Here is a 137,282-nt window from a genome sequence, read left to right as displayed (position 1 = left end):
CCACCCATCCCTCCCTCCTCCCTCACTCTGCCGAGGATTCATCCCATCTCTTGCTCTTCCAGCCCCAGCTGCTGCTGGCCTGAAAAGGGGCTTGAAAGAGACTGGTGTCATCATGATCAAATTAACTCTTTCTCTCTGGATGGGAGCAAAGGTTGTCAATGGTACTGTCGTCTGTAGCCGTTTTTTTTAACACATCAATGATGTTATGATTAGTCATTTTGCTGCCAACAATGGCCGCCAAATGCGCGTGAATGCCCTTTCCCGTCAAAGAGGATCGGAGGGCTGTTGAAAGACATTGATTTTGAGAGAAGTCAGACTTCGTTCCAGCTTTTTTTCCCTCCCTCCCTCCCTCCTTCTCTCCTCCACACACTCATTGTGAAATTCAAATCTGAGGATGACAAATACAGTGATTACATTTACCATTGATCTGGCTAGTTTTGAGTTGCAAATGTGCAACCTCGACATTTGGCTAGTGCGAATCAAGGTCTCAGGGACAATGGAGAAGCAAATGCGAGGAAGTAGTCGGTCTCAGAAACCACACAGTGAGAGATGCTGGAATGGAAAAGCTGTGCATGTCACAATGAAGACTAAGAGGGTTTTCCAATTGATCAAACCATCGTATTTCTTGTGAAGTCAAAACGACGTTCCAAATGTTCAATCAAAAGAGGAGAGAACAAAAATGAATCCTTGCTGCTTTTTACTTTCAAGTTTTTTTCCTTCACATCTCAGCACCTGTAAGGTCAGCGTTCGTCGACTCGACAAGATGCCTCCTGACCCCGATCTCTCTCGTCTTTAATTGCTACCACCATCCCTACAGCAAGCTGCCGCCATTGTGCTTTCCTTTAAAGCGATAATTACGCTTATTGAATTATTAACAGTCATTATCAAAGCTTGTGCTTAACTTGTTTTGTTGTAGTGTAAGGTTCCTGTGATCTCGGGCAGTCATTACTTATTAACAGACTGGATGCTTTTCCCCCAGTCGCCGCATGTTGATGCGTGGCGTTAATGACGCACTCATCCTGTTTGCCCCCATTCTAGCTCCAGCTAAATGGCAAAAATAATATTGGGGTTACACTGAGGAAAAAAGGCTTAGCAGAAATTACTATTTATTGGCCCGAGATGAAATCATTATCATAAAGGGAATTTAATTAAACCAGTATTTTCAGTTGACTGTTTACATAGCCAAGGAATGGTGTTTTTGCAGGGCTCAGCTGAGATTCATTTCTTCAGGGAGGTGCCCAGTTATAATAGAACCAAGCAGATGACCAACCAGTCCATCAACCTGCATTATGTCAAGTGTTTCTCAACAATGTCAACTTTGAGACAGATTGAGGAGGTTTTATTGATTTTATTGATTTATTTTTTATTTTTTTGCTGTTGTGTGGAGCAGTGAGTCTCAACCAGCCACTGGGTTCTTCTGCAGTTGCCAAAGAGTCATCGCAAGATTGTGGTGTTGCAAAAGTCATTTTAGGAAAAGAATAAATTCTGGTCTGTTTTAAGAAAAATGCTCACAGTTGTACCTTCTAAACATCACATTTTTGACCAGTAGCACATGAAAAATGGCTCGTAAACAGAGTGTTGGAACAGTTAACTAAAAGTAATGACTGAAACACATCTAAAAAGTAAAGATGTGTAGATAAAACTAATGGATAGCTATGCAGTAACTTCTGTCACTCCAAGTGCTGATTGTATGAAAGCAAATGAGACCCGGACCAAAGACAGAAGCTTGACTTTGGCTTGTAAGAATCACAGACATTACAGCAATAAAGATTAAAAAAATACAGAAAAGAACTACATTAAAGGATAGCAGCATAGATAAAATGTGAAAAAAGATATATAATATATAACGTGCTAGAAACAGGCAGGTTTGGTATGTTTTGATTACAGATTCAACAGTTTTTTGGTAGGGGTCCACCAATGATCAAATGATCAACTGATCAGCATTTTTCCAATTATTGTTGAATTATTGTTTACCTCTATATCTGTAGTCACCACTCTGTGTTCTCAGGCAACATCTTGCCCACAACATTGCCATAAATTAAGGCATTTCAGTCATGTTTGGTGTTGGAGTTTGTCTTTTTCTAAATTCTGACTGCAAATCTATATTGGTTCCACATATCGCCTACCACCATCTTTGATTGCTAATAATGAGTACTGTTATTGACCCTGAAAAAACATGTTGGTTGATCCTTAATTTACAGCAAATTGGATAAATGTTGCTCTTGTCGATGCTTTTCTTCACATGGGGAACTCTACAACTCTACACCTCCATCCTGAATGTGGGATGGGGTGAGTTCTCTAAGATTTTAGAGTCTTTTTTTTTTAAATCAGTTGGCTATAATAAGATGTTTGACGTTGTTTGCAGCTTGAAATTGCACTACCAAGTTTAAATTCACTGGAGAGTTTAGTGTTGTTTTTCACAATCAGATATTCAAAACAGGATACAATATTACATTAGCTGACATTTTCTATGGGAGATGTAGAAACTTTGTGTTTCTTGTGTAAAATCAATTCAAAAGGAACATATTTGAAACATGATGAACTCCATCAAGCAAGGTTTGATGAACCCTGGTGTGAAGGACAAAGTGATGTTTCATTGGCAATTCAAATTCAGAAATACAGTTCATTTGCAATATCTTCATTAGCTAAAAATACATATTTTTTTGCAGCTGTAAACTAAATAATATGGTGTGTAACAAAGTCTCTACATGATATACAATCAATCAAGTCAAAAGTGAGGAATTGTATTGTGCTAAACGTTGACAGAAACACATTTGTAAAATGTCACAATAACTTGCAATGTATTTTACACTAAAAATCACTGATGAAAGCAATATGTCAGTGTAGATTAAAAAAAAACACCCACCCGCTTTCTCTCTGTTGGTAGTCTGTCCATATTTACCCATCATGAGTTTGAAAACAGACTTGTAAAAGTTGAGGGATAAATATACACTTTCATGAACAGTACCTGTAATTTGATAACTTATAAACTTCTCCCGTTAAAACCACGTAATGAACATCTTATGTCAAATTTACAGCGTGAAATGGACGAAAGCCACCGGTCCCCAAAACAGGCCTCACAGCTCTGGCTAAATTTAGTCTCTCAGGTGAATGTTTGCAGACAGGTACTCCTGAAATACTCCCAGTGACCTTCAAAAACAACCACCTGGCTCTAAATGCAGCTCTACCCAAATGGAATCAGAGGATGAAAATAGAAAGACAAACATTGAGGGCAGAAACCGTGTCACACAACTGTGACCTACGAGCCTTTTTCTGGCTCCTCCCTGCGTGGCGATATCTCCTGGAGGGAAAAGCAGGAGCCTGGAAAAAAGCAGGTATTACGTATCAAACAGGCCTGAGAGACAGACTGCGGCTGTGGACGAGGAGGTTTCATAAGCACTTAAACAAATCGCAAACAGGTCGACCACACACGCTGCCGTGGAATGGGGAGGGCACAGCACTTTATCACAGGGCTTTTTTGCACATGCAAATGTGGCGTTTGTGTGACTGGCACACCAGACAGTAGCCAGACAGAGAGAGCCAGGTTAAAGCTTCACCTGCAGGACTTCCATCCAAACAAAACCTCAACATACATCCGCCTTTTATTCTCCTTTTAATCTCTTTTCCGCTCTTTTGTTGCTCCAGTCTTTGTGGTTTATAGATTGTAGGTCAACTGCCATCAGCAAGCAGATTCTGAATATCAGTTAAAGCACTGTAGATATAACAGTATAAAAACATTAATGTGTAAGTTCTTTGATTTTTTAAAAAATAAAATAGTTATTGTATTAATTTGGAAGAATGTCTCCTTTTAGACATTTTCTGTATCACTGTTACTGACCTGTTAATGTGTAAGTTAGACTGTAATATTCCAATGGGTCAGACTGTAATGACTTCTGTAATGACATGTAAAATCTCACTGTTTTTGGTTTCTTTTTATCAGAAAGACTGGCAGAAATTGCATATAGTTTTCTTGTAGTTTTATAGTTCCTTTAAAGCTGATATAGCTAATGATAGAAAGAAAATATCATATATACAATGTAATTTATAGTTATCAAACAAATGTAGTGGGATAAAATGTACAACCTTTGCCTCTGTAATGCAGAATCTGGAGACTAAAGCTGCACAAAACAGAAAAACATGTGCGAATGTTTCCACCACTACGAAACACTGAGTTTGTGTGATTAATATCTCCGGTTTAAAAGCAAATTATTATGTAATTTACCCATCCTACACTGATGTAAAAAGTTCTTATATCTTCATCTGTTTTTCGTTTTTCATCGATACCTTTTTTCAGTCATTTGCCCCTTTCATTGTTTGTCCTCAGATATCTCCTTTTCTTTTTTCTTTCTTTATTTTTGCATGAAATCTCCTTTGTGTGCATCCTCTCTGCTCCTCCTTTATCCTCTCTTTTCTCCTCACATCATGACCTTTTTTCTGGCCTGCTCCTCTGGACCTGCGTTAACTGATCTGCCATTTGGAGCCCTCACTCCTCTCACCCCTCCACTCTCTCTCTCTCTCTCTCTCTCTCTCTCTCTGCTCTTCTTTCCCTGCGTTGAACAAATGGGTAATAAGCGCCACTTTGTACCTCTCTCCTCTTTCAGATCCAGAGTGAAGAGTCTGATTAAATAATCATTGGAGGAGCGGTGTGCGTGCGGCTTTCCCCCTACTCCTCACCTTGGGGACATATTGTCCCCTGTCACTGAAACCTCGGGGACAGAAGGCTCCGCCGTGGGGATGCTCAGTGGGGGAGCAAGGAGCTGATGAAACGAAGATCGGGTAATGAAGGCATGGCCCATGGCTTCCGTGGCTCTGCCATATGTTTCACCAAATGCAAATTGCCCCCAATTCAAACAACTTTTTCATCTTGATATATGCAAATGTGTTTATAAATACTGGCTTATAAATATAGCATTACAGTTTATACGGGGAGAGCTTTGAATCATTTGCTCCCTCGCTCTGCTGTTATGTGTGACAGTGGCGCAGCGTGACAAGCTTTAACAAACAGGCTCGGACCTGGCAGTGGCTAATGGTGTCCTGGGGGACAGGATGTGAGGTGGTCAGATTGGGAGAGGAGCACTGACTGGCCAATGAGAACGGCCCGACAAGTGTCTTATCCAATTAAAATTAGCCCAGTTATCACAGAAGCCAATAACAAATCAAAGGGGGAACGTTTACAAATGAGTGCTGGAGGATGAAGTGGCCACACATTTGAACTTTTGACATTTTGAAATCTGGATTGTTTTTCTGTCACATGTCATATTTTTGGACTTTCAGACAACACTCTGAATCACAAGGAAGAATATCGACCTTTGTTCTCGATACAAAATCAATAATCTATAGAAATAACTGGAAAAACAAACACAAAAGTTCATTGTGTTTACATGAGTTCTGTCGGGCAAATCCTGTGGGGTAACATCACCTAAATACCAAAAGCTGAGACGGTGTGTGTGTGTGTGTGTGTGTGTGTGTGTGTGTGTGTGTGTGTGTGTGTGTGTGTGTGTGTGTGTGTGTGTGTGTGTGTGTGTGTGTGTGTGTGTGTGTGTGTGTGTGTGTGTGTGTGTGTGTGTGTGTGTGTGTGTTGCGCTCAGAGCAATGAACCCAAAACATCAACATCAAAGAGGCAAAATGTTAAATAATGATAAAGCCTTGATTGCAGTCTAATTAACTTGATTGAGCTACCCAAGAGCTAAACAGCTTATACATTTCTATTCTGACCTGGAAAAACTTTGTGACACATCTTCAGCCTCCACTTGAAAAAAAAAAAGAAGGAAAAAAAAACATAATTCATTTTCATCCTTATTTTATTTAAAATGCAAACAATTGATCATTTATTTCACTCACTGGTTTCAAACACTGCCTAACGTGTCACATCAGGTCACAAGCCATCCACGAGCCTCTTGAATCTCTGTCATTGAGGCCTCTTGAGGACAGCTGACGGTGTTAGCCGCTCCAGGTTGGGGGTGCAGTCAGGTGTCAGTCGCCGCAGAGATGATCAGATTGTCACAGTCCCGCTGCTTCCCTTGGAGACGGCACCTGAGTCGATGCCTGTGCCAACATCTTCATCATCACCCGCGGCAACAGCAGCTGGCGGCTCTGGACCGGACTGCATGGCCGACACGGGCCAAGTGGGTCAGACTTCACTGAGAGAGTAGAGGCAGTCAACCATAAGGCCTGTTGTTGTTGTTGTTGTTATTGTCAAATATGGCGCATTATGGGAGGAGTGTATTCCTCTCAGTCTGAGTGTAGAATAATTTTGTTTGCTGGTGTGTTGACAGTGAAGTTATTGTGTCCAGTTTCTTACTTGAACATATCTGAAGATTTTGATAGACCACAAATGACCTCATTTGTTGTATCTGAATAACACGCAGTACCTCTGTTTTACCCTCTTTGTTCTCACATCAGTTTGAGATGGCAGCATGCCCTACTGGTGATTTACAAAGATTTCTACTGTTGACAGGCTTTATTTACCACAGACTCATTATAATGATGGCGTGTGTGTGTGTGTGTGTTTGTGTGGCACAGACTGTTAACCATATACAAAAAATTGCAAAAAGAATTAAAAAAGGTGACACAAGGTACTACAACAGGTTTCACTGTCATTGAGCATTACACACTTTTTGAAATGGCACAAAAATGTTCCTCACTAGTTGACCAATTGTGATTAAATTGCAGATAATCAATTATCCAATTCTATCTTTTATTTCCCATTTTCTGACTATGCTAAGGACTTCTTATCAATGTAAAAATTTGAGGTTCATCCACATAGTAGCCCTTTGCTGCATGTCATTCCCTGCTCTCTTTTCCCACATTTCCTGTCTATCTTTACTGCTACTCTCTATAGTAAAGACGAAATGCTCATTTTAAAAAAGAAATCTACACAAAGTTTAATGTTCAGTGTCCATTCCTGATCTTGGAATAAAACAAAGACAAGAATTCCTTAATGCATTCAAATTAAGATGAAATTAAGAAAATGTATAATTCCATAACAACTTGGAAAACACTATGTTTTGAGTAAAATATGCATGTATTTTTGTGACAAAAGCCCAAATATAGCTACTAATTGGATATAGAGAGATGGTTGTTTCAAGAAAGAAGTCTTAACCACATAGGTTGTTCTACCCAATCCTCTAATACAACCCATATCAGTGTACCAGTGACAGGAGATAATAAACCTGTAATTAGGGATGTGTTTTATTAAAAGAAAACTTTCTAAATGCGCTTTAAAAATGAAAGCAAGCAGCAACCTTCTACGTCCAGTGTTTTGTGGAGCCCATTGTCCACCCAGACCACCTCCCTCAGTGACTATGTCAGCTGACCTCCTTGTTTCTCCACCAGGCTTTGTCACTTGAAGGTAAACGTGTTGTTTTGGGGTAGTTACTGAACGAGCAATGCTGTCTCTCACACAGCTACTTAATATGAATATATTCTGTAGGTAAAGGCCTGCCAAGTATTTTTAACTAGAGGAACAGAAGTCACCTAAAGCTGCTTTATGAAATGATACATTGTGCTGATATGGATTAAGATTTGTTGAGTACTGTACCCAGACTGAAGAGACCTGAGGCTCATAGCGTGAAATTTTGTCTGGCTCAGGAGATGGATGAGACACATTTTCAGTTCTGACTAAGAGGTAATGATGAAAAGGGTATAAAAGCAAAGAAAGGAAGCAAAGATAAGACACAGAGCATTGTAGCATTGCATCTTTTTTTTTGGAATCAGCAACGTAAATTGATCTTCACTTGCAATTGCATAAAATATTCTCATGCTGAAGCCAATAAAACAGATTTCTTAGAAGTTAATAAGTTGCCACTGTTCAGCACAGTTTGGATCGGCACAAATTGGAAAGTGAATGAGGACAAGCATGTATCAGTAGTTAAGTCAGTAGATGCTGACACCACTGTCACACAACTAATCTGAGGCCTGCATGAGTCCACCAGTCCCAAGTCTTGACAGATGAGTTGTGCTGGTTACTGTAACCTCCAGGTTCACTGTCAGCTCATTAGCCTGAGTGCTCTGCTGCTAATTCAGGGGGGTTACGAACTGGATGCTAATTAATCACGGACAGAGACGACCCCGCACGTAACTGCAGACGAAGCAGTGGCAAACGCTGCCGCTGCCGCTGCCGCTGCCGCTGCCGTGCAGGGCGTCACGCTCAGGTGGAGTTTGTGGGTGAACACGGCACCATAAGGGTCGCTGTATACACTGCTGAAGAATAAATGACAAAGCAAATAAAGGCAGTGAAACAACCGTGTGATCACAGGGAGATTATAGGGTGGATGGTTAAAAATACTGTGACAGAAGCTGTTAACTAGTCTCACGAGAAAGAAAAGTTATAAAATAGATCCAATAGTAAAGATGAATTCAGATTTTGTCATGTTGTCAGGAGGATGTTTGATTTTATTGACATCATGCCTCACAATCATGAAGATAGCTCTGCTTTAGTTTAAAAACTGGGAATCCTTGATTAACCCCTAGCTAACCTGAATGCACCACATTTGACATTTTATTTTGGTTTCAGTAAATAGTGAAAATTCATGCTTAGTTTATTTAAATGAGGATGTTGGTGTTGTTTTTTTAAATGTATAAATGATCCCTATGGACTGCATGTATTAAGAATTGGCAACATTACCACAGTATGTGTGTATTTACCCAAGTTTTGTTTGTATTAATATTAATGTTTTGCTTGGAACACAACATGTTCTCACCTGAGATGGCAAAATGTCCAGCATTTATCTGCATTCCTGTTTCTGTGGACATGACATATTTAAGTGCAATTTCCAGTCTCTTTTAGATGTGTTGTGCTCCCCGAGGCTTCAGTCATATTTCTCTGTAGGTTTTTGTTACTCTTTTTACATTAAAGCACATATTCTGACCTATTGTTAATATAAGGAAATACTGACAAGTACAGCTTTGACCTGTCCAACTGACCCTTTAAGAAAATTCAGTTAAATTTCACAACTTTTATAAGTAGTTCTGTTGTTTTTAGTGAGGTTTTGGCCTGCGGCTGGACCTTCACACTGGTTCATTACTGAAATAAAAGCATCTGTTAAGCATGATAATGGATGACAGGAAATATGACAGTAAGTCTAAATGATATCTCAGTTGATATGACGGAAAGAACATGAAGATAAACAGTACATGAACTTTGGTGGAGGATTAAATGGATGTTGAGGATGTGACGGGCTGTGTGTGTTCAGAGCTACAATGGCTCCCTCTTGAGGGTTTGATGTGAGGAAACGGAAGACATCGGAGGAAGGAGGAGATGAACGGGACAGTCAGTGCTGTAGGGTTTTATCATTTCTAAGAGGAAAAAACACGAAACAAAACAAAGAAAAACACATGCAAGCCATTTAGTTCTATGTGTATTGTATAGACAACTTGCATGACCTTTAAAGACTAAATTATACTTTATTTAATGATCATTGTCATTTCACTGTACTGTTTATAATGTATTCTATTATGGAGTTTAATGTATTTTAGGATATTTGTAAACTTAGTCTGACGAAGTCTTTACAATAAAGTTAAAGATGATTAACTTCTACTGTTCTTAGACATCAAACTTTGTTTTATAGTTTTCCTTTTGAATTGAATCTGTGTCTTTTTGTCTGTTCCTTTTTTGTGTTATTGGGCTGTTTCGCTACCAACAAATTGTAATTTCTGGGTTAGGGTTAGGATTTTGTGCTTAATTTTAAGACAGAATGCCTAATTTCCTTATGAAGTAAATGATAAATAAATGTAAATGACAGCACTGTATATGGAGAGCTGGCTTCTTTGTACTGCAGAACATCTACAGTCACCTACATGTACAACAGTATCTGTTTGTGCAAAAAAAACCCTCCATGTACGTGCACCTCACTATCCCTGGTGGCCTCATTAACACCACAGCATCCTGACTGAAATGAAGCACCAGCCAGATGCATTGTTGATCACATGACATGAAGATGGATGGATGGGGAGGGCAGGCTGGGATGAGTGTATGCAGTGAGCTTTAAAGCAGCATTAGAGATACAAAAAAAATTGTGTGGCACTCAGCAAGTATTTGTGACCATCTTAATTTGGTAGAAATGAACAAGATGCGGTGATAAAATATTGTTTAGGAGAATAGAATAGAAATATGTTCCAGAAAAGGCAGAAAAATTCTCATGAACAAAGACAGTCATTACCGTTGTACACCAGAGGGCAGCAAATGACAGCTTGTCAGTTTGACCCAGTAACTATTAATGCTACTGCTGCCAGTATTTCAGCTACTGCTGGTTCTACTAGTTAGCTGCTACTGTTATTATTACTGCAGCGACCACAACTATCTTCACTACCATTTTTGATACAACAGCTTCAAAATACTGCTGTTATTCTACTTGTGTTACTGTTGCTATTATGCTACTTTCACTACTACCACTACAACCAAACAGGCCTCATTGTGCAGAGATTGACAGCAAAAAATAAACAGAACAATGATGTTATAAAATGCCTGCTATCATTGTGAAATATCATAATTCACATTCCGCAATTAGTTTCACCAGCCTTCAGAATTGTTTCCTTTTCCCCAAATGGTACATCAAGAAAAAGTAAAGGTATAACATTAAAAACAGCTGCATTTGCATTTCTTGTCCTTGAGCTACTTCCCTGCTGGCTCACTATCATGGCTGTCTGGCACACTCACTACAATGGAGTCACTGTCAGCAAAATTTGTGTCACCTGCATTTTTTTTCTGCCATAGCAAGTCAACATGTGTACTGCTACAAAATATCTATTTCTATCTATGTTTTGCATAATTCCTAAGAGACTTGTGTATTTGTGTTATTGCCCTTCAAATCTGACCACCCACACAGTTCTCACGAAGCAGAACAACTGAGTTTTGTCAGCTGTTAATCTGTTGAATAATACATATTATCTGAGGATGTTATTTTTTAAGTGCAGCTTTGGTTTTTGCTTGTTCTGTCATGAATATTTAATGTTAAAGAGAGATTTGAAACCATGTTTTCAGCGGCTTCAAGGAGTCAGCTTTCTTCCACATCCATTTCTGAAATGTGTCTCAGAGACAGTTTGTATGTGATCACAACACAGATAATGTGTGAACGTGAGTTTCTCTGATTAGATATCTGCACACCTGGAATTGCAAAGGAATTGCTATCAGCCTTGACTAACCTTTTGGTGTTTTTCATCCTTTGATCAAAGCACAACAGACAGACACATAAAGCTATGAACACCTATTATGCGATCAGCCAGTGGTCAGAAAGGTCAGGAGCACATGTCCAGATTGTAAAGATTCACTGTTTTGCCCAAGGACAGTTCACCAGAAACCCATCCATCCAGCTTCATATGAAGTCGCTGCTCACACTGAAGTAGTACATCGAGTAAACATAGCAATACACAGTTTGTCAAGAGAAATCCATACCACATGTTAATTATGTACAGTTCATTCTCATATATTATGTTTAGCAGTTAGTGTACAAAACTGTCAAGAGACGTCATCATTTTATAGATGACTAACAGGATATCATACAATATGCGTGACGCTGAATGTCAGTCACATTTTGACTCTGGAACACGGCAATTAAATTTCACACAGAGACAAAATCTTTTCAGTACTCAATAGATGATAATATTATTTAAAAACCTGCTTAGAATCAATATGAAGTCAGGATTTGTGAAGCAAGCAGCACAATGTTAGTGCAGTTTTATTCCAATACTTAAATTAAAGTAGTATTAATTGTGTTTTGTGGCTGGTAAGAGGCAGTGAAACAAACTGTAAGCACAATATTGATGACAAAGATGATGTAATTGTTTGCAAAAATGCATTTACATAGGTTGCCAGATAAATTGCTTCAAATAAACATTTATGTTAGTGGTTATTTAGAGCAATTTATCTGGCAACCTGATCTACTTTGTTCTGGTATTAGCTCTACTAACTCAAGAATTTTGTTTCTCTTTAGCTGCTTAATGCTCCACTGTGTTCACTAGCTAGTTGCCAGTGTTGTCTGTCTGCTTTTATCAATTTATGAGGACTTGTTTGTGCAGAAACTAGCTTCTTACTGCTGCTGGAGCACCAATAAAAGCAGAGGGGATGAACGAGGAGGTGCAGTAAAGCAAAACAATGAGCTAAAAGACAGTAAAAAAGGTCTATAAAGGTGAAGGGAATAAGAGCCGCTAATAATTACATTAGGGTTCGTCACTAGTCAGTGAGTGTTAACGTTCACATCACATTCTAAGTTCAGGTTTTACATTTAAAAAATCTTGGTTTATATTTATTTTGCAGGGCGTGAAACCCCAAAACTGCAGACATCACGATAATCATCACAGGTGCATGCATTTGCAATCCCACAAGCTGATTTTACATAAATTAACATGTTAGCTTCTCTCTGCAGAGTGTTTAGAGGACAAGAGCACTGAGACTCAGTGAATCATTAGAGGGAGCTGCTGTTTTTTTGCTTTGGCATTCACCAAAACAAATGTCTTAACTATCAACATCGCCCCAGTGCTCAGTGCAGTTAACCCCCCATGGATCAGGAGGCTAAGCTGCTACCACACGAGCATGTAAACACACTCTGAGACACATGCAGTTCTGTTTCTCACACTCTCCTCATTGTTCACATTAGGAGAATTCCCTCCAGACACTCATGCATTAAACAGCCAGGGAGTTGAATGTATGCATAGGCTGTAATTGGCGGATTATAAATTCCTACACACTGGTGGCACTGTTGACTTTGCCATCTCTGACTCCCCAGTGTATTCATTTCAAAGGACTCTATTTGTAGCCTTTTGGTGAAAAACCACAGTTTAATGTGAGTCCTGCAGCCCCAGTCTGGTGAAATACACACACATTATAATTGGGTCCTTTTACATAGAGATAAATTATGCATGAACTTAATGGTCGGGGTTTGTGGCCCCTGCTGATATGGAAACTGCAAGGGTTTGAAAAACTCTGTGGGGACTCAGCAGAAGAAAAATATAATGTTCTCGAAGTCTGCGTATATACTCATTAAAATCATATGTAGTTATTTTACTGTACCCTCGCGATCATTAGATGAAAACTAAGCGGTGTGACATTTTCCTTTTTCATTTTCATGTGTCAGCACCTTTAAACGTTGATGTGTGATTAATTTTTACACATTTGCTCCACTTGGCATATGGAGTCCTGCTGTTTCCAGATTGAGAGATCAGAGCTTCATTCAAATTTGTCAAGGTTAGAATGAAACTGTCTCACTGTCCTGCCAGTCATTAGCACAACTACAAACAATACACAATTAAAAGAAGTCTTAGTTGTTGTTAAGTATTTAGGGAAAACCACTTAAGCCACATGAGGACACATGCATGCTTTCACTGCACGTGCAAATTGTATAGCATCAAAGCCACATTCAGGGTGGAGAAATAACCACCAGTTAAATGCTGCTAAGCATTGGCTGTGAGACAAGTTTTTCTACTTTGCCAGCCACGTTGGCAGGAAACCAACAATTATTCGAAAGTCCTATTAAGTTGTAAAAAATTATGTGCGGCCGTTAAAAAGAGTGGAGATGCCGTTTTGAAACCATTAGCTGATGTTGATGGGAGAAAAAGCTGCTTTCTTGCCCTGATCACTGGCCTCAAGGGTGTAAATTAAATTTCTTTTAAAAAAAAGTGACTGAAAAAACAGATTCGGAAAGACACTTCATCACCCAAGCATTTTTAGATGTTGCATCATGTGTTTAGATTTTTAGTATGGGTGCCACCAGGATTGTCCTATTACAGTCAAGTGCAGGTCCGGACTTGAACACAGTGTGGGTAAAGTGTGGTGAGTAAATAAATGCTCATACTTAATGTAGATATGAATGTGATGCAGTCTAGCAGTTAAAAAATGCCTTGGAAGGTTTTTTCTGGACTCATAAAGAGAATGAGTTGTTGTACTACACTGGCTATTAGTTTATACCATCAATGGATTGCCAGAGTTGGAAATTATCAAATTCTACAGATAGTTTAAAGTTGCTCTAATCAGAATTTTAGAGTTAGATACTGATTAAAATATTACACTTGATGTGAAAGCAGCTTGTTGTGTCAAACCCACTGAGAATAACTACTTAGCCCTCTCAGTTCTGTTGAAAGTATTCAGCATCTTTCGGCTTGTTGTTTTGCTTTTATGACCCACAATTCTGGCATGCATTTAGCAAATAAATTCCCAGATACCATTTGGAGAAAGAGTAGAGTAGTGAATATGAAACTGAATACTGGACTTCTGTTCACCAGGGTTTGTGGGATTGCAAACTGGTTCATCATAACAACTTAGTGAGATATTACAGTTTTTCTCAGTCGCTTTGGTACATTTCTCGAATCATCCTCGACATTTGCAAAACAGTAAGTGCATTTCTCAAAACAATTCGTCCAAATAGCAAAACACCATGGATTACCTGCAAAAGCCAGTTTCTTGCTCAAAATCCTTAGTTCATCTCTCAAAAGTAAATATCTGTGTCAATGAACATGTCAGTGGCATCAGAATGACAAGTGTCATTGTGTATGAATAGGACAGTCAAATTGCTTAGTCATGTTGTCATTATAACAGTGTATCCTGGAGGGATGTTCTGATGGAAACGATGGCTAAAGTTTTGATGATAATTATTGTAAGTTGTAAGTTACACCTCAGTGTTTGTTTACATAAACAAACGAGAAAACCACTCAGAGAGTGCAGTACTCTGCCAAGGCTGCTCAGTCGTTGCACCATTTCCGATGGACGAAATCTTTAATAAAAAAATTACCTTGTGATGAGCACAGGCGTGTGCTATGCATGTGTATGTTATGTACGGATACCGAATCGCGTGACCTAAATATGTAGAGGACGGCGAGAATTGATGGGACTCGGAAACACTCCACAATTTAATCAACTGTTCCTTGTATGATTTCCGACAGAAAATCGCAGTGGATTTGTCGTAGGATCGCAATCACGTGATCGTCAGCAGGCAGCTTATTGTCATAGTTACAGTGACGCAGTGCTGCTGTCTCGTAAGACAGAAATGCTCAAATCTAATCAGGTGGTCTTTGTGTCATTTTACCTTCCCTGAAAATTTCATCCAAATCCGTCAGTCCGTTTTTGAGCAATGTTGCTAAAAGACAGACAGACAGACAGAAAAACAGACGGACAAACGTACACTGACGGTCACATAACTCTGCCACGTTCCTTGGCAGAGTTAAAAGTTCTACACACCCAACACACTAAAGGAAAGGGGAAACTCCCAAAATTATGAGTTCTTTAATACCCTGCCATTTGCACACACACCATCTTGACTGGCATTTTTGATAGATACATTTCAACACTTAAAACAATGGGGGTAAAAGACTAAATCAAAGGATTTATAATGAAAGAGAAGCAGCTTTAATGCTGGCATAATTCTTGCTTGCCAGCAGAGACTTAAATTAAGGTCACAGGTTTCTCAGTGCCTCCTTTTACAGTAAATGTGCACTTCCAGTCCCACCTGACTGCAGATCGTACTGCACCAGGCACAGTGTGTTACCATCACTCCTCCACCTCTCTCTTTCTCTCAGTGAATGCAGGGAATGTCTTTTACAGATGGGCTTGCCACCGTTTGGGATTTACAGTTAAACCAATTACTCATGAGGTCATGGGAAGTCCTCACGTCTGACCGATCACTGATAAACCGAGTTTATCAGGTGGCTGCAAGCCAAAGAGCCTCTGAGTCACAGGAAAAGGATGAGAAAGTTACTTTATAGGAAAGCCAGGGGCTTCGTTTATTTGAAAAAGACAAAAGGCTGAAGCTAAGTGTCCGTAGAGTTTGCTCAGACTGTGATAAAATATAAAAGTGAGTCTGGAAACTCAAAATTTTCTCTATACACCAATAACATAAAAAGAAAAGATAATAAATGAGTACAGAACACAAGGAAAGAGGGGTGTTATATGGTATCAATAAGGTACAGTGGATTATATGTGTGTCTCTTTGGCCAACACTGATTTAACATCAGTTATCCTCTGCATTAAATGCTACACACAGCCCTACACTGTAAAAATGAAGAATCCCATTAAAGATTGTGGAAATCTGGGAGCAGAAGTGACAAAAAAAATATGTTAAACAGCAGAATACTGTGAAGTTCAGAATATAAACACTGTGACAGTAATTGCAAATATGTGTATGTACTCACATTTTAGTATATTTAAATACGATAATTTAAAAAAAAATAGTTACTATTTGTAAAAACACTGATTTTTAATATGTAATTTTTTACAGTTAACATGTAAATTAATACATAATATGTTATTTAACAAAGTTGTAAAATATCACATTAAAAAATGAAAGCATTTTTTGTCCTTATATCTATGAAATAATAACATTTTTTGCTGATTTGAATACAATAAAATAATGTAATTTTACAGTTAATTGTGGTTTAAAGGTAAACATATAAATGAATATTTGGATGATGTTCATTTTGTCGTTAACTATCATAGGATAACGTTATTTCTTTTTCACCGACAAATCAAAGATAATGTGGTTTTACCTTAGCTGACATGTTTCAACTGCAACTGCAGTCTTCTTCAGAGCGTCATCTGACGTGTGCTGACGTGTCCTTTTTATCAGGTGTCCTGTCTGAGGTTTTGCAATGGGAGATCCACTATCTGCAATAAGGAGTAATTTTTCATGGAGGACCTAGAAACCAAAGCCATCCACACACTGCAGACCCACACTCTGGAAACGATATGTTGATGACATCCTGGAAATAATAAAATCTGGACACACACAAGAACTTATCGATCATCTGAACGACATGGACGACACAGGAAATATACAATTCATGCACGAAGAAGAAATAAACCGGACCATTTCATTTTTGGACTTAAACATACACCACAGAGAAGACAGCAGCATTAAGATCACAGTTTACAGGAAACCTACACATACAGACCAGAACCTCCTCTGGACATCAGAACATCCCACAGTTTACAAACTATCAGTAGTTAGAACACTTTATGAAAGGACAAGTATCATAACAGACGATAAAAACAAACAGGAGGAGGAAAAACACATCAAGAACGCACTCACACACTGCCAATACCTGACATGGGCCATCAACAAAGGAAAACAACAAGCTAAAAACAAAGTAAATACACAAAAGGAAACACAAACAAAACAACCGGACAATAAAAACAAAGACACAATCACCATCCCATACATCCGTGGGATAACAGAACCCATACAGCGCATAATGAAAAAACACAACATCAACACAGCAGTAAAACCACATACAAAACTCCGGCAGCTATTAGTCCATCCCAAAGACAAAATAGAACCGGACAAGAAATGCAGCATCATTTATGAAATTCCGTGCAAATCTTGCGAGAAAACATACATTGGAGAAACAGGCAGATCATTCAGCACAAGACGAAAAGAACACCAGACAGAATGCGAAAAGGAAACAACTGGACGACTCACAAGAACACAAAAAGAAAAAGCCGAACAAGAAAACAAAAAATCAGCCATCAGGGATCACTGCAAAAGAAATAATCATATCATGGACTGGGACAGGGGGAGGATTGTAACATCGGAGACCAACAAGCATAAACGATGGATCAAGGAGGCCATCGAGATCAGGAAGCGGGCGAGCTGCTCCATGAACCGGGACGAGGGGGACTACACCCTCTAATACCTGGGACTCCATCCTCCAGAGAGCACCTGGCGGCGGGGGGCGTGGCCTATCTGACAGATTCTGACAGATCTGTCAGACCGGTCACCTGATAAAAAAGGACACGTCAGCACACGTCAGATGACGCTCTGAAGAAGACTGCAGTTGCAGTTGAAACATGTCAGCTAAGGTAAAACCATCTTATCTTTGATTTGTCGGTGTAAAAGAAATAACGTTATCCTATAAATGAATACTTGATCTGTAAAGTAACTTATTAGAAACAACATGTAGAGATCTACTGAAGCGTTGCTGATTCGAGCTGATATGGAAAAGCACATAGTTGCGTGCAGGTTTGGTCTCATTTAGAGATGTTAGGCCAGAGCTCTGAGTTTCGGTCAGAGAGTTCAAGTGTATCACATGCACATGATTTGGATTGACCACCCCACAGTTACATAATCTGACTTCACGAGGTCTTTCAAAGCTTAAAATGTAAAAATAAATTAAATTGGTCATTTGATTTCTGGTGTTGGGAGGGGGGTTTTGTTTAGTATTGTTGAATGTCAGCAAAATGTTACTCTACTGAGTAGAAAGTACAACTTTATACTTCTGAAAAGAGAAGCTAGTCTGAAGTTTATAGAGCCACTTTAAATTTTTAAATAAGCTGACTTTGTCATTATCCTGTAAGCAAAAATGGAGACAATGGTTCAAAAACAGCTGTTAAAGCTGCCATAATCAGTATTTTTGTATTAATAGTGTTGAAGTGACTACTCTGTGTGCACACAGTGAAGTACCAGTCGAGAATTATCACCAAACTCTGCAGTTTCTCTAATCTATGCAGGGCATTTTGGCATCTTTCAGCTTGTAATTTTGGTTTGACAGTCTTCAACGTTAATGTTCCAGTTAATTTTGACTTTTATATCAGGGTTAGTTCATGCAGATGCAGGTTTTCAGCAATAAACAGTAGGGGAAAAAAATTCTACACTACCTGTAAAGCACAAAAATAAACAACTAACTAAACTGCTAGTTAAGCAATAGCTGGTTAAAACTGTGGAGTATTTTGCCGTTGAATAAAACAGACAGAGCAAAATAGAAGGAGGATAAATACTGGACTTAAGCTTTTATTATACTCCCTTGCAGATGCACACATGGACAGCTTTGATTGTGTAGCTGTATTCACACTGTTTTCTAGTCTTTAAATGCACAGTACTGTCGATCAGACATACTATTGCCCCTGTTGCATAGTAATTTTGGGCTGCATGTGGACATACATTGACCGTCCGTGTAAACTCTCGTGGACTTGGGCAGATGATGAAATGTACATTACATGCAGACATACAACACTGGCCTCACATTCATTAGGTGTTCGCAAACACAACTCAAATAGAATGCTACTGTTAATCTTTGTCAGATTTGATGTGTATATATCTAATGTTTTGTTTTTCAACTTTGAAATATGTCGCAATGTATTATATCGGTGTTTAAAACTTGTTGCACTGGCCCCAAGTAGCTCAAAAAATAAGTTAGTGCAAGTTTAAACCTTATCAGTATTCCCATATATATTCTTATATCAAGAAGAGAATGTTTAAAATGAAAGTTATAATAGACAAATTCATGTTTAGTACACAAATATGACTCATAGTTACAGTACCAGTACTCACACGTGTTTTAAACAGCCCTTTTGTTACTGAATGAACCACTAGCAAATTCACAATAAAACATTTTAAAAGTTTCAGTCGTGCATGTAAAATACAATTTACTGTAATTATGATGTTTTTTAAATGGTTTTTGTCATTGTGCTGTTGATGTGTTACTATTGTGTCATGAGAACCCAGAAATATATGTAACCATGGTTTTAACAAGAGGCAGGAAAATAAGCAATAAACAGTGTGTGCTACTGCTTGAAGTACAGAGTTAGATATTTTTATAACCCCTGAATGGTGCCTTAGCACTAATCTTTTTTTATTTTTTTATATGAGTGCGAGTAAACTTTTTCAGTGCAGTAAGAAATACAGAGAGGAGAGAAAACAACAACTGAGCTCCTTTTGAAACTGACCCAGCTGCAGCAGCTGCCCTATAATTTACAGGAAATATAGAAATTGCTGTCACTGAGGTGCTGCACACTCATGTGTAATGATGCACAATGACTGTTTGGGCATGTGAGATGTTTAGAAAAGTATATTTAGAAGTCAGTTGGTTTTTTGATGCTTGAAGATTTGTTTGAATCCAAGTTTCCTTTTTAACTTTCGAAACAATGCGTCACATTTCTGTAAACTGATATTTAGCTGTCAGAGCTGGTCTAAATTTCAAAAAGGCTTTTTTTTTCTCATCATCACTAACAACAGGGAACCCAAACCACAGAGGAACCAGTAACACCAGTCTGCCACAAAGTCTTTACTTCTAAAAGCAGGTGCATCACAGTCCTACTTCAGACTAATCACAGGCGATATTGTACATACATAGAAAGACTGTAGGACTAAAAAAGTACAACAAATCTACCTCAAAGCTTTGATCTTTGTGCTTTATAGCTTTCTACTCTAAATGGGTTGGTTTTGACAAGCACACTCACAATGCTCTGAAGAGTGCTATCACATACAGAGGTGTAATCTGGGACATGGTGGTAGCCTCGGGGTAAGACTCGTATCACATAATCACAAAATCCCTGCTTTCAATCTGACAAGGCATTTTTGTAGCTTCCCATCCACTCGCTCTTTCTCCACCTTCATCACATTTCCTATCAAAGAAATAAGAAGAGATAATCCTTAAATTACTTATTGTTGTGCAGACAAAACAGACAAAAGGGATGTGCTTTGTTTTGTGTTTTTTTTCCTTTAGGAATCTCCAAATTTCTGGCAGACAAAGGTTTAAACTCCATCCAGTTGTAACTGAAACCAAGTCACACCATTTTTTTTTTTTTATAACCACTATAAAACACAATAAAACTGCATTTTTACCATATGGTACTTTTAATACATGGTGTTTTTCATTTATTGGCATCTAAACTGCTTGCCACATCTGTTTTTTTCAGATAATAGTAATTCAGCTAGAATATAATAAATGGTGTCAAAATACAAATCAGTTAAGTCTGATCATCAGGCTCATAAGTTATGTTCAAAGGAAAATAAGTTTGTAACAAAAGGTCAATATCAGATCACATTGCATAGCATTTGTAAGAAAGCCAACAGGTGAGAAAATTGATATCTTTTCTCAAAGACAGGTGGATGTTCAGTCTCACCTGAAGCTGCCACCAGAGATAAAAGCTTGCAGTCTACACATACAGATTTAGAACATTAGAAAATCATTGACATTTTACACCCGCTCATCCACATGTCCTAAGATGCCCTTCAGCTCATTCATGTGCGGTTCAAGGCCTTGAAGTCTGAAACAATGAACATCTATAATGTATTTTCACCCTTTTTGACAAGGTCACCAGACAACAAGAGCTCTAATGGTTGTTGTTGTTTCACTTCACAGGCTGTAATTTTGGGTTTTGAGTTGCACAGTATGAGCTCACAGCACCTGCAAGGTAGAGCATCAACAAGCTGTGGTGAGGGAAGTGTTTTATTATTAGCCCTGCTGGCTCACTGGCCCCAGTGTTTACTCAGTGACATCATGGTAGGTTATCAGATTGTGTGCATAGAGGGTGTAGCAGGCATGTCAGCAGAAAGAAACAAGGATTGACTTACACTGTAGATAAGTTTCACAATTCATTTACTGCAAGTCAAATTTGTCAACATCCACCAAGCAGATTTGCAAAACAAATTTTATCAGCATCAGGAATTTTGTGTTTCATCCAAATGATCAGATGGTAGCATAAATGGAAGAAATGTACTACTGCAAGTTTTTTTGTGTAAAAATTATTATTTTTTTAGATTTTAGTAAAAAGCTCCGCAGTGACCACAGCCTCAGAGTCACTAGCAGGATGGTTGACTTTTGTGAAAGACTGTGTGGAAGTTGAACACAGCCTCTTTTCTTCTACAGATGTCTATCTATTTTTACTTCTCAAAGAGAGCTCCATTACTCTTTACTGATATATTCAGTGGTTCCTAAATACCCATCAAACTGTCTGATTGAACAGGAAATGAATACAGTCCAACCTGCCATATTGTCCTTGAATAATTCAGACTTTCATTTGAGGAGACCACTCGCAATCAATCAGTAGCAGGAGGGAAGGGACATCCCTATTATGAAATGCAAATTTTTGGAAATATCATTTGCTTCCACTGATGTGTGCACTTGTGCATGTTTTGAATAGGTTTTTCCATGGTTGATAACAGGTGTACTGAGACCACCAACCTATGAAAGCAGAGTAGCTCTGATTAAAATGTCTTTCCATCCTTATCACAACCAGGGTCCCATTATGTAACGGTGCAACCCATTGTGTTTCCTGGTCAGCGAGCATACTAACTAAATGCATTTCCCTCCACTCTCGCTTCATTAGGATGCAAGTGGGGCCAAGGTCCTCGATGGATGTGAAGGCCTTTGTGTCTGAGCTGAAGTAGGACCCATTTGTCCCGCTGTCTCAACAGGCACACGGGAGTTTAATAGCTGGAGGTTGACCTAGTTGCTTCGTCTAGTCTGCGCTTGTCTCCGAGAGGGTCTGGGAGTGAAAGAGAAAAAGTGGGGGTGGATTAGAGAGAGAGAAAAATGGGAGGAACTGGGGTATGCCCCCGTCCCCCGCTGAGTGATGGGACAGCTGAGGGCAACTGTGTGGCAGCTAAACAAACCCACATATTCTCACACTGCTCCCACTGCAGAAATAGAACAGCAGCATCCATGCAGGCATGTGCAACAACTGATGCTAAGATCCAAGATGCTGCTGTAATCCTGCTCACATTGCAAGCAACAGATATTTCTAAGTATACAAATAACTTTTGTGAAAGTACATTAAATAATAAATAGTAATCACAATAATGTCCATAATAATGCACATATCTACTTTGCTGAACAGTGTCACTGTTTGATACACAGCGTCTGTAAAAAGACTATAATGTCTAAACACTGAATCAAAAGTTACCCAACTTTTCTCTTTTGAGCTTTCTAGCTTCTTACAGCTCATGATTGCTCATGATTTCCTACAGACTGTAATACACCCAAAGTGTACTACAGTACCTGCTCCGTAAACAGCAAAACTTAGTTTTAAAAAAGTGCAGATATACATGTCAACTTTGTTGGATGATTACTCGTGTCACCTTCTAAAAAAATCCATAAAAGTCATCAAAAATCTTATAAATGGCAGCAAAATGTATGAGATATTAATCCTTTATTCAACTAACAGCAATGTACAGCTGTGTTATCATACCAGAAAAAAAGCCAACATTACGCTCACTGTATAGTCTGCAGCAGCATCCAGTGTGTATGGTGCAAATACACATTTTAAATCACAACTGGGGGATACATCAAAGAGAGAATCACACACACATGAAGATGTTTCCTCATCCCAAACCAGGGCTGATGTTATCTTTTGCAACTTCATAGGACACAATCTGCCAATTGCTTTAGCAGTCAACCTGACTTCACTTTCCCCACACATTTTAAAATTAATGTGTGGCAATTTAAGGTGGAAAAATGATTGTTAGTCACAGCTGAGTGAATCATGGCTTCCCAGTGGTGTCAAACATTGCAGATTTTTGGCTTTGTGAAGAGTCCAGAGCAAAAACTACTTATTTTTGCCTCATTTTTCAACAAGACTTGTAGAATATACTGATGATGGTGAAGTGTCATGATTTCAAAGTTAGATTTAGTATAGTTCCCCGGTGAAACTGCATGTCACACGTTATGCAATCAAGGACGATCAGAAAGTTGAAAATCTGATGATTAGTTCAGTTTTTACAGTTTCTGATTCTGACTTAACAAAACTAAAAAAAAAAAGATAACATGCCTTTCAAACTGGCTGAGGGGCTTTTTCATATTGCCACGGGTAAAATGACTCCAGTAAATGAATACAGAATTATTTATTTTTGTTGTTAGGTAAATACTGTGTGAAGAGTCATGCTTTCTGTTCCTGTCTCCAGCCCCTCCTGGACTGCACAGCTTCATCAGCTGCACTGCATCATTGTTATCATCAAGCATGCTTTAAAAACTCTGCTCAGAACATGGAACCCAGCAGAATGTTGTCTCTGCTCAAACATATCAACAGACAACTTGGTGTCTGTTCTTCTCGCCAGCTCAGCTCATGGATCTCTCTGACCTGCTCCCCTCAGCCCAACTTCTAGTCCAAACTCGGAATCAGGTTCCCAGTTTTCAGGCAAACATACAACCTCAGGCTTGCTGCTCCCAACACTGTTTTGCCGCTACCTTAAAATAAAATTTCTTTTAACCAGTTAAAAGAAATACCTCCTTCCCTTTGTGTCTTCATCTTAGCTGTGGCAAGTTTACGCAAAAGTCTTCAGATAAGCAGAGAGGACGTGACCTTATTGTCCTCAATTGTAGCTGCAACCCTGCACAAGCCTATTAGTCACGGAGATTATGGCTGTGTTTATACAGCAACAGTGACTTCACTTAGTTTAAATGTAAAATACACAAACTAACTCTACAGACGTCACGTAAAACCACAACATTAGAGTACAGGCTTCTGAAAATGAAAACACTTTAACATACAGTAAATACTTGTGTCACTTCCCAACACTGGTGAGATCTGCAAAGCTGTAAACACACAACTGATCTAACATACAGTACCTGTTGACGTGCTATTTGTCATCTTAGTGCTCTAATTTCACTGTAGCCATAAGGAAATGATCCGTTCACATCCTGGAGGCAGTTTACAGCCCTTTCAACTCTGTTTTACAGCCTTTCACTATCTTCTCTTCTGTTAGTAATGACTGAATTCTGTCCTGAGGTTCCATAAAGTTCATCCTGTCATTTCCCAGGGTGTTTAAGCAAAACATGCTGTCAGCTTTCAAATGCAGACGTCATAAAAAGCTTCAAGCTGCATTTAAAGCAGTCTTATCAGCCCAGACACTCATAGAAACGCCAACCTGCTACAAGACAAAAGGAATCAAGAGAAGGGAGATATTTTGTCAGTTTTCCCAGATTGGGATTTAAAGCAGCGGATCAGACTGGGAATACAGAGAAAGCCCTCAAAATGTCACATTTTGTGTCATGCCACAACACGCTGTGTGTAATTCTCCAGGCAGTATGAGTGACTTTAAAAACACTGAACTGCAGATGTTGACAATAGCTGATGAGGGAACATTCACTACTAGGCTTTCCTTCCCAGAAGTGCTCCGGCCCACGTGTTTGTCCATCAGAGAGTGTGCAGAAGACTTCCTGCAGCACCAGGAAGCACCTGCTGGCTCTGGTTGAACAGGTCTTCATTGCTCCGAACACGTCACGGCTGCTCCCTGTAGTGGGGGAGGCTATTGTATGAAAAGTTGCTGAACTTGTAGAACACTATTCACAAGAAGCACAGTAACAGGCTGCTCTGTTTTGTTGCAGTGTGTTTATTTTTCTCTCTCTTTGTGTGGAGGTTACTGTAGGGTCTTAAACATAAAGGTCTTGAACCAGTGAGGCCAATATGTTTCATTTTTAATTGTTAGAGAAAGTCTTTGGAAATATTTTTTCACTGCAAAACAATGTCTTTTTTTTCTTTGGTTCTTTCATTTTTTTCTCAATGAATAACACTGATTTTATGTATTTACCCTGTGAATTCAGAAATTGTGTCAATGATTGAATCCATGCTCCCACACATAAGCCATCTTTCCATGTAACTGTCAAGTGAATTTGAATCATTTTTCTAAAAAAAATATTGCAACAAGAAAAGCAAATGAAGCTTGTTTCCAGTAACTTCCATAGCACAAATTAACTAGGCTGCAGAGGGTAGCAGAATAGAGTATGTCACACATGACAGTAATAAACAGAGTAGAAAAAGTAGCTGCAGAAAAACAGAACACAAAGCCAAGTTTTTGTCTCAAAGAAGACAAAACCAAAATTATCTAGAATAGAACAGAATAATGGAGATTGATCTTCAGGAACTTTGTTCAGTCAAGCAAGTTGTAATCATTTAAGATGTCAGCTGGTACTGACAATACTGCCCTGAGCTGATCATTCATGTGAGTTAAATGCTTGCTACAACAGAACTTAAAAAGATATGTCCATCTCTTAATAAGCGCATTAACTTTTATTTGAACAAGTCAAAAGGAAAAGAACCTGAAGTGAGCATGAAAACCCATCCAAAAATGGTAAGCTTTTTCAAAATTTGTTGTTTCCATTGACCTTTTCTAATGGTTGCTTCGAAATGTGCATAGAAATTTGCTATGAAAGTGCAATTATTTTTTTTCTACATTGAACATAGAGGGCCTGAAGATACCCTAATTAGCTGGAAACCCTTGGTTACACACAGGTGATGTATTCAACTCATTATGTGAAGTGCAACCAATTGGCTGCAGCACTGCCACGCTGATGCAACCAAGATTTGTAATTCACTTTGAAAGGATTTGTCTTTATTTCATTTTTTTTCCTGCTGATTAATGTCAACAATCCAACTTAAATATTGTAGAGCAAAAAATAAAGACATGAAAATGCCCAAAAGAGGATAAATATTTGAATATGTAAATCGTGTCACCAGAAATTTTGCACAGACATATTCATTTTAAATGGCATGATTACAACGAGCAGTTTAAAGCAGTGCCAAGAAAATATAAAGGTCCTCTGAGTAAGTCACTGAGTCACGTTTAGCTAAACGAGAATGCAGCCTGATAAACAGACTGAATTTCATTGTTCATGCTATGTGATTGGAGCTGTTTCTTGCTAATATGCATGTACCATGACCACCAAGAGGTCCGATATAAACTGACACTTTTGTAAATTATGGACTGTCATAGTGTGTAACAATCGTGCACAACAATCACCTCTCTCCTATTCAGTGAGTTGTTTTAGATCAAAGGCTGCTAATGCCAACACTGTGGGTTTAATCCCCCTTTGGGACAGTGATTGTTTCTTCACAAACATTTCGAGTTATGTCTCCTCGACATCAGTAAAGGTTTGTCCTCTATTACTGCCTCATTGATAAACCCTTTCACAGCATCGAGCATGTTGTTGTCTTATAATACTGGATATTAAGACAGAACTTAGTGCAAGGAAGGCAACGGTTCACTGTGTCACCTATAATTGTGCACCAGAAATGGTATTTTATTGGTTCGTACTTGGCATGTGTGTGTTCTGATTTTGATGTCAACAATGCCATTCATTCATTAGGCCCAGCATTGTCTTCATGTTAGCCTCTTTTTATTGGTAGGGGTGTTGCTTTGTTGTGCACTGTCCCGACCAGTCAATAGAGAGTGACATATCTAGGCGGCCAATATTATTTTCAGTTGAAAAGGAAGCTGACAGCAGCTCTAAGACCAAGTACCATTTTTCATATTAATTAAAGAAATGCGTTTATTTAAGAACTGTTTTTCCTGAAAGTCCACATTCGAGAATTTGTAAGGCTGAAGGGATGTATTTAATCCATCAATCTTCATCTACTTTTCCTAATTGTAACAAGGAAGCTGTATGTAGGAAAAGCACGTCACCTCCCTTTATTCCATCTACTCATCTTTGATTGGTTAAATGTTTTTCCAGTGGAAGCATCAATGGACACAACGCCATTGCGGTGGCTGTGTTATCTCTAGTTCAACTCTGGCAGGATCTATTCTGAGAAACGTGCACGGTGCCTCTGGTGTTATTCAGCAGCTACTTGGTGCAACATGTTTTATGCTGAGAAATGCTACAGATATCCCCTTTACGAAGCCATTCATTCTAAAAATAAATGCACTGTAAGGTGACAGTAGTGCAGCAAATCATGTCTGTAGTATGTCTTATCTCTGAACATGCTCTTCTTTCTTTCCCCGTTTAACTTCCTCTTGTTGCGTCATTCACTTTTCCTTCCATTCAGTTTTTTCCATGGTCAACATGCATGAGAGACACAGCAAAACACAGCTGAAAGAAAGAAAAACTTCCCCTGAAATCCCCAGGCTGAGGTTCCTGCAGCATGTTAGACAAGCAAATAAAAAGCTTTTAGATGCTGGACTCCTGCCAATCATCAAATAAATATTAGATTTTCTGAATATGGCATTTGGTGGCTTCAGGTGCTCGAGGTAATCAGCATAGTAATTTGGAGGCATCACCATAATGCGCTGAGTGGTCCTCACACTGAACAAGGCATCATCTGTCTTTCCCGAAGGTGGACAGTGGCGACTTTTGAAGTCTCTGCTTTCAGTCCTCGCTGTGTCTCCGAGCTCAGGGGCCCCGCTGCAGCATATCAAACGCAGCCCAGAGACAAAGCTACTTTGTGTGTGTGAGTGTGTGAGTGTTTCATGGCCACAAAGATAGATTGCTAATGAGGCTCCAGTCTCTCAGCTTAGATCTGGCTTTGGGACTCTTGTCTCAGATTTCGGCTCACATTGCATAAAAAGGAGACATTATCAGTTTGCTCCCGTTTCTGCAGACCAGCACAGAGGGATTTTTAAAGCTCTTTTTGGGTGGTTTATAGTTTCTCAGACTATATTTAAAGAGACAAACCGCATCAGTGCTGGCTTTGATCTTTATCTAATTTGCCTGCCTTTGTTCTGCACATCACTCAAGAAATATAGAAACAATTGTTATCTTAAAGACAAAAAAGTGCATTTATAAACTTGTCAAACTTTATCATAGATATCTGCTGATGTTTAATGTGTACATTTGTTATCATAAAAAAACAAGAATAATTCATGACTAAAGATTAAAGACTATGAACATGTTTTTATCTTTATATAAATTTAGAGGTATGAAATTAAATATCTTTGTAGGGATACTTTATAGACTGAAGCTAAAAAAATCTCTGGAATGACCTGTTTAGCTAACAATGGGAAAATGACTTGATGGTTTCTGACAAAGAACAAAGGGAAAGAATTTAATCTGGGAGGGAATGTGTCTGTAAATGCAAACAGGTGTGCTTGAATGTGATCTGTCTGCTACGGGCTTTGTTTAACTGAATACTCAGCAAATAAGAAACCAGCTACACAGATCACTGTAAACACCAGAACAATAAAAGACAGTTAATACACCACAGGTGCACTACTGGCTTTGCAATGTTGCACCTCTTTTTATTAAGCACTATTTTAAATCTGCTCATGGTTTTTGTCCACCCTAATACTTCATTCGATTGTGTTAAAAGACAGAGTGAACACAAGACAGTTTATATACTTGTGTTTACAGAGACATTCTAAGTGCAAAACCTTGGTGTCTGTGCTTATAGCCAAAAGACAAACAAAAGAACTGACTCAACACTTGATATGCAAATTATTTCTCCCATAGGCTACTTTGCAGAAAATCATATCCATGTTAACCAGTTCTGCTACATACCTTACAGTTTACCTCCATCACATGATCGAAACAGCACATTTAATGTCCCATAACAGAAACTGTGCTCCCAGTGCACAGCCATAACTGCAATGTCAACCTTCATAACAGCTGTTTATGTAGAATGACACGTCAAATCAGACAAAAAAAAAAAAAGTTCAGTGATATCCCTCCAAAAAAAAAGGTTTAATAAAATCCTTCAGGTTACACTACTACTCTTTTTAGGGCTACAACAACTGGTTTGGCTTGGCATAGCAGGCTTTATGAGGAAAGCATACAACATGCTGTGTTATAGACTGAATCTGTAAAATTAGTTTTCTTGCACTTCTTGCTCACAGCAGGCTAAGTGGGGCATTCCAGACGTCCCTCTTCTCAGCGTCACTCTTCAGTGCCTCCTGAAGGATCCTAAAGTGTTTCGTGGCCAGATGAGATATGTAATCCCTCCAGCGAGTTCTGGGCCTGCCCCAGGGTTGGAAGGTGCCCTAGAGGCATACTAATCAGATGCACAACCAGACTCTACTCCAGGCTCCCCCTGGATGTCTGAGCTATTCACCACATCTCTAAGGCTGAATTCAAGCCACCCCAATGAGGATGCTCATTTTGCATACTTCTATCCGCAACCTTGTTCTTTTGGACACTGCTACATAGATTGATGAGTAAATTGAGAACTATGCCTTCTGGCTCAGCTCCCTCTTCATACAGCAGTCCGCAACAATGCTCACATTACTGCTGACACTCCACCAATCTGTCTCATCCATCTCAAGCAACATTTTCCCATGAATCAGTTGGAGCACCAACTCACCCCCAACCCAGAAGGAGTAATCCACCAGTTTCCAGCAGAAAATAATGACTTCAGACTTAGAGGTGCTGACTGCCCATCCAACTGTATGCTACAGTCAAGGTCTGATGAAGCCAACAGAACCATGTCATCTACAAAAAGCCAAAATGCAACTCTGAGGTTCACAAACTGGACACCCTCCTCACACCGGCTGGACCTTGAGATCCTGTCCATGAATATCATGTTTTACAGGTGCCATGTTATTTTGTCCACCTTAATACGTAAAAATACATCAACACTGAAGTTAATTAAGACAGAATGGACTGAAGTATGTTCATACAGCTGTGTTTACAGAAACACTGAGTGGAAAATGTCTCTGTGCTTATATACAAAAGACAAGCAAAAGAACTGACTCATCACCTCACATGTAAATGATTTTCCCCATAAACTGCTATGCGGAAAAACATATCAACCAGTCTGACTACATACCTTTGTAGGCCACAATAGATCTGTATTGTGTGAACTCTAACTTCCATTACATGAGTGAAACAGCATGTATAATGTCTGATAACAGAAACTGTCCTTATCATGCACAGCTCATCCATTATTCTTTTAATGATTTAAAAGGTTCAGAAGCTTATGTGACTGTACTAATAGACCAGTGTGACAAATTTGAGTTAAAAAGAAGTGAAGAATCAAAATAAAGTTATATAAATGCAGAAAAATTTAAAATACAAACAGTATGCTACAAGCCATCATACAATATTTTTCACTTAACTTTGTCATGTTTTGTTCTGTATTAATCCTTTAAAAGCATTTGTAGCACTCACACCTGCACAAATGTCTATGGAAATAGTTTTCACCTCTTCAAAAAAACTTTTGGTTTTAACTGTTTTCTACATTGCAGAACAAAACGGAATATATCAAAAAATATAATAAATGGAATATATAGCAGCCACACCTTACATTCTCTCTATCAGCTTCATGAGATTGTCACTTGGAGCTTTTCCAGCAGTCCTAAAGGAGTTCACACATAAGCTGAGCACGTGTTGGCTGCTTTTCCTTCACTCTGTGGTCCAACTCATCTGAAACCATGTCAGCTGGGTTTAGGTCGGGTGGCTGTGGAGACACTCCATCACTCTGCTTTCTGGTTAAATGGCCCTAACTGAGCCTGGTGTTGATCATTGTCGTGTTCCACTAACCTCAAAGCAGATGGAAGGGTGTCTCTGTGCAGGATGTTGTGGGGACCATGCTGATTAAGTGTTGCCCTGAATTCTGAATAAAATGCCAACAGTGGCACCATCACAGCTCCTCCTCCACGCCACACATGTAGAGATCATCCACCCAACACAAGGCAGCCGCAACCAAAAGTCCAGATTTCCACGGGTCTAATGTCCATTACTTATGTTTCTTGGTCCAAGCATGTCTTTTCTACTTCATTGGTGTTCCTCCATAGTGGTTTCTTTGCAGCAGTTCCATCATGAAGGCCTAAATCACAGAATCTCCTCCCAGCAGATGTGTCTGCTGCTTGAACTCTGGTAAACACCGATGTAGACTCTAATCTGAGGTGCTGGTATTTGTTGATTTGAAAATGTCAAATTTGAAACCTCAGGAATTGATATGCAAATATTTTCTTCCCAAGCAGTTCATTAGCTGGCTCCATAGAGCTCTTTCAAACTAGGGGTTTTCAGTGTAAAGGACTCATTATGGCAGCTAGTGTCAAAAGGAAATGGTGACAGTTTCATGTGGGTCACTTAGCAGTCTGAAGCGCAGAGCTAATTACATGTGAGGGATGGAGGATTACTCAGATTTAACTAGACCAGCAGTCTTTTCTAAGACGATCAAATGTATTTACAAGGTTCAGCTAAGTTGCAGCTTCTCTGTGTGGCCTCAGTGCCATGGATAAGAGTCAGTTTGGAATGAGGATTTCTTCATTGAAGCACTCTAACAAAAAACTCAATTAATGGTAATAAATCTAAATTGTCTAAAATATTGTGTGGTCAACATGCATGCAATATTTATCATCCCTTGTCATATGCTGCATTCCAGTATGTAGCTTTGTTACATGTTACATTGTCTTCACGTCACGCAGGGATGCTACTCAATAATCACACATGAAAGGTTTAACTGAGAGTCAGGAAAGCGCAAACAAAAGAGCACTGTGGGAGTGAAAGTGATAAGAGGCTTAATGTTGGCTCACTGACCGTGCACGCTATGTACAGTACAATGAATTTACTGCCATAGGAGACAGAGTAGAAAGAGAAACGGGAGGTGAGGATCGTGGTGGTGCAGGGAGTTCTATCCTGATAAGCATTATTTGTTGTCAAACAACGGCAAATTGTACTAGCAAATACTGTTAGTAATAGGTTTTTTTTTTACTGGGTGAAGAATGCTTTTTCTGGAGAAAATGTTAAGTATGCTCTAAATTTACTGTGCATATGATGGCATTTCTTTCAGAATCAGAATAATTTTAAATCTTAAGCTACGTCCACATTGCAAAATTTAGAGTCAATAAAAAACACGTACCCTCTTTGGTAGTTTTCCTGTTTTATTTCTTTTTAACACTGAATAACACACAGTCAATAACATTTTGGTGATGTTGACAATAATTTGCAAAAAAAAAAAAAAAGGCTCTTCCGTTTTTGCAAAGTAATGCCATTAAGTTAAAATTTCTAAACATAAATCAAGTGATCGCAGAAATAGTCACCGTCTTCAATTCAATATTTAGTTGACTCACTTTTAGTTGTTTGGCTGCAATTACAGCATTGAGCCTGTGTGGTTAGAATTCAGTCCAGCCTTGTACATCTGATTACTGCAATTTTAATCTAATTTTCTTTTTAAAACTGTCAGGGTGCAAGGAGATGATGAGTGATCAGCCCTTTAGACATCCAGCCACAAATTCTTAGTTAGATTGAGATCTGGGCACTGACTCAGTAACTCCAGAATATCTCGTCTTTAAACCGTTGCTGTGTAGCTTTGACGGTATGCTTCGGTTCATTTTCTTGCTGGAAAACAAACTTTTCTCAAGTCACAGTTGTCTTGCAGACTGCATCAGTTTGTCCTGCAGGATTTCACGATACTTTACAGCATCCACTTTACCATCTACCTTTACAAACCTTCGAGGGACTGCTGCTGAGATGCATCCCCACATCATGATGCTGCCACCACCATGCTTCATGTTGAGGATGGTGTGTTTGGGATGATGTGCAGTGTTCCTTGTATCCATTCCCTGATGCATGCTTTTTTAATAACCTTCTCACAGAGTTGCTTAAGGTGTTCTTTTGTCTTCTTGGTGTAGCCAAGAGTTCTGATTTACCAGTGAATGGACCATCCAGATACAAGTTTTTGTATATTAAATCCATCTGAGACACATTTACTGCAAACAGATGATCTTCATTTCACTCATTGTGTGACTTCCAGCTCCAGCTGGCTGCACCTGTGTTGAATTAGGGGAGTCACCCTAAAAGCGGTGTATACTTCTGCAATCACTTATTTTACATTTTATATATTCTTCCCACCCCCCAAAAAACAGCAAGAAAAAAATCCTAATTAAATTGACAATGATTCAATGCTGAAAAGCAATAAAAGAAGAAAGCTTCCAAGGGGATGAATACTTTTTGTAGGCACAGTATCAATTCTGAGTTATTGCCCAGATGCGAATGTTCTATTTCTTTTTTTTGGTTGTTCACTTTACTTTTGGCCAGAACCAGGCTCAGAGAGAGGGTGGCCATTTGCCTTAACCAGTTGTGGTTGGGGTAAAAGGATGAGAGAAAAGGATATTGGAGAGAAACCAGACAATGTGAAATAGAACTATAAACAAGTCCTTAAATGCCTGGCATGCACAATAGAACAAGACGTCACACTGACGTACAGATGTAAACATGGTGACCACTAAAGTTAGCATTGACGGTTTGATTCATAATTTCATGTACAGCGGAAGCAAGCAAATTCATGAGAAGTGTCCCTTCAAATAGTTATGATGTCTATCACCACAGTTTCCCTTCAATAACTACCTCCATCACAGCTGTCTTCTATGTTTGTATCCACTAATGTCAGGATAGAATAATGAATGTCAGTCTAGAGCGAACCATGAAACCCAAACTCTGTAAAAACAGCTTGAACTGGTTGTAAGTTCAAATCAAGTTCAGTTTATAACAGTAATAATTTATATTATTTGCATCCCTGTGATGCAATATAATAATATATAAAAATTAGTGCCTTCAGTGTTTTGGTGTCGACAACAGATGTTTCCCTACAACTAATTTATACCTTTCAAGGCTTTTTTTATGCAACAACATTTAGTAAATCATTGTTTGGAAATAAGCTAGCAATGGTTTTATCCAGCCTTAGTCTAGAAAAGTTAGTGAGGGTGCCATATGTGCAGGGGGAGCCTGACTTTAATTTATTTTGATTTATGGCTCTCAGGGCAAGAGGACGTAAATTCCCCTCCTCCACCCTGCAGGAGTTGGGAGTCTGGTTCTCATAGAAAACCTGCAACCTGAATGTTCCACTCCACACCCAGCCTCTGACACAGCAGCAGGGGACAGTGGATAAGATGTGTGATGGACCCAGATGTTGAGTTTTTGCTTTTGTGAAGATAATAACCTAATCTAGGTCACAGGTTCTGACAGTCTTCAGCTGGAAAGACAAAGCACAGCCTCTCCACCTCCAGAGGTGAAATGGGTATCCCCAGGCATCCCTGAGACGGATGAAGATAAGAGGCACATCTGCACATAGAAAACTGTGAAACCCAGACTCTGTAAAAACCCAATCAATCCTCTGTTATCTGCTACTTCTGCTCGGCTGTGGGGTAGATCATCCACGAGAGCGTCACCCTTCAGATTATCTCTGATCAATGTAACCAGGCAGAAAACTTCAGCTCCATAAAGCCAGAGGCTCCTGCAGTGAAAGGCCAGCTCTGAGTGCCATGGAAATCAGGGCAGATTGAGAAGCTCTGGCCAGAAAGTGGGGAGTGTTAATCATTGAGGAACATCAATATAACCGCACCCCTCCCTTTCCTCATCCCTGCTAAAAAAGGCCCGGTTCATTATTCAGCGTCGCCTTTCTTTGCAGTTAATGAACTCCTACAAGAGACTTCTCATGTTGTGGCTGTTTAAATACCTCGGTCAGCACTAATTCCAATATCAGGGGAGTCATGCTGTTTACACCAAGAGGAGGTCAGCGGCGGGCAGCTTTATTACACGAGGCGAGAGGAACAACAACAAACTAGTTGAGACATCAACGCCTCTCATTAAGTGGTGGAATGAAATGGTGTCGTTCAGGTTTCACTGCAGATTAGATTACGGTCCAGTGTGATTCCAATAAGAACAATTGGATTTTGAGGTAATGTGAAGTGGGTCACCAAGAGAAGCAGCTATATTTTGGTGTCTCAAGAAGCACAAGAAAAAAGGACAAGAATTTTACCAACACATAGATTTATTACAAGTTGTTTAGGCAAACTCACTTTTTAACTATTTTTAGTACAAAGTTTATTTAGTAGAAATTTGCAAATCATGAAACTGAAACAGACTGGGCCACAAACACATTAGTTTAAAATAATGAATAGCAAACATCTGTTAGGTTTCTAATAGAATGGAAGGACTTGAAACCACCTCTACATGACCCATTTTGATGTGGATAGATACAGTTGCCTGTACAATCTGACATGAAAGCTCATCAAAATATTGTTTATTTAAAGTGGCAAATAAGGAATATTTTAATTAAAATTTTATAAAATGTTACACAAAACCTGTACTTTTAAAGCAGTTTGCCAATAACAATAAGCATGGATATATATCTATATCTATCTATCTATCTATCTATCTATCTATCTATCTATCTATCTATCTATCTATCTATCTATCTATCTATCTATCTATCTATCTATCTATCTATCTATCTATATAGATAGATAGATAGATAGATAGATAGATATAGCTATAGCTATAGATATATATGTTTGTGTGTGTATGTATGTATATATGTATATAAATAGATAGATAGATAGATAGATAGATAGATAGACAGACAGATAGACAGATAGACAGATAGGTAGATTCTATTGTCGCAAACTGATCCAGCAAATCAATTACATGATCTGTGACTTTCGTTTTGCAAACATACAATGCAGGCTCAGCAGTGTAGTGGTCAGCACTGTTGTCTGAGGAACCTGCTGGTCAAGGTGGGTCTTTTTGTGTGGAGTTTGTGTGTTGCATATGTGGGGGCTTCAGCTTCCTCCCACAATTCAACGACATGTTAGGTAGGTTGATTGTCAGTTCTGACAGTCTGATTCTGAATTGGCCAAAGGTGTGAGTGTGAGCATGGATGATTGTTTCTGTCTTTGCGTTAGCCCTGTGATAACCAGGCGACCTGTCCAGGACCAATGTCAGCTCTGGCGGGCTACAGCCCCTCGTGATCCTCTACAAAATAAAACGGGTGTAGCTAATGGATGGCTTGAAACCACATAATATAACCCAAATTACACAATGTTAGTCCCACTCATTCTAAACTGCATGAATATGACATGGTGCACAGTGCACCATGTCCCCATTTCTGGTGTTTTCTTTTCCCCCATTCCATTTGTTTCTCTTTCTTGCTCCCTTGTTTGTCTTTTCTCTGGACTTGCATGTATCCGGTTTAGCCTGGAGTTCCTGCCAATCAGCACACATAAGGTCATCACACATCAGCTCTAGTCATGTATCTACTAAGCTCTTTCTTCTACTCTCAGCTAGATTGTTCAGTCCACCTACATACTACCTACACTGCGGCCAAATCTCTTGCTCTGACAAGTTGCTGGGCTTTGTGTTTTTTGACTGCTAGCTAATCCACCTGCCAGCCTCGCCCTCCTCCACACCATTTCTCAGGCCTGATTACAGCCGTACTTACTTACCCAGCCAGATTCCAACCAACCTCTTAGCAGCACTGCTTCAGCTCTCCATCATCTTCAACCGTCTTAGCATTTCACATTCTCAATGTCAGTATTCAACTCTAAATTTCTCTAAATTTGTCTCTGAGTCTGCTTTTTGAGTCAAAGTTGTTGCTTACAATACAATACTACTATCTCTGAAGCACACTATATTTTCCACTTTTGTATACAGTAACATATACACAAAGTCATACTTAAAGTTCCTCTCCAGTCATTCAAACCCCTGAAAACTTCTCTCTTTGTATCAAAATTGCTTATTTGGAAGTTTTTTTTTCCATGAAAACAATCCATTCATGCTTTATAATGGCTTAGATGTAACTCTACACCGTTGCTTTTACTAGAATGTGCGGCTCTATGAAGTGTTCGCTTGTTTCTCCACCCACCCCTCTGCTGCTTTCTGCAGCTCGAGCACACCAGCTCAACTACTACTGATCGAACACAGTGTAACATCAGAAGCAAGAAGAACAATGATACAGAAAACCCCACCCTGCTAGGTGACAGGATTGGTTCTTTCGGTTTCTTATGTATGAAACTGTGAAAGTCTAACTCCTTGTTTTTAAAGCAGTGCAGTTCCAAGGAGGAAATGCTGAGCCACGGTATTTGTTGCTTATTTCGCTCAGTATGTGTCTTTCAACATATAAAGCAACTGAATTGAGTGAGTGTTAACAAAAAATGGTTTGGTTTGATATGTTATTTGGTCTCTTCAAGTGCAAGACATTATGACTTGTTTTACTTTAAGTCTTTAGTTCAACACTTGTCGTTTACTGAATCAGAGGTAGCAAACCATTAGTTTGAAATTAGCTAGTATTCAAGAGGGCCTTTACACGCAAAACTCATGCTGGGTTTATGAACACGTGGTGCAACCCTGTCCTCTGTGGCATCCAAGTGACTCAGTAGGCTACAAGGCCAGTGATATGTGCTTATAAAATATCCATTTAAATCCCACTTCTGATCTTTGCAACATTTTTATGCTCTCCCCCTCTTGACTGTACACTATCTCAAAAGGCAGGCATGCAATTAAAATATCTTAGGAGAGAACTTGTGCGTATGACCTCTGTGTGAACTTGTGCTGAGGCTTCGGTCTTTGCTTTGGGAATTCATTTCAGGGCTGACATCGCTAAGAGGCACTTAGGTGAAGCACAGACAGTATCTGATTTGAATTTCAATTAGCATGCAGAGGGAGGTGCGTCTAGACGGAACAACTGTCCTGTATCCTTATTCACAAAAAGGCTCCTGACAAGTGAATCAACCTGCAACAGATGCATAAAAAATGAGGAGGAAAAAATAAGGTTGTCTGACATTTTAACCTTAATTCTTTTAATGCAGTTTATTTATCTTTTCATTGCGTGTGACACTGATGCTCCCAGATTATTGTAACTCTTGGTTGTCATTAATGATACAAGTAACTGAGTTATTCATTGTACTTAAGTGCAGGTTTTAGGCACATGTGCATCTAATTCTTGATTAATTCTTTTATTATAATTAATCTACAGCTTGCCGCACTTGGTTTTCATGTTAAGATTTTAAGTATTTCATTCCTTGTTTTCATCCTAGTTTACAATTTTTCATACCGCTCAGCTTTGATCCTTCATATAATATAAAATCATGAAACCCTTCATTATCTATGTTTATTTTCTGAGACTATCTGAGAAGATCTGAGTGTTTATGCTAATGCTTCTTCCCGTGTTTAAGAGGTTTGTGGCTGCAAGTGTGTTTCATGTAAATTGTGCAATTCCATTCCTTTTTCTTTACATCTTAATTTGAAGATCAGCAAACCAAATAACACTCACCGATTCAACAAAATGGAATAGGTGGAACAGCCCTAGAATAGTTACTTAATTTTGAAAACTATTCTGGGGCCTTTTATATGTCGAATAATGAAACACTACCCACCAACTCTGAATCCATTGGTCACCACAGATTTCCCCATCAGCCAGTGTGCAAACATAAAGCATTGGGGACCACAGCCTAAACCCGCGGTAATCCCTCATGCCCAAACAAGACCAAAGACAGATTTCACAGGCTTGTGCTTCACAATACCCAGACTGGAGGGGACACGGCTCATTGTGAACTAGATTTGTGTCTGGACATTGCTGCTTCATGGATGTTGAGTGAGTGCAACTTTGTAGCTCAGGGTTCAAGGTCAGTATGGAAGAGAGAATGAAAAAGTCATTTGCTCATCATCTTATGCACGCACCCACGCACATAGAGAATTCCCTGCTAGTTGCCATTCCAGCTGTCGACAGCCGCACTCTCTCAGACGAAAACTGAGAGGTTAAAGAGCAATCATCACCTCGACAATGAAGCTTTCACACAGGCTGAACCAGGGAATGTCATCACTGAACACTGTCAACCATTCGTGGCAAAAAAAAACCCCAAAAACACAGTGGCAACCAATGTTCCCTGTAATTTTTCATGAGTCTGAGCAAATACACAAACTCCCTGAGCGTCCCTTGGACCACTGTGAGCAACATCAGACGTGTGCACTGTGGTCACACCAGCATCACATCCATTCAAGTTACATGGTTCATTAAAAGAATCAAATTACAGCATTTACATTTCTGTTAAAACACTTTGTCAACAGGAGCCAGTTGAAGGCTGCAGTGATTTTAGTGACACTACAATGTATAAGAGTGAAGTTATTGAATATTTGTCTCTCTTTACTGTTGCAGCGGTTTTGCAAATTGCAGACGGACCCTGTTCACTCCATAGACACCAATGTTATTCCTGTAGCTTGAAAGACAGCTACTTTTGATAAAACTGGGCTTGTAGCACATTGTCTGCCTTGCAACAATGGGAAAGAGGCACCGTTTATGTTTTGACAACCTATATCTAATGAGTTATTGATGCTGGAAGTCCGAATCTGTGAATATGTTTCCTACTTAACTGAACTTGGGGCCACTACCACCTAAGGAGTGATATATTTAATTTTGAAAAAAGCATTTAGCCATACTTAAAGCTTTAATTTTAATTTTGTATTGTTTTATTATCACAGGTTCTGTCTGAAAAGAGGTGGCATCATTTTAAACAGTGAAATCAAACTAACAAAATGTAATGACCAATCAGTGAGCAATACTGGATTCTGCAAAAACATAAACAACTTTTTAAAAAATCTAAATCTTATCTTAACACAGTTAATGTATTAACTTATTTATGTGTGTATGCATGTATTTATTGATTTATTTAGTACTGTTAACATATCAGAGTTCTGAGTGAATTTTTCTTAAGATAGGCAAAGGCCATTTATTGATTACATATAGGCTGTTAAATGTTTATTAAAAACTAAAAAGCATTTTAAAAAAAACAACTTAGGCATTTATTGAGTCACTAAAATACTGTAGAGTACAGACCACATCAGCATGATTATAAGCATCCTCTGGTAAATTAACAACCAGATACTGATGTCTCTCACCATATGGACTTCAGGAGATGACTGGGGGATGATAAACTGTGACCTACTGGTTGGGTTCTCTCTGTTCTCATGTTTCTTACATGTTTGTCCCCTGACAGCCGGGTCCTAATGTTTTTTGAGCAACACACCATACTATGACGTTTTTACAATGATGGTTCTACTATGGAACCAGTTTGACATGTTCAGGTGTTCTTTGTGTGAAAACTCAGAGATTTCAGGTATCAGAAGGTGGTTTTCAACTTTCTTTGTTAACTTTCTGCTTCAACTTTAAATTAAATTTCCTTCACTAACCCAGCCCTCTGGACTTCCAGGAAGCTGTGTTCCTATTGGCTGTCCAGGTGGCTGCTTGGTGTTATCAGGAACACCTGAGCAGCTTGGTGTTATCAGGAACACCTGAGCAGCTCAGTGTCTTCCTGCTTTATTTAGCTGCAGCCAAACATTTCCTCTGCTTCTCTTCACCAGTGAACCGGGTTTAGCTCCGTTGCTTTACTCTGTTCTTTAGGCGTTGGCTTGCAGCTTCCAGCAGTAAAATCGTCTTTAATGTGTTTCTTGGTGTGTTTTAGGGCTTTGTACTGGATAGTTGTCTTGGTAAATGTGATTCTTTAGCCAAAGTTAGCACATGGTGCTAATGTGTGCAGTGATTAGTGGATTTGCTGCAGCTGAGTTGTGTCTTTATCTTGGCTGTAGTGAGTCTTTAGAGGTTTTTGGTCAGACACATTCTGTATTCTTGTTTGTGAAGCAACGTTGGTTGTCCAGAAGGTAAGAGTTCCTGTCCTGATTCTCTGTTCTCAGAGGTTCTCTGGTAGGCTGCAGGAGACTTTAGCGTTTGGGTTGTGCTAGTTTGGTTTTTGTATGGTTTCATTTGGACGACTATCTTGAGGCCCCTCCATGTGGTTTAGTGAGGTTTTCTGGAACAGTTCTACAAAGCAACCTGCAGCAGAAGAGACTTTGAGAGTTTTTAGGAAGTTCTGGAGACCAGACTTTAGAGCAGCAGAAACATTTGTCAGCAGTTTGAGCAGGAGAAGGTGAGCTTCAGAGTAGAAATGAGACAGAAACCTTCTTGACCCGTGTGGTGAGGTCCTGTACCAAGAGTTTGAGCAGGTTGTGAAGAGTCTATAATTCTTTAGTCTGAAAGCACAAGAAGAGTCGACTGATTAAAGGAGAAAACGGGAGATATTGTTGCTTCTTCTGTCACTCTGCAGTTTCCAGTTTCCTTCGACTGAATATCAAGTTTATATTTTAAATGATTTCCCATGTGAGCCCAAGAAGACTTCAATAAACTCCCTCCATCCCCTGGACACAACACATTTTATTACCATGTTAAATCTTTTTTTAAATATGTTTTTGAGTTTTAATCATAGTTTTAGCACAGTTTTTTCTCTTTGCTTGTTTAGTTTTGTCATCTGTGTGAAAGGTGCTAAACAAATAAAGTTGAATTGATAAAGTGAATAATTGATTAACTCATGATTGTGACAACAGAAGTATTTTCATTGTGATTTAAGGGTTTGTTTCATTTTTAAGGTTGGGGTTAAAATCTTGACAAAAAAAGATTAAAGAAATAAATTGCATTTAAAAAAGCAATTAAATCAAAGGAAAATACATTTAATACAATAAAACTTTTAACAAGAAAATTAAACATTAAATACAATTAAATTATATGAAAGAGACAAAATATTTAATTAGATAATTAAATGGAAGATACAAAACATGTAATTATGAAATTAAACAAATGTTTTTAAACAAAAATATTTAACATTAAAGATGAAATATTTTAGATCATTAAACATTTAAAAAATACAATTAAACAAGAAGAATATTAAACATTGTTAAAAAATACAAAACATTTAATTCGATTATTAAACCTTTAAAAAGACATAACATTTAATTAAAAAATTAACTGTTTAATTCGAAAATTAAATCTTAAAGAAAATAAAACTTTAAATAGGAATTAAACAGAAAATACAATGAAGCATTTAAAAAGAAAATGAAACATTAAAAGGTGGTAAAACATTTAAAAAGAAAAACCTTAACAAAGATTTAATCAAAAAATGAAAAAAAAAAAAAGGAATTTTTCAAACATGCCAATAAAACATTTGAAAAAACAACAATTAAACATTAAAAAGACAAAACCTTTGGAAATCAAATCAGACATTAGAAAAGAATAAAAAGTGAGAAAAGAGCAAAACTAAACATTTAAGAAGAATCAAACTAAAGACAAAACATTTGAAAAGACACCAGTTGAACTTCAGAAGATCAAATTAAACAGAAGAGACAATAAAAGGACGAAAAAGAGCAAAAACAGATCGTCTTAAAGCGTTTTCTAGTCTGAAATGAAAACATCAAGTTGTTTCTTCAAACATTTCCTCTTTCTATGTTCTTGGTTTGATTGTGGACAGATTTACTAAGAACTCATTTCAGAAAACTGCTTTCCAGATAAAGTCTACTAGTAGTTGAAGGCATTGATCAAACTAATGTTACCTTCTGATCTCCACAAACTTTACTGTTCAGTGAAGAGAATCAAAGTTTGTTCAGGATTTCTAAAAAACCCACAGGTGAAGGTCTGAGAAGAACTCGGATGGTCTAAATGTGAAATCAAGACTCGGTCACAAGTTTTAAGGCTTCTGTTAACCAGAAAGTTCAAACTAACAGAGAAGTACTGAGAAACTTTTAAAATTTCAGTCCTCAGAGTGTCTGAAGGTTCAAACTAACAGAGAAGTAGTGAGAAACTTTTAAAATTTCAGTCCTCAGACTGTCTGAAAGCTCAAACTAACAGTGAAGTACTCAGGAACTTTTAAAATTTCAGTCCTCAGACTGTCTAAAGGTTCAAACTAACAGAGAACTACTCAGGAACTTCGAAGATTTCAGTCCTTGGACTGTCTGAAGGTTCAAACTAACAGAGAACTACTCAGGAACTGAGAAGATTTCAGTCCTTGGACTGTCTGAAAGGTAAATCTAACAGAGAACTACTGTGGGAGTTAGAAAATTTCAGCCCTCAGACTGTGTGAAAGCTCAGGTCCTGAGGACTCGGGAGGTGTGGAGGCTTTGGAAAGTCTTGAAACTGAGGGTTCCACCCTCCAGCACAAAGGCTGAAGTCCAACCTCCTGAGAAAAACGGTCGAGTCGAGACTCGAGTTAAAAAAAAACTCGAAAACGACAAAAAATAGATGATAAATGCGCAAAAAAAAGAAGAATTAGTATCTGAGCGAGTAGCTCAGGGGAAAAGAAGACAGACTACAGACTGGAAGGTCGCAGGTTCGAGACCCGCCACCGGCCTTTTTCTTTCTTTGTCTTTGTCAGAATATTGAGAAAATTTAAGAAGGGTCTGGTCTTGAACCAGCGACCTGCAGCTCCACAGGCAAATCCTTAACTCACTGAGCTACAGATCAGATGAAAAGAAATAAATTCGTCGTCCCTTTGGCATCGTAGTTCCTGAAGTGACCACATGGGCGGAGGCAAGGCGGAGTCTGGGTGGAGTCAGGGCGGAGAGTAGGTGGGGAGGTGGGTGGCGGCCTCCCCCCTCTACTCCCCCACCTCCCACCACCACCCACCACACCTTCCCCCGCCCGACGAGTTTTTCGAGTCTCCACGAGTTCTTCGAGTCTCCACAGGTTTTCCCGAGTTTCTGGAGTTTCCACCAGGTCCGAGGCAGGGCAAGTCGTCATGAAGAGGTGTTGAAGTCGGCCAGGATGGACTGACTTTTTAGAACAACTAGAAGGACGACGACTAGAAGAGCAGGTCTTTAACCACCATCCATAAAATCCATGGAGTCGACTCCAGAGAAATGAAAGAAGGTCAACTTTTATCAACCTCCATCCAGATGTTCAACTTGATATCTTTACTTGGACATTTTTAGCACCACAAATCTTTAGTATCACACTTTATTATCATTTATTAGGACTTTAATAGAATCCACCAGCAGATTTACTTTTTGTTGACAAACTTTATTCTTGTCGTCGTGGGACTGCAGTATTTAAAACTGTTCCTTCTATTTGACCTCATGTTTATTAGTTTTAATGGAGAAACTTATTTTAATTGTCGATTAATATCTTAAAAACCAAATAATAAATTGGATTAGTCAAGAGCTTTAAATTTCTTACTTTGTCATATTTTAAGTATGACAAAAAAATATAAAAATAAAGCGTCTTGAGACAATTTGACCTGTAATTGGCGTTATATAAATAAAATTGAATTAAAACTGTATGTATCTTGTAATGTTGGAGTAATTCAGCCATATATGTTGGAAAACACATTTTCTTTGTCCATTAATCTGTTGATCGTTTTCTCCAGTAATTAATTTCTTGTTTTGGTTTATAAAATGTCAAACCCAAATATATTCAGTTTACTGTCATAAAAACCAAAAGATTTACATTCATGATGCAGGAATCAGGCAGTTTTTCACTTTTTATCTTAGTTTAGTCAGAAAGATAGTTGATAATGTGTGAATTGTTGCAGCTTGTGAGCTGTAGAAGGTTTTAATCTTTGGGGCCGAGTGTCAAAAAAAATTTTGAAACCAACATCAACAAAGCACTCAACAAAGGGAAATCCAACTTTTGCATGACAATGTCTAATTAAAGGACATTAATTTCCAGTGTAAATGTGTGATATTCATCCTCTGGAGCTTTCTCTTCACATCGTCTTCCACCTGGACTGGTTTGGTCGGGAGCATGTGCAACAAACATTTGAAAAACTGCACTTTAACATCAATGAATGACACTGAAGTTTAATCTCTACATAAATGAGACTGAGTCTGGATGTGCTGCTCTGTCATTAAGTCCTAAGTTTAGGGAAAGTTAAAACAAAAGAGGACAGTTCAGATCAGACTTGAGAATGAGCTTATTTTGAACAAACATCTCCGATTTTCTGAGCTTCAGCACCTCTAGCAAGATATTTTAACAACAAGCAACTCAAGAGATCCAGAAGTTGGAGAGAGTTAGCTTTAGCTGAGCCAAAGAACATGTGGGACACTAACCTAGCAAACATTTCAGACTTTCCTCTGTGAATTCTGAGAAATAATTTCCTATTTAATGACAGAGCTACACATCTTAACTCAGTCTCATTAAAACAGACTCTAATTCAGTGTCATCCATCCATATTAAAGTGCAGTTACCCAAAGTGTTTGTTGCATGAGCTCCAACAAAACCTGTCCAGGTAGAAGGCCACTTTGACAAACAGGAAGTGGATGATTCCAAGTAGATTTATAGAAGGGGGAACCGGACTGTACTAAGTGTGGTCGAGTATAGAGGGGTGTTTTGTGGGTTTTTAAGGCTGATAATGATTATTAGTGAGACATTTGGAGTAGATAATCATTTGCAGTAAATGAAAGTATTTAAAATCTTGGAGTTAAACTTACAAGAACACAAACTTTAACAGAAAACTTTGTTGATACGTTTTTGTTTTGTTTACAGATATTAAGTTAAAGGAGTTTTATTCGTGACGTATAACCAATCAAATCACTCCAGAGGACAGAGCGACCACAGGTAGATAAAGGTTCAGAGCCAAAGTAACGCCATTTTTAAATGTATTTATTACCGTAAATCAGTAAAAAATAAAATACTGATAATCAGTAAATCAGTCAGCCCACAATTACTACAGTTCTACAATGTATGTCTCTTTCCTTTGACTTGTTATTTGTACAATATACGATGTATATGATGGCATTTTTTCATCCCAAAGGCTATACTATGATGTTTTCTAAGAGACATACATGCTACTCTGGTTGTTCTGGCTCTGAGTCACTGCACTCCTCCTCTGTTGTTTTCTGGATTGTACTCAGCTGCATGCCTTCGTCCACCCGGCCTCCGTTGACTCGTCCCGCCTGCCGTCTCTGGAGCTGAAGCTGGATTGGAACAGACCAAAGTACAGTCCAATCACGATGCCAGCTGCCTCTCAAAAGGCTCCTTCATCTGGCAGGTGGTGGAACTTCTTCTGAGGGGAAGCTGAGCTGGCCCAGCAGAACGTTGGAGATGTGTTCCAGTGGTTGGTGGATGTGTGGGGAGATAGAGAGGGACCTTTGAATTGTTCACAAAGGAAAACAGGGAACCCATTGGTAGTTTTAGTTTAGGGTGCTACTGCGGTGTGTTTTGGGGTTTTAAGAGGTGAACAGGAAGAGTTTTTTTTCGTATTGATTATCTTTTACTTTGTTCCTGGTTGGAATGCCCATCAATGTCAACATGAAGTTCACTTTTAGTTCTGTTTATTTATTTTTATTTTACTAACACCCATTTGCTTTTAACCCCCTCACATGTTGTGTTGTTGTAAACTTACTCTTTCAAATAAATACTCGTCTAACCCTCTGGAAACCAGCATTTGGACTGTTTTTGTGTTGCTCCTCACCTACTGACAGCTGTGGACTAAAGGTTATACTGTGACGTTTTTAGAGCGACATGCTATACTATGATGTTTGTTGGGCGACGTCGCTATACTATAGGCTTTTTTAATTGACATATTACTGACTTTTTTTGTTTTAGTTTTTTTTGTTGTTTTTTAGCAACATATAAGAATTTGAACAGTTTTAAAACTTACTATACTTTTACTTGTGCAATGAAATATTATTCTATGGCATTTTTAGACGACATATTATACTCTGATGTTTTCTTGAATAACATACTATTTTGACAATATATTGTACTATGAAATTTTTTGAACCACATATACATGACAATTTTAGGCAACATCCTATCATTTTGCACTTTTTGAACCACATAATAATCTGTTTAGTTTTTTTTTTCTTGCCAACATGCTGTACTATGAACTACAGGCCATACTATGTTATTCTTGAGTAAAGCATACTATACTTTGACATTTTCTGAACTACATCCTATACTATGGCGTTATACACAGAGTGCTTTGGTTACATGTTGATTTATAATCTAGATTTTTTTCTGTTTTGTTTTTTGACGATTACCACAGACCTGACCGTGAACACCGTTGACACCCACCTCAGGGAGACGCTGCCTAAGATCTCAAGGCTGCTTGGTCGTGGTCTTTCTGGCACGTACTCTTCCAAGATGAGCCGGGAAGTTTAACACTGATGGAATGACACCAGGTCTAAGCCGACAAACTTCCACTTCCTCCTCAACCCATAGTCTCTGGGAAACCTACATGGAGTAAGAAAAGTAGACAGAGAAGTAAGTAAGTCTGTACACAACATATTAAAAAGAAATCATGCTAATAAATTAAATACAAAGAACCGAATTTGCCAATATACTGGAGACCAGAGCTATTTAATTTGATATGTATAACCTTGTTTAGTAACATTTCAATTATTTGAGAGCAGTCCTAAAGAACTGCCTGTAATCCCAATCATAAAATGGGTTTGGAGGAAGAACATAGATGGTAATCTGGATATACATGAGTTAAACTTTATAACTACTATTGGTAGTATTGGTGGTAGTAATAGCAATGTGACTACTACTAGTAGTAGTAGTAGTACACTACTGCTGCTGATACTGGCACTGCTACTACAACTTGTAATACTATTACAAATGCTGATACTACTTCTACGACTCTAACAGCTGTTTATACTACTACTGCTTATACTTTTAGTATTACTGCTACTGCTTGTACAACTATACTACAGCTACTATTAATCGTCTGGCATTTGCTTGTCAAGCTGCTAGCTCGCCTTAGTGTTTTGCTAGTGGCTAGCTAGTTAGCTCTCATAGACTGGAAGCTCTCAACAAGATTTCGTAATGAAAAAAGAGCCAAAAACTATTCTTACCTATGAAAAGTCATTCCAAGTTTCCTTGTCTCAATCGTATGACGCAGTGTGTAACTGTATGCAGCACAGTGAGCCGGCATACTTCATACCGTTTTCAAGCTGTCTACATCAACGGAATGCACTGAAACTTTGCCCCCACTAGCTTAGCCTCGCCGTAGTACGCAGCTCAAAGGGACGTGTCCTATCTACTCATTCATATCTATGACAACAACAGTGGCTGCACATAAGGACGCCTGACGTTGATTAGCTGCGTAAATACCATTATATACAGTCTATGGTAACTACGTATGTGAATCACATCATTGGCTGCAGCAGCCAGTCACCGGTCACTCACTGACTCACATTGAAAAATAGCACAGAATGAATTGTTACATGTTAATTTTATTTACAATTTAGGTTGGATTTTTTTTGTGTGCACAGCGCACAGATTTTCTGTGCGCTGAGACCGTGTCAGCAGTGCGCAATTGCGCACGCGCGCAGCTTAGAGGGAACAGTGGTGGCAATACACAAGTAAAGACTTATACTTTTGTTGTATTAAAATGAAACACTATTGGGCATCCAGATAGCTCAGCTGGCTGAGTGGATGACCCAAAAACAGGGACTATAAACTCAAATAGAGCTGTCATGGGTTCGAATCCAGCCCATGGCCATTTACTGCATGGCATTCTCCTACTCTTGTACCCACATTTCCTGTCTGTCTCCACTGTCCTATATAATAAAAGGCCAAAAAATTATTTTAAAAAAGAAACAATATTTAGCTCTGCATGTAGTCCCAATAACTGAGTTTTTGTTTTGCTTGGGTACATTTTACCAGATTGTGATGCAGCCTATAATATGTATTATTTACATCACAATAGCTGGACAGACAATATCATAGATTTTAAGTAGATAAGTTTAGTTTAATGACACTACTTTACCATAAACATACAGTCTAACAGTCTTCATGGATAAACTCAATAAAAGAAAAATTTTAAATGGATGCTTTGACCAGAAGATTGCATTTCCAAAAAACTCTGTGCTGACTGTAAGTAGAAATCTCTTCTTTTGCCTAATTTCATTTTCCTGCACACATCTACCAGGTGTGCGTTAGACAGTAGTTAGTTTGATAGCACAGTGCAGTGCTTTCATACGTTGGCTGGTTTAAGCCTTTAAGCCCCCAAACTCCCAAAAGAATCACCAGAGCACCATTTATCAGAAGCAGAAACTGTAAAAACTAAAGGAATTGTCAGATTTTCTACTTTGCGACAGTTTTTAAATGACTCGTGTAACATGCATTTTCATCTGAAAAAAATCACTAAATCTAAGCTTTAAATTGTGTCATTTAACTCTACATGTGTTAATCAAAAACTGCCAAAAACAAACTATTGGCATCAGATTCTTCAATAAAAAAATTTTTAAAAAAGATTTCTGGGCTCATCAGCACAACTAAGAAATCAAGAATGATTCCTTTGTGACCTGACCCTTTGAGTAAAACATTCCTTTAAAAAAAAAAAAAAAAAAAATAGCGAGTAAAATACTAGTTCTAAACATGCTGAAAAGTTAGCAGTTTCAAAAAGCCTCTTTTCAAAGGCATCCATTATGTTGTATTTATCTGTACACACCAAAACAAGCAGGAGTAGCTGACATGAAAAATAACTACAAGTTCCGTAAAATTTGACAAATTGTTGGTTGCAGTCACCTCATGGTCACTTTGACAATCCAGTAAGCTCTTTATTTAGGTGTACTGAAACTTTTAAGGAATTCAAATTCAAAATATGATTTGTGTTTTTTCTTACATGAACTAAAACAATTCCCTACCATTTGTGTATTTTTTATTTCAGACCAAAACATTACATCCAAAGTGTTAATTAAAAAGTGTTTTCCTGGAATAACAGCAATTCTTTTTGATTCCTTAATCTTAGTGAAATAAAAATCTGAACAAGGACATTCAGGTGATAGAAGACGGTTTTTGTCCGTGTTACCTTTGTTCACTTTGGCCCAGTTTTCTCTCCCAGTGTATCCTAAGGATTACTGAAACCAGCTTCTCTTCGCTGCACCAAAGAAAACAGGAGTACACTTCTGTAGCTCCTCTAACAGCGTCTCCCTCCTCCTCCCCTGTCTCCCCCGTCTCCCCTTGCAGGTGGCCCCGTTTGCTACTTTGAACGAGGCTGCGGGGCTGTGGGAGGAATTCACATGTAAATAGGCCACTTGCTCTCAATAGACTGGGGGAAAAAAATGAATCCCCGTCATGATAACCTTGCATAATAAGCAGGCTACGAGTATGCATATATTGCAATGCCCCCTTTTTAAGTACGCAATGGGATAAATCTCAAAACTCAGCAGAGTAAGAGAACCCTCTGGGGACAGGCTTATGTGGAAAGCACAGAGGTGCAGTTTGACACAAACATTACTGTGTTGTGGACATGCAAAGCAAGGGCTTATATGTACATTATATGTATTTTGCATTGCACCAAAAATGTGTCTATGTGGTTCTCTCAGGTTCCAAAAGAAAACTAAATTTTTCTGGACTCTTTGTGAAACAGGTTGTGCTTGAGCATGCATGTGCTTTGGCAGCTTGAGGTAGTGTTAACTGTGCACCCCAGGGTTCAAGGTCAAAAGAGGAATTTACACACTGCCTCACACATGCACATCCACATTCATGCGATCACGTTCAGGCTCCCTTTTAGTTCAAATTTATTTTGACCTGAGTTCCCTGTGAGTCATTTAAATTTCATCTCAGTTTAGCTCATAGCATGGATGTCTCATCTAGTCTGGTCGCTTGCTTTTATTGTCAATGTGATTTCACGATGAAGGCGCATCTTTACTTCACAAAGGAAGGCTGATGAAAAGGCTAATTATTAGCATAACTAATCATTGGTATTCAGAAACTACAGTTTCAGTCTCTTCTGTGGCAAATACAAATGGAGATTAGGTGTGCATGAATGTTGATTCTAGACTCTAGTAAGTCCAACTTGAGCCTTTAGACTCTCACTAACAGTCCTTTTTAAAAAAAAAAAATCTTAAAATATGAACAGAAAACTCCCAATATGACAGTTTTTGGGGAAAAAGACTATAACTGACAATGGCAAACTACTTGTCAAGGATAATTTAACTGAAGATTTGTTTTAGTTGAGGTTATTTTGGATCAGAGCTTCATAAAGTAGAAGTCTCTTTCTGCATGTTAGGTAACTGGAGGCTGGAGCCTGTCTCAGGCTTGTATGGACATGAAACTTTTCTGATTGAACAACCAGTACAAATTACATTACCCTCCCCAAAAAGTCAAAGGCAGAGGCTTTTGCACACAGAACCTTCAGAACAGAAGTGAACTGCAGCTCCAAAATTAGAAACGTCAAGTTAAACAAGTGATTTTTTTATGCACCAGCAGTTAAGTGTCAGTGAAATTAGCAACTATGGTGTGAGTTTTTATTGTCAGCTGGGAAAACAAAGCATTCCTATTTACAACAGCTTCTGTTTAGCCTCTTCTCCACAGCAACAGAGGGCATGTCTCATGGGTATTGTAGTATTTACAACTGTCTCTTATCTCAGAAAGAAATATGACTTCTTAGGAACACAGTTAAAAAAATTTTTAAACAAATGGCTATAACATAAACCTGTAGAGTTAAAGTCTCCATGAGACTCCTTGATGACTTGTGTTTCTATGTATGTTGAGGGTGTTTAAGGGTGTGACTATGTTGAGTAACACCAAAGATATCATTAAAAAAAACACTTTGACATGGGAATTTACAGTGCGGAGCAATCCCTCAGGAACCAGCAACTCCTCCCACTTTGTAGCTCTGTGATAGGCTGTAGAAAAATCTGTTTTCACATAGTTGAACATTTTGTTCAGTTGTATGCCGCCCAACCTGGAAAAAAACTCAGTCTTGCCTCAGGCGTCTCTGCAACAACAGTGGAGATGGCTCCAGTACAGCACAACAGCAACACTGAGTGGGAAGGATTGTACGGATGAGCTACTCCAAATAAGACGTGCTCATGAAGGCACTGCAGTGCACTTTTACCACATATTGCTAGCCTATTCCTGTGCCAAGCACACCATCTGAGGTTAATGGGTTAATGGATGGCCTCTGGACATGAGGGTTATTCACCCTAATCCACCTATCACAGAGGACTCTCCAAGGACCAGTGGGGGGAAAGACAAAAGGGACAGAGGGAGCCCTGTACAAGAAAAGTGATTATACTGTACAAAGTAAAGTGATTATATTTATTACGGTCACCATATGTTTTTAGACATACTGAACTGTGTCAGCAAAAATGAAGCACAAGAGGGAATGTGCTCTATGACGTACAGAACCAGTAACTAACAGTAATCCCTTGGTGAGTGCTTCAGCAGATCAAAGGAAATGACCTGAGCAACACACACAAGCCAGGACATATGAAGTGATTTACACACACACACAAAGCTGACGTGGCTTCGAAAGAAAGGGAAGCAGAATCAGGAAAAATGTGAAACTGCTTTTGCCCTCTGAGTTTCCTTCCTTGGCAAACAAGTTAAGAGGCACCTGGGTTTTCGAAATACAAAAACATGATTAGTCAACATTTGACAAAAATGAGGCATCCTGAGAACCTGACAAACATGTATCTACAACACTCTGGATCTTTTGTTGCATGTCATTCCTGCTCATGTACTGTTCCACTCTGCTTTGAACTACCTGATAAGAAAATCTTTGAATTAATCAAAAAGTGTCCCACTGAGTTCGTTTATTTTCAGCCTTAGCCCCAAAGTCACACAAATCTGCAAAATCTAGAGCTGAGAATGTGTTATTTTCTATTTTTAAAAGTAACAACCCCCCTTGAGATACTGCACCAAAATCCCACATCAGGGTCATAATTATGACATTTAAGTGGAACAGATATTTATATGGTGAGGAAGTTTGCTGATTTAGTCAGTGAGCAGTGCAAACTACCCATCTGCATCACAGTTATTTTAGAATGCCAGCTGCTGCACTGGCCTGTTAGGCTTACAGTCATTAATTGTTTCAAAGGAATGGGAGAACAAATGGCGTTAATACACTGGGCAACGTGTCCGCCCTCAGCGCAGTCCAAAAATACTCAGTAATGCCCCTGGCTTCATGGTCTCCTGTCCTAGCCTGTTCTACTGGATCTGACTTCCAGACTGCCCTGACAACATTTTCAAGCCCTGAGGATGACTAGTCGGAGCTGTAACACATCAGTGCATTTCTTAGTTGTTTACACTGCAGCAGGAAATACACATTTAAACTGTGGAGGGCTTTAGCTTGTTACTTGGATCGTAATATAAGGCCTCATTAATGATCAGAGGTTTGCTTTTGACATGTCTGGAATTCTAGACTGACAGTTTTGCCTGTGTCTATGTGCAGTTAGCTCATTACACATGATGCAAACACTGTCTCTCTCTATATATATAGTTATGGAGAAATACAAGCTGTCTTAGATTTTCTGCACACAATTACTTAAATGCACCTTCAGGTTTTGGGTGTGTTCCCTTGTCAACACAATTAGTGTGCAAGCTGCATGAAATGAAACCGAAGAAGCGATAATTACAGGTTAGCTTGACTGAGCATGTATTTTGTTTTTTGGAAACGCTGTGCATCACATGTGCATGTAACTGAACAGCAAGTCCTGAAGTGTCAGGCTTTCAGCAGCTCCTCTGTGGAAACTGGTAGAGCCTTGAAAAGAGATCTTTTAACGTTCTGATTGTTACAGTAATCATTCCTCTCTGCCAGCCAAAACACAAATTGTTTAAAAAAAAGAAAAAAAATTAAAAAACAACATCTTCCATAACACATCAATATTGCTCTAAAGATATTTTATTTTGCAAACATACTGCATAACCTTTCTAATGACAATGTGGCCACTGTGGACCAACTACTGTACAGTAGCACTTGCTGTAATTTGCCCAAGCACTTCTGTAAAATCCAACACAACTTTAATCTATTTAAAAGCTGTAAACTCCATACAATGTAATAATCTAAAGTGCTTTAAAAAATCTGATACAAGACAGCAAGTAAATTTATAATAATGCATGATAATACTTTTCTTTCACGAAGAAAGTCCAGTGTAAAACATAGACAAGTTAGAATAACATATGAAACAGTAAAATAAAATTGCTCCTCAGGTACAACATTGTTCACTCATTTACCAAATAACCCTTCAACTAGTCAAAGCCTTTTCTAAATTTATTTTTGGTAATATTGTTTGGAACAGCTGTTCAAAAAATCATACAGCATTCTTAAAACAACTTCGATCACCCTTCCAGACCCCACACCATCAGTGCTTTTTAATCCATATAAACTCTTTATTACATATCTGCACATGTCTGAAACTTTCTCATCGTCATACTGTATTCCTTTACGTTCACTTCCTGATCAACAGCATAAATACAAGATCGAGACAGGAATCCTAAAGCTCAGATTTGGACTGATAAAACTCAGCGTACTGAATCTAAACCTGTGGTGAAACCTTAAATCCACCTAGTTTCCTTCACATAAAACAGCAGAGAAGTCTATCTCATAACAAGTTTATCTCTTTTTTCTCTGCTGCCGAAGAGCCTTTCTCCTTTTCAGGATCATGTCATGAAGTTTGTCCAGGCCATCCCGGAGTCCATCTCCTATGATGGCGCAGGCTGGCTGCAAATGCCAGGGTGTCGCAGGGCCCAGTTCTTTCAATGCTAGCAATTTCTCAATTTCAGCCAATCCCAGAGAGTGCCTCAAGTCCTGTTTGTTGGCCACCACCAGGAGGGGCACTCCCTGGTTCTCGGAGGTCTTGGCGATTTTATGGAGCTCCGTTTTGGCCTCCTCCATGCGCTCTGCATCCACAGAGTCCACCACGAATATGATGCCATCTGTGCATCGTGTATATGACTTCCACAAGGGGCGCAGCTTCTCCTGACCACCAACGTCCCAGAAGTGGAACGTCACAGTCCTGTGGCCACCCAGTGACACTTTGACCTTCTCTGCATTGAAACCTTTGGTCGGCACAGTGTTCACAAACTCATTGAACTGCAGTCTATACAAGACGGTGGTCTTTCCAGCAGAGTCTAGTCCGAGGATGGCAATGTGAAAAGAACTGAAAAACGGGATGCTTGAGATGAAGCTAGGTTGTTCCGATAATCCATTCCCCATCTTTCCGCATGGGGAAGGATAGATGATTTAGGAAGTTAGAGCCAATCGCCGAGGAGTAGTCCTTGGAGTTGTTTGTATTCCAAAATGACTGCAGCAACTACCTGAAAGAATATTGCATGTTGTTGTGGGTGACATGTGGATTTACAGAAGCAGCAGCACCTAAGATGAGACCATATAACTTTGACTAAAGAATAACCACTGTGACTGCATGTAGTACTTAGAGAATCAACAAAATTTCACATTTCCCGTTAGTCTCCTACGCAAGTAAATATGAGTCGCAAAGTTAACAAGCTGAGTAGTATACATTTCACAACAAAATCTAACTAATATTTACCAGAGGCCACTGATTTCTGTTCATACTAGAGCAACTCAGGATGTGGCAGCAAATCCCTTTGAGTGTACTGAGTGTATGTATGGAATTTCTCATTAATTAGAGGGATATTCTGTTACATCATCTTCCAAAAGGTACATATCTTGCTTTTGTTTTGCTGCACTGATCTAAAATTTGCAAAAGTATTCAGTGGTGCAACCCACTGGAGCTTAAATCACAGAGAATTATCACTCAACTACTGTTCACGTCATTTCAAATAAGCATTTTTTAAGCTCCTGTTTATGTTCTCCAGCCTTCAAATTATGCTCCAAATAAACTTGTTTCAAGTCTCAGGAGGCAGCTGTTTTTAGCTAAATCCCACTAAATGAGACATTCACAGCCCCAAATGGCAGAGAGAAAAGTCAGTGACAAGCTTGTGTGCACTATTAGACATATTTGTGAGGTGTAATGAATGGGAACGTGGATATTAATGTTGCACCATGTTTACTAAATGTGCAAGAATATGACTGATTACTGACACATTAAAGAAAAAACTTTCTAAGGTAATAGTATGTTAGATATTGTGTTTTCAATTTGTTAGGCTGCCCCAAGTGGCCAGAAAAACAAATAATTAATCCAGCCCTAATTATTGGAATACAAAAAAATATTTTTTTTAATAGTGAAACTGCAGTGAAACTTCAACATCAAGTCAGCAGTGAAAGTGAGCTTTGTGCATTGCAAAACCTTAATATTGTATTTTTACTGATTGTTTCGGTGCTGAAAATGTTGCAGCATTTTAATGTTATTTACTAAGAGGTTATTTAAAATGCAATGCTTTTCTGACATGTGTTGTTATCCTGTAAATAATGACCTGACATTACTTTTTGTTTCACTCAGAACAGTCAAAGTCCAGAAAAGTATCGCTTCCCGTAAATACAATGCATCCTTTAAGATCAGGAAGACATCTGAGTTGTGTATTGTATCTAGTCTGGTATTTCAATGTCAGTGGTTTGTTACCTTGCTGAAACAGAGCCAAAGCATTATTCATAGTAAAATGGAAGAACATTACTTTAATTTACTTCATTTCATACTTAATATGTATGAAGTCACACAGTATGGAGCTTACAGACGCCATATTTCACTAAAACTAAAGCATAAGCACAAATTAATGTGGCTAAAGCCCCACTGTTACATTTATTAAACCTGCTTTATGTTTGTTATGCAAGTCTGTCTGGATTTCTTGCATAGCATCATATCCTCTGCTCAATTAAAACAGAGTTCAATCTCTTTCTCTGCATGAGTTTGGACTGAGGACATAAAAGGCCACTGACAACGCAGGTAAACAAATGCATTTTTGTTTCCAGTCTTACCTACCAGTCTGTGGAGAAAACAACCAACCTAATCCTCCCTGACCACAAACGCAGTCCTCTCCAGCGTCTACAAAGTCTCACATTCAGCTCACGGTGTATTTTCCGCCTGTTTTTTCGGCCACCACGGCAGCAAAAAACCTCCGCCAGAAACAGATACACCCTGCCTGCCTGTCCTCGGTGTCCCGTATGGATCCACTGCTGATGACACTGCTGCTGTGTCTGTGTGCCCAGTCTGGAACAACGCCCACACAGGCACTGCGGGAGCATGCGATTGTTGGGCGCACCCAATTCCCTGTCAGCTGATTGGCTAAACCAGCTGTCAATCACGTGACTGCCCGGGAATCAGGATCACCTGTTGCTCCGACTGTCTGTCACACCATTTCACTTTACGCTTCAATAGTGTGCCTTTAAGCTAACCCACATATTTACAGCCAGTTTTCATCTATAAAAACAAAACAAAACTGGACAGACGGCCTCAGCTCAATTCCCACAAGAAACGGGGTATATTTTTAACTGAGTTGTCAGTATATGTTTAAAAACTTTTAAAACACTGTCCCGAAATTGTGCTTTTTGTATTTTCAGACGTTCATAAGAAATCTGTCGCATCGTCAAGTAGAGAAAATGTAACCCAGGAGACCAAAATACATTTAGAAACGCTGTTCAAGTCTTCACTCCGACGTTTTACTATATATTTTTTGCTCAAGTAAACGATAAACATTCACAAGCGCTCCGGAATGCTAATATCAGTTAAGCTAGTAGCAGCGCGAGACTGAAACGTTAAAAGTGGGAACTGAACCTACCGTTAATTCGGCTCGGACGGTCAGCGTGTTTCTCCTTTCTCACCGTTTCTATGTGTGTGTAGACACCGGACACGGAGAGAGTAAATGGTGCATGTTGTGTGCAGAAACAGCGCCGCCCCATTCATCCGTGTGTTTGTGTTTGAAATGATTGGTCAGAGGGAGGGCAGGAAAAGCAGCACACTCACTGCAGCCCATCGTGCATGAAGGATAACAAACAGTGGCTGACTCTTTTTGCAACTGCCGGCTTTACATAATCAGCGTCTGTTTCTCAACTGTTGTAGGTCACGCCAGTTTGTTCGATTTATTTATTTTCACACAGAGACAGGGGTTATAATCAACACCACGGGCTACACCTAATACCAGCCACTCTGCACTAGGACGTAGGATGTTGTAAGCACCGTGATATCAGGATACAGGAACACATTTCTGACGTTTACTGCTGCTCATGACATACAGGAAGCGATAAACTGTAAGAAAGACATCGAACAATAGAGCAAACAGATACGGGCTAATTTCTAAAGACTAAAAGGAGAGTTGAGCATCAATATTGTAACAATGATATTGCATAATATGTAGTAAATATAAATATTATACACTACTGTTTAAAAGTTTGGGGTCGCTTAGAAATGTCCTTATTTTTGAAAAAAAAAAATTTTTCAATGACGATAATATTAAATTAATCAAAAATACTGTCTAGACATTGTCAATGTGGTAAATGACTATTCTAGCTGGAAACAGCTGATTTTTAATGGAATATCTCCATAGAGGTACAGAGGCCCATTTCCAGCAACCATCACTCCTGTGTACTAATGGTACATTTTGTTAGCTACTGGTGTTGAAAGGCTAACTGATGATTAGAAAAATCTTGTGCAATTATGCTAACACATGAATAAAAGTGTGAGTCTTCATGGAAAACATGAAATTGTCTGGGTGACCCCAAACTTTTGAATGGTAGTGTATATATACATACAGTAAAAATCTGAATAATGTCAACCATAATACAGACGTAAATGCAAATATAATAAAGTTATGTTAAATAAGAAACTACTTTTTCATTATATGAATTATCATATTTATCTAATTAGATATTAAAGCATGACAGGTTTTTTTTTACATAAACCAATTTTTTGGATTGTATTAGTTTTGTGATTAATTTTTCAGCATTTATAAGAATTAAGCTAGTTTGGAAACGTGTCACTAGTTGTGCATTTATATAGATACATAAAACCTAAAATACACACAACAAAACATAACAGTGACACAGTAAAATTACCATGAAACTCAGCCACAATGACAGTTTTCAGCATTTTCTTTCCATTCACCTTTAAAATAATGTCCAATTCATGATACATTCTTCTACGTAATAATCATTCATTCAGTCTGTAGAGTGATATATTTTTCACGTTTCATTGTCAGGGTTTTTCTTCCATAGCGTCATTTCATTTACTCAAGCATAATACATGTTTTTGTTTTCCAAATGGTCATAAATAAGGTGAAAATGCACAAGTTTTGTCAATTAAAGTCAACTCACTGCCTTTACAGTATGCAGACTGATCTTGCTTGCTGTTGCATAGTCACCCCCCAGAGGTCCATTGTGAAGCAGGAAACATCCTTGTTGTGTTTCAAGGATGTTTTAAATAGTTTTTGTTGTGGCATTAACTGCTAATTCTGTATTCCCAATCCAGCTTTTTTCGAATTGCTGTAAACTTTTGCACAGTACTACAATGAATGATGACACTGTTGCATAAAAACCCCATTAGCTTTGCTTTTCCCACAAGATGTTATATTTTTTATTACATTGTTCTGTACTCGAAAGAATAACAAGGGATTTAAATGAGGAAACCACATGGCAGCCTGTGGCTCATTGACATTTCTTTCATTTTATATTTGGTCTGCGAGTTATGGACAGAGCCACAGATGACTCATTCAGCACATATGTGCAGCTATGTCAGATATGCTTCGAACATGTGCAGGCTTACGTGTTTATAATTCCTGGTTCGACGAATGAGCAGCTGTCAGTGGACCAGTGTGCATCATGACACTACAAAACCTGCATGTCCTTAGCTATACTAGGTTATACGAGTCTCTAAATATGCTAGTTCTGTTAATTCCCTTTTAGATTATTTATGTGCTTATAGCTACTTTCTCAGCCCAAGTACAACTACTTGCTGTACATTTTGGCAATTCATAACATTGCAATATTTTTATGATTAAAATTTGTTTTAACATAATAGTTCAATGGCTCTAATACAACTTCTCAGACTTAAATCCACATCAAACCATTGCAGTGACAGTGATGAGAGACCCTAATCCTAACCTTCAGTCAATTATCAGTCAGTGATGAAGCCGTAGAACAAATTTCACTGCATTAGGCTGTTAATGTACTTTTTCACAAGGTGATGCGCTCTCGGTAAGACAGATTCTGTAATATAGTGAGGGCTGGAAATGTCCTACTGGGCTTAGAAAGATTCAAAATGACTCCATAATTCAAATCAATTTGTCATAGTAGATGCCTTTTAGATTTTGCCTGCCGTTTGAGGCTCATACAGTGGGATTTTAAAGTCAGAAATCAGATGTTTCATGGGAGTCAAATTTAACTTTTTCCCTGAAAATTGACACAAGGTTAGGCCTGGCACTTTTTATCTAAGAAAAAGACATTTTGAGAGTTTCGTGCCAGTTCAGACTGTAGAGGTGATACAACTGTGTCACCAAACTTTTTCTATGTAACAAAGTTTGCCCAAAGTCGCTACTATGCAGCACTATTTAGCAGTGCAAAGCTTGCAGCATTCTTTACTTTTGTCATCATCACTCAAATGTACCTCTCAACCAGTGTGAAGTTAACATGAAGTAGTACTGGGTTGTACTGGAGAAGGAAGACAATATTGCGAGTACTTGATCAACAGCATTTGTATCTGCACAACCCTACTTTCACCTGCAGTACTAGTGGTGTACACATTTACAAATTTTAATAAACTAGTATTCATGTACAGTTTTGTCCAGAGGCTTGATAGTACAAACTGAAAAACATAAATACAGAAAAAAGATAGTTGCCTGTAACTAAGTTAAAAAAAAAAACTTGAATGATGAATAGACCTATTCAGCAATTTGCAACATTTTCAATATTTGATTTTCCACATTAAACAGCAAAATTGATCACTTAATTATTACTTTGAAAAGATAAAGAGGAAAAAAAGAGTCATGATTTATTTTCCCACTGTCTACAGAGTTTCTCTTCCACACGGTCCAAGAACGCACTGTATGCTCCTCTTCTTCGTTGGTGTCTCTGTGAAGCAGATTTGTACAGAATTAAAAAAAGGAGCAACTTCAGGTCTAAACTGTTGTCTGGAATTGCAAATCCTTGTCTGCTGGGAAGACTCAAAGAACATGCAGGTGTTATATGTTCTTATATATTTGTATCATATTGGGTAACTTTCTGCCAGTGTTTCTTCATAGTTTAAAAGTAGTGACATCCAGATATTTTACTGTGGCCTTGTATGTGGTGAAAGCTTTCAAATCTGTTACTCAATGAAAACATGCAATATCATCCTCTCAATTACTTCAGTGCCACTAAAAGACGTACACTGAAAGACACACATCAAAAATGTGACCAAGAAAAATAATCATTGCTATTAGATCGTTGCTTATGTGTCAATGTGTATGAAGTACTTTAATGTTGTACTTAGTCAAGGTTGAATTTTAACAACTCCTTTACTGCTCGGGACTTAATCTTTAACAATGTATCGTGTTATAAGGTCATCACTGCATGTAATTTGTAGCACTCACGTGTGTCCTTTGAAATATTATTGCTACAGCACACAATCTGCATAATGAATACATGATTTTGGCTTGTTTTTACATTAGAACCCTACGGGACTGATAGAATTCCATGAAGAACTATTAATTTATGCAGGTATGCTGTTAAATACCATCTACTGACCGTATAGGAAGCTGATTTTGGAGGCCAGGGCAGCGGAGGGAGGATGAGCTTTGGATCCCATTTAGGCTCTGCAGGTTTATAGGTGCCCATTTGTGTCTTGGTATCTCTGCACTTGAAGTCTGTCTCAGATCTGGTGGGCCCCACTAGAAAATAAATTGTATTAATTGAACATTTTTACATTTATGCATTTGTGGATGCAGTTATACATTTAACAATAGCTTTTGACAAAATAATACAAGCATTCACAACATAGGAGGCAAAGTTACAGTCAAGAAGAAGGAAAGGCAATTAATCTACTTACATGTATCCAAGTTTGTTAATTTTAAATTCAGGTTGCCAGGGTCTCTCTCATATGCAGTTATTATATCTGGAAGGTCCTCATCAAGCTGGAGTGAGTTTTTTAAAGCAGAAGGTTGAGTGTTCTAGTATGTGTATATCACCATCTTGTGGTTAAACCAAACATTACACTCTAAAATACACAACCTGTGTAACTGTGCTTTCTACCCCACATATTCAGTCTGTATGTTTACCAGTGTTTTGAGTTCAAAATACAGAAATCATTTTGTGTTTACTGACACTTACTGGTCTGAAGTTGTGAGGTTTAGGGTTTTTGTAAGGTCCAGAATTATATTTTCCCATCTTTACAAACATCAGTTCAGACTCCAGAGCATCCAGTGCTCTGTACGATGTGATGAACTTCGGAGGGTCTTTCCTCTCAGGATTCACATGCACAACATTTGGTAGGAAAATTCCAGTTCTCCTCTTTGTTTCACCGCACTGAGGTACAGTTAGTTTTAAAATGTTCTTTTCTTCTTTCTTTCGAGGAACAGACAGGCATCTATACAGTTTCAGAGAGAAATCTGGAGGCTTGATGCTCCACACATCACTTTGGCTCTTGGTCTCTGTTAGCTTGAGAAATGTGCTTCTTGTAAAGGAGAGATCTTGACTTGCAGTGAATTGCATTTTACTTTCAAAGGAGACTAAGGACAGTGGATGTAGCAAACCACATGGAGCCATTTTTATTTGTTGATGGTTAAATAATGTATGCGCTTACCGTGAATTTCATGGAGGTCTTTTAACAGAGACAAGTTTAAATCCTCATAGTTGAAGGGAGGAGCAGTTGTACTGTTTGTTCATATGCCGAGAGCACAGTTTTAGCCCCAGGAGAAAGAAACAGACAGTGGCACAATGCTCGATTACAGACACAACAAATAAAAAGTGCTGCTTGGTAACGAGTGCCTTTCGCCTTCTTAACAAAAAGAATTAGTTTATGTGGGCTGAGCTCAGTAGGACATTCAGTTGAACAGAAAACAGGAACTTAGCAACAGTGCAAACAATGTGCCCTTTGAAGAGAAGACACCATGGCACTTTGTAGTGTTTTTTTCACTTTATAAAAAGGTGTAACATTTAATTTGACATAAAGATATCTGGTACTTTGGATACAGTTTTATTTAGAAACATGTGCCGCATTGTTCAGTATTCATGATAGTGACAACAACATTAGGTCAAGTGAAGATAGTTTTTATGGTGGTCAGCTGATTAGAAGTGCACAACATCCCAGGAACTTGTGTTGTGCAGGAATCATGAATTCAAAATCCATCTAATTTCTCTAGGACATTCGTCCTTTATATTATTTTTTATATTTAAGGTAGGACACAAGTCTGAGGAGGGAGACTGTGTTTTGGTCACAGTTAGATTTATGCATAAATTAAGGTTGGGGTGTAGTTTAGATGTGTAACAGTTTAATTTAAAGCCTCTATTTATTTTACACCCTTTATTTCAATAGATAAAAGTTTCTTTCGCAAAGGGGAACTTGCCAAAATGCATATGAAACATTGACAAAGAGTGCTATTTTATAGATTATTTTTCAGTAATTATGTGAGTGACCTGAATTCACCAGAAATAATCACCAGAAAACTTAAAGTCAGTTTGTCATTTTGATCAAGGAGAAAGAAACTGCATACATAAAAACCTATTTAAAAACATAGATTGTCTCATATTCCTGAAAATATAACATAATTATTGAAGAATGCTATGAACATGAGTTTTGCTTCTGTCTTAACAGAACAATTGTGGGTGTTATATCTAGATAACCACAAGATGGCAGCGGATGTTGCATTCCAGTAGCTGGGAGACTTCAGAGAGCAGCCGATGCACCAAGGTACGAAGTACTACTTTATTTTTATTTTTGCAGAAAGAGGCGTACAAGAATATTTTACTCCCCTCAGTGTTTTCCTTTTCAGTACTAAAATTGTTAAGTTCTCCTGTCCTGTAAATATGAACATACTGTCATATAGACAAGAAAAAACAAAGGTTGGGGATTAGCCAAATGACTGAATCAATTTAGAAGTACTGTATGGTATAAACTCTCCGGGAACCGACATCATGAAGGCCTGCAGCACATATGGATTCTCAAGAGACATGCCATGATTTTCCAGCACAGATGATGCGTCTTCCAGATTCTTCCTGCAATCACTCTGTAAGAAAGAGCTGTTTAATGTCTGCCGCTGCAAGACATTTTTACAGACTAAACCTTCCAGAAAAGCCATGGAAATAATATGGAGAGGGAACTTGTAGCAAATAGAAAGGCAGCTGTTTTTCTGTTATGCCAATAGATTTGTTGGTTTAAACAGAACATCTGGCTACCCTGTGATAAAATCTCAAAACAACAGTACATTACAATATACAGTCCATTTTCCAGTTTTTCCTTTGTCTTCAAAATGGTGACTTATTGCAGTAACATTTTGTTTATGTGTACTGGAAATGCATCCCACATCACATGCATCTTAATGCATAAAATGTTTTTTTAGGAATACAAATACAGCTGTTAAAATAGATGTTTAAAATACTGTCATGTAGGATCAAAACATCTGCTTTATTGCTCTAAATGTGAGGTATCGTAATGTTAGAAAACTGCCTCATCATACAAACTCAGAGGATTTTTTCCTAAGGTTTCTTTCTAACATGTCTTAAGTTGTCTTAAAATGTAATGAATGATACTGGAATTTATTCTTGATTCGTCACAACAAATGTGTTACAAGAGGCTGTGGCAGAAAAACATCACAAGTTGAATGACTTAGAAGAGCCAGACAGTAAGCGGAAGAGATCCTCTTGTGTAAACACTGATCTGTATGCAGCAGAGTTTATCCAGAGTGGTGTTGTGGCAGTCACTTTGTTTGTACCGATTTGGACAGCTGACACAAGGGAGCAAAGGCAACAGGAAACCTGAGCTGAAACCAAACAGCGCCTGTGAAGGACCTGACCTCAGTGCCCCTGCAAAACCCTGGAGCTGCCGCCTTCAGAGGCTCCTCTCGACCCCTGGCCCCTCGGCTCTGTGTCTGAAAACTACTACTATTGTATCTAGTGACATTTACAGCCAGCGTGCGTCAGTGTCTTTGTTGAAACAATTACAGAAGCCTTTTGTCAGACATGATAGTCTGAGATGCTGCAGTTGACTCTGCCTTCCAGTGGCCTCAGAGATGTCTCTGTGTCACTCTGACAACATTAAGGAGCCTAATTGCATCATTCGTTTAATACGAAGAGAAAAAGTAGGACAGATAAATCTTGCAACACACAGAAGCCTGTAAATCATGGCTACGTAACTGCTGGAGGACATACAAAGAAGCTGAAATGGAAGATCCAAGGCTGAAGTGAGGAAGCTGCTAGTCTAAATTTTTGGACATTCTTATACTTTTTTCCTCCTATGTCTGACTGTGTGTCAAGACCTCCATCTGTTTTTACTGTTGTTTGAGTACTGTCACTGATGCAAGAAAGGATTTCTGTCATGACTGCCCATCAGATCAGATGCTCTTCCGTGCTTTTCTTCTTTACTTTTATCTTGGCTCAGGTAGGGGAAGTGGTTTTCTGTAAATCAAAGTGAACCAATAAATAAAAGAACATCAAATAAAATGTGATCAATTACAATCTCTTGCTGTTATTTATTAATTTGTGATGCAGTTTGTACAGTTTACTTTGTGTAGTACGACTACTGGTCCTCAAACCTCCACATACTTAAGTCCTATTAGTAATTTCCATGTTTTCAGTGTAATTTGCAGAAAACATATAATTTACTGTAAACTTAGTGTAATTTACTGTACATACATCCAGTTTTGGCTGAAGTTTAGAACTAAAAACTGCCCTTGAACACAAACAGCATGCTTTTATAACTAACTATACATATATGGACTTGGGCATACGGATTTAAGATCTACCCAGCCTTAGAGAAAATTTAAATAACGGTATTCAGGGTTCTGATTATAGCCTGCAGGTGGCTTTCAATCTCTGAACATCTCATAAAATTATTATAAAAATATCCTAAAATTTATGATCTGGATTACCAATGTAGTCTTTTCCTTTCTTTCAGCATTTTTATTAGAATCTTATTTTCATTTTATTAAACTGAAGAACAACAAGATAACTTGAGTTGATGATTCTCCCGCACATAAATCAGAGATCTGGTCAGCAACCTGAATAAGGTCCACACTTTTTACCCGAGTACTTCAGCTAGAAAATCCAGATTTCTGGAAACCAGCATATTGTGAGTGATGGGATGCCGGTTTCTGGAAACCAGCATAACGTGATGGGATGCCGAACACAACCAGGATACTCCCAAAGCATAATCATCACTAGGATACTTGCATACATGTAAACACACACATTGTGTGGTCCTTGTCATATATTGGGACTGCCCTCTCAGATTTCATTATAGCAAAAACAGACAAAACCTCAACAGTTCTGTTTCACCTTTTAGGCAATATGGTTATCCAACAGATGAACTAGAAGAAGGAAAGAAACAATAAAAACCTCCCTTTTAACACTGAATGCTTTTAAAAAGTTCACTGTAATTACCTGGCTAATCAACAATGGATCTGAAAAAACATATTGTACATTAAAGTCTTTTAATGCAGTTGTTAGTGTATAACTCGATGTCTCTTTGCATTGTTCTGTCTGTTTCTGATGATATGTAATATTTTCACTAAAAGACTTGACCTAGAACAAAGTACTTGCTTCTCATTTAGAGATGTTGACATTAACTGTCGGATGTTTACCATGATTGTATGACTGTTGTATTTTTTACTCTTAAATGAATGAATAAGACAGTTGTTTCAGAACAGCTAGGTTCCTCATGTATATCTTGCTTTATGATGTGTTGCAGCCTTTACTTGCGTTTGCCTCTGTTAGAATTTTGGAATTTAGTTTGTTAACTGGATCAGAGACTGCACAGGCGTTGTAAGCATTGTTGGTGGGTGGAGTTGAGTGGTCAGTCTGGGTCGGGGTATGTGGTGGGAGGCTGGATGTCGGGGGCTGAAGCAGGAATAGCTCCTGTCATGACCCAGCTGCTCTAAGGTCACATTTGTCCGCTACAGTAGCTAAACACAAAGCAGTTCCCTCTACAGCATGAAACAATTACAAAACAGACCAAAACACCCACAGCAGTTCTGATTTTAATCGAGTGCATGGTATTCCTGCTTGTATAGACCGTCTCTACATTTCAGAACCCACAGCTCTAGTCATGATTTACTTTGTAGAATCATGCTTTAAACTAATGAAAGAGCTCTCTTCTCTCTCCTGTTTGCTTTCTTCTTTTCTTCCTTCTTGATGCCATCTTTCATTATTAAACTGATCTGAAAGCTGAAATGTTACCTCCTCCAAACTGGACATTCAAACTTTTCACCCCAAAAACAAAACTTACTCAATGCTTCTTTGTGTTGAGTGCTTTTATTCTTGATACTCAATGTACTAATACTTGTTTACTTTTATGAAGTAGTAGTGAAAGTTAATGCTGTTAGGTAAGTTCAGTGCATTACGTTTACGTTCTACTTTTCCACGGCTATGGTGCCACTTTTACCAGAATAATTTAGGTTCATCTTTTTCATTTACATTGTACCACCTAGATGGCTGATATGTATTTTTACTAGCTGTTCAAGTGCTTCTTCCATCTTTCTTGTTATCAATTTGTAATGCATTGTTAGCCAAGACACAGGGTGAGGAATATTTCTTGCACAGTGCTGTCTAAATCTTCTCCATGGTGGCCCAACCAAAGGCAATAGGACCAACCATAACCCCAACACTCCTGGGACCTAAGCAAGCACTTTCACCCTTTGCTCACTGTGACAAGCCTCAGCAGGGTTGTAAGCCTCAGCAGGGTTGTAAATCAGAGCAGAGATTTCCAAGTTAATTCCCTCTTTTTGGGATTTTTTTTTTTTTTTTTTAAATCAATGTTACTTAGCTACAGATAAAAAGCGCAATTCTTGGCACTTGCACTGTCTATAAGTGACTAATTTATTTTCTCGTAGTTTTCTGCTCTTGTGTTGTTCTCCTTCAAGTTGTGTAATCAGTCTTCCTGTTGGTGGTGGAGGTTAAGGTAATTGCATACAGTCTGAACTCCCTGCACCACTTTGTTGATGTCACATTTCCCAAGGGACACTGCAATGCTGCCATTTCTCCACGTCTGGATAACTGATTGTAATGAGAGAAAATTGCACAAAATTAGCTCATGTATAGATTAAACTATTAAATGAAGCAATTATCCCTGTTTGTTTACCACTTTCTTTGCTCTCTGCATTTAACTTGAGAGGTACAAAGTCATGCATGTATATGTTCCCTTGACATAGATTCATGTTTTCCATCCAGGAGGCCAATTGAGATTTAATTGCTGGTTGTGTAAGACGAGGAGTGAGCAGACGGAAAGAAAGTGTTTTTTTTTTTTTAACTTGATGGCTATTCCAGGCTCTTACCAGGTTGATGGCTGGAGAGATTTATGAAGGAGGGGTTATATCACTTCTCCGCCTGGGAGTCAAGCAGACGAGCATCTAAACAAGACAGTCAGGCACCTTCATGTTGCAGTGGGAGAAAATAGAAGGAGCAGTCTACCATCTGCACAGCTGTCAGCTTTCCATTGGTTTCCTGTAGATCTACAGAAGGTTTATTCATTAATCACATAACATTGTCTTGCTGACTTTATTGAAACTTCACAGTTTACTTAAACTGTCCACTCTAGTTCAAAAATAGTCTGAGTTTTTACAACAGTGCTGCAGATGTAATTAGACTCTTTTAAACAGAGCAAGCTGCTCCTGTTAGGGAAAGTTACTGTAGAATTGCTGTGTGTTCATAAACTATTAATATTTAAGACATCTCTGGATTTAGGTTGCTTTTGGTTGGACAAAGCAGCACAGCTGTACTTGTAACCTTTGGCTGTAGTTGACTCTGTTGAGAAATGCAACATCTCATCTCTCCTGGCTCTTATATCAACATAAGACTGAACAAACAACACACATTATTTCCCTATTGTCCTCTATTAGGCAATTTTTTTTTGGTGTGAAACACCTCTGGATTTTTTATTTATTTTTTTGGCAATTGCAGCTGAGCAATCACTTCCTCTGTTTCATAATTCCTCTTCTGAACACATCAGTTTCATGTCTTTGACAGAACCATCATCTTCTCAGCTCCTACCAGTGAAACTCTATATCTTAGGGTACGCTGCAGCAGTTAAAGCGTGAGAATGGAAATGAGCAGATTGGGAAAAGATGTTAATGTGATATCTGGTTTGTCCAAAATCCCACTCTTTGGCTTGAGGCTGCTTCCCTGACAAACTGAGCATGTGGGCCATCTGTTTTAGTGGTTTGGAGCGATGACTAATGAAATATCACTGGCTGGTCGCTAGCGAGCCTTCATGATTAGACCATCAGTCTGCCCCCCCCCCCCCCCCTTTTTTTTTTTTTTTATAAAAAGAGAAAATTTGGTGCAAAAAGATTTACAGGCTTGATCCAGATCATATTGTTGGTTTTAATTCACCCTGAATAACAGAACAGCCACTGCTGATTGACTGATTGTGTTCTAAGGCCTTGGATGCATAACTCAGTTTTGTAGTACTTGATGTGTGAATGTTAGAATGATTTAGATTCATGATGCTTGACCTTTATTAATCTGTCTGCATATATAATACAATAAATGTTCAGTTCAGTTCAGTTTATTTGCCATTTGCAGTATAAAACCACATTGGAAAGAGGTGCAAGAAGCTCAAGTGCATTGTCAACATCTAAAAACAACAAATAAAAAACAAACAAACAAAAAACCAACAACAAATACAGGAGAAATACAATAAATGTAAAGCTTAACAAGATTACTTTGCTTTACATAACTTTCTCTTTGGACATTCTGATTAATTAATGATAATTATCACATTTTGATTGGAAACAATATGTTGTACTGCTCGTTTGATCAAACACTAAATTTGTCGACATCCTTTTGGATCTTGGGAAAGTGATCTTATTTGTCAGTTTAATGTAGAATATATCAGCAGGTAAACTAATAATAAAACTTATTGCAGTTGCAGTACAATATTAGTTCATGTATTTGGAGTTGTGTTTCTTTAAGTATAATGACATTAAAGTAGTAAAAGTTGATTAATTGATAAAGAACTATTCAATCGTTAAACACATACATAAAAGTTAACCAATCTGTACTTAAACTAATGCAATTAGTTAATCATTTCAATCAGCTTTAGAGCAAAAGTGCAGAATATGTAAGGAACTTAAATTTCTTTAGGTTTTGGACATGAGTCACATAAAAATACTCTGAAAAAAAAACTATTTCCTGATGTTTACAGATGAAGCAGCTGATCTGATTATCAAAAAACCTTTTCAGATTAATGCAAAAAAACATATATAAATAAATAAATAAATAAATAAAAATTGATTAATACATGAGTCGCGGTCCTATTACGAGAAGACGCGTTGGTGTGAGAGTCATGAATGAATCTGAAGCGTTTTAGTAGTGACAGTCGTGCAGCTCGGTGCAGATGTATGCAGAAGTTTGGGCCGTGAGAAGGTTACCGCTGATGCTCCTCCTAACACACTGTGATGCTGCAGCAGTCTGAGGTCAGCCTCTGCGGTCCGACAGCCTCCTCAGTCCTCCGACAACAAGTGACTTTAATAAGCCTCAAGCACATCCGGACGTCCCTCTTGCGTCGTTTGTTGTGGGTCTGAAATCACCGCTGCGCTCCTGTTGCTCCGATCAGGACTTTCGGTGGAGACGGTGCCGGTGTTGTGCTCTGTGTTCGTGCTGTTTGGTGGCAGAGTCTCGTGCTGCCCACTGCAGGACTATGAGATCTGAAACTCTCTGGAAACTTCTTCTCTGCGCTGTGTTTTTACTGCCTAATGCAAATGCTCAAACGGGTAAGCTCACTCCTCCAAGTAAAAGTTTGATTCTTTAAATAGGTAAATATTGCCTGTGCACTATTTCTACAATTTTAATGAACAAACATCATGCTAGATTCCTCTCTGAATGTGATATTGACCAGTAATCGACAATTTACACGCCTAAAACTGAATCAGATTTAACATATAAGAGCTCGAAAAACAGTTTGTACGCTTCTGCCAAAAAGAAACTGATGCCTTCTCATCCATCATGTGACTATTATCAAAGGCCACATACCTGAAAGTATCACGCTCATGGTGTAATGCATAGTCCTGCTGAGATTCAGCTCACTGTCTTTCCAACCATATTACAAACAGTTGGGCCTTTGCCTTTCCGGCTGTCCCCTCAGACAGAGGGACAGGATGTGGACCCTCTGAGTTCCTGTGAAGGTGTTGAGGACTGAAGTGACCAGGTGTTGAGTATGAAGGATGTCAGCTCTGACAGCTCCTGTCCTCTCTTTCAGCAACTTGTCTGCCTGTCACCGCCGTGCAGACACCGTCAGGATATCACCTTTCACTTGACCTCTCAGGTCAGAGTGGAAAACTTTGCAACAGTGCACAGAAACAGAGGCTGGGTCTTGGTTAAAGCTTGAGTCTTTTTCTTTTTCTCTGCTTTCACTTTATTGGCCTGATGCTTTTTAGTCATTTTTTTACATGAATGTCACGTATGGTGACAGACATACATATGCTGTCTGTTGACCTTAATCATCGGGCCTCACTTCCTGATCATGAATTAAAACAACATCTTTCTCTTATTCTCTGTACCCATTAGGTGTGCCACATATAGCTTGATACACTGCCCTGCCATTTTGTTGTCATGTCACTTTCAAAACAACTATAACATCTGAGGTGTGGACATCCAGTGAGAGGTCTGAAAACATGCTAGTGTTTCACCTTTTGCCAATCACAGCTCTTGAAAAGCCTCAGTTTCTCTTTGCTTCTTCAACTTGATCTATATACCAAATGTTGGATTTGAAAGCAGCAGTTTTTTCCCAATATGTTTCAGAAGTATTAATGGTGCTAATGACTAGCAGAAGAGTCCTTTTTATTCTGTAGGCAAGCAGACCCCATGCATGAAGGAGGTTCAATAACATCTACAAAGATGGAATGATCTTAATATATGAGGATGGACACTGAAATTGATAGTGTGTAACTGACTTACTTTGGAAACATTTCTGCAGGTCCATCACAGTCACTTTTTTGTGAGTGACGTTTATGGTTCTGTAGTTTCATTTTTTTCTTTGTTATATAGTGTTTCCTTATGGCAAGCATTTTGGCATCAAAGTAAAAAAACTGCATATTGAACTACTGTAATAACCTTAAACCTGCATTGCTGTATTTGTCCAATTTGGGTCAATGCAACAATGTATGAGTGTTCCTTTGCCCAGGATGTTAACAAAATGTGACGTGAACATTTTTGTATTGGTCCTGTCGATACCAGTGGCAAAGCTTAAGTCTGGATGTTGTTACAAAGACACGTTCAGGTTTGATGCGGCCTACTGTAGCTGCCAAACAGTTGGCTGTTTGCATTGTTTGCACTTACTTGAAGTTCTGTCTCTGCTTAGCTACCCAACCTGTACGTTGACATTCACTCTCTTTTTAGCTCTGCATTGGTTGCTATTACATTCTGAGGAAACTATCTGCCTCTTTGTCTGCCTTATGTGCCTATATTTAAAGCAAACCTATGCAATGAGTTGGAAAAGCACTTTGTATAGCTGAAGGACTGGAGAGTGGGTTTGTAGGTCTCTGTGGGTTTGTGACTTGAAGTGACTTTTTTCACATTACACACATTTCATCCACTGTTAATGCAGAAATAATGAACAATGCAACATTAAGGCCTTGATCCTCTGTTAGTAATTCTTCTAGCTACAGTCCATTATCAGTTTCGCACATGGAAATTGCTTGTGTGGCCACAGCAAAACATTTTGGTTCACCTTTTAACCCGAGTGTGCCTTGATATCTTTTGATCATCTTTGCTAAAAGTTTTATACTGTCCCCTGTATGATTTTATTTTTATTTTTATTATTGCGTTCTCCAAATAAATAATTGCCCTCCTGCCTTAAAATCACATCTGACCTCAAAATGACAAGTCCACGATTCTTTTTTGAAAGGGCTTATTGTAATCAAAAAGAATGAATCAGAAGCCAGTGAATTCCAAATACATCCTCATTCTTTAAATGAACCACATGGACATCACTAGCCACATCCTGCTGGCAAAATCCATTAAACATAGTGCTGTTAAGTCTGGCACCAAGTCTGGTCTCCATCATTATCAGAGGAAGTGTTTCCTGAAACTCTTTTCCTTATAACTGTATTTGAAGGTCCTAGCAAGAATCTGCTCAATTGGTGCTGTAATAAAGAGGGGAGATGACTGACTAGTTGTAGTTAAAACACCTAAACTGTACTATAAAAGACTAAATTTGATTACAGTGAAACAACTGCTTAACCTATGCACTAGTGTACGGGTTTCAGTACTTGATTCGTAATGCCAAGTAGGTTTTGTCAGTTTGATTCATACAGATTTTTCTCATGTCAACAAGATACTATTCTGCTTTTCCCTCCCGCTCAGTTGTCTCTCTGAGGATGTAGCTGTCGTGTTTTTACCAGAACTGTCCTCAGGATTGTGACCCAGACTGACCTCTCCCCTTGGACCTGTCCCCATTTTTCTATCATGCAAGATGTTGTGGAGATAGAGGCATTTCTTTAAGACTGTTGAAAACAGCATTCTTCTGGGTAATTCAGGCACAGATTCATGAAAATGCAATGACAGGCAAACAATGGGTCAGGGTCCCTCCTGGTTTGGCTTGAGATAGCCTGACATTTTACATGTAATTCACTAAAAATACAGACTTTTTAGATGATAACACCAGGCTTCCTCCTTCATGTTTCATTCCTGTGGTCTCGGTGTGCTATTCTCAACACTGGCCAGAACTATAACAGTTTATCAGCTTTGAAATTCAATTTGGACTGTTTCTGTTGAATACAAACCAGCTGGCGAGTAGATGTCCTGAAACCCAATATTTGGCCAACAGAAAGCTTTCCATATGCAGCATTTGATCATTGCTATTGACAGTCTTGGTGAACATCCAGTGCTTATGTTGCCTCTCTGGCTGTGCTTGCAGTGCTCCCTCCAGAGTGTGCTCCGGGTGGCCACTCTGTCCTCCAGAACCCCTACCGCAGCACCACCTTCAGCTCCAGCTGGCTGCAGCAGTCGGCCCTGCAGGACTTCATCTGCGACCACTCCCTCACAGCGGGATGGTACCAGTTTCAGATTTTTGACAAGCCTGCCAGTATGCCCACCCAGTGTGTGGAGGTAAACGATATTCTTTATTTTAAAAAATGCAGAGACTTCAAGTGTCAGCTGTCTTCAAGTGTTCTGTGTCTTTCATGCGTATAAGCTATGAGTAATATTTAGCCATATTTATGTTTGAAAGAACCATTCCAGTGTATTTATATGACTATAAATGACATTGCCTTCCATCATCTTTCCAGGCAACCTTTGATTTCCATTCATTTTGAATATAGTATACAGATCACTTAGTTGACTCTTCGTAAACATAAAGCCTGTGTTACGGTAACTTAAACTCTAAAGCACTAAGTAGTTTCCACATTGTAGAGAAATGAATGAATCAGTGGCTGCCTACAGCAAAAGAATAATTACAATAATTCCAAAAATCTAAAACAGTTCAGCCTTCATTTGACAATGTCTAACAAAAAGGCAAAACATTTTAAAAACTATGCTATGGCCATTTTACACATCTTACTTCTACTCACTACTTATACTTAGCATACGCTTGCTTAACCCTCATCAGTACACCTGGGGTCTATGCAGACCCCAGGAGTATAACTTGTCAAATCTTTTTATTTGCAAGTTGGATTTTTCAGTCCTTTTAGGTAGTTGTCACCCACCTAGTTGCCATCACATAAACCAAAGCTTATTTGATTCCAAACAGGTTTGTGGTGTATATATTGAAAAATCATTCAGGGTCCATGCGGACCCCAGCCGGACTGTTCATCCATCCATTATCTGTACACCGCTTAATCCTAATTACAGTCGTGGGGAGGCAGGAGCCTATCCCAGCTGACTCGGGGCGAAGGCAGGGGACAACCTGGACAGGTCACCAGTCTATCACAGGGTTACATATACAGACAAACAATCACACTCACATTCACACCTACGGGCAATTTTGAATAATCAAATAACCTCATCATATTTTTGGACTGTGGGAAGAAGCTGGAGAACCTGGAGAAAACCCACTCATGCACAGGGAGAACATGCAAACTCCATGCAGAAAGATCCCGGGAAAGCCGGGATGCAAACCAGGGATCTTCTAGTTGCAAAATGCTAACCACTGAGCCACTGTGCAGCCCCTAGCTGGTCTGTACATCTTTTATTTATGTATGTTTATGTTATGTTGCTCTTACGATGACTGCTTCAGTTGCATCGTGGTTCATTTTAATTCAGGAGTTCTTACACTAATATTGTAAGCAATACATGTCAGTAATCATTAATAGTAATCATCTGAACTATGGCAGTTAAAGTTTATTTCTATAGCCCTTTACAACAGAACAAAGGGTGACTAAAGTGCTTCACAGTGAAAAACAAGAGAATAACTTAAAAACAATACAGTAACGTAAAACAGGACAAACAGTCGCACTCGCACTCACACCTGGACCCCAGTGACAAAGAGGGCAGTTTTAATCAAAAAGATCATATATATGCTATTCTACTACGAACAATTAATGTCTCCTTACTTTGTACCATCAGAGATATAATGGGACATTTTGATTCCATTTCCTGCACATGATTCTGCACCAAAAATCACAAAAGTAGGAATTAGTGAAAATGTTGTGTTACTCCCATTTCATTTACTCTTGAATAAAAACACCATAAGTCACCCAAGTATCATTGTTTCTTTCATATTTTTATCTACAGACGACACACGTTTTAAGAATATATATATTGAGAGGATATGGACAGGTACAAAAATGTGAAACAGATGAAATACTACTGGGGTCCAGCTGGACCCCAAGTGTACAGATTAATAGGTTTTGCCACCTGTACTGATGAGGGTTAATCTGTGCATTGGAACTATTAGAAGGTGTCTGTTATTAAATTTTTTCCAAACAAACAGAGCCATGCTAGCTGTTTCTCGTTTTTTCTGTCTTAATGCTAAACTAAGATAATCACCTGGAATCATCTCATCAAAGTCTCTGCTAGAAAGTGATCAATTGTATGTCCTAAAATGCTAGTTACTTTGACATGTAGAGATCAATTAAAGATTTGCTGAGCATGCAGCTCTTTTCCAGGCAGTGTGTATATCTGCAGGCATTGAAACTGAGTTTAAAGTTTCAATTAGGCATTAGCATCCAGGACAATGCCACACTTTGAGCTACAAGTTCACCGTTGTTACTCTTAAACTGTTTCAGTATCAAGAATCAACTCTTAGATAAAGCATTTAAGTGAAGATGTGGTCATAATTCATGCACAATCAGTGTGATTTTTAAAGACATTTCCTTATAAATAATTTCACCCACATAGACAAAAAATATGAAAGGTAAAATCCATGAACTTGTGTTTTTTTTTCAGGATTTCTAAGGCAAGAAGTGTCTCCACTTTTAATTTAGTAGTACAGTTTACACAGACTGGCTTCAGAGCTGCCATCATTTGCTGACAGTCACCTTTGTTGAAGGTCTTAAAACTCTCATGACATCAGCAATTGCAGTTTCCATTTTATCTCATCAATCACTTTTGTATTTTCTTTTCAGAAGCATATAATGAAGTCTAGTGGTAAAATATAAGTGATTATATGTATGTGTTTCTTCAATTAGAAATATAAACAATTCAGGACCTGAAATCTCTCGAGACGTTAAACATGACCTCATGTGGAGAAACTTTGCGGTGGGCTGTCTGTCATCACTGCAGAGCTTGTTCATGTGTCAAAAAATACAGTTTCTGCGTTTTTGTGTGTAAGCATGATACATATGACTGGACACACACAGTTGTTGTATGCGTGTACATATTTATGAAGGAGAGTGCAAGGAGAGCTGGAATGTGTCTCATTTCCTGCGGGTGGCCTGCTGTGAGCCTGCAGGATCCATCTGAAGTGTCAGCCTCCCTCTGCCTTCCCAGGGCATCGCTGCTCCCCCTGGGTGATGGATAACTACAGGAGTGGGCAGAGGAAGGAAGAGAGCATCGCTGTGAACATGTGTTATATAATAAGGAGATGTCTTTATGATGATGGTGAATAAATGGTTAGATTTGTCAGGCCCAGGATTTTTTGGAAAGGAGAATTAGCTGCAGCAAACTGTAGCTTTGTCAGGTTCATTTTTGGCATTTTCAAATTTATTCTGTATCAGTGCAAAGTTGTTATTTACACCTCTTCTGTCATTTGATAGATTAATTGCTTTTAATGACATTTTTTGTTTCTGAGAGTGATAATGTTTTCAGAATCCTAATCAGCTTTATTGGGCAAGTATGTTTGGACACAAGGGGTATTGAACCACCTTTTATCCAGCAGCTCTATACTTATTGTGAGGCAGTGTGTTGGTTCTACCAGTTATTACTTCTCTTTATTTTTCTAAATCAATTTTCATTTTTGAAAATCTAAAGATTCCGTCCAGCAAGAGGGTTCATTTTGGGGAAAGAATGACCTTAGCCTTACTGTTGAAAGTAAAATGCAATTACAAAATAGACAGTTAAAATGTGTGCAGTGTCACCACCCTGTAAAAATGTTCTCTAAACTTCCAGGTGAACCACTGTGGGACTCAGGCTCCAGTGTGGTTGTCTCTGGGCGAGGGTGAGTCCCTGCCGGGTCCGCTCGAGGTCCGACAGTTGATGGCTTGTGCTGCCTGGCAGTTTTTCCCAAGCAGTAGCAAAGACTGCTGCATGTTCCGCATCCCAGTAACCGTCCGTAACTGTGGAGACTTCTACGTTTACCTGCTCCAGCCCACACAGGGATGTATGGGGTACTGTGCACAGGGTAAGTCAGTTCAGAGAGTCTAGTGCAAGACTCTGTTGCGCACATTTAAAAATAGGACAATCACTGTGAGAGGCAGGCTGGTTGTGGCACAGCAGGAACAAAATATTTGTTTTTCAAACATTTTCAGATTTCTGAAAAGTTCAACCCTTAATTTAACAAGTGAGTCCTAATCTCTGTGTCTTCATATACATATGCACAATGCAATATAATGTATTAATAATGCATCACAGCATTGATTCTGAATTGTGATGAGCTTGTAACAACAGTCCTAAGTGTGTTTGGGTTTCACGGCCTGCAGTTTTTGGTTTGTTTTCACTTTCACCACCCTCAGCAACGTTTTGTTCAGCTGCATTAGTTAAAAGGTTTCCATTATACTGTCCCATACCAAGTGAACACTACATTCCCCGCATCACACTGCAGAGAGCCAAAGTTAGCAACTAGCTTGTTAACATAGTGGAGCCTTTAGCACTTAAAGAAACAGATATGTCCCTCATGAGTTGGTGTAGAACAAAATGAAGATAAAAACAGAATATATTATACTGGCATTTGTCAGGTGGTCAGAAACATGACACCAAATACATACTAATGTCGCTCTATATCTGTTAGATATATAAATAGACAACCGTTCACACAACTTGTAAAGGTGATACTATGCCAGTCTTGTGTTAATAGCTCATTTCCAAGTGAGTTAGTTTGAGAAAAAAAATAATCACTTATTGCAAAATGCATTAGAATAATAATTGCTCATAATCTCTCTTCCCATTTTGCGTGAAATATTAGGAGTGCTAATGGAGTTGTTCTGTAAGCAAGCATGAATGCATGACAATAGGTTGGGTTATCTAAAATCATTCAAACATTCAATCTGTTGTTGTTTTTTTAAAAGTATTTTTTGCAGTTTTGCCTTGGGTTTGTTTCACCTATGAGAGTTAAATGGTAACAGCATGAAACAAAAGTATTGTTGCTATACCTCTTTGCAATTTATTCTACTTTTCACCCGAATATGGAAAGTTGGTTCAGATGTTGACTGTTGAAGCTGTTATGTTATATGAATTCATAACTCTTTCCCTTTTCCACTGTGTAATGACTATATGCAATGGACAGTATGTTTTTAGTGGCCATAATGTCTTTGTTATAGCACGTGTCCTTCTTCAGGGTGTGTTAACATTATGTACAAATACCATGATGCCAAGACAGGTGCATGATTGTGATGAATTCATGTGGCAAAAAGTATATATTTAAAATGCACAGAAAAAAGATTGCATTAGTTATGAGTGTGCAGCCTTAAAATCTTTCCTGGGATGCAGCATTATACCATTTGTTGATCCTGACAGCATCAATTCAAAATGCTGAGATTAAAAATGAAAAAAAAATCTGCAGATAAACAACACACAAATGCACAAACTAAACAAGATAAGGTCTTAGAGACAAGGCGCAAGTCTTGTATCTGCCATGTGGAGTATATTATGTTCGTTAATATTGATTTATAATTGTTTAAAGTTCAGAATCTCATCTATCTAACAGAGATCTCCGACACTTTACCCTCAACGTCGCTGATCTGTGGCCCTGGCGAGGTGAACCTCGATGGAACATGTAAAAGTGAGGACCCTGCTGCTGTGTTTATGGCCTGCGCTTGTCTCCTCGTGTTAGGTCAAACTCCAAAACAATCAGGAGGTCAGGGCGTTGCCATGTGTTCAGGAATGTACCGTCGGCCCCCTCACCGTTCCCCTTAATGAGCTGTGCATGTGTCCTGATGTCCGCTGGGCATCGTCTCCATGGTGACAGCCCTCGGCCAGGTCGTGAATTAAAAGCCAGGTTTTAGGAAAGTGGCAGAGGTGGAAAAAAGAGGGGATTTAATTAGAGACAGAAGAAAGATTGCTTCATTAGCTTGTTTTAAATAATGGGATCCATGTTATTCCAAAGCTCGCTTTTCTATTAAAATTTGGAGAATGGGCTTTGCTGAATATTTTGTGGTTAACTTGGATCATGTGAATGAATTCATTCATTTCATTTTCTGCATAACGTCTGCTGGATTTATTAGGTTATTTTTTTAAAATTGTATTACTTTTCAAGATTAGGACATTTTTGTTATTACAGGGTGGGTTCATATTTGTTTAAGTAAGGGAAGACTTCTCGTACGAATCCTGAAATAGTTTTCACTTGTTGTAATCATTCTTGCTGTTCATGCTGGACTTTTAGAGACTCATTCCAGCAGGTTTCCTTTGGAGCTTATGGAGGACAAAATCCACAGTCCAGTCTGTACAGAAACATATTCCAAAGTTTATCTGAAACTAATACCCAGCTTCAATAGTCAGTTTTTAATCAAACCATAAAGGAAATATCTGCGGTTATTTGAATTTTATTGGTATCTTTTTTTAAACAGACAGTCCCACAGTTTCTGTGCTGGTCTGCAAGTTCAGTAATAAAAAGACTTTCGGAAACTTTTGGAAGATGGCAGCTTGACTGATCTAGCCTCACATAAACTTCATTTGAACTTTAGAATACATTTTTGCCCAGAGTAATGACTGTGGACTTTGATTACTTGCATTGGAAACACATTTTAAAAGGCATCTCTTAACAGCCAGGATAAAAAGGAGGGATAATTACAGCAAGAAAAACTGTTTCAGTGTTCCTATGTACACCTATGGGACTCTTGTTTTTAAGACAGACATGACTGTGAATTTTTCCTTTAAATCCACCTGAAATGGAAATTAGCACCAGCCTGAAGCAAGTTGCTTATGTGCATATGGTTGTCAATAAGTCGCAGTGAAGTCCTGCCCATGAGTTTCTGTGAGCACATTGGCAAAAACGTGGAACTGTTGCATTCTCCCTAGGTGGGGAATCTAATTTTCTCAGAATAAACTGAATATTGTGTGGCAAAAAACATATAGACACCTGAGTTAAATGGTAAACTGCCATGTGTCAGTAAATCTAATTTATGGAAAGAACAATGGAAAGTAATATATTTACATAACAGCCTTTACATTTTGTGCACAACTACATTATCATTTTATTAGCTTCCTTCACCACTTTTTTGCACTCTTATCATATAGTATATTGTGCATGTTATGTCCCATTAACGCACTTATTCTCTCTGCTTCTTGCCTGTCAGCTAATAAGCCTCCTACTCCATCTGTGCCAGTGATTATATCAGAGGTGACAGGTAGTGCCATCTACCTAAAGTGCAGCTTTGACAGCAGCTCCAACAGCTCCCTGGGCTATATAGTGGCCTGGTCTCACCTCTCACCTGAGGGAAGGAAGGAGGAGCTCAAACAGGAGACCACCATTCAGACCTCCGCCTTTATTGAGCTGGATGGATTCAACCTCCGCCTGGGAGACAAGGTGGGACTGAGGGCTGCTTTGGTTTGATGTAATTTTTTTTTTCAATGCGGGTGGTGTACATTTCCTGCCTATATGCAGACATAAGGCTCTATATACATTGCTAAGCTAACTGTATGTCAGGCTTGTGTTTCTGAAATGACGTTAACTAACTCTGACCTAAAAAAACAGGGCTCAAAATAAACAGCTGTCATTAACTTCATGCAATGCTTGTAGTTGTACTCATTTAATGAAGAATAGTTTCACACCAGACAAACAGTAATAGTCCATGGACTAGTAGATGTGAGGATTTGGAGAGAATGAAGTACAGCGTGCAATTCTGCAGTTTACAATGCGACATCCCTGGAATGCCAGTGTAACTCATGGCAAAAAAACAAAACAAACAAAAAAGCTTTATTAATGGAAAATGCCAGCTGTAGATGCATCCATTCCAGGTGACTGTCTGGAAAGAAATGAACAAATAAATAGGAAAAAGTCAAGTATAAATTTGTGAATCGTCAGTCGTACATTCCTGCAACAAATGACTTTCCATTCTTCTGGAAATGAAATCTAATATATAAATCAGAACTGTTGCTCCTGGACTTTGAATGCAACAGGGACTGTTGGTATTATGGAAACCTTTCAACATGTCGTTTTTATTTTATTCTGTTAGTTGTATGTGTTACCTGTCCAAAAGCCTTTAATACACTCAGAATTGTTTCCTTTTTTTATTTGCTTTCATCAACTCACTCTTGTCTCAATCCAAAATTCCTTTACTAACATGACCATTGTTAAGTCTGGTACTGCCAAAGCCGGTAGTTCAGGCTTTACAGTGTAGACATTTTTTATGTAAACATAATTAAAAAAGACAAATTACTACATAGCACACAATCATTTGATGAAAGAAGAAGAACAGATTGCTGTATGTATATGTTTCTCCCTCTCTCAGGTTTACTGCTCCAGCTCCAGTTTCTTCTTGGACTCACCTGACGTCCGGAGTTCTTCAGTGGAAAGTGAAGTGTTCTTTGCTGGGATAAAGGTATAAAACAGTTACCTGACAATTTATTGTGTGTGGTGTTTCTTGATGTATAGTATGTGTATGATCATAACAGTGTTTTTTACTTCTTTCTTTTAAATTTGACTGTGATATAATCAAAAAGGCGCAAACTTGTTGGCCGTCATGACCGAAAGGACACAAAAGTTATTGCCAATTCTGTTTCTACAGTTTTTACTGTTGTCAAATAGAATTTTGTTAATTGCCAGGAGGTTTTCTGTGTATGGTAACAGAAAAAGATAGAAAAGAAAAGAAAAGAAAAGAAAGGAAAAAATGAAAACTCATTATTTTTTACCTACTTGGTTCATCTCAGGATTATGCAGATTTTTTTGTTATTACTGGCCCGTTCCTGTCTTTTTGTGTAAAAATAAAGTCATTAGCCACCAGACAGTATGACTCACTTGATGGTAACCTGAGAAAAAACTCCAGGTTTAATGAATTCTTCCAAAAACATTATGAGACTATGTTTAGTTTAGCTTTTGACCAATGACAAGAACATATGTTTTAGCTTTTCCTGCTAAGGTTAAATACTTCCAGAAAAATATTTCTTTGCCTAAAACCTTCCCTTCTTCCTGAATGTCATGGGCTTTTGATAACATTTCTATGTATTAAAGGGCTGAAAAATGTTTTGTGCAGTTAAGACCAGAGGTGAGCAGCGTCATAGAGGATGGGCGACTGTATGAGTTGGTGGTCGAGAGCACAGTTCCTGTCCCGTGTTCAGAGGGGTCTTCCTCTTCTACAGAGCAGTGCACTCTATCCCTGCAGCTCAGCACAAGTAGTCAAGGTGAGGACAACATAACATATTAACTGGTCCTACATTTTTTAATAGTCTGTCAGCTTTTCCTATGTTGCCATAATATTTACTGTTGCATTTCAGTAACGTGGTATGTATTTTAGGCAGTTTACAATGAAAATAAGATGAGATAATAATAATAATAATAAAGATGAACTTTATTAATCCCACAGCGGGGAAAGTTCACCATTACAACAGCTCAAAAGACAGGGCTATAAGAGCAATTTAAGATTATATTATATGCACGGTACAAAAATGACAGAGAAACATTATATACTCCAAAAATCATATTTCAATAACATTATATATAAAAGATGAGATTGTAACATAAATTACAGCAGCAGAATTTGTATGTAAAGAGAAAAGTGCAGTAGTAACTGTAGTAGATCAGTGACTTAGAAGATATTTAAAAAAGAACACAATAAGTTTCAGTAAATTAGTTTTTGTGGACTCTTGCTGACAAACTGACAGATTCCATACCTCCGCCAAGATAATAGCTGGATATATTTGAGGGAGTTGTAATTGGTCTTTTTAATTTGGAGCATATTTTGCAGGATTTCATTTCCATCATTTAATTTAGCCAACAGAAAAGTCTTCACCTCTAAAGGTCAGATCTAAATATGCACATGAAAGGAGGCTGAAAAGTGATGTTACTTCTCTATAACAGAAGCACCGAACCAGCTCATAAACAAGTAACATTTGTAGTATACATTTTACCTTTATTTTATTTATTTATTTTTTCTTTTCTAGCCTTTTTGTGTTTAATCATCATCCAAATGAAGTGAACCTAAATCCCTGTGTTGCAGATGAGGGTTTGTTGGGTGCAGACCTGTCTCTTTCCTCCTGTGTGGTGGATCTGTCCCATGGCCCCTGTAGGAGCGGAGTTTGCAGTCGGGCTCTGATCCACTTCACCCCCATCACTGACTTTGTCAAAGATGGCAACAGAACAACTCAGATCTCTGTTAAACCTATTGCCTCACACAGTTTTCTCTGGAACGGCTACTCGCCAGAACCTGTTCAGGTAAACATATCAAAATGCAAAACTGATACTTTGTGATGCTGATGGTTTACTACTAAAGAGGAGTTTGACTTTTATATATTAAATAGTTCTTTATCTATATGTTTAGCCATCTTTTAAATACTTTTTTAATGATGATTTTTCGCTTTTACAAACCGAATTGTCATTTTTATTATTATTTTTGCGATATGCATAATCATCTGCACATTCTTATACTCTAGTGATGTATCCTCAGTATGTTCTTTTAAGAAGGAATAAAATTGATCTCTCGTTTTCAGGTAGTGGTTAAGGATGTTCCCTCAGCCTACTGTTACGCCTTCACTGATCCTCACATTATCACATTTGATGGCAGGTACTTTAGTGTCTTGTTTAGTTAACCAGGAGACAAACTTTATATGTATTATACTGTGTACTGTATTATACTGTTTTGAAAATTTAACTCAAATTTCATTACATAATCAAGTTGAAATTGCCCATAGTGAATAATGTATTTTATGTCTCTTTTTGTACTGTAATCAAAATATCTAATGATCTATTCCAGGAACTGGCAGTAAAAAAAATATATGTATATATATTCTTTGTTTATCTTACAGGTACTATGAGAACTACCAGATAGGCACCTTCATTCTCTATAAGAGCAGTTTATGGCCGTTTGAGGTGCATGTCCGTCAGTGGGAGTGTGGCAGCGTTATGCATGCTGCCTCATGTGTGTGCGGTTTTGTGGCGAGGGACGGTGGCGATGTTATCGCTTTTGACATGTGCAGTGGGGAAATGGGTGAAACCAGGCCTCACTTGTCTGTGAAGAACAGAGACTTGACCAAGAGCGGCATTCGGATCACCGAGTCCTACCAAGGACGCAAAGTTACTGTGAGTGAGGACCAACCTACCAAAAATCTGTTCATAGGTTCCTACACAACATTTCAGATATTGTTGTACTTGTAGTACAGTAAATGTGTTTGATTTACAACTCATTATCTGTGTTTTGATAAAGGTTTAGAAAAGTGCATGAGAAGAATGCCTTGGTTGTGTCTTCTTGTTTTAGAGGTTATGATATTCTCTTGCCTGCCTGCCGTTAATCTGAATCTTTGACCCTTTGCAGATGACCTTCTCATCTGGAGCTTTTGTTCGTGCAGATGTGTCTGACTGGGGAATGAGTCTGACGCTGAGGGCCCCCAGTTCAGACTGGAGTCACACTGAGGGTTTGTGTGGGACCTACGATGGACAGTCAGACGATGATTTTCACTCAGAAGGCGGCGCCAAAATGGAGCATCTACAGGCTTTTATTTCTGAATGGAGGTCAGTATTTTACAGAGTGATTGATCTATCATTTGACAGGAAAATTTCAGTTGTGGGTGCATTGACATATTTCGATTTGGGAGTTGTGCTTTATATATGCTGACTTACAGCAATTTGTAAGCAAGTTATGTAGATAAAAGGAAACCCAGATTCTTTTCCCAGACTTCCAAGTTCAGACTGGTCATTTATTTCAGTTATTCTTACTGTAAGCTTTCAATGAGCCCAAAATCAGACTCATTTTAATGAGTGACAAGTCTGAGATGTGGCAATGATTCGGAGGTCTTGAACTAAACAAGCTGTTTTCACTGTGTATGAATTTTAGGCATACACAGTAGTTGTGTACTGAGTTGCTGGGTACACAACTGCTGTGTACCCAGCACAGTAGTAGCTGCTGGGGAGTTTTGTCGCATACATGATGTTCCCAGTGGTGAAGCTGAGTTAGACCCACACATGTTCAGTGTCTATCAAATAAATAGAGATGATGAGATTTTTTGAGATTTCTTTACAAAATTTTGCTGCTCGTCTTTATATCAACCAAGTCAGCAGCTAAAAGGAAACCAAATAATTTTTGTTAGGGCCCTCTTGACAGATTATTGTATCAATGCAGAGATCCTTTTGTCAAAATCTGTTAATTCTTCACTGCAATGTATTCCTTTCCTCTCTCAGACTCCCTCCAGGCAACAGCCTGTTTGACACTGTGCCATCCGATATGAGTCCATTGAATCCCCGCAAGTACTGTACCTGTCAGGTAGAGCCCCGCATCTTATCTCCCAGAGCCTGGTATCAACAAACTGCCTCCTCCGACTCCACCTGCTCTAATGATGGTAATCTGCATTTCCTCAGTGTCATCCCAACTCTGGATGTCACAGCTGAGTACATTGGCTCGGTGGAGCTACTCAAAGAAAATGAAAGACAGCCTCTGCCTACAGGTCAAGCCCAGGATGGAGGTAGTCACATACAGCCACATAAAAGAAACTTTCCTTTCAGAGCCTCCAGAGACAGAGCTTCTACCTCAGCGCATCAACAAGAACGCAGAGGCAGGCGGCAGACACATCGTTATATTTCTAACTCCCAGCACCAAAGTCTTAGCCAGTCTGATCTGGAGGGCTTTGCCTACTTTTTCCCAGAGGACCATGAACCAGCAGTTCAGCCAGATTCTTCACTAATGTGGCCCACACCGTCTGGCCTGACTAAGCAGCAGGCTCAGGCCCAGTGCCAGAAGGCTGTGGCAAACTCAAGCATAGCTTTAGGTTGCAGGCGCCTGCTTGGAGAGGCAATAGTTAGCCGCGCGGTGGCTATGTGTGTTACGGACCTGCAACTGAAGGATGAGTTGTCGTGGCTAAATGCAACATTACCTCTGCTAGAGAACGAGTGTGAGAGGAGGCTGGTGGAGGAGAGGAAGAGAGAAGAGGAGCACCAGGATGTTCTGTCCATCCTCAAGTGTCCAAATCTGTGTAACGGGAATGGCCAGTGCTCAGACTGGGGTTGTGTTTGCTTCCCAGGATTTGGGTCATATGACTGCAGTGTGCTGTCTGGTAAAACACTGAACATATATTCATGTAGCCACACTACTTATTCCAGAGAAATCTTTGATACCATCAGCTGATTTGATAAATAACTGAATAGACAATACCAAGGACCAGGTGTTTCTTTTGGTTTGCACAGCAGTTTATAGTGCTCATGATAGTGTTATACTGACTCACACCACAACACTTTTAAGGTATCTCTGTGTTTCTAGCCTAGTTGTAATACAGTTAGCAGTGACTTGAACACATCGATCTTCCACTTGTCCTCTATGATGACAGACTTGTGTATGTGAGACACATGGTTTGTGATTTGGGCTAAATTCCCAGGTATAACAGTCCATGCTCTTTTGCACTATTTGTTGATGTTGTGAAGACCAGATTCCAGAAATCACTGAACTGGAGAATGAGGGTCTGTGTGACGTTCGTCAGGGAGACTGCTCCACCATCCATGTCAATGGTCAAGGCTTCAAAGACTCCTATGAGCTCAAGTGTGAGTTTCTTAAAGAAAAGGTACTTTGTTTTCCTTTGTGTTTATTTTTGTTTATTTGTTGTGCATGCATCCCCTTTACTGGCAGTGCCTCACAATACATTTACAAATTGTCAGTTTTTTCTTCAAATTTTGGCATCTGAGCTGCTCTGCCCAGACTTTTCAATGCAGACCACCAACATTTGATCAGATGGGTTCTTTTTTACACGCAAAATGGCACAATGAAGTAAATTAAAAATGCCAACACGCAGACTGTAATATTCTGCAGTATACAAATGCTGAAAAGTTAGACTTTGCTTTTTTTTAATCACACCAATCATGAACCTTCGGAATCAGCGGATGATCTCATCTGAACCCTCTAAGTATTCTCTGTGTGTGAATATTCTGATAGCTTGCTTTAAGCAGGAATAGGTTTGATCAAAAAGGGGGTATAGGCTCAGTTAACGGCATAATCTTCAATTTGTTTCTTTTCATTTCTTTGAGTTAGAGCCATTTAATAAGACATGTCCATGTTCATGTGCTCTCCTCAACTTTGTTTTAAACCTTCATTGAGGCTTGGCCGCTGTGGCTACAACACACAACATTGACACATTGTTACTGTATTGAACAGAGATGATGAAACAGTTGCTCATGAGCACTTCAAGAAATTTAATGCAAGTCCAAAGTTCACTCTACTTTCAGCCGGTTTAACTTCAAAATATTTTATTTTGTTAACCAGCTATTTTCTAGACTTGTTTGTGGACTGTCAGAGGTGTATAGTCAGCTTTAAATGAAATCAGATGCCTGCTGCAGTAGAATATGAAGTTGGTTTACTGTTAACTGAAAAACACTGAGCTCTCACATCAATTATTTAGCTTTATTTATTTTAATTTAACATTTAATACTGTTGGATCAATCATCAGTGAGAAAACCGCCTGTTTTGAGAACTAGTGAAATGAGAATTACAGGTAAAATACCTGTTTTTCAATGCACTGTTAAGATCAGTTATATGATTTACAAAGGTAGAGTAATTCTTTTTGCACTTAAACCAAGCTGTCATCTGTATTTTTTGTCTCTTTAACGCTATTTCTTTTTGCCTTGCAACTTGCCATGTTTCATCCCCTTTTTCTCTTTTGTTCGCTCCCCCTCTCATTTGTACCTCCTACCAATTATGGCTTCTTCCTTCTTTCCCTCTGTGTCTCTTATGAAGTTTGTGGCTGGAGAGTGGGTTTTGGACGAGCCTCAGTTTGTTCTGGCCACCTTTCTGGATGTGACAGCTCTGGAGTGCCAGCTCCCCCTGGAGGACAGCCGCGTCTCTGCAGGCGTCGACCTGGAAACAGTGACGAGCAGACCACTGGCCCGCTGGCAGATCAAAGTTAGTCATGTCTACAGCCATTTCTGCAAAGCAAACTCAAGATTCCCTCCTACCTGGTTCATACTACTCTCCTTCACTCATGTGTTTTCTTTCAGCCTGTGTTCATCTTTTTTCTCTCACACTCCTGTCTCATCATTAAACTCTTAAAACTGATACTAAATATTTATCTCAGCCCTCAATAAATCAGCACTGAAGTAGCTGTAAGCAGCCATATGTTGAAGGTTCGCTTTTTTTAACTTTCTGGATGCAGTTATGAAAAGAGTCCACAGAGTGCAGCTGGATGTCTTCTTCTTTTTCAACTTGGCTGAGGGAGAAAACAGACTCTGTAGTGTAAAACAGATTAGTTGGATTATGTTACTGCCAAGTAAACAGTGCAAATCCTGGGAAGACATTTTCACAGTAGTTATATTTAGTAAACATGAGAAAATGTATCTATGAGGAGAGCTTTGCAAGAACAGCAGTACCTACCTCAGAGTGAAATCACACGAGAGAGATTTTGTACACAGACTGTATGTTGTGAGTGTTTGAGTGAATGGCTCACTGTCTGAGAACACAGTTGACCTTGTGAAGTTTATTTGTTAATGCCTTTTCCCAGTGAGCCACAATAATCAAGCTTCTGCTGACAGGTTTCCAATGATGGCTATAGCTACAGCAATGCCAAGATTCTGACTCTGTATGATGGAGCCTGTCAGACCTGCACCCTCAACACAGAAGTCCTCTGTACCCTGAAGGTAAGACAACTTTCTTAGTAATAATTTAACACATTTATCAAAAATATCTCAGCCTGTTTCCTTTGTCTGTTAACTGTGTCATCTCCGACTGCAGTCTCAGTTGTAATATTCTCAAGGTTTAGAAACTCTAGTGACAACTTTGTTCAGTGAGTTGAGTCTCAGGAGGTTCCCTGAGACATGAAAGAATAAAATATAAAACACTCTTAACGGTTAAATGCTTATTGATTTCTACTTTAATTAATGGGCCAGTTGTTTCAGCTCGATATCAAGGTGAAAGTTTCTGTGTTTTAGAGTGAGTGCCACTGTCCCACTGCAATCAAACCATTAAATCTCATCTTTGTGTTGCTCCTGAACAGTTGGAAAGACAAAAACAATCATCTGTTGGTTACGTTGAGGGTGCCTTTGCCTCTACAGTCTGCGCCAATTATGATTTTATTTTTAACTGTTTCTTTTTGTATTTCCCCTGGCTATTGTGCACTCAGTACCCAGGGGCCCCAAACATTTGACTTTGTCAGTGGTTGCTGCTAACCACAACCCACAGCTTGCACTGTGGCAACAGTGCAAGCTGTGGGTTGTCTTCAGCTTTATTTGACTCAGAGTGCATAACAGAAAGTAGAGACAATCAATAAGCCTGAAAAACAGACAATTTTAAACTGTTTCCTAAATGTGATGCTTTTTTAGAAAACCCAAATCTGTGTTTGTGTGACTGTTCACTCACTAAAATGTTCACTGGCTTCAACAATGATCAAATATGTTGGAAAATAATACCTACCAAAGAGACTGACATTCAGAATTACATGGAAAATATGTATAGGCACCTTGCAAAAAAAATAGTAACAGTTATTGCATTAAATAATTGTCCGTAAGAATATATATATATATATATATATATATATATATATATATATATATATATATATATATATATATATATATATATATATATATATATGTATATATATATATGCGCATTAAACACACATTCTTGTATATCCTAATATGTCTTCTGCAGCGGAGTGAACATTTTTAACACAAATGGAATTTTTTGGAAGAAGCACTGATCTGCTTGTAATTTCATTTTATGTTGCTGAATGTGTCAGGTTTCCTGACAGAAAACAATTTGTTGTCATTAGACCAAATCTTTGGGTTATGCTGTTTGGGTGATTCAACAAAACCTGCCTTTCTCCCTTGCTGATATGATGCGCATGCTTTCAATAGCCCTATGTACCTCGCTGACATAAGTATGGGTTTCATGTTTTGGATATGGAGGCCTCCAATGAGAATGTTTTATGTAATGAAAGGCAGTTCTTATTAAAGAGAAATACCACTTAATATATTTTTGGTTGTTTTTTGTCTTTGCTTCTTAGGAGAAAACCTGCAACATTAACAGTCTATGTTACAGTGAAGGGGAGTCCCACCCCAGCAGCCCTTGCCTTACTTGTCTTCCAGACTCATCCAGACACACATGGTCCATCGCAGAAAGTATGTTCACAAAATATCTCTCATCTGGTTTGTCTCAAAGCTCATTCCTATGCTCTTTTTGGACAGCACTTTAATCATCTGAAACTGTGTGCTGTCAAAATAAACTTTGCTTACTTACTATAAACAGCAATATAACCAATCCTAATATACAACAGCACAGTGTAAGACTGAAAAAGTTTTGATGTGTTACTTCCTTAGTGGAGCTGAGGTTGGATTGTTGTCAGTGAGTTTTGTGGCTTGTAGTCATTTGAGGCAGCTTTGTCAGCAGCTCTCTGCAGATTGCAGCCATTGAAGTTCCATCTGTCCCCTGGCGTGGATATGAGGACAATTTAAATTCTTGTTACACTTTTTGACCAACTTTACTTCTTCAGCCTAAAGCACGTCAAACAGTACTCTGCTTTGGTCAGATCAAAAGACAAAAAAAAACCCAAAACAGACAGGATAGGACAAGCTGCAGATTATTGATTAAGCTGACTGTGTCTGTTTTCATTAATTAATATGTTAAAAGGTTATATCAGAATGAATGCAACAAGAAAAAAAATGTTAGAAAAACTGCTGAAACGTAACAAACATAACAGTGTATATTAATTTTGGAAGAAGACAAAACCATTATTAGTCATGTACTGTATATATTACAGAATAGTGATTTTTTTCCCCCCATATATCCTTGCCTGTTAAAGACAATTCATGCTTTCTGCAGCTGCTTGTCTGCTAGTGTAGGCGTGATTTAAACGTCACCATTTGCCCAAGCAAAGTGATGTACATCCCTCTGCGAATGTGCACATGCAGCCCAAAATGTGTGTGCACGTGGACTGTACACAATACAAGCATGTCAACTGTGTGCCAAGAAAATGCCATGCAAAAAAATGATGCTTAACACCCATGCTTGTTTTGAAGACAGGCTGTGTGTGAGCTGTGTGTTAAAAGAGCTGTCATTTAAGTAGTGGCTGTCGAACCTTGGAGGTTTCACTTGTACATGCTTTCCATCAGCAGTGACCAAACACAGTGAGAGTTTCTAAATCCTACAGAAATCCTGACCTATGTCCGCCCTCAGTCCGTGTCACAGTTTAGGAATAATCATGGTACTACGTTCCAATCTGTAATGCTGTTATATCCTGCAGTTTCAGCTTTGTTTGCCGATACCTGCAACACAATAGACCATAACAGCTGATATGAATTCATTTGAAATAAGCTAAAATTACCCACAAACATTGGTCCTCCAATATATCTGGTCCAATCAAATAGTTTATTGGCCATATATCTGAAGTAAAAATGTACTCATCTTTCCATAGAACACAAATATGTGCTTCAGAAGAACAGAAAACCCTGTCCTAACTAGCTAAGACAACATACTGGATGTTTGTTTGTCTTTTACCTGTAATATAGGAATATGATCACCTGTTTCCCTGTTGTGTGACTTTAGGCTAACCTAAGCTAACTATCTTCTCATGTAATGCTCAGCAAGGAAGCTAAGTAATGCATATACCAAATTGTTATTCCAAAATGTTACTTTAAAGTATGTGCGTTACATATTTTGTACAGCTTCTCTGCCACACATTACCGTCTCATAGCCATCTTTTTATACAGTGTGCGACTCAGCCTACATCTAATTACTTATAGGTTTATTCAGTCTCATGCCTTTGTATTTTCCATCAGAGAATGAGCCTCCGCTGCTCCAGTCGCTGCCATTTAGTCTCCAATCCTTCCAGGGGGAGAATTTCATCTACCAGCTACAAGCTCGGGACCCTGAAGGTTCATCGGTTCTTTTCATGCTGGCATCAGGTCCTGAAGGTGCATCTCTGTCTCCAGCTGGCCTCTTAATGTGGAAGGCCACTGCCGAAGTGACCGACATCCACACTTTCCAGTTTACTGTGAGCGATGACTGTAATGCTGAGACCAGAGCCTCTATAAAGGTAAGGCTGGGTTCATCAAGTGTAACGTACTGTAGGGCAGAAGTGTAAAAAATGTCTGAAAGTAATCAGTGGATAAGTAAGGAAAACTATCATTGTAAATTAAAGTTGTGGTAGGTATAGATTTAGATCAGTATCATGCAAATGTTACAGATGAAGGATTCCAACAAAAATTACCAAAACATTTAAATGAAATATTCTGCGAAACATTTGAATTGTTCGACATTTTTTGAATATGTAACTGAGGGAAGGTTAAAAGCTGAGGCTTGGAATTTGCCCCTTTTAAGTCTTGAAATGGAGCACAAAAGATTTAGACCCTAAAGCACCTCTCTTCGAGTTAGAAAAAGCATTTTGGGCCCACAATAAGTTAATTTTCAAGTGTTCTTCCACATTTTTGTACAACTCTTATCACCAAGCAGCTTCACTGCAGCACTGGAGGTTTCGTACTAGTTTTACAGCTATTTAGCAATTTACTAACTGTGGTCAAGAGCATATTATGACCCTTGCCTCTCAACAGACCTTTGTTTATTGGTTTCAAGTCATTCTTAAAGTTGATACCATTTCTGACTGTCCCTGACTGTAAATACACCCAGTGGACTGAGAGGCAGCTGCACATTCTGAGTGGCTCAACTCAGAAGCAGCTGGCAGTGAGGAGGCAGGGTGATGCAAATTGTTAGCTGGATGACTAGTAGTTACCTGGTTTCTGGTTTAAATTCTTGCTGGCTTGTAAAGCTGGAAAGTCATCTAGTGGAGGGAGGGGCTAGAAGAATGGTGGTAGTAAGCGGCTTCATATTTTCAAAGCTTTCATTTTACACCTACAAGCTCTTACAGCCTACCCTATCATTTTCACCATATAGGACCTTTAACACACCGGTGATTTTCCTACAGGCCACAATTGTTGCAGTTTAAAAGGTCTGGTGACAAAAGGTCTTTGCTGCTTTCTCCCACTAGAGGGCGGCACTGGTCTATATATGCTCAATGCAGCTCTGTCATAATTCAGCAACACATCCAACAGCACATAGCAGTTCAGCAAAAAGTGACAAAAGTTAATAAACAGTGTCAGTATGAATGCTAAATCTGCTTGATTTTTAATTTTTTAAAAATGTTGTTTGACATCACTGTCACACAATGCAATGCACACAGGAAATGGAGGAAGTGTTTACACCTGCCCAAAAATCACAGTAATGCAGTTTTTGCTGAGACAGATCCATGGATTTTACAGAGTGTTCATGACACATAGTCTGCAATAAGTCCACTTACTTTATTTCTGTTTCTTTTGCTTGCTTCATTGCCAAATCACTGTGATGAGGATACAAATTTGTGTGAATGCATTCAGATTAGTGAATCTGACTCATGCTATTCAAATGAGAAGCTTTTGTCTGTTATTCTTTCTTCCAGGTGACTGTGCACTCCTGTGAATGTCTGAATGGAGCTTCATGTGTCACCAATGTCAACGTCCCTGCTGGTAGCGGAGAATATGTGTGTGTTTGTCCTGATGGATTTAAAGGGAAGCGGTGTGAAGTGGACATTGATGACTGTAAACCCAACCCCTGCAGGCTGGGCCGCTGTATCGATCTACCCAACTCCTTCTCCTGTATCTGCCCACCTGGAATGACAGGTAACCATCACGTGTTCATTTTAAACTACACAAGTGGACGGAATAAAAGATTTAATGCTAATGATCAATTTATTTATTGGCGTGAAAGGAGCCACACTGGAGTTGTTTGAACACTATGGGCAACTTGATAATGGTGGTCATTTATTATGATCAATAGCTCTGGTAACCTCTGGTTTAAATTTTATGGCCACGGCGCACCATGGTGTAAGTAAATGTATGCACAGTATTGGTACCTAACCCCCCCCCCCCCTTTTTTTTTTTTTTTAGAAATGTATTACACTGAAATAGTGATTTATAGTGTTTCTTCATTATCTCATCCAATGTCTCATGTGTTGTCAGGCCGCACATGTAGAGAAGACATAAATGAATGCGTTTCTCAGCCTTGTTTCCCTGGAGTGGGCTGTAACAACACACTGGGCTCCTTCATCTGTGGCCTGTGCCCACAGGGATATAGTGGTGATGGGAAAAACTGCAAACGTAAGTCCACTACCTCCTCATTTTAGTTAAAAGTTAAGTTTTATTAGTTAAATAATGCACATCTCATGTTAAATCAGCTTCAGAGACAGCAGGTACATCTCAAAGACTCTCTAAGACTCTGTAAGTTGGCTCATTAGGACAAATTCTCACATTTCTAACATTGGGCTTGTTTTTTATCTCAGGGATTTACGCATTCATACATGAAGAAGCATAGTCTCTCATCATACATTTGAAGGTTATTCTCATCTTTTTGTTACCAAGGTAATGCTGACTTGCCGGTCAAAGTGGTGACAACACCAGTAAGAGTACCACAGGTTCCATTAAGGCCCAAATCAACAGGCCCATCGCCGTGCACAAGAGGGTCGTGTTACCCAGGGGTCCAGTGTTTTGACAGCATCCACGTTTCAGCAGGCTTTGTTTGTGGACCCTGTCCTCCTGGTCTCCATGGAAATGGACGAACATGCACAACAACTGGTGAGAGGAGAGCAATTCTTTCAAAGCTTGAAAGCTGGTGAAATGACAATTCACACATTGGGCTTTACATGAAAATAAAAAATTAAAAAAACTAAAAGAAGCAAGCCAAAAAAATACAGGACATAAAAGAAAGTGAAGCCTAAACTAAATTAAAGCAGTCACTTGTTTCTGTTTTAGAATCTTGCGTAAAGATGGTATTACATTTGCTGATTAGTCATATCCTCTAACTTCCAGTGTCTTACAGGTCAAGGGACAGTCGGCAGTGGAGCAGACAGTCATATTCACATCACCAAATCAAATACCAGCAAAGAAAAGACTACTTCCTCCTCCTCTTCCTCTTCTTCATTATTGCCCACCTCGCCCAGACGACCCTCTGACAGAAGGATGAGACCAGAAACGAGCGGCTCCAGTATCAGGAGAATTGTGTCATCTGACAGAAAGACCACAGCAACCCCACAGAATCAGACTGCATCCAGAGTGTTTGCTCCCACTGTCCACAGAGGTCAGCTCAGTGGGGTGGATCTGACCCCAGACCTCTCTACAGGGATCAGATGGGGGCAGCCAGCTCACCATGTAACCTGCGCTGACTCTCCCTGCTTTCCTGGTGTTCCCTGTGAGCCTACTGTCCTTGGGTCTTTCAGGTGTGGACGCTGCCCGTACGGCTACACTGGGGATGGAGTCATATGTAAAGGTATTTCATCTTATAATGCTGACTCACAAAATCAGTGGAGGGCCTTAGCTATACAGATAAATAAAACCTCAATTTTATGCTCCATACGGGTGATTAATACTCACCGTCACTCAGCTTTGACAAAGACAAAGCATGTTACTACTGCACTGATTTAAGACTGTGTAACTGAACACAATCATACACAAATCCGATGCTACAATATTTATTTTATTGTTACCCCGCCAAGGAATGATGGAGTTATGTGACGATCAACTACGTTTCTCTGTGAATCTGTCTGTCCTGTACAGCATTAGTCATAAACCGACCAACAGATTTGGATGGAATTTTCAGGGAAGGTCAGAAATGACACAAGGACCAAGTGGTTAGATTTTGGCAGTGATGCGGCTTGTAGTCTGGATCCACGGATTTGTTAAGGATTTCCCACTGCAAGATATGGCGGCCGGCATGGCATTACTGTAACCATGACAAGAAGTGAACACTGCTGAACACTGCGTCAGTTCCCTGCTGACGATCATGTGATCCGACAAATGGCGTCCTGTGAGACTAAAAATGTTGAGGATTAAAAATGTAATTTGATTTGTTGATTTATCATTCAAAAAGGTACAAGAGCAAAGCTAGGTAAACCACAGAAAATAAACCACTCATATTACCCCCTGTGTACCCTCAGGCCAGTTATCAAATTGGTTTCAGTCAGTAAACAAATTGATTCACTGACAATTTTTTTTCAGCTCATCTGTGAAATAAGTCAAACATTCATATTTGATGCACCTGGAGGAATATTTATGTGCATGGCAACCTTTTTAATATCAAGTTTTGTTTCTTTTTACTGTGGCGCTCTTGCATACATGTCTGTTATTATTAGCTCAATTTTTTGCATATTTTTAAGTATTGAGTGTATTAATGTAGAATTTTTCGAAAGGTACAGACGATGGCATTCTTCTTCCTGCATATGAAAAGCTGAAATCATAAGCACTAAAACACTTTAACATGCTTTGTTATGTCCAGTAGCTCATGTTAGCAATTGTTAGTATTATAAATATATGTTCTCGTATAACTGGCAGTAATGAATCAGTTTAATGACCTGATGAATCTTTGCTACCTAGGCTCCTTTTATGCCATGTTTTAGCACGTACCATTATCTCTTAATTATGGCGTTACATGGCCGATCATAAAGCTCTCTTGGTCTGAAATAAAACCCTCAGTCTGCTTACTGTTGTTCGATCAGCAGTTGAAAACTCCCAAATGTATTTTGATTTCAGCTGTGTGCAGGTATCAGTGTGGGAGGAACATGGAGTGCACTCTGCCCAACACCTGCACCTGCAAGGCGGGTTACACTGGTTATAACTGTCACATAGGTGAGAAATGTTTGACAGAGTGTGATCAGTTTATTTTTGTGCTGCAACACAAGTTAAATAAATCACGATCACCTCTCAGAAATTGGCTGATTTATCTGAGCATTAGATTTTGTTGATCAAAACTGCCCCCTTTCTTCTCTCTCAGCGGTGTGTCGGCCCGACTGTAAGAACCAGGGGAAGTGTGTGAAACCTAATGTGTGTGAATGCCCTGCAGGCTACGGTGGGCCCATCTGTGACGAAGGTAACCTCCACTCATATTCACACCAGTCTAATCTGCTGACACACACACATTGCTCACGGAATACTGATGAGTGTCTGTGTGTTGTTTACAATTCTGTGTTGTGTAGCGAGCTGTGAGCCGCCTTGTCAGCATGGAGGCACGTGTCTGGCCAGAAACCTGTGTACCTGCCCCTACGGCTATGTGGGACCCAGATGTGAAATCAGTGAGATGTTCCTTAACTACTTTGAACTGTTTAAACGTTGTCTGATGTGTTTACGGTTTTTGTAAAGTAAACCACTACAAGTGAACTAGTAATTAACTAATAGGTACATCAATGAAACTTCCCCAGGTGATTTTATTACATTAATACCAATATGTTTTGTATTACAATTTTTTAGAAAATGAATATTTAAATGTGCTAATGAGGAATGATCTTATTAATGTTATTGAAACTTACGGAACAGAAATCTGAACCCCATCTGACATATTAGAATGATATTTTTACAGACTGTCAACAGTCTGAAAAAATACATTTTTAAGTTTAAGTGTAATAGTTATTATTTCATTAAATGAGATATGATGTGAGTGAGCTATAGATTTGTGAACAGCTGGATTTTTATATGTGTGGTCACAAATTGAATCCATTTCATGAAATTTGTAACATTCAAGAGGCAACTTGCCACATATTTTCTAGTGGTAATTCTGACACTACATCATCAAATGAAACATTATACTTGTGATCTGTGTGTGAGCATGGGAGAGAACAGTTGAAGATGGTGTGCTGGCATCATTTCCAAGCTTCCTGTGAAGCAGTGCCTTTGCAATCAGGCCCCAGGATAGTTAAATTACCTACTAGTTTTCAGTATTTATGCTAAGCTAAACTAAAGAGATGCTGGCTGTCTATTCATATACAGACATGACAGTGGTATTAACTTTCTCATCTAACAATTTGCCAATAATGAAAAAGACAAGGATATTCTCCAAGTTGTCTTACAGTTCCTCTCATGTAAGAGCATGACTGGATACATTGTGTTAATTTGACATGTCAGATGTTCGACCCACAAACCTCAGCAGAGAACTGTTGTCTGCCCCTTTGATGCTCTACAGGACTGCCGTGCTTCTTCTTGTTTAGGGGCTTTTTTTTTTACCTTCAGTTGTTTGACCTCAGCATAGAAAGACTTGATCATGGCATTAGCTGAAGTTGCATTGCCTATATATTGTGGATCATGGTCTTTCGCTCATGCATGCGTCATTTGAGAACTGGGAATTCGTGTATAAAAAAACTATAGTCCCCACAATGTTCAGTCAGTTTCGATGCAAACAACATTCGAAACACCCTTAAAGCTGTCAGCATCAAAAAGTATTAGCATCTAAGAGTCCTTGATCAATGATCTAAGAGTCCTTGATCAATGATCAAGGACTCTTAGATCACAAAGCTCCCTTCCAATCAGCAGTGTGGGTGTTCAGATCTGTTATGTATCATGGTAAACCTCATTAGTGTAGCTTTAATGTACGTGTCCTTGGATTCAGTAGACTTACATTTCTGAAGTTTCATTTTAGATTGTGAATAATCTTAATTTATTTCCCTCAGTGGTGTGTAACAGACACTGTGAAAATGGAGGCGAGTGTGTTTCTCCTGATGTCTGCAAATGCAAGCATGGCTGGTATGGCCCGACATGTAACTCAGGTACAAAAAAACTTACCTACCAAGCATGTATTCAGACTGCAGCTGCAAACCATTTCTATTTTAACAGTTGTCTCAACTACATTCCTAAATTGAATATTGAGACTTTCATATTAGCACTCAAAATGGAACTGCTGCCATGATCTGAAGATGTTTTGTATTTACATATTGTTTCTGAAACAACAAAACATGTAGCTTTTTCTTTAAAATATACATAAATCTGCAAGAACCATAAACATAAATTCTTGTACCTCACATTACTTTCAGCTCTCTGTAACCCTGTCTGTTTGAATGGAGGAACATGCATTAAACCCAACATCTGCGCCTGTCCCAGTGGCTTCTATGGCTCTCAGTGTCAAATTGGTAAGACTCTGATGAATGCATTGCACACTGATATGTTTTACTACTCTGTTGTTCTACCTTAGAGAGAAGCTGTACAGAAAATCCAAATTCTGTTTAGGTGATCAGCTACTGGACTGATTTCTACTTATTAAAATGACAGTGCTATTATAATTTTTACATCTGATATCAGGGAGGTCACCTTCTGGCTGAAGCTGTATTTTTTTTATTTTGTGTTGGTATACAAACTTATTAAATGTGGGTCATTGTTCTTTAAATGCTGCAAAAACATGAAGAAAGTCATTAGCCTGTGTTTCAATGAAGAATTCCGAGGAGAGTCTCATAATGATTAACAGCAGGTAGTGGGAGAAATTGGCTGACATGAGGGATGTGACTCTTTCACATGTTCTGCTGAACAAAAATGTTACAGCTCTGTTTGATTTTAAGAGGTGTGACACAATTATATACAAGAAGCTGGAGGTCATGTTAGTATTTCTTGTATGTCTGTTTTAAATTTCTGTTTTCCAGCTTCACAGTGTCTGCCGAGGTCTTCACAGTTAAATATTGTTGTGTTTCAGCTGTTTGCAGCCCTCCCTGTAAAAATGGAGGTCAGTGTATGAGAAACAATGTGTGCTCCTGCCCTGAAGGCTACACAGGAAAAAGGTGTCAAAAGAGTAAGTAGCACCACAGGCTGCATATTGACAATACTATGTAAAGAGAGTAATGTCCAGTGCCTGCAGTGCAAGATTACAAATATGGAGAGAGAATGTGGAATGTAATCTGTGAACAAATATTTTCCAGGTGTGTGCGAGCCGATGTGCATGAACAGAGGCAAGTGTGTGGGACCCAACACATGCTCCTGTGCTTCTGGATGGAGGGGGAAGAGGTGTAACATACGTGAGTGGTGCAATGCCTTGTTCATGCACACAAAATACACAGCAAGTAATCAAAATTGTGCAGTGGTATCTGCACAAACTGTTCATTTAATCACCATGTTTTTGCTTTCTTAGGTTCAGGTTTAGACTCATAAAATAGAATAAAATGGAAAGAAATGTTTTCTACTCCCCAAAAATCTCAAAAATTGAACATTTTGGACATAATCATTACCTCTGTTATCATGATATACGTGTATGCTTTAAAGTAGAAAAATGTCTATTTTGTTTATTTTTTGTATATTCATACAATAATCACATTGCTTTTGGTTCATGCAAAGCAAAAACCTTACACTTAAATACCTACTCAGATAGTCTTGAATCCAGGATTATCACTCTGTTTCAACAAGAAACACATTGCATGGAGAAGGACAAGATGTACTTTAGGCTAAAAAAAACTTCATATTCACTGCCATGAGTTTAGCCTCCCAGGCAAACTGTCTTTCCAAGCTTACTTTACTCATACTTTTTTTTAAACAAGCAAACACACGCACAAACACCATGAATATAAAAGGAGCAATTACACTTGCAGAGTTCTGCTTCTGCCCAGGTTTGTATATACCAGCTGTGTGTCATGCCACCTGTATTTATCACGGAGCCACACAGATTTCCACGAGGGATAGACGTCTGCATCTTTGCTCATAATGTCCTACAGAAAGCCTCCTCTGTCCTCGAGGTCTAGTTGAAGAGTTAAGACATCTTTCAAGGTAGCACACTGAGATGGATTTCTGTTTGACAGATCTGAGGATGGAGGACAGAGGAGACAAGGAGGCACAACATAGAGAAATGAAAAGAGCCCCCCAATGCAAGGGTGTTTAGTTTAATCAACTAATTTATCAATCTTAATAAAGAAGATCATCAAATCCTTACATAATGAGCTGTACAGTGATGAAACATGATATTTTACTGTCTTTATTCAAAGGAACCAGAAAGAGGAAAAGGTTTGGTTCCCTCTGACAGTGCAATGCTTCTTCTCAGTTATAACTCACTGCTGCTTACTAAAGCTTGTCATTTTTAACTATCGTTAATATAGACTTTTTGCCCCACATTGTATTGCTTCCATGTTAGGGATTTTGTGATAAATCGCTGCTGTAGATTGTGTTCATGCTTTCCTCGCTGTTTTCATTAAAGCTGCCTGTCTGCAAAAGTGTAAAAATGGTGGCGAGTGTGTGGGGCCAAACACCTGCCACTGTCCCATCGGCTGGGAGGGCCTGCAGTGTCAAACACGTGAGTCTGTTAGTGAATCACATTGAATTAGTTCTTCTATTTTGCAGTTTGTTATTTGGAGAAGCACACAAATAGAATTTTTCACAGAAAAAAAAGTATATGATACTGTTTCAAGTTATTTGAAATCACGAGTTCTACAATCATGTCTTATTTTTCTTGTGGTGTTATTTTTCTTTTCTGACTGTGGTTGACAAGAATAAACTATGACAAATATAAGTAATTAAATTCTGACATTCTCCCCAGCGATCTGTGAACAACGTTGCCTGAATGGAGGCAGGTGTGTGCTGCCTGACTACTGCCACTGCCGGAAAGGATACAAGGGCCTCACCTGTGCAATAAAGGTGAGGATTCGGGCCATGGTTCATGTATAGTGTATGACTCTGGGGAAAGTATAAAATAGCACTAATAAGTCCAGGGTTAAAGGCTGCATTTCCTCTGAGGTTCTGCTAGCCCCACCAGTACTACCTTTAGAGTGGAGTCAAGGATCATGAAATATATAAACATTTTTTAGTCCAAATGGCTGCAGTTGCCTTCAGAACATTTGTATGTGTTGTTTAACCACCTTGTAGGTTTTATTTTTTCCCAAACATTGCAGGATATTTGCCTGTCAGGAAAACAGATGCTCAGCTGCTGACTCGAAGATATTACTATAAACTGAGAAGCACTGACAGGTGCTCAGGCTCTCCATATAGACCCCTTTCACACACGTCTTGCAATTATCAGTAGTAAAGGGAAACTGATATTTTGGAGTAAAAATGAAAATCTTGATGTCAAAACTTTAAACAACTCAATCACCAAGACAAACTTCATTGAAATGCCTTTGTGTTTTACACATGTAATTTAAAGAGAACTAGTCAATATTTATCCTTTAGTGTTAATAGGCTATTATTGGTGACATAATACTCCAATGACATTTTCAAGAAAAACCTCAAGATGTATAGATTTTTCATGGCTTTTGGCTGATCTTACAAGTTGCTATCCTGTTTTGTCTAATTTTGTCTTTTTTTCTATTTCATTTTGTTTCAAATTTAGATTTTACTGGGTTTATCCTGGCTTGATGTCTTGCACATGTACAGCATTTTGATTAACTCAGATTGTTTTAAACTTGCTATGTAAATATATTTCATTTGATTTGATAACCAATCAGATAGTGCTGTGAGAAGGACATTGCTCAGAGCCAAAGCAATACATTTTTAGATGAATTTATTTATTTATTTATGGGCCTAACCGTGCAGTATTTATGCTTTAAATTCCATCTCCACACCTTACACACAGAACAGTGAGGCACAATAAATGTGCAACAGTCCCACCTTGAAGGCTCTATGTGAAAGGGGCTAATGTGACAAAAAAAATGCAATCATGACTCTAAAATATATGACGGACCAAAAGACATCCACTCCCTGCATGTTCTGAAAACTGCACAATGTGATAACTGATTTTACTGAATTTACATCTGCATTTTACAGGCATCACAAGCATGATGGAGACAGAATGAGAAATGGGATGAAAGAAGCTATAAAATGCACAAAGCAAGAGGAGAGTACCATAAATTTTTGTGTATATGAGTACGTGTGTGTGTTGGTGGGTATCGGACTTGAATGTGTGACTCTGTGCACATTTGACTGCTAACAGAGGGACTTGATGTATTGCACTTCTCTTTCCGTCCCTGTATATCACTACCTCAAGGCTCAAAGTAACACACATCTGTTAGATGCATCTGCAGTTCTTTATACGGATCTGTGTGTTGCTGCACAGTATGATTAAAAAAAAAAGAAAATGACAAATGTCAGTTTTAGTCGTGATTCGTTCAAAATGTGTACATGATTACCAGCCAGCTTTTAGTTTTAGATTTACTGCAATTTAGCCAAATTATAGCTGATTTTACCAACTGATGTGCACTGTTTCTTACTTATGAGAAAATAATCTTAAATCTGCTTTCATTATACCTAATTTTGATGGTACTTATCAATAATTAGTTTTAAGACATTGATATGAATATGTTAAAGATGCACAAAAATAGCATTTTTTTTCTTTTTGGCTTCCTTAATATATTGTTATGTCAGGCCTGTGTGTGTTATCCATTTACACTGATACCAAATATGGATTCAAGTAATGATTATCAGTTGATGTAGGTTTGTTTTTAAAAAAAAAAAAAAAAAATACACCAGATTACACTGTGGTATGAATTATATGTGACAAAATAAAGACAGTGTGCTGTTTGATTGCTTTGTTTTGTTAAATAAGCTTTGATAATGCATACAGTGCAGTTTTTTTCATTTAATGACAAATTTCAATACAGTACGTTGCATGTTTATACAGTAAAATGTAGAAGAATTACATATAAAATGGTTTTAAAAAAAGAAGTAAAAACTACTTTCAACTACAAAAACACAATCATCCTAACAACATTGTTGGGGTCTCATTGAGCTCTGACCCCGGCTGTGTCACACTAGTGGGACTTTTTCCTCTCCTCACAGTGAGGTCCAGAGAAAGGGGGCCGACAGCGGCATTTGTTGGGAGAAATGCATTTCCCTCCATTCAGGCAGGGCTGAGTGCACACAGCTACAGCCAAGACAAAGAAACAAAAGAAACAAACACAAAGTTGTTAATCATTTGTAAAAAGCAGGGGCAGTGGAAGTGACTGTGAAGAGCTTGTAAATTTTAACACCATAAATCCAGCAACTAGCCACAGAGGTGAGAAGTGCTGTGTCACATCTGGAAATAGAGTGAGTTTAAGTTAGTTAATACCAACATAGGAATTGCATCATTTCTGTCTGTCTGGCAGGGAGATATCTGTAACATTACTTTTCTGTTACATGCAGACAGTTAACTGGGCCTGAGTGGATGCATAACCGAACTGAGCAGAAAAAGAAGAGACACCTAAGAAACCATCCTTATGAAGTGAACTGATGCGTATGAGAGTGGTTTATGGGACCAGTTTTAACTCACCAGTATGGCAGGCACCACCCAGCCATCCCTCCGGACAGCTGCAGATTCCTGGGGCCACACAGATGCCCCCGTTTCTACAGCCTTGCGGGCAAAGCGCTGCAATGGAGAACAAACAGAGAAAGATTCTCAGCATGCCAGGGATCAGACAGGGGCTGTAACTGAACTGCACTGGAGGCATGAACAGTTTTTTTGAAAGCAAGTTAAAGTGAAAAGTGAAAGCAGTATAGAAAGTGTCCAACTTGAAGTGTCAACAAAGCCTTCATCACCATTCTCAAGCTGTAAAACCTGATATCACTTTTAACCACTAAGTTAGCCTTATTGTTGAGGGGGTTAAAGTGAATGTTGCTTCCCATCATGGCAGCAACTTTGACCAGGAAAAACATTAAAAACATTGACTAATGTCTGCTGCTGATGAGCAGCTCCAGCTGAGAGACCAGCTCCATTTGGTGTCTTTGACCTTTGGTGTTAATTGGGGTAACTGGACACAGCCGTAAACAGACCCTCTTGGCATTTTGATCCGGTCCAGCTTGAAGGGCAGATGCACTTGGCCACTCCATTGACAGCGGTGCATTCTCCTCCGTTCCAACATCCCCCATCACAGGTCACTGCAAAAGACGGGCCACAGATGAGCAGGGATGTTCGTGAAATAGTTTGACCTGAGATTTTACCCACTCATTTAAGAAATTCTTGACTAAGCACTAAAAACACATCATGTTTCAGTTTAAGTGTTCATAGTTATATTCCCTGTAAACAGTACCACATAGCAAGATGAAAAAAGGAAACTATTTAGTTTTTTTTTTTAACATCCTTTAAAAAAAACAACTCAGATTTAGAAAAATCTACCTGCTCTACTTTCACATTTGAATGTATGAACATGGCTCTATTATATCACCCATAATATGGAAAATACAGGATACATGCACTTACCACAGAGCAAATTCAGAATAAATGCACCACCCCTAACTGTCCTGCCAAAAATACTTCAATGCAGACAGTTTTATGAGTCTTCCAGGCTCTGTAAGTTCACAGAAACTCACTCCAAATAAACCTGCTCACCTTTGTGGCAGTATCTTCCTCCATATCCAGGAGGGCATCTGCACTTTCCAGGGCGGAGACAAATTCCTCCATTTTTACATTTGGGATAACAGTTGGCTGCAAGGACACACATGATTTTGTCATTACTGTTGACATTCTGGTTCCAAGTTTTGACCACCTTAATTTTAAATAGAAGACATTTTAAATGATCAGCGGCAAAATAATGTCTTTTTATCAAAGTATTAAGTGACATCCTAATTATTTATAGGTTGCATTATATACAGTATATTTTTCATTATACTTTATAGTTGTTTGTCCATGCTATGCACTTGTATTATCCACAATGTCCCTAAACTATTATTCTTTAATGGGTTGAGTATACACAAATATTTAGGTAATTCTTGCAGACTGAAAGAAAAGTGCACATCAACTAAGACAAAAGCTTGGGTACATCACCATATTTGCAGGTCTCTCCCTCGTAGCCCTTGGAGCAGAAGCATGTGTTGTTGCGGATGCAGATTCCTGCGTGTTCGCACGGCGGGTCGCACTTCGCTTTGGGGTCAAACACGAACCCCATGGCGACTCCCCGGGGCGCGTCCGAGCCTCCGTAGCAGACACCGACAAGGGTGACCAAGGAGGCAACAAGGAAAACCGCCGAGCCGTGACCAAAAGACCCCATGATTGGTTTTTAATTCGTCTTCAAACTGGAGAGCGGAAGGTGCGGAGCGGTGGACGGAGATGGAGAAAGTTTCCCACAAAGTAGCGACACTTCTCCGCGTCGGCCCCGCTGCTGCACACAGGGAGGCTACAACCGGTGTAGAGCCGGGGGCAGCCGACAGGGCGGGGCGGGGAAAGCCTCTGGGTGTGGGGGCTGGAGGCTTTGAATGGGTGGTAAGTAGTGAAGCTGTTCACAGAAGCACGTACAAGTCGGAGGAAACTTAAAACGAATACAATAATAATTCAAAAACTGCCCTCAAAGCGTGTTTCTTAGTAAATTCAGCTGTTAGCTAGCTTGCTAGCAGCGTAAACATTAGCTGCTAAAAAGCTAGCGAGCTAACATTTTTTGTTGTCTTCTTAAAGGTAAACTATTTTCTTTTACAAAATATTATGTTGTTGGCTAGGAAATTTGGGAAAAGATAAACGGCCCGACGTAATAAGAGTTGACAAGTAGGGAGTTAAAAGGCAACTGCGCAGCTAACTTTGGCTAATGCTAGCTTCACGTGTTTTCTGCTAAACAGGAAGTAGCTCCCTCAGTGACCCTGATGGAGCAGATTGTGTGCTTGCAATTTTTGGCCAGTTTGGTGGCACAGTCAGTTCAAACCCAAGTTGGGTTGTCAGAACTACTAGATAATATATAAAATTCTCTGTAGGGACCTTAAAGTTTTAATAATGCAAATGTTAGGTTAACTAAATGGGATGGTACAGCATTAAAAACATGGGAGTTTTCTTTTCATATGACTTCAATGAAGAGCTAAAACACCATAATAACCAAGTACACACAGCAACATAAGAACCTGTAACCATTATTTTGGCAGATATTGCAATGTGAGTAACGATTTTAGTGCAAATGGTCAATTTTCCTTTTCGTGAAACTCAAAATATGCAAATGTAATAAACATGTTCTCTTATGTCTGCACAATGTGATTTGTAGGATTAGGCGTCTGTGTAGCACCGCAATGCTTCATTCATAATAATTTTGTGTAACATATTTTACCTTTATCAAAACATTGCAGCTTCTCTGATTTCAATAACATATAATTTAGTTGAACTGTTGTTGCCCTAATATGTATGCTATGATATTGTCAGACACAGTGGACTTTAGTTATCTTGAATGTACCAGATGTATGAAAAGGGAAAACTGTTGTTAAACATGCGATTGAAGTAACACTTGCAGAGTACACTGACATATAGATGTGCAGCTAACATAAAGTCCTGCCAAACCATAAATATTAACCCATTACTCAGAGGAAAACTGACATCTAAACAATAAAAAGACAACAAGTATAGCTGGTGTATATGCAGAATCGTTGGATCGGAGTATTTTCTTACTATACACCCTTTCTGTTTGCTGGTAATAAAGGTTCAGTACAAAAAATAAGACAACAAATGTTATCTTGTAACTGCTAAAAATCCAGTTGTCCCAGTAGGCTAAATTCTAGCATCACAATGTCTCAATTTTGACACTGGTGTCACTGTGGTGATTAGTTTTCTGAGGTTTGAGAAATCCTTTAATGAATACCTCCATTTTCAACTAAAAACAGGAAAAAGAATTGCAGAAAAATGCCCTGCTTTCTCTGGATAATCCACACACCTCAGAGTTTTCTGCTTAGAAACAGAGTCCTGCAAAACCTGCTGATAGCATGTTGTTTTGGTTATTTAGAGTAACAGGAAAGAAACCATGCATTTAAATGTTTTAAACATGAATTCACTTTCGTCTGTTGTATTGAAATGACTTCAGAAATTTCAGAAGCAGATAACTCAAAATTAGTGGAAATTAAAAATGTGAGGTATGCAGTTTTATAATTTGGATGAAACAACCCTCAAATAAGCACCTGTGTTAATAGTTTATAATCGCAACCTTTGAAGGGAAACTGCGACAGACAGAAAAAGATTTGATGCGGAGCCATCTTGTCAGCAAGATGTTTTGTACGATGCAAACTTGTGTGGAACACATGTGGAAAAGCCATTTCCTTTTACCTGGTAAAAAGAAATGCTGGGCCTATCTGAAGTATGGGGTGAGTGGCGGGTCTGCTGTAATGACAATAACACAACCAAATCAGTAGCGGATGTGGCTGTCCCCTCAACCAGACCTCTTGAAGTTAAATCAGTTGAATTAAAGCTAAAGGAAAGTAACTTTCCATATGATTCTGTTCTTTTTCTCACAAATTAACTTCTGCGGCTGCTATTTTTGCGTAAAATGACAGTAGACTGTGACTGCTTATCTGTCGTTCCTTGCAATGGCAGTTCTTTCAGAGTTCAGTATGCCACTTACCAGTTGGCATAATACTCAGACGGATCACTCTGAAGTGGCAGATTAAATGTACATAAAGATTTCATGAGCAAAATGTGTAATCACTTGGCTGTTACTCACTACAAGTCGCTTTGGAAAATCAACCACCAAGTCTGATACAGCAACAAACAATGATTCAAGAACTAGTTTGTTGTAAATTTCTGAGTCCAGTCTTGGCAGAGTGACAGTTTAGACTGAGGTAGTAACTTCAATTTAAATCCAAACAAATGGTGAACTGCAGACTGAACTAGTAAGGCATATGGCCTCATAATTATTTATCCATAGTTTGCCCAGTGATAGTGCAGCTTATTAATTAATTCAGTGCACTTGACTTGAGGATTAGGCTGGTTTAATTCTGTCTACCGTATGTTTTGGGAAGCAGGGAAACATTCTGATCAGTCTGCTATAGAACTTCATACGAAACCATTTCTTTATGAAGGAAGAGGAAAAATAGTAATGTATTATAAGTATGTCAAAAATGTTACCTATGTCTAATTCCATAAAAATCAAATAACAGCAAGACAAAACATATTAGAGGAATATTTGCTTATTATGCAGACTTGCCTTCTTTTCAAACAACTTTTAGACACTTAATTACTTTTTTTTTTGCTTTGTACATAACTTGAGATGATTTTAAAATTTACAAGTGAATTTCTTGGTGTTCTGTGAGTAGTGTTGTTGACAGTTCTCATGTTCCTCTTTTGGAATATTTACTGAAGTGGAATAATCTGCAGTTGACAACTAATTTTCCTATCAAAGATAAAAGTATCAGTAAAACATGATTAAAAAAAAGGAAAGTTAATTGTCCACAACAAATTTGGACAATGGAAATATTTTCTAAAGCTGCAAATATACTTACAAAACTATGTATGGCAAAATCCTTTTGCATATCTGTCAACAGTCAGTTGCAGTATAAAGTACTGAGACCTTTTTCACTGTATTGCATTGCCAATTTAATATTAAATATGGAAAATGTGGCCTTTTCCCAGTCAATCTAAGCCCAATAACCCCTGATGACAAAATAAGTTAATATATGTGACTATATACCCATATATGCTGAATATAGGTCAGTATTGTATGATAATAGTGCCCCACTAACATACTGGCAGGGACTTCAACAGGCATTTCTCTACTAAGAACAATTAGATTAATCCCTCCGAGACAGAGGGAAATCTGATCTTGTTCCTGTGTTTTCCTTTTCCATATGTATTCCAGTGCAGCTCCTGTCCAGACCACTGACCTGGATCCCAGAGAGGAAGTGAGCTGGTGTTTTAATGACTGCAGCAGATGTGAACATACCGTGATACACTGGAGACATCTTCTGCTTCTAGCTCCAGTCAAGAGCACATCGGAGCCTGTGCTGAATTTACACAGTGACTCACAATTCTTCTAGTAAGGTGAGAGGAGCAGAGAACAAGAAATATGTCATTTAAAAATATATACTTATGATCTATCTCGACTATAGGTATAAGAACAGATGATCTGTGTTCTTGAAAAGTTGGGCCAAACAGACTTTGTTATGTCCCCATCATCTCTTATTCAACTACATACCTTCAGACAGTGATTGCCATTCTTTCTCCTCTTGCTTTGTTTATGCCCCCTAGTGGTGGGGGGCAGTAGATGTTAGTATTAGTCATTCAGCTTCTCTGCCTAGTCACTGAACTCTTTGATTCAAAGCAGTCTGTCTGGCCAGTAACTGGTCTACTTACATTTCCTTCTGTTCCACTGTTCAGTGAAATATCCCCTTGGCCAGACTTCAGATCCCCAGTTCAAGTAATTGCCGAGTTCCTATGACTCTTGCTGTGTAGATAGATTAAATTTGTTTGTCATATGGACAGTCTTGGTTAGGCTCCAAAAACAAAAGGTTAGTGAGGTGTTTGCTTAGTTTGCCTAATATTTGATTGCACTGCTTTACCTGTCAGAATGATGAATATTTTTGGCTGCATGTGGAGCTAAAACTATATGTCAATTAGTCAGTCAGTTGAGCAACAAAAAAATAATTGGCAACTATTTTGATAACTGATTCTTTAAAAATATTTTTAATGCAAACTGCCAAAAATTAACTAGTTTTGGCTTCTGAGTTGTGACTATCTACTTGTTTTTTTAGTCTTCCATGAAAGTGGACAGGATATGTTGGAGGTTTGGACTGTTGGCTGAACAAATCCACTATCAGAAAATGTTTAGAGTCTGGGACACAGATGAATGAAATTAATTATGGAGAGAAAGTAGTTGCAACTAGGTGTTTCAAGAATCACAAAACTTAAAATTTGAATTGTGTCTAAGAAAACTTGCTGATTAGATCATGTCGGATGCACAAAAAATTAGACAAACGCTGTCATGACTGTCTCAGTTAACTACTGTTAACATTCCACGTTCAGAGGAACACATCACTTCAGGCAATTTATTGTTTGCCGATATGAAGGTATGTTATCAGTGCTGCTTGTTTGTAAGTATGATTATTCAAAACTTACCTAGAAAAATCCTGAGAGAGGGCACTGGCTTTAGTTTTAGCTTTTAGTTTTTACTTTAAACAGTAACACAACAGTAAAATTGCACTATAATAATTAAACTGCAACTAATTCACGGATAATGTGTGCCGAACTCTGAGTGAGGATCTGTATGGATTACATTCAACGTTGTTTCGTCACACAACTAGTTGCAGCTCTGCAGTAAATGTGCTTTTGTACTGTAAATTAATGAATATAAATAATGTGAGCACAATTTTCATTTAGATAGCCTTTGGTATGATTGTGACACAATTACTTGTTTACTTCTAGACATTTTTTTTCCTAAATTTGGCTCAAACATCTGATACTAAATCCACTGAAACTTTCTACAACAATAGAAAACATAATGGTGTAAATAACTACTTGGATTTTTTGCAGATCAATTTATTTCCAGTATCAGTTAATGTGAAGATTTTTTGATAAATCTGAGTAATTAATATCATGCATTTAAATAACAGTGAAATAACGGGACAGTAAGAGTTTGGTATCTGCAGGGGCAGTTCACCATACTGTAGCTTAGCAGAACATCTAGCACCACCCAGCGTGTACAGAGAATATTACACCAAGAAATTGAAGGAAACGTTCAAAACTAAGCAATGATTTTATTTTCAGCTTCATGCATGAAAAACACAAAACCACTTGTGGATGTTAGAAAGTAGCAGCGAAGTATTCACATCTTCACTGTCATCAAATTTCAACAAGGCTATAGTTAGTCTTACAGTTTTCTTATGATTATTTTGTAAAAATGGTAGGAAAATTTACACTTTGTGTGTTACGTAACTTACCAAATTATCACAAATTAACCTAGATCAGAAACTTTGCACTTATGTTTTAAAAAATTATATTTTAGCAATTCAAGCGTAATGGGCATCTGCTGTCACACAAAAACTCTATAGTGCACACAATCTGTGGTGTTTAAAAGTGTCAAATAATATGAGAACAATTAAATACACATCAGAAACAATACAGTGACAAAAGAAAGGAAGTCATGATCATTTCAAACCTCAGGAATAGGAGTAAACTCATGACACAAGTTACAGATGCAAAGTGGATCAAAATTGCACACATAGTACAGTAAATGACACCATAGCCCACAAAAAGAGAACAACCTCTTTAAAGGGAAGAAAGTTGCTCCCAGGTCAGAAAGTATTCTTGCTATAGCATGTTCTAAAGCAAGCCGGAAATAAAATTCATACTTAATTGCATTTATACACTGCTCTATTTTATAGCCCACTCTAATGCTCCTGTATTTACCATTAAAAATAAAAAATATTATCCCTTTTACAAAGTTATTTTTATTATTAAACAGAAAATAAAGGTTTTAATCATTCAGTAAAATATTAATGTAACACAGCAGTCACATTTGCCTTTAAATCACACAGCAGAATTATGAACGTAAGACTTACACTCCCATTACTAAAGCTGAAAGTACCAAACTCTGAGCCAAAAAACAAACCAATGACAAGAGATAATAAGTCATCTATATTGCACTATACAATATCAAGAACCATGAATCATGAAACAAACTAAAAAAAAAAAAATAAAAAAAAGAAAGGCAACTTGTATGAAGGAATGAAAAAGGGGCAGAAAGAAGTGGTTAGGGACTGCTCAGTGGTTTAATTTTCACTGTGTCGAAAAAGTAAGATATTTCTTACACCTTATTTACTGTAAAATTATTTAAAAGTGGTGTAGAGTAGGAGGGGGTGTTAGCAGATGCAGCATTCCCGCTGTACTCAAACAACATTCATGTTACTTTCATTTGATAAGGATCAGGCTAAAGTGCATCATAACTAAAACTACTGATTCCAGTAATGTTAGTATGGAGAAATGATGTGGTGGGAAAACCTTCCAGTAAATAACTGAATAATAAATCATATCAGTGTGTTCTGTTTGCACCAGACTGGGAAAAGACGGTAAACCTCGAGGCAAATTCTGCAAAATTTGGGCAGGTAAGATAGCTTTGTTAAAAGGTAACAAGCCGTCAGTTGGAGGTTGTATAGCAAAATGTCTAATCTAAACTTATGTGACATGTATAAGGTGGAAGAGAATTTAAAAATGGATAATGAGCCACTTTGACTAATTTGAGAACATTATTCCATTGTCACTGAGCAAAGATTTCCTAGTGTGGAGGTCCGCCTAGTCAGTCCCTGTGATCTCAGTCACAGCAGCATCTGATGCATGGGTTCTTTTGCTTGCCTTACTGGTAGACCTGCACGTGCCCATGCAAGGAGGTGGTGTTTCCCCCACAGTCCACATACTGGTACATCTCTTGGGAAACCTGCTCTGCATGGCCAAAGTACGATGTTGTCACTGTCACTCTGAAAAGCAAACGAAAATATAAGTATCTTCAAACAACAAGGTGGTTTAAGTAAAGTTGCCGGTGAAAAGGTTGTCAGGAGTAAATCTTGCAGTGGTGTGAAAAATCTTGCTGATCAAGCTGATGAGAAACCCTCATTCCTTAACAGGTTATAACTGAAGTCCCAGTGGATTATAGTGCTCTGGGGCTGAAGCTTTTGGTTGACTTGAATATAAATGAGTCGGTCTCTCGAAAAACAGGTGGTGGCTGTGAGTAAATATCTAAAATGGTAACTAACAAACAAATAAATAGATGCTGAAATATAATCCGATATACCTGAATGTAATTAAATATGCATCTGACATGTAGAAACAACAGCTGTGGCCCTCTGTGGCACGCCTTATTTAGTTACAAATTATTAAGCCATTAAGATTAAATTATTCATGTATGACAAAGCTTTAACTGAATAAATGTGACTCATGAAATGGGCATGATGCAATCAGCGAGAGAGAAGATGTCTCGCTCTGTTGGAGTTGTTGGAACTGCACAAACTGTCTACTCATGGTTCTACTGTAGTGTTAAGGATTTACACTTCTTTTTCCTCATAAACCATCTTTGGCAGACAACAGAGAGATGCAAACCCAACAACAGCAGTTAGTAGAATTATGGTTATTTAGCGACAGCTGAACAACAGTGAAAATGATGACTGGTGCCAGATAAAACAAATTGACACTGCCTAGCTGTTTTTTTTACATTTATCTTTTCTAATGAGAAAGACTGTGTTCTCATACTTGGCAGAGAACAGAGTCCATCACCTGTGTGACCAAATAAATTTCACTCTCAATTTGCTCACAGTGCAGAGCCCAGCAGCCATTAAAGAGAGCTGTGCCCTAACACTGAGGCGGAAATGAGGCACAAAATGAAGTAATGACGGACTCAAACTTTGGTCGGCTTTATTTTACCAGCACTGGCTCATTAAATTTCGAGCTCACTGTAAGTAGTACTGATTAGTTGGAATACAGAACAATTGCAATGATGTAATACATATAATAGCATTTTTAAATGAAATTATTTAGCTGTAGTTGGTGTCTTTCCTGTTTGCTGGTAAAGCCAGCTTTTTTCCTCCTCCTGACATATTACGGTACAGACTAAAGAGATTTCTAAAATAACAGCCTTGTGACCTTGCTTGTTAAATGCACCAAATGAAGTCTAGAAATGACACTCATAAGTGACCTTTCTGGAATTATGGTCTAGATGTCAAACCATTCAATTAAGGCACTGGCTGCTGCTTTAGCTTCTCATTTTCCCTGGATTTCAGTCTAAAGATGCTTGGCCAGAAACCATCCGTTTGGCTTTGACTAACTTAGACTAAGTGAACTAACAAAGACCGGGCTCTCATGAAAGCCCAGCCCAATGTTTGCTTTGCTAAATTTACAATCTGCTTGCATGTTAGTGTTGACGTGTAAATGAGCAAGGCACCCAGAGGCCTGGGTTTCTCCTGCTGCTTTGAGCACTACTCCACAGCAAAAGGCTGCATTTGTTCTGGGCAGCTCTTCAAGAATGCGTGGGTGAAGCTATGCGAGTGTGGAGGAGGGAAATGTTGAGAAAAAACAGTCTAATGCGATCACGTCGCTCAGGATAAATAAAAAGATAAACATTTTGTAAATATGCAATGATGTTAGCATATAGGTGCAAAAAACACCTCTTTAAAATACTCAACATGAAACCATACTTACTGCATCATGACGACTATGTTGTGAACTTTGATGGTTGGCAAGGTGCAGTAATCACTGTAAGAAAAACAAGTGATTTAAGATTAGAAATTTTAATGATCCAACTGTAAATGGTTAGAGGATTTCTAGTTAGATACTTACAACATATAGCTCATCTCATCAGCAATGGTGGTGGGAACTGTGTAGTCGATCTGTAATGAACACAATGTATAACATATTTCAGGAAGAAACCATATTAGAAATGAACATAGTGCACATTAATGCTAAATACAATTAAACCTAATGTTGTTTTGTAATGTCACTGGACTTAAAGACAATTAGACATTAGCTGTGATTGAAAACATTTGTTTGAAAGCTGGATTTTGTGGAAACATAGCTAATATGTTTAGTGAGCAGTCCCATGACACATCTTTTAATTAAGCTGGATATTATTCATTAGTATTGTGATGATCTGCGTAACAATAAGCTATTTTTTAGGCTGTGTAAGTTTCTAAAGTAACAGGTTGAAGTCCTGTGAGTCGTGTTGTCTTCTTTGTGTGTACACATCAAAAAGTACTTCAACCTACCTGCTGTTCATCCAGTGGTATGATCACTGTGCTGTTGCTAAACTTGGCCTTGCCTATCACCGTCTTGGAGAACTGCACTTGTGCTGTGATGTTGGTCACAGATATGGCATAGTAGTTATTATTGGTGATGTTCAGAGTGTTCTGGAGAGAAGAAGATAAAGGGTGTGAGATGGGTCGACCTTCATGTCTTTTTTTTCATACCAATTAGTTATTGGTTACTCCATACCAGTTATTATGGAGACCGATAACCACTATAGATCTACACTAAAAAATTTTGATCTCGCCATCAAACATTAGAATAGCACCAACTGCAACACAAAACAAAATTGAAATTCTGTTGTTTTTTAATCTTTTACATGTTAAATTATAGGAGAGCCTTTAAACATGTATCCTCCAGTGTTGATAGATTATTACCTGTGATGTGTAATCAATCAGGTAGTGCTAGACAACAAAGTGACTATATATTGAGATCAACACACAACCAACAACCAGCGTAGCACATTTTAAAATGTATTTATTTAAACACCCCCCGGAGCAATGCAAAAAAATGGATTGCTCTACTGTTTTCACCAGTTTGCTAACTCTGTCTGCTTTGGTGCTTTTTACTGAAAAAAATCAAAACAAAAAAACCCTACCGCTGCACTAAACAGCACTAATGAGATCAGTGAAACTGAACCAAATGTGATAAAAAGTGGACCATGAGACTAGAGCTCCAAAGTCAGGTGATAATTCTGTGTTCGCTACTATCAGCAACTCCTTTCATGTACAAATAGTCATGTGACATTGCATAGCTGCTGTAAGACTCTTTGCGGTGTTTGCAGTGTGTTTTCCACACTAAGAAACTCCTTTTATGTACAAATGACTGTCTGATGTTGTACAGCTGCTGTAAGTCAATCTGTATATGAGCAGAATTATTGCATTCTCTTACAGGGTATTGAGTTTGGCTACACAATCTTACTGTAATGTTGAGATAGACAATTCGTTTGTCCTGATCATAGGAGACATAGGCAGACTTCACTCCCACATAGGTGACATCAATGGAGCGAGGGAATAGGAAGAAAACAGCCAGTCCAGACAGCAGCAGGCAGAGAGCCACTGATATCGTGACATACAGCTTTCTGGAGGAGGAAAAGAGAAGTGACACCCTGAAACCAGCTGATGACTTCAAAGTCTACCATGCTGCTCTGTGTTCATTTCGTTTCATCACACAGAAAGCTAACACAGTTAATCTATAAAAAGCGCACAGAGTGCAGACTTACGTCCTGCTTGGTCTGAGCCTTTGGTCGCTGTATGGAATCAGAGCCACAAGCTGGTTCTCTTGACCTGTTGAATGGTTTTGAAAAAGGAAATGGTCCTGTTACTGTTGGATTGAGTAAGGAACATGTTGTAAGGTTTGCACTATGCACAAGTACCTAAGCCCCGTAAGCCACAGTTTTATTGTTGACTGGTTTATTCATACTTCAAAAGTATATGTCTATTTCAACCACTATGCATTGATGAGGCAGATCCTGTTAGTACAGAGTGGCTTGACCAGATCCCTGATTTGTAATACTGGTACAGCAGAAGGAGTAAAACTGATTATTGGAGTTGTTTGATCTGCATAAAGGGGCCAGTGTGTCCAGTCATTTCTTCTACAAACTGCAAGAATTTAAGTGCACCAACCTTTCATGAAACACCCTAACAAAACCCTGAACTATTAGAAACATGATTTTGTATTTTGTTATCTTTATAAAGAAGGCAGCATGGTCTGCCATATATATTATTTTTACTATCATATATTTGCTATATCTGTGAAAACAGTTGACAGTAAGGTATGAAGATCTGATTGTATTTTTTGTGAAATGTGTTTGTGTTTCTGTCATGTTAACTTTACAGTGCATGCACTAGTATTGTGGTTCATATAAACTTGTGTGTGGCAGGCTTATTTGATGGCATTACAGAATAGAGATCTTAATTGCAATATTCCAGATTTTTTTCTTTTTTCTTTCTTTTTTTTTTTTTTTTAACCATTAAAACCTCAAGTGAGGCTGAAATAGGTTCATCACAAGCCCTGGTTCCATGACGCACTTACACCCACATAGTCTTAATGAAGCTGATTAGTTCATGTTTTTAAGAAATAAGATTGTTACTTTCTGGATACTAAACTGATTACTGATTTAGTCAGGGATATTTCATGTTATAGAGAAACGGGTGTTTTCATGCAGACAGTTAGTGGTAATACAAGTATTTTTTTCTAACAACTACAAAGTTTTACCACGTGGGATTCTGCCGGTGCCCTGGCATGTGGGGCATGTGACGCTGTCCCGTCCAGTAAACTCCACATAGGGAAACTGAGATACGTCTCCGTTCTTTCCATCCTCTTCTGTCTGGCTGTCTCTGTACTCGCCAGCAGCCGTCAGGGCGTCTTGACTCTCATCTTTGTGTTTGGCCAAGTGTGACTGGGACTTGCCCATAGCTGCAGCTGTCTGTATACAAAACAGAAAAGAGAGTGTGGAGAGAGAGGAACTGCCACATAGTTGCAGCACGATGCGCTGACTAACCACATGCCACACAACCATTTGAATGTTAAAATAGGCCGGGAAGAATTCCAGGAAACGTTTCCCAGGAGAACAAACTTCAGCTGGTGCACCGACTGTCCATGATGAAAAATGTCTTGTAATACTAAAATACAAATAATTCAGTTGGAACTGGAGACTCAACTGTTAGCTTCACTTAATTTCTGTCTAATTTCTTTTTGCTCATTTTCAAAGTTCCATGAAATATATTAAGCTAACACTTTTATCCTTAGCATTACTGTAGCCTTTAAAAAAATAAATAAAATCTCATAATGTTTGGCATGCTGGGCTGCTACCTAGTTAAAGGATTTCTTGGTCATTACAGCCTTAACTAATGCATTTACCTCAATTAGCTGAGGCTTCTTTTGAAGAAATTGATGGTCTTTTTTGTAGAAAGTAATGGTCTAAGCTCTGGTATTGTGGTAAGATTCTTAAATATGCTTTGTTCACACAAGGTTTTAGGAGAACTTTCTTCATCTGGGGACTGACAAGAATATTGTTTTTAAAAACGTGTTATACTTTCATTTAAATCAAGTAACTGCTTAATTTTGATTATTCATACTGACTCTCAGGTTTCATTAGTTGGAAGAGCTGAAATCTGACCATTATTTTGTATAGTACAATTGTTTTTTGGTTTGGAAGCATGTGGAAGACATTTTTAAGGCTTTAAAAAGGAGTTATTATAGCACATTTTGTATTCTTGTGCTCTTTCAGTCTTTGTGGTACAAAATTGCAAGAGAGCTGATGTTTATGTGGTGTTTAAGTCACCTGTATTTCTCAGAGTAACTACACTTACATAGCTTTGAGGCACTTTACTCATACTTCTACTCCTCTATGCAGTATTCCAAGAGGACATATTGTACTTTTTAACTAAATTTAGCGATGCTGTAGTCAGTAGTTCCAACTTCTAGATTAGGGTTTGACATACAAGAACACCATTAGCCTGCACGATAAATATGATGCTTTGTTGGAGTAAATTGAACACCTAAAGTATACAGTATAAACTCTCTCATTCGTGTCGACACTCCTTCCCGCTCACTATGCTCGGACAACAAAAGGCGCCTGACAGAACCACCACAACAGGGCCAGTCGAAAGCTAGACTCTTCTCCTCTGTGGTTCCCTGGTGGTGGAACGAGTTACCAAAGCCTGTTTGATCTGCAGAATCCCTCTCATTCTTTAAGAAAATACTAAAGACCCAGCTCTTCACTGAACACCTTTGCACTTGACAGACTGCTAAAAAATAACAAAATAATTCCTATTACCTCCCGCACTGCCTGTATACACCAAGGTCCTATTATCACACTTCAACTTGTTTTATAGCACTTCTGACTAGATCCTTGCTTGTGTTGTATGTACTCTCAGATGTACGTTGCATTGGATAAAAGCGTCTGCTAAATGAAATTGTATAATTGCAGCACAAGGGACTTTAGCTGACACTTGAAGACAAGGCAATGCACTGACAATAATGACCCAAAAGCTACTGTTATGTAATTTTTTGGTACATTTTTCACGTCTGGGCTTGTGATGGAAGATTGTTTTAGTGTGTGGTGCAATTTTCACTTCGGTAAATAATCTGAATACTACTTCCACCAATGATTGCACTGTTTTGTCATATTCCTAATGAGGATTTTACAGTATGTCTTGATGATGGGTGATCACTGCTAATTGTAAAGTAGGTCGACCTGTTCTGACGATCACTGTATATCAAGGTGTCTGCTGTGCATTAGGCCACAGCTCCTGCGAATTACCACATCGTGTAAGCACAGGTAACTAATAAGTGTCACGTTGCGGTGCATCTGTGGGCTGCAGACAATAAAGATTAGAGGATCAGGCAAGCTGCAGGCTGTTGCTCCATGTCGTGTCATTACATACATAGAACACAGAGCTCAGGCCGCCATGCTGCCGAGCCGCTAGCCAGGAACACAACGTACCGGCCGGAGGAGAGCAGCCATAGGCCTCCATTTGTACAACCAAAAGCGACATTTAGCCTTTTCATTTTTATTCCAACACAATATAACAGTATTCCGAGTCGACAAGTTATTCTGACGTTTGTTTTTAGAAATAAGCAATTGCTCTGTGGGGACAATCCGAAGCGCAGAAATACGCAATCAAAGCCGTTTAAATCACCGATACGACGTAAATTACGTATTGATTCTCCGTCTGTCAACATCTTACCTGTGTTGTGTTTTATTCTGACTTGTTTGCCATCCGCTGTGTCGTCGCCGTTTGTTGTGGTTCGCACGCCAGAGGAGACGAAAGTCAGAAACGCCCCCTCCGCTCCTCATTGGTCAGAATTCTGCCAGAGGAGATCTGATTGGTCCGCACTAACCTGTACTCTAACTGCTCTCTGTGGAAACATGGGACACACAGGTTAAGAAAAGATGAGAAAAGATAAGATCTACTTTATTTTTATAAATAAAACATAAACAGGTTAGTGGAATATGCACAATTACACAGAGGTTAGTAGTAAAATAGAAATAAAGAATACAAAGTACAAAATGCAGAGTATAAATGCAAAGTGTCTAAAAGTGTCTAAAAGTGTCTTAAGTGTCTCAGTGTGTAAAGTGTCTAGAAAAAATAAAATAAAATATGATAGCACAAGTACAAGATGTAAAGTGTATACTATTAACAAGAAACACAGTAACAGAAAATGAAGTGAAGGGAAACCAATATTGCACATGATGGATTGCACTAGAAATATTGCACTTGGACAATGATAATACAGATTGTGACTTCATTTGGAAAGAGTCTGATGATATTGCACATGGAAGTTTGTTGATTATGTATCCCTTCTGCAGAAGAGGGAGGAACTTTACAATCTGATTGCCTCAGCATCCTCCTCTCTGACACCTCCACCACAGACTCCAGCTCAACCCCTAGGACAGAGCCAGCTCTCCTAGTTATGAATATAAATCACAGTTAATGCAATTGTGTATAGTATACTATTTAGTATTGGATTAAGATGCCACAAATGCTGGTATTTACAAAGAAAGGTGCAAAATTGTTACAATAAGATTGAGTATAGGAAAGGTACAAAAAATACCATGTAATAATAGAACTAATAATAAGCATGTAGGGGGGATGCCTGGGCCCTGATAGGCCAGGATTATTGGTTTTATTGCACAGCTGAAGTCACTAGAGCAGTCACTATAAACTCCATGCAGCTCATCAAATTCATGTTCCCTATCAATTACAATACATTTTAAAACTTATTTTTACTCCAGAAAAAAATACAAAGTTTTGTGTTCAGTATTTCAGAAATATTGTCAATCAAATATTTGAATATTTGTTAGACAGAATGTCTGCTTTCAGAATATTATAATAATATCAGTGGTGGAAAAAGTATTCAGATTCTATACTTAAAAAATACTATCACTCCTGACTTATCTTCTTTGGTCCCTGAAGACACTTTACTTCTGCGTATGAACTGAAGAAATCTGTTGAATAAAAAAATTAAACGTTCTCAAGAACCGTAAAAAACACTCTGTTGCAAATAAAAATACTGTTCTGAAAGTGTTACATAAACAAAATAACCATATTATGAACCAAATGAGTATCACAAGTAAAATTACTCAATGCAAAGTAATTATATTATTACAGATGTGTTTAGGCAGCATTTCACATTTTTTACATTACACATTAGGTTATTAATACAAATGCATTCATGTTTAAGTAGCACACTAATGATTTAGTTGGTTGTGGGGACGCAAATATTGCATGAATTAATACAGCAGTATAGACTTTCTATGGCAGTAGAAAGTAAAAGACATCTACTAAAAATGTTTAATTTAAAATATTATATGACTAGATTGTTCGTACAGATTCATAGATGTTTATGTAGCATTTCACTAGAGCAAATATGACAATGTTATTAAAATCCCCTACTGAAAATGTTACAGAAAAACGAATAAATATTTTATTGACTAAATGTATTTAAATGATATAAATAAAAGTACTCAGTGAGTGTTTGGCAAAAATTACTAGACTGCCTTTGCAGATTACAGATACATTAATGTTTAAGTAGCATATTACAGATGTAATTGTCAATTTTGAAACAAACTTTGTCTATTTTAGCTACTATTCGCCTGTTTAATCCATAAAAGTAAAAATGCTTTATGGTATGAGAACCATATGTGCTATGTCTAATCCTAGTATGTTGTAAGTTACTGCAACTTCTGACAGAATGTAATAGCATAATAAGCTTAATTTTATACTTAAATGCAGTATTACAGTAAATGCTGTTGGAGTCCATCCCATCACCCATTATATGCAGGTTTATCCTTTAACATTACTATCACTTATGCACTGTACTTGGGCACAGTGGAGCTAGTTTTGTATACTTAACTACCCAAACCTATGAAAAGTCATCTCACTGTGCAACAAGATGACATTTTTCATATGTAAAATCTTAACATGCAAAGTCAATAGCAAATACAGAGATCAGAGTAAACTTTATTCATTGTCTTGCACAGATACTAAACAAACAAACAAAAAATGTTTGCTTGCATTTAGCCTAAGTACCTTCAGACTTCCTCCTCTGTGTACAGTCTCTATGCCAGCATCTGCCATAACTGGTCTGGCAAAACTGCCAAATCCATATAGCTGAGTAAGAAGTACAACATTTCCCTCTGAAATACAGTGAGTTTACAGTGTAAAGTAGAACATAATGGAAATGGTCTGTTTCAGTACAAGTATCTTAAAAATGCTCTAAGTACAGTACTTGGATAAATAGAGTTACCTTCCACAACTAATGATCGCATAAATACTTTGAATAAGTGGCCACATGACGTTAACATAAACACATTAACTGCCTAAGACATATAACAGGAAAGTTACTGAAAAAACAACTTACCATAGCTGAAATCATGTCACTGTAAATGTATTGATGCATATCAAAAGCTCATTGCAGATCCAATGTAAGGAATGTTGTGCAGCCATTTGCAGCTGTGCAGCTTTGCTTAATCATTACTGAGATTATGCTTTGGAAGAAAACTAGAGCTGTTAATACAAAATGTGGTGTTTTTTGTTTGTTGACTTGAATTATGTCTTGATACTGTCTGTGCATGAACCACACTGAAGATTAAGTAAAAGTGCTGTTAAATAATTGTCTGCTTCGAGTACATAGGGAAGTATGTTAAGTATAGAAATGCTCAGTATTCATTTTTCATCACCACTAGTGGAATGTGTCCATTAAAAATATCTTACATTAAAGGCATGTACAGCTAATCTCCTGACAACAGAATGTTTAGTGTTACAAGCAAACTGTAGCAACTGTAGATTCTGATCTCAGCTCAGTCTGCTAACATTAATGAAAGATGTTTAATTTTAGACCGACAATAATCACAAAATCGCAAACAAAATGAGAACACTTTGAACAATAGGCTATTCAGTGTGCTGTTTAATCAGTATGGAGTCCAAAATTAGTTCAGGTCCTCTGACTGAAAGCCCGTGTTTGGAAAGTTTGTCCCACGTAAAATAAGCCATACAACAGTCTGCCTGCAGGATGGCTGCAGTTCCTGGAAAATTTAGTCAGCTGACAGAAATGCACCAAAGAGGTTCTTTGTGAACAAGTTTTGCCACAAGCACCACCATTGTTATTCATAATAAGCTAGCGCTCACCTTGTTATTGCATTAATCTATTTAAAACAGATGTCTGTCAGCGGAAGCTGCATCTCAGAAGACTGAAAAGCAGATGGGATGAAAACTGATAGACATAAGAGACAATCCTGTAATATTTTTATATAATATTTATATATAGGTGACACATGCATATATATTTCAAATTTTAAAAAGTATTTTATGTGTGAGTCAAGGAACAGTGCATTCTGTATTTGTTTGCCAACTGAAATATGCACGGCATGCAAAGTTCTTGGAAACAAACTAAATTATTTAAATAGATAATGATTTAATGATTATTTAATGAAGGAAGTACACACTTTAAGCTGAAAAACTTAAAGAGTACTGCAAAATTTAACATATTTAGTTTTCAATATGTAGATAAAAGCCATTTACTTAAAAAAAAAACAAAAAAAAAAACAGCTATGTCCTATTGAAGCCCAAAATCCAACTCCACTGAACACTGAACAACAGACTATAAAACATCTCAGCTGTATACAGACTACAGTGATTCTTTAAACTCCTCACATAAACCAAGCTGAGTGGTTGTACTTGGTTACTGGAGGGATGTGAATGTGCTTTCCTTCAGCCAGATGATGGCACTGTGCAGCCGTGTGTAAATGTATGACTCAGCACCAGTGAGGCTGGTGAATCCTATTGTCAACAACACAGTCATTAATGCCAGTGAGCAAACACTAAATTATAGCCTTAATGGATATATTTTAAACTGTTTAATCTTCATGATTTCAGTGCAGCCACTCTAAATGATGCCTTACCTGACAATATAAAGGAGATCTATAAATGGATAATAAAAATAACCTGTAATACTTTTGCACCAACTGTGCATAAAGTGACCCCAACAGTCTTTGTTTGAGTACCAGATGGAGCTGGTTTAGGACAATGGAGTCTTCCAATAGTTTTTTCTGTGTTGTTGTTTCACACTTTCCTGTGATTGTTTAACTCAGTAACATTTATTAATCATTGCATAGTGCAGTGTGTACCAGCCATCTGGTAGTCACATTACAAATGTGCTAAAAATACATAGCAAATGCTATTTGACACAGGTTGGCTTTAATAATGACCTACTTGGCATCATCAAGTTTGTCGTAATGCCAGAGCTAAATGGCAGAAATCAGCATCAGCAGTGGCCCTGAATATCCTCCTAAAGACGGATTTGCTACTTTAGCGAAAATATGTTTTTAATGATGTGCATTCACAGTATTTTCTAAATGTTCTCTGAACCATCAAGACTGTGAATCCCCCTGTGTTTCCCAATAATTATATGCTGAATGTACAGCAAGAAACAACATTAACTTTGTGCTGAACCTGGATGATTTGAATAAATATCCTCGAAAAATTGAAATGCAGATTTGCTGCTGCTGATACGAGAGTTTGGGATCAGAATATTTTCTCTCCTATTAATAACTGGGTTAGAAATTACCACTAGCTACTTTATGTGCCAGTAGGTGGTGGTGGGTTTGTCAACTCACAAGGCACTTTGGCAGGAAACCAGCCATTGTTCAGAGCTCCAGTTGCATCGAAAGGAGGCCATCGCTGCAAGATGTTTTCTCTGATCTGAACCACCGTGGAACAGTTTTCTAGGTTTGTTAATCTTTCATCCCACCAGGTTAGAGATTTTGAAATTTAGATTTTCCATTCAGTGATGTTTAAGCCAGGCATAATGGATTGCACTCCTACCTTCTCGTGTGTTCATTCCAGTTAAGAACTATAATGAAAAATTGCTGAAATTGTGCATCACCGCACACTGTGCTTTTCTGTCACTTCAGCTTGTTATCCTCTGCTTTTGTATTTATCTGTCAGTCTTTGTTTTCAAATGTCAGTATTCTTTACTTTAAAGCCATAACATTTTGTGTTTTGTAATTGCTTCCTGCAGTTAGTTTGTGTTACATTCTGATTTGATACCACCACTTGCCAAACAATCTAGCCTCAGAAGAAAATGACCTGTCAATATGCTCATTATGAACTTAATGCTTGCCAGTGGGCTACTGGGTTAGCGTCCTGCCCTGTTTATTGGTGCAGTGGTCTGTCCCCCCTAATCCCAGAATCCTCTCCTGTCACTGCAGCTCACAGTACCAATACAGTCGTGTTGTACACAGAGAGGACTAATTCACTTTGAATCACCGTGAGGCATATGAAAACACCTCCGCGCTAGTCTGAGGAAGCAGGTTAAAAGTGGCATTGCTGGTCCAGTCTGCTGTGTGAGGAAGCTGCCTGTGTGTCCCCGATAAGAGGAAGTGAGTGGTGAGGACACGTCAGCCTACTTCAGGTGTCAGCACTTCAAACCAGAAGCACGGCTTCACAGGGAATGTGTAAAACTCCATATTGCCGAGGTGAAGTGGAGGATATTCTGAGTTAGTAGTATTTGATGTCAACTTGTTCTTAACCTAAAAAAATATAAGAGTAAATGAATCTCGGAGTGGCGACTCACTGGATTTCTTTTCTTGAAAGCTTTCTGCCTCTGTTTTCATTCTACGTGTCACATCGAAAGCATATATACTTTATATTTAATTGGCAGCTCTCATACGCTATTACAGCAATTTACAGCGTTGCAGTATAAGGCCACTAGAGTTACTTGGCAAGATCAAACATATGACACCAAGTCTGCTTGATGTAATGAGCAATTACTGAGAATTATGGAGAGTTATATACCTATCAGTCCCAGTCAAGAGCTGCTGTAAGACTGATAAACTGAGCATTAACAGTGATATTCAACAGCAATGACTGAGCTCTTAAACACAATATCAGCAAACCCTTAATTCAATCCAGTGCACTGGTTCTTGCACTTACCTCGAAATTTCTACCGAAGTACTAGTTTGAATGATTTTCTGAAATCATAAAAATGCAAAATAATCATTAATTATTGTGCCCATCCTATTGACAGTGTAAATATCATTCTTTATGGGTGCTTGTCTGGATTCAAATATGCAGCCTGAATGTATTCATACCAATAATTATCATAAAGTGGGATTACTCAACACAAAATTGTTCCATTTTGAAATGGATTCTCAGTAGGAATGCTACCACATACAAAAAACTGCAGCATGTAAAAAAGCATACTGAACAAAATTTAACAGCGATTCATCATGGTCTGACCCAGCAGCACAAGGATATATCTTGCACAAGACTCAACCAACATTCTACGCTGCAGAAAGAAGAAATGAGCATGAGAAAGGATTTTTAAAAAATCTGCCACGCGACTGTACATAATGTTTGGATTCTGCTAAATATGTAGAACAAATTAAATCCCAGATTTGCAAATCTTGTTTGCTTGTAAGTGAATGAAATGAGATGGAATGATTATAAGAATGGTCCCTTTTTTCCTGTGACTTAAAATATACAGTAATATCAATGCTGTGTAGCAGAAAATTTGCAAACACAACAAACCAGTTTTACCAGGATACCAGACTAACCTTTTACACAGGTTACACAAGTGCAGCTATCTTTATCATTAGATGCACCAGCACTTAATATAGGTGCAAAAAAAAAAAAAAAATAAGCAGGCTGTTTTAATTTAAATAATACACATTAAGCACTACCTTTTTTGTCAGTTCCCATACACATTGGTATAATTTTTTAACACTATAACAATTGTATTTAGAAATAATGGTGCTGATGCTTTGGACACTTGAGTGGTTCTTTTTCATAAAGGTAATCTAGGACATTAAGTTAGTAAATTATAGCTTTTCTTTGGCTATATTATGAGCAGTGTTAAATTTTATTATCTTTCCCCACTGCTCCTCGGTGCTGAAATGCTGCAGTAAGAGGCCTGCTCTGGTGGCCACCCACCTTTCATGACACAGGACGAGTTTCTTGGGGAAGTTGTACTTTTTTTTAACATTTCATGTCGATGCTCTGACAGTAAAAGCTTTCTTCTAAAGCTATGCTTTGGCTGAAATCGTTGCAGTAAATGAATAATGGTAGCCATTTATCATAGCTCAGTGTTTCCCACAGGTAGAAAATTTACTTTTGGTGCTATGTGGCGCAGCGTGAATGATGTGCATGCAGAGACACTGGCAGTTTAGAGGGTACAGTGTAACTGTAAGCTACAGTTCACAGATGTCCCCGAAACACTTCACATAAAGTAATTGAAGCTATCACTCCCTGTTGTTCCGTAAATGGGCAGGCATCTTTTGACGCTACCATTTACCAAAGTTCCATGAAAGCTTCACATTCATTGGCATTTACTACTTGACATAAAGCTGCGCACAGAGAAGCCTCTAGTCTCCACTCAGCTCAGACAGGTGGGTGAGAAAAAAAAAGTTAATTTTAAAGTGAAATATGGCATTCTAATGTCAGATTTACCTAACCTGAATCCCAGTGAATCTGTTCATCTAAGTGGGTTGCACAAAACACACAGACAGACCTGCTAAATGTCAGGCTCCCCTGTTGTGACCAATGACAATGTTTAGTCACACTTGACAGATTTTTGGTTACACTCTACAGCCCTGCTCACTCAGATGCAGAAACAAAAACAAAACACAAAGTGGCTTTCTTAAAGATATAGCAAAGAGGAAAAGAAAAGAGAAATGACATAAGAAATCAATATCAATTTAGTTTCCCATCATCTTTTCAAAATGGTTCCTATTTTTGAATTTTGACAGCCAATTTCCTAATATGTTATATGATGTCATGAAGTACAAGCATTCTGTCATGGCAAAATATACCCAGGACCAATTTTAAACGGCACATTTTACACAAGACTACAGTCAAGATTTTATTTTATTTTTTTTGCTTGCAGTTTCTTGCAACAGAGCATGTTTGATGTGTTTGCTCTTGTTTTTACATTAATTATGTACCATTAGATGGAAGAACTGCCTTGATTTAGACACAATAAATCAGCAAGTCATTACAGTTCAGATAGCAAAAGCTTGTCTAACCTGACTTGTAGCTTTATTATTTTGCAAAAACAAGAGAACTCGCTCTTTCCTTCTCTACCATGAGACAGAATAAAAAACAGAGTCTGGTAGATGCTGCAGAGCAGAATCAGAGGGATGGGGTCCAGTAGGGGTACTGTAGGCTTCAAGGCACTTAACCAGCACTCATCACTGGCAGTGTTGTGACACTTTAGAGACCAGCTAGACCCCAGCAGGGAGTCTGTCAAATAATTCCAAGCAGATCTACCATGCTTGGCCAATTCACTGTATCCTTTGCTGCTGGTGTTGTCTTGTGCAGCTGACCTGTGATTCAACTCTGGCCAGCTAAGCCAGCAGTGTTCACATCTGTCCTGCTCTGGCAACAAAACATCGTCCTTACACCCACAGAGCGGGTAGATCCAATGGGCTTTGGCATCGGTTGCAGGTTTGTCGTTGTGTCTTTTATATCATGAACAAGAATCAGATAACTTCTTCTTTCTACCACTAATGTATTGTCAAACTGACAGCCCACACACACAGTTTAAAGATTTTTAGAATTAGAAATGGTATCACATAATGACCGGGTGTCTGCCAAAGTGGCTGATTGATGCACGTACCAGTTTCTGTCGATATTTGCCAGCATTTTGTCTGGAGGCCGGAGGCTGATGGTTATTTTCCACCCAGCTTATAAAACATGTCATATTTGAGCACCATGCAGCATTTCTGATTAACTCCTGCTGGAATCCAATCTGATGCTCTGTTTTAAAGAAGAGAACACTTTGACTGGAACACAACAACAAAAAATAGCAGTGGAATTTGCAAAAAGGTTAGATAATGGATAAGGAAAGGAAAGAGGGAAGACCTATGTAAGCAATTCAGCTCATATGTAGTCATGTCTTTTGTGCACGGCTTTACTGTGAATGTAAGGAAGGCTAAAATACTTACTTTATTGCTGAATTAACAATTACAACTCACCTGACTGATGTGGTGGAGTGGTAGACGAGTCAATTTATAATATTTCCAGGCTTAAGGTGTTTTTCAGTGTCCTTGGAAGCTGTCAGAGGTGTAGATATGTTGTATGCAGTGTGGTCTAATTGGGTTCCCACACAGGTTAAGGTCCATTACCTAGCCAATCATCTAGTGTACATTGCATTAATCATGCTTTGAAGCATCCAAAGCTACACTGGAAGAATGGAAACTTTACTTGCAGTGTAGACTTACTAATACACTACAAAATGTAGTCATGGAGAACTCATTATGGACACCCAGAATTTGTGGCAAGTTATAAAACTCTAAGCTGAATATATGACTTACAAGAAAGTTTATTGCTCCCTGAAATAATACCCATAGTGGAGCTAGAAACTCCACTTGCTGGCTACTGACTTCATCATCTGCCAGTCATTAGTGTTATTCAGATTAGGGGAAGAGGACATTAGGATGCCATGTAGACAGCCTAAACGTTGGCAGAGTTTTTAAGCAGTTACCTCTGCAACAAAAGAACAAATTTAATGGAAAAAATCCACTTTAACCAATATTCATAATTATACATTTCTTGTCTTCTCTTGTTGTCATTAGTTCCATCCACCCAGTCATCCATTACCGATTATCTGCTTTAACCTACAGAGTGTCACAGGGGGCTGCAGCCTATTTGCTAGAGCATCTGCAGAAAAACCCTAAGGAAGCACAATGGAGAACATGCAAACTTTTGTCATTAGCTGATATGGGTTCATCATAATTCAAATTATAGCTACGACATAAAGTTTTTTCTTTACAGCTGTTTTTCACCGTGTTGTTTAATTGGGAAAAATAGTTTTTCAAACCAAACCTCATTGCTTTTGTTTGCAATTTTAATAAAATATTGAAGGCTACTATTTTAAAACTAGATAACTGCCACATGCATTGTATTTGTATGATCTTTAATATCATACCGTAATGGTACCAAGCCTGTAGATGCTTTGATACAAGTCAGATTATCGAAGAGCAATTGTACCTTGGAAAGTAATTAGTGATTTATCTTCTGTACATTTGAATGTGTGGAATACACAAGAGCTCAAGCAGTAAGATGTTTTGATCTTAAAATACTGTTGCTGGCAGTTTCGACAGCCACTGCTATAGTAACATTCGATGAAAGGCTCTTCATTCTGTCTGAGAGGCTATTTTGGTGATAGTGTGGCAAATGGGAAGTGACAGTCTGTAGTTACTCTAATCTCCTTGATCACCTTTTAATTTACCAAATTGCAGCTCGATCAGGGAGCAGTAGTCCACAGGAGTAGAACAAAACAGGACACGGCATTGAAGCAGGGCTTGTTGGCTGATTGTCGGTCATTGTCAGTGCTTTTGCATACGTTTATGTAATCTTGTTATTATCTGCTGTAACCTGATTTTTAAAAATTATAATGTAAACAAGAGATCCAGCTTCCTTATTAGGGATGAGGAATTAGAGAGGCCCACATAACACACAGCAATTTTGCTTAGAAACTTGATTTCTTGGCAAATTTATATACCAAGATTATATAGCAGTGTTTTTCATGTTAAAAAAAAGGGACAGTATTGCTATGGCAGCAGTTTGGTTGGAGGAAAGCGAAGATCACTACCTTTAGCTATAGGTATGAAAATCCGCTGTCAGCTAAAACTGAAAGTGAGATATACTAAAAGGCTTAATAAGTCTGTTTCTACCACTGATGTTCAATCAGCAATTTAATTTGCATGCAGTTTTACAGGAACACGTTGATGAATAGAGTGGAAAATGTATAATCAACAGAACCAGTTAAGGCTGAGGTAGGCAGAAACCTGGAAAAGGCAAAAAAAAAAAAAAAAAAAAATCGAGAATTTCAAAATACAGCCCTCCTCCTGCAGCTTTTGCCTCTCTGTCTTATAACCTTAACAGCAGATGAGCACAAGCATATGTCCAACTCTGAGCGTAAACATGAATATAAACATGAAATTGAATTAGCAGAAGGCTAAACTATTAGCAAAATTCAACATCGCCACTCATCACCAAGTTGCATGGTAAACTTACCAACCACTACAACACATTTCGCTATTACAAAAAAATGATTTGAGCAGCTGACCTGTTCAAGAAAATAAAGAAATATGGTAGTATTTACTGGTTGTAACTACAGTTAAATGTGTACACTTTGCCTATGATGACACTTACTGAATTTATTGTCAGACTCTCTTTTTGACTCTTTTTGATCTACCTTTTTTTCTCAGATGTTTTGCAGTGTAGGCAGTTGTTGCCAATGCTGGTATAGTAACTTTTCCTGCAGGATTTCTAAGCTACTGAATCAGGCCTCCCACCATCTAAAAAGACAAGCATGCTTATGTGCATTTGTAGGAAACCCGATAGGAACTCTGCTCTCTCTCTGAAAGAACCTGCAATGTTTCCTTTGATTAGATAAGGCTTTTCAATGCTTGTCTGCTAGTCTGGTTTAGTCTCAGCTCACTTAAATAGATATTAAAATGTTAGAATGGAAATGTTGCCCCAGTCATGCAGAAACAAACAAACAAACCTTAAAATGTTTACCCTAGCTTTCAACAGAAGTTATGGCATTTTTTGACCTGGCTGTAATCCTCATAATTGCAACCATTGTGGCTGTGCAGCCCATCAGCTTTGCACTTGCCTTATCCGTTGTAAAGATTAGAGGAATGCAACTGTAGGAAAACTATGTTTACTGTGGCAAGCAGCGCTAGCCTCTAAAAGCTTTCCAAATAAATCTCAATTTTACTGAAATTATTTTGTTTGCCTCTGAGACATGGAATGTAAACACAGAATTTAGCACTTGGATTAGCTAATGAATGTATGTTTCTGTAGCTGCATCTGGGGGCAGGGATTCCTTTATGAGGGTGAGACAATTCCTCAATCAAAGAAGATGCATGGCTGTACGGTTGAGGAGAAGACCCAGGTTAAAAAAATATTGAGATTTTCCTTTTAGAAGTTTGAGAGTCCATTATTTATGGGTCACAAATGTTACACTTACTAATTTCTGATACATGCACCAGAACGACCGACCTCCCTTGTGCTGTGTCAGAGCCTAAAAATGGGAGTGCATGAATGGGTGGGGGGTAATTATTGATCACCAACCCCATCAGTTTCCTGTAGATGTATTCGGGTCATTTTGTAGAAAAGCTCTGGATTATATACGTTTAAAAATGTGCGAATGGCCAAAATTGCAGGGATTGTCGTGGAAGCAGAGCTTAATTTAAGTGCCACATACTCACAAACCTTCCAACCTCCTGAACACGAATACTAAGGGCTGTCTCCATTCTCGTTTTTGTTTAAGTCTCAGCTAAAAAGCATAGCAACGACACATTGAGGCGTTAAAGAGCTTTACATACAAACACAGACACGCATGCACAGTGTAACACACAGACTGTAGCCGAGAACATGCACGCACAAGAACAGTATATACTCTCAATAAAACGCCCGCCCACACACACATGCACATTCTTGCTTGTCAAATCATATTAACATCAGGTCAGGCTGCTTTTTTTTTTTAGCTGGTTGCTATGGCAGCAGTGAGACGGTCTATGGGTCGCTCCTACAGGCGTCTCCAACAACAGGGTTGTAGCAGTAAGATTGGTGTAACTATTGCAGATTGCTCCCCACTGCTGTGCTTAAGGTAGTGTAATAGTGTGTAACCGAAATACACAAATAACTGATGTGCTGTTAATATATCTATATATGTGAAATTACTGTAATTTACCATGGTAAAAAGGTAGGTTCGGTATCCACATATATCCAATTAACAGTATCGTAAAGCCTAGAAAAAGTTTACTCTTAATATTTCTAAGTGAGGTTATCTACGTTGCCTCATACAGCAGCTTCATTATTTTTTATTTCCTCTGTTTTTTCTTTTTTCTATTTAGCTGATTGTGCTATTAATTACTGTCACAATTTACTCTTTAAATGATATAAGAAATTGACAACTGTAGTATCACACACTGTTAGCCCAAATCCCATCTAAATTTTTGTGTTAACTTCCTAAATACACACATATTGACCAGCATCTACAGTATAGCCTCAGGAACCCTGCAGTCTAATTACATTATTTTCATTTGGCAGATGTCAACATCTGTATCTGTCTATCTAGGTCAAACTCTTGCCAATAATGTTATAGACAAAATCAGGCTGCCAAATTTTTCTTCTGCTTTGGCGTGAACTGCATTGTGCCAACACTTTTTGTCATACCCTCAAAGCACGAGCTGTTTACTGTTGTTAGAGCAGAGCATGAACAGAGTTAGAAATTACAATCCCTCCAATTAAATGCCACAAATGCATAAGAAAAATGTGTTATAATGTGTTGCCAGCGGACTTCACGAAACCCACATAGCTGTAAGGTATAAGTGGAAGCCCCTCCTCCACAGTTGTGTCAGTTGTTTTGTATGTATTTCATGATAGGTGTGATCCTATCTGTGCTGTAGAGGTTCTCCTATCAGCAGCGAGGAAGGTGCTGTGTATGCTGGCATGACAGGGAGGCAGAGATTTGGCATGTGGGTCGAGTTTTTTTTTTTCTTTCCTCTATTTTGGCCTGGCAGAGTGGCCACTAAAAAAGCAGTCCTATCTGACCTCGTTCTGTTTCAGTCCCTCTTTGGTCGCTTCTGATAATGACTCTGACCCATATTGAGTGTGACTGTTCATGGATGGGTTTGTTTAGGACACAAACAAGTTTGTTTGCTTCCGAATTAATTTAAAAAAAAATTTCAATGTCTCAAATGGGAGCCAAATAAGACTCCCACCATGCATGTGTGCATGTAAACAACAAACTAGTGCCTACATTTCAAATGTGATAATAATGGGAGAAAACTGTATTTTGGTTCAAATTATTATAAGTCAGTGTTTAAAGTAGTCACATTAACCCTTAACTGATTCCATGTGATTATTAATGAAAGAGCAAAAATCTCTTATATGTTACTTAAAAAGGATTTATTATTATGAACTTTTCACCTACTGCAGCATAATTATAATCACCTTGATTACGTAAGCGCCTTTCCCACCATCACTTATGAAAACAGCTTGTAATTATGGAAAAGGGATCTGGATACACTAAACCATATTTTTTTTTGGAGCAGCTTGTTTGACTAAGACAGCTGAAAACAATGAAATTGAAATTGATGACTGGAGAAAAAGGGAAAAGCCTTTACAGCTTACAGGCTGTAATTTCAAAACGTGGTAGCTGTTCAGATTGATTAGATGTGCTTTGTGATTGTCAGAGACAACAGTGTGTGTGATGGCTTTTGATGTGGGTTTATTTTATACCCACATGAAGCGGTTTAGGAGTTTGAGAAAATCTTGTTTGCAAATCAGACAATACTTTATTGACACACTCAGAGGAACATCTTTAAATCTAATCAAATTAATTGCAGGAAATTTTACTCTTGCACAGCATTTAATTAATTTACCCTCTAGAGGGAAGCCTGTGCCTCATGCAGCAGTTGCCAGCTTTGCAAAGTCCCTGATTGCAGTGAAAAGTCTCCCAAAAGATCACAGAGCACATTTAACATATTACACACAGATATTGGCAAACACACACCTCACATAATCAATACGTATTACCCGAGATCAGTCTGCACATCACAGCAGTTGTTTTGTCTTGATATCTACATGTTGGGGTTTTGTTTTTGTTTGACTTTATTTGATTCCTTCCTGGTCAAGTTATTTTCATGTTAAGGCCAATTTTCACTGCAGTAACTCTTTAGAGCAGCCCAAAGCTTTGCGCATGTTCTGAAAAAGTACCGATTGTGTGGGTTGCAAAGCTGATTGTTCAACTCAATGTTCAAATTGAGTGGTAGTCTTCTCCTCTCTAACATCATCTTCAATGTCAAATTTGCCATATAGCCAGTAAAACAAACCCTCCATTGTTCTATTTTCTACATCCTCACTACTTGTGGTTATTTTACATATAATCTTGCTTGACCAGCCTCTCCTCTAGTACATAATGGCGTAGATGCACTTCACTATCATTCTGTTATTGGGTAAAAAAAAATGCTCTGGCTTGTTTGTATTTCTTTACACCACGATCGTCTTAGGCAGAGCTAAGTGAACGATGCGGCTTCGGCATTCCCTCAAAATAGTGACAAGTTGAATTGTTTTGGTGGCAGATTTCAGAACAAACTGTCTCACTGCATTATAGAATCCTTGGCAAAAGTTGAAATTTTCAGTGTGATAGGTTGCTGCCTGGAGGTTATTGTTGTTGTTTCCTGTAGCAAAGTGGATTTTGAAAACACGTAGGTAGTGAAGGGAAGAACAGTTGTGTGAAATGAGTGGCCAAAGGCAGGCTTATACCTGTAGCGTTTACTGATCACAACCAAAATATGTCGTGGGTCCTAACTGTACATTGAAATATATTCACTTAAGTGCTGTTGAAGCAATAATATATTAGCACCTGCATTCTTCAAAGGATGCCGTCTAGAAAGGCCATGCCACGTGAAGGCCAAGCAGAGCAAAAGCCATTTTACTGAGCTGTAACAGTACTTAGATTTGAACTGTATTTCTCAAGTGCTGCTTTGATTAGGGAATTTGCCAAATTTTTGAGAAAATCCTATCTTCACCAGTGTGCAATAAATCTTGGGAAGGTTTGGCTGTCACTGATCCAGTGGGTGAATCCTTTGCAGCCCAGGAAATTTAAGGAAATGTCATAACTGTGGCACAGTTGGTCTTTGTATGCAGCCTTCAAAGGATGCAGCCCCTGAATACAATGAACACCACTATTCTATATAATGTGCGACATTGCAGCCAACCATTTTAATCATATTTTAGTTTATTTTTAACTTTGAAGCTCAGATGCCTTCTCTTTCAAATTAACAAATCTGCTTTCACATCTGTATTTTAGTAACTTCTAACAAATTACTATGCTTGATTTACAAAAGAGTTTCTAAAAAAGGTTTCAAATTGAATGATTGCATTAATATGCAGCCTTTCTACTAAGGCTTAAATGCACTTCAAGGAGTTCATCAATTGATTAAATTTCTGTATTGCATATTGGAAGGTGAAAGTCAGGTCTGTGTGGGACGCTACATTTAATCAATGGCAAGCTAAATAAAGTAGGCTTGCACACAGTGAAAACCCTGTGATGCTAATGGATGATGTTCCTGTGTGTCATCACACTAATTGGCTTTGCTCAGTGATCACTTGATGAGGTCGACAGGGAGTGGTCACCTGGATGGAGCAAACCTTTCATCTTATGGATTCCTCGCCTCTATGGGTCTTGTTTCATGTCCCAATTTCTTACTACGCTTTAAACTAATACTTATGGCTTATTGTAGAAAGTATCCTAATCTGCCAGCTGCAATACAGGGAATTAAATTATATTAAACCTAATTAAAATGACTTAACATGTGCCCGTAGATATCAAACTTAAAATTGAAATTTTGTTTCCAATTTCCAAAATTTTAGTTTTATTTTAATTCTTTATTTTCTCAGTTGTCTTTAGAGGTTTTTGCACATTTCACAATCATAAGTAGCTCTTTCATTTCCATTGTGGGTTGTGTTTTTGCTCCACTGTCTATTAACATCTCTCTCATTATTCAAGTAATTTTTAGTCAAGCATTTGTATACTCTCCTGTGTGTGTGTGTGTGTGTGTGTGTGTGTGTGTGTGTGTGTGTGTGTGTGTGTGTGTGTGTGTGTGTGTGTGTGTGTGTGTGTGTGTGTGTGTGTGTGTGTGTGTCTGTGTGTCTGTGTGTCTGTGTGTGTGCGTGCATGCATGCGTGTGTGTGTGTGT

The 137,282-nt window shown here is 38.5% G+C and overlaps 5 protein-coding genes and 2 long non-coding RNA genes across 11 annotated transcripts; 2 read left to right on the top strand and 5 right to left on the bottom strand.

The window, feature by feature from the left end:
* Positions 1 to 16,576: 16,576 nt before the first annotated feature.
* On the top strand, positions 16,577 to 65,160 carry LOC129349615 (uncharacterized). Its single transcript, XR_008602678.1, has 4 exons — positions 16,577 to 17,782; positions 46,932 to 47,149; positions 63,322 to 63,417; positions 64,451 to 65,160. It is a non-coding gene; the product is annotated as an uncharacterized LOC129349615 (long non-coding RNA).
* Positions 45,738 to 122,439, bottom strand: LOC129349614 (uncharacterized). Of its 2 annotated transcripts, none has more exons than XR_008602677.1 (3): positions 122,426 to 122,439; positions 46,961 to 47,119; positions 45,738 to 46,030 (listed from the first exon to the last, which is right to left on the bottom strand). It is a non-coding gene; the product is annotated as an uncharacterized LOC129349614 (long non-coding RNA). The 2 variants fall into 2 exon arrangements; XR_008602676.1 differs by lacking the exon at positions 122,426 to 122,439 and adding an exon at positions 47,743 to 48,865.
* Positions 53,508 to 57,464, bottom strand: arl4aa (ADP-ribosylation factor-like 4aa). 3 transcript variants are annotated; one of them, XM_023277873.3, is made up of 2 exons: positions 57,320 to 57,464; positions 53,508 to 54,940 (listed from the first exon to the last, which is right to left on the bottom strand). In XM_023277873.3, the coding sequence occupies exon 2, from the start codon at positions 54,837 to 54,839 to the stop codon at positions 54,237 to 54,239; it is 603 nt and encodes a 200-aa protein (XP_023133641.2). In that variant the 5' UTR covers positions 54,840 to 54,940; positions 57,320 to 57,464; the 3' UTR covers positions 53,508 to 54,236. The 3 variants fall into 3 exon arrangements, with proteins under 3 accessions (XP_023133641.2, XP_023133643.2, XP_023133642.2); XM_023277875.3 differs by lacking the exon at positions 57,320 to 57,464 and adding an exon at positions 56,520 to 57,235; XM_023277874.3 differs by lacking the exon at positions 57,320 to 57,464 and adding an exon at positions 56,524 to 57,233.
* si:dkey-30e9.6 (uncharacterized protein LOC564083 homolog) lies at positions 57,611 to 62,478 on the bottom strand. 2 transcript variants are annotated; one of them, XM_055013443.1, is made up of 5 exons: positions 62,311 to 62,478; positions 61,839 to 62,165; positions 61,558 to 61,642; positions 61,257 to 61,399; positions 57,611 to 60,602 (listed from the first exon to the last, which is right to left on the bottom strand). In XM_055013443.1, the coding sequence occupies exons 1-5, from the start codon at positions 62,320 to 62,322 to the stop codon at positions 60,516 to 60,518; spliced, it is 654 nt and encodes a 217-aa protein (XP_054869418.1). In that variant the 5' UTR covers positions 62,323 to 62,478; the 3' UTR covers positions 57,611 to 60,515. The 2 variants fall into 2 exon arrangements, with proteins under 2 accessions (XP_054869418.1, XP_035807604.1); XM_035951711.2 differs by having other exon boundaries at positions 61,839 to 62,478.
* vwde (von Willebrand factor D and EGF domains) lies at positions 70,064 to 103,641 on the top strand. Its single transcript, XM_055013444.1, has 31 exons — positions 70,064 to 70,432; positions 73,576 to 73,766; positions 77,205 to 77,436; positions 78,958 to 79,032; positions 80,546 to 80,775; positions 81,701 to 81,790; positions 82,442 to 82,589; positions 83,405 to 83,619; positions 83,895 to 83,968; positions 84,210 to 84,483; positions 84,716 to 84,912; positions 85,579 to 86,447; positions 86,812 to 86,948; positions 88,115 to 88,279; positions 88,906 to 89,010; positions 90,378 to 90,492; positions 92,149 to 92,405; positions 93,801 to 94,020; positions 94,360 to 94,497; positions 94,759 to 94,971; positions 95,216 to 95,662; positions 96,922 to 97,017; positions 97,163 to 97,258; positions 97,365 to 97,460; positions 98,829 to 98,924; positions 99,189 to 99,284; positions 99,839 to 99,934; positions 100,062 to 100,157; positions 101,324 to 101,419; positions 101,663 to 101,760; positions 102,886 to 103,641. Exons 1-31 carry the CDS (start codon positions 70,360 to 70,362, stop codon positions 102,898 to 102,900), a joined length of 5,346 nt encoding a protein of 1,781 aa, XP_054869419.1. The 5' UTR covers positions 70,064 to 70,359; the 3' UTR covers positions 102,901 to 103,641.
* Positions 103,677 to 106,243, bottom strand: seraf (Schwann cell-specific EGF-like repeat autocrine factor). Its single transcript, XM_023266932.3, has 5 exons — positions 105,860 to 106,243; positions 105,425 to 105,520; positions 104,869 to 104,973; positions 104,369 to 104,464; positions 103,677 to 103,981 (listed from the first exon to the last, which is right to left on the bottom strand). The coding sequence occupies exons 1-5, from the start codon at positions 106,080 to 106,082 to the stop codon at positions 103,869 to 103,871; spliced, it is 633 nt and encodes a 210-aa protein (XP_023122700.2). The 5' UTR covers positions 106,083 to 106,243; the 3' UTR covers positions 103,677 to 103,868.
* tmem106ba (transmembrane protein 106Ba) lies at positions 111,503 to 120,404 on the bottom strand. The gene is made up of 8 exons (XM_023266814.3): positions 120,247 to 120,404; positions 117,770 to 117,980; positions 116,775 to 116,838; positions 116,474 to 116,633; positions 115,516 to 115,656; positions 115,091 to 115,140; positions 114,953 to 115,006; positions 111,503 to 113,238 (listed from the first exon to the last, which is right to left on the bottom strand). The coding sequence occupies exons 2-8, from the start codon at positions 117,966 to 117,968 to the stop codon at positions 113,118 to 113,120; spliced, it is 789 nt and encodes a 262-aa protein (XP_023122582.1). The 5' UTR covers positions 117,969 to 117,980; positions 120,247 to 120,404; the 3' UTR covers positions 111,503 to 113,117.
* Positions 122,440 to 137,282: the final 14,843 nt, after the last annotated feature.

The sequence above is a fragment of the Amphiprion ocellaris genome, chromosome 9 (assembly GCF_022539595.1).
Source record: "Amphiprion ocellaris isolate individual 3 ecotype Okinawa chromosome 9, ASM2253959v1, whole genome shotgun sequence".
NCBI classification, from domain to species: Eukaryota; Metazoa; Chordata; class Actinopteri; family Pomacentridae; genus Amphiprion; species Amphiprion ocellaris.
The sequence above is the reverse complement of the archived record's forward strand: the minus strand, read 5'-3'. Positions and strand labels throughout refer to the sequence as shown.

Excerpts from the sequence above, each read along its gene's own strand:
- seraf (XM_023266932.3), bottom strand. The coding sequence starts at position 106,082 with ATGGGGTCTTTTGGTCACGGCTCGGCGGTTTTCCTTGTTGCCTCCTTG. Across the intron at positions 104,974-105,424 it reads AGGAAGATACTGCCACAAAG|TGACCTGTGATGGGGGATGT; the intron begins GTGAGCAGGTTT and ends CGTCTTTTGCAG. Across the intron at positions 104,465-104,868 it reads CGGATCAAAATGCCAAGAGG|CGCTTTGCCCGCAAGGCTGT; the intron begins GTCTGTTTACGG and ends TCTCCATTGCAG.
- si:dkey-30e9.6 (XM_035951711.2), bottom strand. The coding sequence starts at position 62,273 with ATGGCTCCATGTGGTTTGCTACATCCACTGTCCTTAGTCTCCTTTGAA. Across the intron at positions 61,643-61,838 it reads AACCTCACAACTTCAGACCA|CTTGATGAGGACCTTCCAGA; the intron begins GTAAGTGTCAGT and ends AACTCACTCCAG. Across the intron at positions 60,603-61,256 it reads CAAAATCAGCTTCCTATACG|AGACACCAACGAAGAAGAGG; the intron begins GTCAGTAGATGG and ends TCTGCTTCACAG.
- arl4aa (XM_023277873.3), bottom strand. The coding sequence starts at position 54,839 with ATGGGGAATGGATTATCGGAACAACCTAGCTTCATCTCAAGCATCCCG.
- tmem106ba (XM_023266814.3), bottom strand. The coding sequence starts at position 117,968 with ATGGGCAAGTCCCAGTCACACTTGGCCAAACACAAAGATGAGAGTCAA. Across the intron at positions 116,634-116,774 it reads AGGCTCAGACCAAGCAGGAC|AAAGCTGTATGTCACGATAT; the intron begins GTAAGTCTGCAC and ends TTCCTCCTCCAG. Across the intron at positions 115,141-115,515 it reads TACCACTGGATGAACAGCAG|ATCGACTACACAGTTCCCAC; the intron begins GTAGGTTGAAGT and ends TGTTCATTACAG.
- vwde (XM_055013444.1), top strand. The coding sequence starts at position 70,360 with ATGAGATCTGAAACTCTCTGGAAACTTCTTCTCTGCGCTGTGTTTTTA. Across the intron at positions 89,011-90,377 it reads AAGTCCTCTGTACCCTGAAG|GAGAAAACCTGCAACATTAA; the intron begins GTAAGACAACTT and ends TTTGCTTCTTAG. Across the intron at positions 97,461-98,828 it reads GGGACCCAGATGTGAAATCA|TGGTGTGTAACAGACACTGT; the intron begins GTGAGATGTTCC and ends TATTTCCCTCAG.